A 134,525-nucleotide genomic window follows, 5' to 3' on the forward strand; every position below is an offset into this window, starting at 1 on the left:
ATAATAGTATGTTTTATACTGAAATAACCCTTGCAATCTTAGTATATATTTTGTGATTATTTTTGACCATTCAAGTAAATTAAAATAAATAGAAACCAATAACGAAATTAACAAAACTCAATACATTAATCTTGAAATAACAAAAAGCATTTTTTGGCTGTCATAATAGTACAAAATTATACTTAAACAGAATGATGATTACATAACTATTAACTACTTAAATAAATTGACCTACTTTACCTACTATACAGGGTGTCCCATTATTGGTATACTAAGCGTGAAAGAATTTGTAGTTTTGCATACACTGATCACGAAAAAAAATACTTAAACAACAAAATTAAGTCAAAAGTTTTTTGATATAATTTTCCTGAAAATCCATGTTTTCTTCTCTAGCTTCTCTAGCTTCGCTAATGTGAGCATTTTGTCTATGAAAACATAATCTTAAACGATAGCTCACGTGCTGGTGGCAAAGATGGGCGGGTTGCTTGTTAGGGGTATACACTGTACACATAGAGTTTTAAGAATTCATCTATTTGAAAAAAAAAATGCGTCTGGAATTTTATAAGTATTTTTTACGAACTCAGCGTATGCAAAACTATAACCTCCTTTGAGCTTAGTATACCAACAGTGGGACACCCTATATATCAGCATTAAAAACCACTCTACATACGGAAGGAAATACAAAGATATTAATTAAATTGTCCCATTGAATTATGAGCACGATTGTCCGGGGGCGGCGGGAGGGCGGGTGGGCGTGGCCGGTCGATACCACGAAGATCTGTTGTTCCATTGACTGGTAAGGTCAAGCTGATAGTTTAGAGTTTAGAGGCTCTTGTGTGAGGCTTACTTATCTTAAGGTTATAAGTAGAGGTTGTATGAGTTAAGGCCATTAGTTCAGAAACTGCAAGTTCGTTCTGAAATACACATTTTCATAGCAGATATTTTATCTTTTTATGTATTAAGTCAAATGTTTCGTATTTGTTTTTGATATATGTACCGATTTATCATTTTGTGATATGAAAGTAGATAATAATAAATGTACAAGGATTTCTTATTCCTATGATAGCTAGGCGCTAGCCGTAATGAAAATTTCAAATCTACGTAATATTAGCACTAGGCCATCTATGCCTATAACATAGCATATTATTATACCTATGTATAATAATATGTTTTCAAGCCAAAGATTTTCAAAAGTTATTTTTGAAGCTCGTTTTACATCGAATCAGAAAAAATCAAAGCAGTACTAATAGGAAAAAAAATCGCTTGTTACGATTTAACTGAAATTACTCAACCGATTTAAAAAAAAGTCTTATAGCCATTAAAAGCTAAATCTGTATGAACAAACATAGGCTCCACTTTTTCCGTTCACCCCGAGTGAAGCCGGGATAATCGTCTAGTTTCACATAAAAATAATAGTCGTCCACAAAATGGTAGACACATCGTAAACAAATTGCCATTCGCATAAAAACGGCCACGAAAAACACAAGGGATCAACGCATTTGGTATGTGACGCGACTTTCATGTGAAAAAGCTAAGCCAGGGTAGAAATGTTTTTGTAAAAAAGGATGTGGTTATAATGACAGGGATAAGAGAACGTGTGAAGCTTGCATTATTCAGGAATTGAGGTTCCTTGCTAATTTATTATCTAAAGAATCAAAATGAATTGCGCTCACCTATGTTGCTAAGTGCTAATCTAGAGAAGAGCTGAACCGATTTCGTAAATTATTTTTTATAATATTCCTTGAAGTACGAACTACGACGACGGTTCTTATGGAGGTAAAACGTAAACGCATGTATCACGGGTGAAGCCGGGGCAGAACGCTAGTTTATAATAAAGATATTCAGACATGACGTGACACTATCATCTTCTTCTGTAAGAGACGCCGAATAGATGAAAATTTTAAAATAATTTAATTAAATTTTAAAAGGTATGTGGTAAGGTATGTGACCTGGTGTAGCAGGGTAGGTACAGAAGGTTGATCATTTGTTATACTGGTAAATAAAATCGATCAGTTAAAGTGACTAGAAATTAATCCATTCTCGACAAAAGCATAATAGTACAGTAGTAGATCCATACTCGACTAAATACAGCTTTGTTGTTTTAAAATTTTCGTGTTAAAAGAGGGTAGAATTAAGTTTGAAACCTTTCCAACCGAGTCTGAGTTACAGGCCGCAGGGGATTTGCAACGCATTATGTTCAGTTAAGGCTTTTACATGCGCTAATAACCTTGACCATACTTGACGGATCTCAAACCTCTCCCGCTGCACCTTCTTTTTTCCTCGTATTTTGTATTTAAAAAGATACTAATGAGTGAAACAAAAAATCCTCGTCAGGGACTGTTGTGTAACTGATAATTTATTAAACATAAAATTTTCAGAGCTCTAAGTCAGCAGGTTACGAAGTTTATAGAGTATTTGCGGAAAAATCGATTACCACGGCACATTTTTTTTCTAGAAATCTATTAACTTTGGAAAAAAGTCCTCGCGAGCAATTAAGGGGATTACAAGAGCTAGCTGAAATTGAGTGACTCGCGCACACATTAACACAATCGACGACGGTTAGTGGTTAACAGGCCTCGGCCGGTAGTGTCGGTACACAGGCGGTTCACGCACACATGCGTACGTTTTTGGTTTGGGAATAAGAATTTGCGATTTACACGAAATCTATTGATTGGACTAAAAAAATAAAACGAAGTTTTTTTAGTATGTTGCTTGTAGAATTATTTGCCGTAAAAACAGAATGATTGCATGTAGTTTAGTATGGTTTTTAAGTATCAAAAGATTTTTTTAGAGGTACCTTTGTGATTTTTTTCTATCGAGTAAAATAAGTTGTATTGTGTTTTCAGCACGATATCTAACTAGTATATATCCTGAAGAATATCATATATTTGTCTGAGATTTTTTACTACAGTTAATCATATACTTTAAAGCATTATAAAACTCGAGTTTTGCCTCGTTTAGCTCTTCTAAGCCCCTTAAAGATCAAAGACCATCCTATTTTATATATTTTTTTCGGTATTGTGCTTTATGTTGTACCAGACTTTATAGAGGTTGAACATAGTCGAAATTGCCGGGTAGCGCCTTAAGTCTTAGCGGTGCCTTTAGAGTTGCAACGCTAAAAGCATTCCGCTTTTATTAGTTTTACTCTAGAATAAGTTTACAAGATACTTTTATTGTGTAATGTTTGCGGACATGTGTAAGTTGTTGTAATGTTTATTTAATAGACGTTTATTATGTTGTATCTAGTTTTATTTTTTCATCCTTACTTCTATAAGCAGATTATCGACATAAATCATAATGATTAAGAACGTCATCAACCTCATCCTTGTCATTTTCCTCATTTTTCTGCCTGGTTCGTACAATTTGGATGGTATTTGTATAAAAACTATTGCCAGCTTATATTTTATTGTTTATCCAGAAGCCATCACTCTTATTTCTTAAAAGCGTTCTACAATTCATCTATGATAGTATCATCATTCTCACAAACCTTCGTATTTTAGTAGTAGGTATGCTTACAAATTCATGATTATAAGAACACATGACAACAACCTTTCTGTGAATCAACGACAATTATTTACAAGTAAGAGATACTGTTAATAATGTTCAAAAATAAATTCCACATTTAGGAATTCAATTATGTCAACGTTAAATAGCGTTTTATATTCAAAACATTTTCTCGAAAGGTGTATTTATTTTTGGCCTTTCCTTTGAAAATAGACGCGACAAATTACCAGGTGCCATGAAAAGAGATGACTAATGAAGCGCGTAGAGGCGAACTGAATTGAACTTTACTTAGCCGCGTCTAGAAGGAAATTTAATTAACTCTATATTTATATATGAATAAATTCGTTGTGTAAATTGTGAGCGAGAGATTAGGCGACATATTGTAATTTTATTTGATGTGTGTATTTAAATTCTCTTTGTTTTTTACTTGAGTGTAAAATAAGATTTATGAATTAGCAACAATTTTCTGTATTTTTATAGAGTTGTTGTTGAAATTCGGTTTCTGAATTGTTATTAAATATGATGACGGTGATTCTGTTTTCGTTTATAACATTTTAATTAATTCCTAAGCGAATTACTTTCGCGTGAAATTAAACACAAAATATCAATTTGTATATTAATTAATCAATAGTATTACAATATTATTAAATTCATGTTATCTTTATTTTACCAACTGTTTAAAAACCACGTTCGTAAATGAAGTGAGGTAAGGGCAATAATGTAAAATTATCCAGGAATTATTTATTTATTCCAAAAATAGATGACCTTAGCCATTTCTACTATAAAGTGTTCAAGCTTAGGCTTAATAAGGCAAAACACAGAATAATGTACTCAAATAGCAAAGGTCTTAAAGGTCAAAGTTAAAAGTCAGGTGCAACCATGAAATTAATTTTAACTGTAGCATTTTGAAGATTGCAATTTTAAAATGCGTTGAGAAAAATTGTACTTTATAAAATAAAGTTGTAAAGAAAGAATTTGTTATCGTGTGCATCAAAAATAGACCTTACTGCTCGAGGGAGAAAGTTCAAATAATCTTGACACACATTTTGTAAAGATTTTCCCACGACATTTTTCTTTTAACTTTAAAAGGACGTATATTTTGATAACCGTTTTGTGCTGAACTGGATTTTATAATAAGGGAATAGAGTACATATTTGAATGTGTTGTAATTTACTTTAAAATGATACAATGTAGGAAGCTTTGAAGGGATAACAAGACGGATTCAGGGTTTTCTTGTTGTATGGATGTGACTTTTGCTCCAGAAATCAATTTGGTCTCAACTTACATTACATTTTATCCGGAGAAATTGAGACCGTAAGTATATATTTAGAATACAGATTAATAGCTTTTCGTCCGCGACTTTTCTCGCCTGCAATTTAAGTAATCGCTTCACAGGTACATATGCGCTTAAATTAAGAATTAGGTACTCGTATAAATAAATATATCCATTTAAGTTTTCTTGAAAAAACATTTCTGTAATTATAATCTATATTATGTCTCTAAAAAGGAGAGCGATGATAATTTTATTACATGTGAACGGTAAGACCTATTCAAATTCACAAATTGGTTCACCCGTTCCAAGATAATCACGGAAAATAGGATAATGGACAGATAAACTAACAAAAAATAATGGTCTTGTATTATATGTAAATAAGAAAAAACAATACTCAAAATGTTCTTCATAAAATCCCTGACACATTTAATTGTCTACTTATGATAAACTAGACAAATATGACTTAGATATTAAATTTTCTTTATTTCCTCAATACCCAAAACGAGGGCAGTGGTACACCAAAAATACACTACCAAATCCAAGTGGTCTGGTCTTAGAGCTTTGCTCTCCACGGCACAGGTGTGCGAATCGATCGGACCGCGCATGCGTAGTACATAATAACTTTTAACTTATAAAACTACATTTCTTATGCTTGGAAGGAAATGTTGAAGGTGAGGGGGTAGTTTGGTACTTTATGGGTGGTAGTGGGCCATATTTATTTATTAAATACTAGCTATGCCCCGCGGTTTCACCCGCGTGGCCCCGCTCCTATTGGACTTAGTGTGATGATAAATAGTCTATAGCCTTCCTCGATAAATAGGCTATCTAACACCGAAAGAATTTTACAAATCGGACCAGTAGTTCCTGAGATTAGCGCGTTCAAACAAACAAACAAATTCTTCAGCTTTATAACATTAGTATAAATATAGATTAAATCTGTAATATTGTATTTAACTTGGATATTATGAATGTATTCGAGTCATTTGTACCGAAAGAGAAGAAAATCCCATAACAAAAATACATGGAACCAAAAATACTTAAACAAGCTTAATAAAACTTTTAAATGGTCGCTTTTATGCTGTTTTATATGTTTTACTATTAATCAACCTCATTATGATGAGTTATGTGTGAATTTTGGTAATTAATTGAGTCTCTAATGTTACATACAGCCTTTTTTAAATTTACAAAATTGTGAGTGTATACGTCATATAATACCTACAGCAATCTAGGAATAGTTTGTAATAAAACTTATATAAATATAGGTATAACTAAAAGCATCAATACTGTTATAGTTGAAACTTTAATAACAAATAAAGAATATTGCTTCTAATATCGCACGCTGAGAACGAAAGTGACCTAACTCAAAATTTTGCAAAAATGAGTTATACTCATAAAATGACTCAGAATAAGGTATTCTATCATCTAATAAATCAAAAACTATCCTATGTCACCTAGAAACCGAAAAACACGTATGTTGCGTCTCTTTATAATTTGCGTATTTTAAACGTCCCTCCGCTAAAATAGTGACCGTTTTAGTATTATGTCGGCACGGTGATTCCATTTCTTAGTTTTAAAGTGATTTAATCCTGATTGCGGCGTTTATTTACCGAAAGGTAAGTAAATATTTTGTCAATGTTATAATCCTAACACTTACTTCTCGGTATTAGACCACATCCATACTGTAAGACAAATCATAGGAAAATATACAGAATATCAGCTTACATACTACATAGCTTTCATAGACTACAGCAAAGCATTCGATTCTCTGATACACTCAAAAATCTGGGAAGCATTAAAGGAACTAGGAATAGAGCACAACTATATTAGAATTATCAGAAACATATACAAAGACAGTTCTGCTTGCATTCAACTAGAAAGGGAAGGAAATAGGTTTCAAATACAAAAAGGTGTGAGACAGGGCGACCCCCTATCACCAACGCTCTTCCTGGCAGTACTGGAAATGATTTTCAGGAATATGAAATGGAAAGACATGGGCATACTGATAAATGGCCGCACGCTGACGCACCTTAGATTCGCGGATGATATTGTATTATTTGCAAAAACACCAGAGGACTTAAGCAAGATGATAAATGACCTAGCGTCTGAAAGTGCGAAGGCAGGATTAAAGCTAAATCCGGACAAAACAAAAATTATGACCAATGGCAAAAAATACCCGGTAACAGTGGAACAAAAACAAATGTCATATGTTGAAGATTACATCTACCTCGGCCAACTAATATCCCCAGAGGACAACGAAAGCAAGGAGGTCGATCGAAGAGTTATAAATGGCTGGAAAAAGTACTGGTCTCTTAAAGAAGTAATGAAAGACAATAACCTACACATTTCAACTAAAACTAAATTATTCAACACATGCATCCTACCTGTGCTGACGTATGGAAGTGAAACGTGGGCCCTACCAAAAAACATAACAAATAAACTCCGCATCTGTCAAAATTCCATGGAAAGAAGCATGACTGGCATCAAAAGAAAAGACAAAATAAAGCAAAGCAGCATCAGATACAAGACTAAGGTCCAGGACATAACACTGAAGATAAGAAGGCAAAAGTGGAAATGGGCGGGGCACATGATCAGGGGTAAAGAAAAATGGAGCAAAATTACTACACAGTGGTACCCAAGAGAAGGAAAGAGAAAGAGAGGGAGACCCCAAAAAAGATGGGATGACGGCATTAGACAGGTAGCGGGTACAACCTGGGGTAGAGTGGCCTTAGTGAGACCCGAATGGAAGAGATTGGAGGAGGCCTTTGCCAACTGGCAAACGGACACGCAAAAATGGGTCAAACCGAGCATATATAACTACATACATATGTAAAGTCCGAACAAAGGCTAATAATATATAATCCTAACAAGACCGTTATTCGTATTAGGTCACTTTTGTACTAAAATGCAGTATTTGAATTGTGACTTAAATCATATTAAGTCATTTTTGTATTATCAACTATTCTAAAGGTAACGACATATTTCTCGTTATGCCTGTACTTTATTAAATGCTTTCTTTGTTTAAGTGTATTATGTATAAATAGGCCGTTTTAATAATATTTTGATAAGTTAATTTTATGGCGTATTAAAGTTTATGTCGTTGTTTCAATAATAATTTGTTTAAATATTTATGTTTAGGTCATTATATGAAGAGATTAAAGATGATTTTATATTACAAATGGTTCAAGAAAATGAAAAAGAAAACGAAAAATTCATACCCAAAAAGTTATCATGAAATACAAGAGTTTCCTCGCTGAGTGATCATCATCATCTGAGGCTCTACAGCTGCTAGTGGGCCTTGGCCTGGTCCAGTATTTTCTTCCAGATCTCTCGGTCCTTTGTCTGAGTTCTCCAGATTTTCACAGCAATCATTAGATGCCATCCAACCATCGGAGCTTCGGCCCATCTGGTTTTCCATAGAGAAGACGCAGAGGTGCCTTCTTGTCGTCCATACGTGCCTCGTATCCGGCCCAGCGTAAACGGCCTAGTTTTATGGTCTATAAGACATTCGGCTCCTCGTACATTTCATAAAGCTCATGGTTATACCGCGTTCTCCAATGTCTATTTTCCAGCACAGCACCGAAAATCCGTCTAAGGATTTTTCGCTCGAACACCGCAGGCAATCCTCATTTTTTTGCTCAGGACCCAACTTTCGGACCCGTATGTTAGTACTGGTCTTAGTAGGGTCTTTTATAGCAGTACCTTTATGTTTCGGGATAGCAGTTTCGATCAAAAATATCTTAGAAGGCCGAATCAGCCATAATTCGTTTACATATTTCTGCAGATATTTCGTTCTGGTTTATTATTAATTATGCCAGGTACACAAAGTCACGTACAGCCACGAACTTGACTTGTAGACCGAGCTTTTGGGCAGTTTTGTCTATAGCAAGATATGCGTTAACAGCAGTAGAGGATCACTGCTGGTAGCGTCCTCCCGATCCAGGTCTATATCATCCGCGTATCTCAGTATTTGTATCTATTCGAAAAATAAAGTGCCCGATGTCTCAATTTCTGGAATCTCGGATGCATTTTTCTAAGGCTATGTTAATCAGAAGGCTGGAGAGCGCATCACCCTGCCTAAGGCCTTCCATTGCCCTAAAAGGTTGCAAGATACTGAATGGATCCGAACGACGCTTTTTTATTTTTTTAACGTCATTGCTGTAAGTGACACCAATTGTGGTGGAATGCCGATCTCAGTCAACGCTTGGTACAGGAAATTTCGGTGAAGATTGTCGTATGCAGCCTTAAAATTCACGAAAATAATATGGTGTGTTATGACATTGAACTCAAGTGTTTCAAAATCTGATCAGTAGTCGAACGGTTAGGGCCCCAAGCGTACTGGTAGTCGCCTAGTTTGTCTTCTGTGTATGGACTATGGAGATATTCTATTGAAAAGGACAAAGGCGAAGATTTTATATGCCGTGCTTAAAAGAGATATACCGTGATAATTCTGGCAATCAAATATGTCACCTTTCTTGTGCTGTACACACCGCTGTAATATATACCCTATGTTACTGCGATGTTCCACTCATCGGGCGTATTAGATTATATTAGAAAAACTTAACTATAATTTTTCTTATGTCATTGTTGTGGCAACCCTGTACTTAGTCTGTGGTTCATGTACCTATGCAATGTGTAAGGCAATGTGCTTTTAGAAAGAATAAAGAAAAGTTAACAGGGCGTCGTTTCAGACTTCCACACCTGGACTATCAGCTTATAAAATTTCTCCTTAAAGCTAGTTTCAGCATATTATTTAAGCAATTCCACAGAGATGTAATCAGTTCCTGGTGGCTTATGATTTTTGAGTTTCCTAATGGCCAATCTAACTTCGTCTATTTGTAGGCAGCGAGATATCTGGGATGTTAGTATAATTTTGTATGGCAGAAGGTGTTTCAGCAGTTTCTGTGCTATTTAGCAGTTCTTGGAAGTACTAATTCCATCTTTTAATAATATCGTTCTTACTATTTAGTAGCTCACCATCTTTACTTTTACAAGCTGAGGTTCTAGGTTTGAAATCTTTCCTACCTCTATTAGTTTGGCTGTAAAAGTTTCTCGAGTCCTTCGTTGAGAAACTTTTAGCAATCTCTTCAAGTTAGTTGACATCAACACATTTCTTCTTCTTTCTCTTGTGTAGTTATTTTTTTTCCTTCGTCGCGCTTTATGCTCTCTCTCGTCTGCAAGTGTAGGTCTGCTGTAACGATAGGTATGCTTCATTCTTTTCGTTAGTAACCTTTTGGCATTCGGCCACTTGTTTCTGCATCGTATCTCATTACCTAGATTTTCACTCGCAGCTGTTAGTAGAATTTTACTTAGTACTTTCCAGTATCTTACTTGCGTTTTGTTCGCTATTTATCTATCTGCTCTGAGCCAAAATTTTTAGATAAACTTTCACTTTAAGAGGTGCGAAATAAATCTATACTACATAGTATAAAACAAAGTCGCTTTTTCTGTTCCTATGTCCCTTTGTATGCTTAAATCTTTAAAACTACGGAACGGATTTTGATGCGGTTTTTTTAATTCATAGAGTGATTAAATAGGAAGGTTTTAGTGTATAATTTATTAGGTTTGAAACAAAGTAGGCGAAGCCGCGGGCGGTAAGCTAGTAATATTATAAAGAGGAAAGGTTTGTATGTATGTATGGTTTTCACGCATAAACTACTGAACCGATTTTGATGAAATTTGGCACAGATAATCTTTATACATTGAAAAAGAACATAGACTACCTTTTATTGCGAAATATGTACCACGGGTGGAGCCGGGGCGGACCGCTAGTTCCTAACTAAAACTGCACTTTTGTATTACTTTTTTTAATTAATTATACTGAAGTATAATTTTTTGTTGTTTAATAATACCAATATTAGAGTTGATTGCCCATAGGTATTAAGTAAATAGTAAAAATGAGTCTTGAAACAAACAATAAATATAATTTCTTAGTTAACATTTGGTTTCATTAGACTACTTCCCATTAATATTTTAATACTAAGTTGACATAATTCAGGTTACGTCCAAATGCATGCATAGAACAAAAATACTAAAGTGACTCATTCCCAAACTAGTCAAAGATGATTTACAAGCTTTCAGTACTAAAGTGACGCAATATCTAATGGTAATTTTTAAAAAAAGATAAAAAATATTTAAATTTAATTTAATTTATTTTTTATGGATTGTATGGGTGGACAATATCCTCTAAAATGATATCAGACTTTAATATCTTATATAACTTTGCATGTGAACAAATTATGACATGATTTGTAAATAGTTCTGTAAATTACGAACACTTTTTTTATGATTCCCAAAAAACACGAATTTCGTATTAGGTCACTTTCGTTCTCAGCGTGCGATATGTTCTGATGTACACCTTAATCGATGGAACAAATTGATAGATTGCTGTAGCCCCTACCCCTTGGTGAGTTTGGCGAGGAATATTAATCTAGTAGTTTTTGACGTGACAACGTCTTATAATTCGATAACGCCGGCTGCACGCACGAAAAAACATGACTCATGCGGCGTTACCTCGCTCTGAGGCGTTCCATGTAAGGCTTGAAGTGCAAGCGAGAGCGTGGAACGAGCGACAAGAAGCACAATCTGACGTTGTCACGTTCAACTATCGCCAGTAAACCGACTTTACAGACAACCAATTTTTTTTTATTTATTTCCTGGCAGAAACTAATTTGTAGATGGTATTTGGTAGAAGTTTATTTTGTAGTGGTCTTGATCAGGCCACAGAAGCAGTAACTCAGATAAATACATATTAATGTTGAAAAGCAAGTTACATCTAAAATGCTAAATAATAAGTAATGCTACAATCAAGCTCCTGTCAGATCAGTAAACCGACAGCAAGTTTTTAATCCTTTTTGCACGCCTCATAAGCGAAGCGTTGAGGTGGGTAACTACTACTGTCACTTCGCGCAAAACATCTGATTTTTCAAACTTAAAATGTCTTTATGTATCATACATTGCACTTGTAAGATAATACATACACACACATATTAAGAAAAAACACTATTTTTAACGTTCATGATATTTTTGATGTCATTTTTGTTATTTAAACTAGTTAAAAAACAGTTTAATAAAGTTCTGTCTTGGACGTCCGTGTGTCTGTATGTGCGGATCCTTTTTCTGGTTAACACGATAGCGACCGAAATACTTTACTAATCGAGTCTTTTTTTTTCTCTTACGCTTGAGTATGCTCAGGAATAGAACCCTTTCATTTTTCAGGGTCTGATTCGATGTGGTTTAATTGTTATTAAATAAACCAAAATAATAATTAGTAAATATTTATTAAGAAAAATTATGAGGCGTGCACTTTTGGATTTTCCAAATTATTTTTAACTGTTATCGCTATTATTTTGATATAAAAACATCATTGTAACCTTGATTGTAACAATAATTGTTTTTGGTCTAGGTATATTTTTTATAGATATAGATTTTATCCCGATTACAGACGTCAGTTCTAATTATAATTCCGCTGGTTCGATATTGTGTCGCTCGATTTGGCCTCATTTGCAAGTCAAATGCTTACTCCACCCCTTTTGCTGTAAGTTTGTGTTATTTTGGCACTTGGCAGTTGGGTATAGATTTTTATACATTGATGTAACCACATTTTTAATTACTATATTAATTTACATTGACTAATTGATACTAGTAAACAGGAAATATAATTTGTGTTTTTATAAGTTTGTAATGTTTTTAAACAAACACTACTCACCGTTTTCATTTTTTACAAACCAGCAGAAGGTTATTTTTCCTTCATAAGGTAGGCTATATTTTATTTCGCTAGTAACTAAGTACCTAGGTATTTTCAATATAATACTTGTACCACAAACTATAATCAATCAACCAATTTGTAAATTATTTTATTACAAGAAAAATTATTTTATAAAAAGAAATTTGCATAAAGAACAACGATGTTAGCATTTTATATTAAGCTACTTTTTAACTTTGACATTTGACTATATTGAGTGTAATAAAAATATATTAATTGTATTGGTATAGAACAATTATTAACTATTAAATATTTGTTCACTTTACTATAGGTACAGCTGTTTTCGTGTAAACATATAACCAGAGAAATTTATTTATGGTTTAGTCCCCAGACGCAAAAACCCTTTGGCAGAAATTTATATCACTAACTGAATGAAGATTTCAAAATACACTATCCTACCAATGGAAAATAGGGATTCAAAATTAATTCGTTTATAGTATTAACTAGGCGAAGTGTGTATAAATAAGTAATTTTAGATTTTCATATTTATTTATATTTAAATAAGTTTACAATCACTCTTTGATACTCAATATAAGCAAGTACCCATATATGCATAGTCCATACTATTTACCCATATGTAGATAGGAACCTACTAATTTCAGTTTAACTAATAAGAAGCCCAAATAGGTGATTTTTTAAGAAATATTATCGCTATTTGTATTTGTTTGTTTTATGACATAAAGATTGACTCTGCAAATGTTATGAATAGTCAAAGCATATTTTCATGAATGAGCCTTTTTTCATACGGTATTCTAGGTATTTACATGTTTTTAATCAAACTCAATGAACTTCTAAATGTTGTAGCACATAATAGAAAATATATTTATAAGTTCAATCCAAATAAAATCTAAATGAATATGTCTTAATTTAGCTTATAACACTTTCTTTTTCTGTTTTTAATAAATATGTGAATGTTTGTAATCTAAAACTAATTTGCAATAGACCACAAACGTTTGTCAAATCTGAGCACATAGGGGATGAACCATTATGATCATATCGACCGGAGTATGTGCCCTCGGGCCTATTTTTAGTGATCGACCCGCCAGCTATACCTACATGAATTTCAGGAGCACGCCATTGGATGGCGGCCCGTGACGTCACAGCTCTTCAGTGACCAATCAGCGAGCAAGGTTCTGCGCATGACAGCGGAGGCTTCGACGAAGCTTGTTCGAAGCCTGCCAGTCTGGGCTTGCGGACACCAGGTGTGCCAAGCTAGCGCCTACACAAAACAAAGGTCAATATTTTAATACTATTTTTTAAATTTAACCGTTATATTTAATTCTAATAGTGTTCTCATTTCAAAAATTTGAATCTCGTGTGTGTTTTAAATTTTTTGTGTAGTTATATAACAGGGTGATTGCGTAATGTGTGCGAGTGAGAGGGTGCTTGTTGTTATGTGTGTTAGAGAGAGAGGTCCGCCATGAAAATATAATGTAGTGCTATTTCTAGAAGCTTTGATTTATTTAGGCCTTATACATATACTAAATATATGTTAGTCGTAGCATAATATGTCACTTAATTTTATTTTATTTACTCAATTCGATTTCTTTTTTTCGATAATTTTCGAATATAAATTGCAAAATCGGTATTCTTTTTATACATTTTCAAAAGTGACTAGAATAAACAATTAAAACATGTGTTTTAAAATTGTTTATGATGTCATTATAATATCTAATATAATACGAATTAGACGTGGTTGTATCATAATAATTTGATGTTCTAGAAGTTCTCTTTATTATTATTTTTATAACAATTTAAATAACAAATTAACGTCCATTAATAGTAATCTTATTACTGCATTTAATGTTTAACAATATTTTATAATGTTAATGCTATCAGAAACAGAAACTTGTCAGTCTTAATAAAGTTTATAAAACAACAAAATATCTAAAAAAAATGTTGTGTGGTTTTATGAAACCACGGTAAAAGTGAAACTTACCTAAAACCTAAACCTACTCGGCAGCCGACCGTCACGCGACATGCGCTGCACAGACCAAAAAGTTTGAGACGATGTAATAAAAGTTTCACTTTAAAAACACAAAAGTTATCATCGCCTGTAATTAACTGTAAAAACTACCAAGAAAACAAAGTAAAAAAAAGTCAAACGTAGGGAGATTTCAGTAAAACTTTTGCGGTATACCTCTCTCTGATCCCGTTAGGGCGGGCGGTATTATATAAGCTTAAACTGTTACTTGTCATTTTTCCGCTCTGCGGGTATTGCAATGTTTAACCTAGTTGTGAAAGGGGATGTGAGATCGATGTGATATTAATGTTATTTTATATTTTATTTAAAAGATAGGTTATTGAAGCGGTACGTTTTATGAAAAAAGCTCGATTCAACCAGATATAAATATAATTACTTATGATGTTAATTTGAAGTTATGTACTCACATGTGCGACAATTGTAAATGTCAAATTGGAATAAAAACACAGCCGTTCATTATTTCGTCGTTGTAATTTATTCCAGTTTAAATTTTGGTGTTAATAATAATAGTTAATAGTTACTAGTTAATTATTAGTTATAATAGTTAATAAATAATAGTTCTACATGCACATAATGAATGCACAAACATTTTATTTGTAATCTGGCTTCATACAATGGTTACAAATTTTAAAAAAAAGTTTAGCTGAAATATAAATCTGAATTAGTACTACCTACTCAATCGAATGCCGTCGCGACGGAAAAATGGTCATACTACCTACTATTAAAATTAAAATGATTAATATATTGATTACAAGTCCACGTTTAAATCATAGTTTTATAGGTAAAACATCACTAACCTAAATACATAAACTACAAAGAAAATTTTAAGAACTGCCAAAGTACTTTCGGATGTGTGCCACCGGAAACAGACTCTCGAGACGCTTCCGGCCGCCATTTTGTGGAAACCCGCTCAGTTTATGACTTCCGTTACTTTTCCTACGTAAATGTAACCCCAGCGAATTACAACTTTAATTTTCTCGTACAGTGAAAGTTATTTGGGGTGGCGTATTGTGTCGATTGCCTTAAGCGATTCCTCTTCAATATTATTGAATTAAGGGAAAAAAGAATGATTTGAAGTGTAAATACATGCATTTTTGTTCATTTGTAAAAGAAGGGCGATACTTTATAGTACAAAAGTTTAACTTACGTACGAAATACACGGTAGTCGAGTATAGAATACAACGACGTTGATAGCACATAGTACAAATATAGAAATAAAATTAAAAGTCACTTTTTTGTTACAGATCCGGCGCACCATGAGCCCGCTCTAGACAACCAATACATATCAAACATGCACTGATAGCATAGTAATAAGCACAGATTATACACGATTTCATAGCCAACTAGACTGTATAAGCGAGAGCCTTCGATTTTTGAAATTTAAAAAGTTAGTGTTCGATTTTATCTGTCGCGTGGGGCAGTCGCCCCCTGGGGCCCGACCGTGGAGGACGAGGGGGGAGCGTTGTTCGGGCGGCTGCAGGGCGCGCTGCGGGGCGGCGCCGCAGCGGCTTCGCCCTCGCGTGTCGCTAGCTCCATCAGGGGCTACCTGAGCAAGGTCGGCTCGCTACAGCTGAGAGATACAGGTGAGTTATATTGTTTTTAACAATGTTTGAAATTTTGTAGGCTCTATTTGAATTTGGAACGGCCGCGGCGCGCGGACATGTTTGAAAAAAATGCTATAATCAAATGTGAGTTACATTGACCTAATTACCTACCGAACTACCTAATATACAAAATAAACTTAGTATTTACAAAATAAGCAATTACAACATCGTTATTTCGTTATTTTTTCAGGTCAGTTCTATAAATAGGTACTTATCAGTTTTATATTACACTCAAAATATCGTAGATTACATTGCGATTTTTTCACTGTTCCAATAAATATTTCTATCAAAAATCAGTCTCTAAAAATAACATTTAAAGACAGTTACATAAATACCATCCAATATTAGAACAAACCGGGATGTTATCAAAACAAGAATCACTTGTAAATATAATAGAAGGGAGCAAACGATGTGCAAACATACTAAAACAAAACATAACGAGCAAACACGGGCGGCGGGCTTGTATGCTCTCGTGCGAGGGTCGCGTGTTCGGGACTTGGGAAATATCGTGTCTTGAGTTAGAAAGCTTTTGCTTTTTCTTTATATTTTTGCTCTTTTAAAAATGGTTATTGGACGGTCTGACCTTTGGTAGGAGCGCGTGTCGCGTGGAAAGTGTTCTTATATTTTTTATTGTAGGTATGGTTTCTTGGAACATATTTGAATAAAATTTGTTTCTTTACTGTAATTTTTATTGTACCTATATTATAAAGTGAAATCTTCTTCGTACACATAACTTCTATAAATATGAGATGTATTTTTCATTCATTGGGTTTTCCCATTTTCTATTTTCGTTACATAATCATAATATGGAGTAGCAGACAAACAAATATCTACCATATAATGAATGTTATTACGAATATCTACAACTTACATTCTAATGAATGAATATGAAATTAACAAACACATGAGATTTACCTCATTAAGAAATCAAACAGGAGCGAAGTCGGCGTAGGGACAACGTTACACATATTTCTCACTCAATAAATACGAGACTATAATAGTGCACGGTACATGAGAACAAAATACTTTAATAATTTTCTTTTACCCACTTAATGAAACGTCAAAATATATCTTTATTCTTCCCGCTAATAACGTTGAAAATATATATTTTTACTACTCTTAAAGGTTAGGTTGTTGTCATGGCGTCGTTCTTTTTTGTATTAAAAAAAAATCATCGCCTATTCTAACGAACTTCATAGCGATCAAGTTATATGTCTAGATCTATAGATTTGTGCGATATAAGAAGAAATAAGGTGTTTTCTATTTTTGCGACTCACGCAATTAAATCTAACTTCCACAAATCACTACATAGTATAAAACAAAGTCGCTTTCCCTGTCCCTATGTCCCTATGTCCCTTTGTACGCTTAAATCTTTGAAACTACGCAACGGATTTTGATGCGGTTTTTTTTAATAGATAGAGTGATTCAAGAGGAAGGTTTATATGTATAATAAGATCCATTAAGTAGTGGAGAAGTACTGTTATTTTTGAGGTTTCTAATGTGATGTCGTAAAAAAATTACATTTATTCCGCTTACATTGCAAACGCAGGCTGAACCCTACGAGTTTTATCAAAATAATGTACTAAGTATTATACACATTGAAAAGGTCTACAGAAAAGTCCGCGATGGTATATGTCTATCTCTTATGGATAACCCACAATAACTTTTTTTTGTCATTTACTTTTTACGACAAATAATGGCTAATTTTCGAAGCGATTTTAACCAATACAGCATTAATCCTTAACCAATTAAATACCATGGATACATTGTTCATTTAATATAGATCTATATGGCCCTTTACACCGTATGATTTAAGTGAATATTTTCGAAGATATTACAGATTTAAAAATTGCGGGACGTAGCGTTTGCGGCCGCCCGGCTATGTATTTTATACCCGTGCGATGCCGGAACGGGCCGCTATATTTTTATACCTATACAACGTTCACAATTTTTCTGTAGTGTATTTAGTATCAGCATTGCACCCGTGCGAAGCCGGGGCGGGTCGCTAGTGTTCTAATAAAAACGACTTTATCACAAGAAAGATACCTTCATCGAAAGTCAATAAGTTTCAATGACAGGCAATTTGAAGCCGTCACTTACAGAGTTGTAAGTTTGCTTACAAAGGGATGATTGCCTTTGGCTAAGGGCAGATGTCGACCTCGATTCAAGACTGAGAATGTTATAGGTAGTTCATCTTTGATCTTAGTCTTAATATTTTATTTTGTAAGTTGTAGATAAAAAGTGTTTTCATGAAAAGTGTAGGTGGTTTGAGGTATCTATTTCTCTGCATTTGCTTTGTATTTAGGAATATACTAATTATCTATTTTATTACTAATTTACCAATGTACCAGTTTTCGTTCATTTTTGCAGAAAAACAGGAACGCTTTTGTTAAAGGATAACTTTTAAATATTTAACGAAACACCAAAATTTCCTGAATCCTTAATAATATCTTGCCCTAACCCTGTAATGGTTCTTAACAACATGCAATTAGTGTACGACATAAATACAATTACGGGAAAAATTAGGCAAAATGGCCGAAAGCGCCCTGCGATCGAACCTCCTACCACGTTACTGGGAAAATATCGCTAAAGCTCATAACCATTGTTTAGTTTGTACTTATTCGTATGTGTAGTATAATATTGCGGATTATTAGAAGATATTTTAAAATATTTAAGTATGTGATGGTTTATTACATCAACAATTACATGGTCTTATGTCTCTCTTTCCATATTTTTATAACATCCATACTAATATTATAAATGCGAAAGTAACTCTGTCTGTCTGTCTGTTAATCAATCACGCCTAAACTACTGAACCAATTTGTATGAAATTTTGTACGGAGATATTTTGATACCCGAGAAAGGACATAGGCTACTTTTTATTGCGAAATATGTACCACGGGCAAAGCCGGGGCGGACCTCTAGTTTTAAATAAACGCACAAGAAAATGAAAATTTTAAATTAACACGCGTAATGTTTGTGAAAAACTGCATACATTTTTACATACACCAAAATTCGTAGCACTATTATACAATAATGTTCTATAAAAGCAAGCAATGTACAGCGTTCAACGCGACTTTCCCAAAGAAGGGAGGTAATAATGGAGATTGTAAGAAGGGAACATAATTGATGCAATTAGAGTGAGGTGAAGAAGCAAGTTATATCCTTTGAAGTTCTCGTTACGTGGTTTGCGACGAGCTTGTCTAACATTTACAAACATTTTGTAGATATGCGATACAGTTTGAACGCATTTTTCGATAGAAAAAGTCTTCGTTGACTAGAGTCAAGTTGTATAAAAACATTTAGAAAGTACTATTTTTAACATATTTTTAACTAGGGAAAACGCGTAATAACTAAAAACAGGTTTTAAGGGTGATAATAATTATTTTATTTTATGACATAATATTATTAATAACATTCGTTTATTCGAAAAAATAAAAAATGTGTCTTTCAGAAAGGAACAGAAAAATAAAACAACTTTCAGAACATCGTACACGAAACAGCATCGTGTAAATAAATAATTTAGAATGTCAGTCCTTACGTTTTCTAGACAGGTAACTTGTGCAAGTATTTTCTCTCTCTTCATATTTTCTCTCTGTTTTTCTTGATGCCGTTTTCTCTTTGCGTTATTTCGTGAAGTTTTAGAATTGTAATGTTTGAAATTGATTGTCTTTTTTAATATTTATGTTGAATCCTTAAACAATATACAGATCATACTTTTACCTGCACAAATAATAAGGTAATACTTGCACGATAAACCTAGATATCTCTTAATATTAAAACTAATTATTGAATCTAAAGATGATTCCTTTTCTTTTATGCAGTTTGATGATTATATACGTAATAATAAAATAACAAATTATCTTAATATATATAAATCTCGTGTCACAATGTTTGTCCTCAATGGACTCCTAAACCACTTAACCGATTATAATAAAATTCGCACACCATGTGCAGTTCGATCCAACTTGAGAGATAGGATAGGTTTTATCCTGGAAATCCCACGGGAAAGGGAACTATGCGGGGTTTTCTCTGAAAACGCGGGCGAAGCCGCGGGCGGAAAGCTAGTTATATTATACGTTGATACCTTTACACATTTAAATAACCTCATAAAATTTAAGAACTCAGCATTGCTCTAGGCTCAAAATATACATGAAAATCTAGCTTAATAACGTACGAATATTATATTTATACATTACTCGCCGAGAGTACCTGAGGGGAGACCGGGGAGGGCTGAATCCCATGTCATGAATATTTGACGCCGGCGGCATAAGTCTAAACCCTTGTACTATGCAAATACGAAATTATTGCGTTATTTTAGACGGGGATATTGCGTTGCGTATTTATGTATGATATAGTCAGAGTTTTAGGTTTCAGTTTATATTAGTTAGGTACGTTGTTTATGTAATTTTTAACCTAATCCTGAATTTAAAGCAAATAATAATAAAGACTTTAAGTAAAATGAAAGTATAACCTGTGCCTACATACGTTACATTATAATTGAGATTAACAACTGTGAGCGGGCTGAAAATAGCACAAAACCAACGTTTTATAAACTATTATTTGATTGAAATGGTTATATTCTTGTTAAGTATGTAACCATAGTAACACAAAAATAAAATAACACCAAAACGTTAAATTTCCCAAGTAATTTATTGTATACAAGAAATGCGAAAAGCTCGTATATTATTTACGCAGGTAAATTGGATAACACAAAAGCCTGGGGCGACGGTGTTAATGGGAATTATCGATTTTCCTATACAGTACAAGTTTTATTTTGGGTTTCCTTTTGTGAATAGAATGATAAAATGTATGGGGATTTGGGTAAAGGTGAGAAAATAGGTTTTATTTGGGACTTGAGATTTATTCTTTCAGATCTAAGAATAGTACACTGTACATAAGTTAGTACATAACTAGTTAGTAATTTGTAAACCAGTTAGCAACAGCAGGTATTATATTTATTATAAACCCATTAATTTGATGAAATGATCGTTGAATAAAAAAGGGTCTTTGAGTGATATTATAATCGCGAACTTACTAGGAAAATTTGACAAAGACGTTTACCAAGGAGCACTACAGTTATAAATTTCTTAATTTTAAATGTATAGCATTTTTTATTAATGATTGCGGCCATAAAAATCACTTATGTATTGCACAGAAATGAAAATTATAAAAAAAGCAACAATATTGTGAAAGGAAGGTAAAGTAGACAAATGTTAAATGATATCCAAATGTGACCTGAATTCAGCGATTATTTTGTAACAAAGTCAATAACTCATGTTCCAATAAAAGGAAAATCACGGCATTAATAAAATTAAAGCGGGCCCATTAAATAACTATCAAAGGCACTCGAACGACAACAGCCGATTGTATTATTGTGTCGCGTGGCCCTCGTCGCTTTGACAACGCGTGACAAATGGATTTCCCGGGATAACTAGAGGTGCGGTGGGACACGATCTGATAAAATGCAAACATGGGGTAGAGGGGAATGGTTATGACTTCTAATTAGGATTGCGATAACGTTTCTGTATCTGAAGCTATTACATTGTAAACATTATTAAATGGTAGAGCACTTTTATTGTAGATTTATTTATGAGATTTATTTAAAAAGTAAAAAATGCAAAAAGGTCTTGTATGATCGGATTTTTAGAGAACTTTGAGTGTTATTTTATTATACAACTATCCTAGTGAAAATTGCAAAGTACCTACAACTAGGCTTAAGGGACTATTCTTTGAAATTTTTAAATATTATTTGGATGCAAAGGCAGCATTTTTCAAATAATATAAGTCAGTGACTGTAACGAGATCAAATCTTGCAAATAGACGTAAATTTATCGATCGCGTGTGCAATCAGCGCCCTCTGCCCCGTCAGCGATTTGCTCTCGACGGTTGGAACGTGATCACCTAATCACCACGGTCTCCCCCTACTGAATTTAAATGTAACAACTGTATCTTTGTTTGTGCCAATTCTTTTACTTGTAGGTTAATTAGATGAACCTTTATCTTAGATTAGACGCGATTAATTCAACTTTTTTTTCTCGTAAATGTAATCAATATTTTTTTAGCGTTAATTTTAAAGTAAGTAGTCTATATTATAGTTTCAAACTGTAACCTAATTTTTTAAACATTCGTTCATTCGGCTTTTTAAATCGCATTTTATTTGAGGAGGTAACAAAAGCCTTAATAAAGAAATACACACATTTGTTGTTGTATTTAATCTGTTGTGTTTACCGCTTAATTCATGTTTCTCTAAAGGCAAGTTAATTGAGAGCTTCAAAGGTAAATCTGCCGCAGATTGGTAAATTTTGCACAATTTCCGTTCCCCGAATTATTTTACAAGAGGCGTTGCGTAATCCTCGATTTTGTTGCTCTTGTTATAAGTTGTTCGTTAGCAGTTTAAAATCTAATTAACAGAACGATCGTATGAAGTGGTGTGCCGCTGCCATTTTGAACTTGTGTTTCAAACACGTATTTTATAATTTAACTTGGATTGGGGCTTTGCGGATGCTTAACCTTTGTTGTGTGACATTTACTTATATTATATGCGTAAATTACGTTCTATGTAATAAAGTTTTATGTTTTGTTAAAGTTGAATGAGAATTTTACAATGTGATAGCTAGATAATGTTATGAAATAACAATTAACTACCTAATTCATTTTAGAGATGTTTGTGGTATTTAAATTCGCCTAGATAATTGTCGTAAACTTTTAAATTCATTGTTCAAACTCAACCATTTCTTTATTCAATTAGACTTCTTCTAGAAATACTTTTGAATCGTCATAACAGTTATACACTTACAATTTACTACCGCGTTTATTGCGTTGCATAGATACAAAACAAAATCTTCCTTTTGCAGCATACAGTCGAGTAGAAACCTAAGCTTTTAACATTTATCTATATAACCTACCTTAAGACACAGAATGATAACTAGTAGCTAGCTAGATAACATTTTACGACTGAAAAACTTCCACGACATTACCAAAGCCCCCAGATGTAAATCTTGGTCAATTTTCCTCACGAGCGTGTTACGAGGGTCGTATTAGCTACGTTATCACACACAAATCATCCCCGGTCCCCTCTGTCGGCTAATTTAGCGCGGGTGTACCGAGGAGAATCGGACATGGGGGCGACTCGCTTCTTGATGATTCTACATGGTCATGTTTCGAATGATAGGGAGCTGGGATATCGTGAAATATAAGTGCGGTTTTTACTTATACCTATACTTTTTTTATGTTGTGCGCTACAGATAATTATTGGCTGAAGTAATAACTGTCTAGTTGTACTTTAAATTCGTTTAATGAAGTTGGATACTTTTATGATTTAATTTTGGACAATATCCTTGTTCAGTCCGAGACAAAGCAAACAAAGCAAATCATCCGTAATATCCGTTCAGCTTTTGTTAAATCACAAGTGTTTTAATTACTTAATACTGCTTCCCTCATAAATGTAGAAAAAGCACTATGTATAAAAACCATATGAATAGATATTATAAACTTATAAGTTATAAGCATTTCTAGCAAAATGAACAAAAATGTAAACAGCAATATTATTATTCCCTTCAAAGCCCCAACGCAAATATTTGGTCACGCTGTCTCGCAGCATAAGGACAGCTTCTTAAATGATAAATGTTTAGGGTCGCGAATATTATCGTGTCATAATAGGCGGTGCGATTCCCGCCATTTTTATTGCTTATTTTTCACGCGCCATTACGTTTTCGATAGAGCCACATGTTTCGGCTATTATTTGGTAGTTGTGGTGCCTGGGTTTATTATGGGTAGGATTCGGGTAGTATGGTTTTGATTATTTGTTGTTTATTATATGCATTGGAAAATTCTGTTGGATTTAAAATGAATGGAAATAATAATATGATTGTAGTTAAATTACAAAAATTATAATTATTCTGTTGAAAATACATATATCACGATTTATTGTCGGCTGTAAGAAAGATTGAGGCTTAAGTTCTACAACGATTGGTGATTGAAATCAACGGATATGTTCAACTTATGTAGACTATTATGATGTATCGACTTGTATGAAAGTTAAAAAGGTCATTTGTTAAAGTGTTTCAAAGAAAATAAAAGCCATAACGTGATATGGCATTTTTAATTCCTATAAATTATTCCAATATGGCTTGGAAAATTTGCCAGACAAAAACTCAATATCTACTCAAGTTTTTTCTAAAGAAACATTCTTTTGTTTTCAGTTTTAATAAAGACAAGGTATACCAACCTTATACCATTTTTAATAAACTGTTGCCCTTTGTTAATGAACCCTCGGTAATTGCAAGCCACAATAGAAGGGAGGGTGCGTAGGAACCTCTGAGGGAACCCTAAGTGTTTTACGTTTGTGACAATTTTATATCTTTTCCCTGTATTCGGAAAATTAACTGGATATAAAGGTCGAATTGACCTTTGCCCATTAATTATATGTATAAATTCAAAAGCATTGTATTTATATATGGACAGTATTCAGGGGTTGTTATTGGTTTCTTTGGCTGTTTCTATTGTCATATTGATATTTCACGTCAATTAATCTGATAATAACATGCGATATAGGATTGACGTAAAAAAAACAGAGGTTTTCCGCTTATAAGTGGTGTTATTTCCGCTTTTTTTTTACTCTAGATAGGGAAGCGCTTGACCACAATCTCGCCTGATGGAAAGCTAAGATGCGGTCTAAGATGGTACGCGCTTCCCTAGTAGGTACCGGTTCACTCTTCGCTTGAATATTTTTCGGATTCCGCTAAATTATTTTTCGGATTACAAATACCTATGAATACCATTCAGACGAATAAATTGAGTAGTATTAAAATAAATATCGATAATTACGTTTATACTTTTGCAGAAGATTTCCTCAATCCCTATAAACATACAGATTAAATTTGTGACTTCTTATCTGTATCACTTGTTAATTTATAAACGGATATCATTATCTCGTCAATAATATAATTATTAATTATTGTAGAAAACTTGTAGTAAACTTCTCATATATAGGTACCTACACTTTCAAAGCCATGTCAAGTCCGATAGCATTACACCCGACACTCGCGATAAAATTCCACAAAGGGAACAAATGGCTAATGGAGAGAACAAAGTGCCTTTTTTGGACACGTCCCGCCTGACAGCGTGAGGACGGTCAGCAAAAAAGGCTTCATATATTTTTTAAATTTTGTTGCGGTTTTCTAGTGAAACTTTTAGGCTTGAAATAAGTTATGATAGGATTTGTATATTTTAATTATTTTGAAATGTTACTTTGTTTTCCTGCTATTGAATTTCGACTTGTTTTGCTGTTGACTGTATATGGGGGTATGCATAGGCTCTCAAAGTCCCCGTATTTATATCACCTAAGTATATAGTCATAAAGTTAATGCTGGTACTATATTCTTCTCTTTAGTACCTACATGAGTACAAGTTTCCTTTTGTGAGTATCCCACAAAGGGAATACCCACCCATAGGCACAGATTTGATACGGTATAGAGTAGCAAAAAGAGAAACGCTTATGCGACGACAGCTATAATAAGAATTCTCTAATAAATAATGGACTTACAAAGCTTCTCAGTCTCTATTAAGCTTTTTTAAAACAATTTTAATTGTCTAACATTTACTAAGATTTCAACTTCGCTCTTCATAACAATTAACAAACACTGGTTCGTACACAAGTCTATATTCTTTTGTTCTTGCATTGATATTAACCGACTAAATAAAACATAGTAATAACCATAACAACTGTTCCGATTTGACATTCAAATCTGTTGTCATAACAACTGCGGAATATTTGCGCCATTTCTAAAAGCGGAATGCTCTGTGGAATTCTTTGGAACATTTCCTCGAGGGAGACGTTACGTAAGATTGGCTGAGGGAACTTGTAATTTATTTTTACTGGAATTTACTGCGAGTAGCTGTTAGTAGTGACTGACGTCTTTATATGGGGCACCACGTATGGGGCTTGAGGCGTTCACTATCTTTGCTATAAAAGGAATGAAACAAAAGAAAATGTTATATTTTGCGAAATGTGGATAACACTGAGTAAAATACGGCAAAAATAGCAAGAAGATAGATAAATTGTTAGTTATCTGGTCAGAAGAAATAAGTCAAAACGCAGCTTTCAGAAGAAAATATTATTATATTAGAAAATTGGAATAAAATGTAGTACCTAGTAAAGCACTACGTTATTAAAAAACAGGCCAAACCCAAATAACATATTTATATTTACATAGTCGGATACGTGGATTTTGATATTGTTAATAACTAAATAGTTCTATCTAAGGTTACCTGTGATAATATGAAGCTAAAATTAATACATTTTCCTTTGAAATACAAGCTCAGAGGGAGCTACGAACATGTTAGTTGAAACATGCAGACCGTGTTACATTTTGACACATAAAATTAAATCTTAGCAAGTAAGAATTAGAGTGCATTTTTACAAAGCTATCCTTAACATCCCCTACCGTTCACCTTTTATTTTACGCAAACAATTATTATGCTAGATAAGTGTGAAAGTAATGACTGCGCTTTCATTAAAAATACTTAGTACGAAGCAATAAGGTGTATTTTTGTTTTATTTTAAAATAAATTAAGAATAGTGAGTGTGTTGTTAACTGCGTTGAAATATTTCAAGATGCTTTTGTATTTGGTCGGGTTATAATCGTAAACAGGTAAAGCGTTTTCTTTATAAACACGACGTAATATTTATTGTATTACTTTTTCCATGATATTTTGCATATTTCTTACCTATAAGTAAATGTAATTGGAAATGAAAATAATAATCTAATAGAGGAAGAAACGGAATTAGACATATATGTTATTTTTCATTAAAAATATTATTAAACATATGTTTTCAACCATAATACGTTTTTAATATAAATACTAAATAGAAGCATCTAAAAATGTCTCTGTCCGCCAACTTTGTAATAAGCATGAAACAAGCAAAGAACTTGGTAGTGACTGCTAAGTTAATCAAGTGCGGACTGCGGCGATGTTTTCCTTCATTCCTTTTGTTATTATGTAGGAAATGTATCGTATATATTGTATATTTTTCTAGCTTAGTGGTCATTGTTTTATTGAGGTTTAGTTGAGTTTATCCGCTTTGAAAGCATTCTGTGAACAAAAGTTGTTATAGATACAGGTCTTGAACTTAAACATGTCAACTATTTTGTGTACATACATTGTTTTAGTATTTAATATTATCTGGTTAGTTCTTTGCGCTAAGAAAAGAAGAATGCTTTGCATTGAAGTCCTCAATAAGTACTGTCTGTTATGCTTATTGCTTGTGCAAAATACTGAGTATTTGGTAATTATTAGAGAAAAAATATTTTACTCCATTAGGTGACTACACTAAACTTACAGAAGTTATGTGAGGCTTTTGTTTATTCAATATATAATAAACATTACGTGCGTCCTTATAGTATGTCGTCTTTTAAATTCCAATAGGCTGATGGCAAAACTTTTGTCAGGAAGGTATTCAAAATGAAAGTTCATAACGAGAAATAAACTCAAAGTAACTTGGATAACATAATTTAGAATATGAACGAAATGCTAACGCGATGCTTTTTCCTCTTTTTCATTTCTTTTCTTATTACAGAACTGTAATGGATATATAAACTTTATTATTTCCTCGACTGTTTGTTTATTCTTTTATGGTGCAGATGATGTTGTGAGGTTTTTGTTCTTTCAACAATTGATATATTTTGAGGACAACTTGAAAATATATTTTCTTCGAGTTTCCTGTATCACTACTTTAATAATCGTTTCGTATCAGTATTTAGTAAAAGAGATCGAAATTTATTAGATGGGTTAAGTCTTAAGAAATTTAACTCTATTGGATGAATTATACGTATATTATTTGAAACGTGATAACTATTGAGTTTCTTCCATTTTTCGCTCGGTATAACAACTTCCTAAATTGGTAGTCGGCACTTATTATCTAGTAATATAATTGATTTACTCCATCATGAATTACATTAGCGCAAAGGCCTTAAAATCTTTTCAAATGAAAACTAAATATGTAACTACAAACAAAAAAGTAAACAACAAAGTTAGTTCACTCTAAAATATTGCATAACAACCGTTAAAGCCTAGTTAGTCAAAAGTACATTGTAAGCCCAAATAAATGTTTGAACGTAGCGCTAACCAAACTGACGAAACAAGATTAGTTGGGCAACCCCTCTGAACCCCCCGCACCCCCGCAACCCGCAACCCCTCGGGACGTTGGCGATATAATCCAGTTTAACCATTCTTCGCAAAATGGGATTCGGAAAAAGCAATTTTTTCCCACTTTTTGTGCGACGAGAAATGTTTTATTTTCGTGAATTATTTTCATGCTTTTTCCTTTAGTGTGTGTATTCTTTATTATATTTTTTGTTGAGAATGAAATTGCATTTTACTACATGCTTTTGTATGTAAAATTATATTTTACTGCATAATCTAATGATGTTCGCATATAGAATTTTCACTCCTGACCTCGCATATCTTTTTTATAGGGAATATTTTTGTCTTTTATCTGTTTTTGTTGTAGTGGCGTTGTTCATATTTATGATTTTTGAAACTTTTAGATTATATTATTTAATTAAACTTCTTTCTTCTTATTGATTTATTTCAATCAAGGTTTTACAGAGTGGCTACTTTTTACCAGCTAGGTAGTTGTTGAAAATGCCTCCTAGTTTTTGTTTATTTTTTGAAGTGAAACTTTAGCAGCGTTGAGAGTATAACATCAAGCGACGATTTTGGTAATTTTTAATCTTTCCAAAGAAGTTTCACTTCTGATACGTGTGCTCGGCACACACGCTCTTTTTATTTCTATGATTTCTTCCTTTCTTTAATTGTAGAACCAAACAAATGTATACGAAAGCTTCAATTATAAAACCAAAAATGTATAGAAACAATACGCGAGTTAAGGGCCCGCATAAAGGGCGCTAAGGCCCGGGGTCAAGCGTGCCCTATCGCAGTCGCGGAGGGCCCTTGAGCTGACCCGCTTCGAGATCATTCTGTGACGTAATAGTTGCATCGATTTTGTTTTAGCATTGGGGATGGTAATTATTTTGATATGGTTAAGGCAAAAGGTGTTTCACTGAAAAAAATGGTATAGATGTAAAAATCGTACATTCCATATTTTGAAAGGACCAACAAATCCAAATGGCGGTTTTAGGTGGTTTAGTATATATATAATTTAATGAACCATGATGCTTTGTTTACATGTGGTAGGTGTATGTAAAACTACAAAATATTGGAAGGATGAAATTACCTATTTATACTATGTAGTCTGAACAATGAAGTTTATGAAAACTTAACATATTCTTTGTAATTTTATCAAACGTCATAACCACAGTTATATTTTTATTCATATTCTTCATACATACGCAAACATTATCAATAGCTCTACATTTTACAATAACACGTTAAATTCGTCAAAATAAACACAAAAGGCTAAGCCCGTCGTGGACAGAGGGTTGCGATGAACAAACAAAAGAAACACGCCTGGTGCCTCACAATACGAGTGTATGTACATGACTTATTAATTTTAAGTGAATAGTCTTAATAACTAGCATTTGTTTATTATTGTGTGGAACTAAAAATAACGAAGAAAAATAATTAGTGTGCTCTAAACAGGCTCTAAAGGTACAGGCCTACAGGTTACATGTTTCTCCTCAATTCTTGTGATAATTTGCGCGATTTAGCTTTTGTTATACCCTAACCTGTTATATCTTCACAGTGGTTTATGAACATTTTTATGTATTTTGTGTTTATAAGTGATAATAAGCGGAATTGTTATCGCGAATCAAAACTGAGGTAGAAGAAAGAATGAAGGTAATTTGTTTGGGTATAAGGGAAATAAATTATAGAAAACGGATAACGGGAAGTGTTAATCTGATGTAAGATAAAAATTTAATAAGTTCATAGAAAGTAATAGAACATTTTAATTGTTTGTACAACTACAACAACAACAGCTGTTATTAGTCAATGACTGCGACTTATGACAAAGTGAGGGTAGTCGGTTTGGCATTAAATAAATAAACACCTGAATATCAAATCACAATCAAAAATCAAAAGGCACACTGATGCAATATTTTTAAGGGAATATTTTGTAGCATTCGACAGACATACAGTTTATCATAGTTACTGTAAAATATTCAACTCTACTCTTCGTTGCGAGTAACATCAGTGTTTTAAAAATAAAAAACGTAACATAAATTTTTAATAGACTCCCAGCAAAAGTTTGAGAATAAAAGCGAGCTTCATATTTCTCAAAATCGTTGAAGTCGTAAAACATTTACTGCGCCTGAAACTGTTCATTAAATATTGAAAACCATAGCATCAGCCCACGTCTGCGCTAAATTCGCTTTGTTATAAGGTCGAGAGTTTTCCATCTGCCCAGCGTCCGATTTTTAACTTTATTCCAATGGAAGAGAGTTTAAATTTGCTGTGGAAACACATTGAATAGAGGTTCAATCGCCCTACCTCTCTTGGGAGAGCGCCCTCTGGAATAACCCTCACCTGGCCTTTGAAGACGCCGACGGTACAGTCGTAGACAACTTTTTTTGAATAGAATTTACTATATTATTTATAAAATATGAAGTGAAATTAATTTACTTCACTTTCCAGCAGTATTTAGTATTAGCTGTGCCGCGCGGTTTCACCCGCGTGGCTCCGCTCCTGTTGGTCTTAGCGTGATAATAATATATAGCCTATATTACTCGTGGATAATGTAGCTTTTGAATGGTGAAAGAATTTTTAAAATCGGTCCAGTAGTTTATGAGCCTATTCATTATATTCATTACAATCAAACAAACAAAGTTTTCCTCTTTATAATATTAAGTGTAGATAAACATTTTTCTATAATTGTATGTAAAGACAAAAACATTGCTTGTATGTGATGCTTAAAATACCTGCATTCGTAACCCATGCTTCATATTTTGTCACAAGATGCATTTATCCTTTATTATAATATTCATGGACGATTGTTTCTTCTATAGACTGCATTATGCTAAAATTCACAATGCCCAGAAGAACGTGCCAGAATTAAGCTTCGTCTCCGTTTTAAACTAAATCACATTTAAATTTAACCAATAAATGTCTACGTGAGTGTACCGGTCGTTCATAGAAATAGCAATTTCATTAAAATTGAATGTGTCTGTTTACCTTCACGGGAGGTGCGGCCGGGGTGGAACGAGGGTGCAAAACACAGCAAATCATAACTTATTTTTGTCTATATTTGAAACAGAAAGTTTTCAACTTATTTTTAGTTGATAATTACATTAATGTTAGACTAAAATGTGTATTTTGCACGCCTCATAAGCGAAGCGTTGAGGTGGGTACTACTGTCACTTCGCGCAAAACATCTGATTTTTCAAACTTAAAATGTCTTTATGTATCATACATTGCACTTGTAAGATAATACATACACACACATATTAAGAAAAAACACTATTTTTAACGTTCATGATATTTTTGATGTCATTTTTGTTATTTAAACTAGTTAAAAAACAGTTTAAAAAAGTTCTGTCTTGGACGTCCGTGTGTCTGTATGTGCGGATCCTTTTTCTTGTTAACACGATAGCGAGCGAAATACTTTACTAATCGAGTCTTTTTTTTTCTCTTACGCTTGAGTATGCTCAGGAATAGAACCCTTTCATTTTTCAGGGTCTGATTCGATGTGGTTTAATTGTTATTAAATAAACAAAAATAATAATTAATAAATATTTATTAAAAAAAAAATATGAGGCGTGCACTTTTGGATTTTCCAAATTATTTTAAAACTAGTGTTACCATTGAGGCAATGAAAAATAGTTATATCGGTCGTTTTTATTAAACTTACATGTTACTTTTAAGGCAAAATGAATTCTATCGATGCTTTTCCGTCTACGTTCAAATGGTTGATTAAGATGATCAATATGGTTTAACGACTATGAATATACAATCATTACTTTATCTGAGTAATTAAAATTATTCTTAATAAAAACAATTAATATCAAATAACCTTACAATTAAATATCATGTTTTATCAAACTATATTTGAACTCCAACCCAACCATATTATTAAAGTAAGCTACCAAAAGCACAATTGAGTATTGACCATTTACACACTAAAATACAATCAATACATTTCCACGGAATTCACCTTCGAGTTTTACGTAACATTGCAGTAGGTATTGTTAATTGGATCAAGGGCATAACGGAACAATATAAAACTTAAAATTTCCCAGAAATAATGGCCCTTGCGTGTTTCACACACGGAAACCTGGCACTTTGGCCGACGTAGGAAATTATAACTCGTAACTTCGAGAATAAATTCTATTAATATGTCGTTCTTACCTGTATTTTTTATTTATATGGAAATGAAAACATGGCTGTAATCGAAAAAGCTGTAATTGAAACTACAATGATCGTGATGATTACACAAATAAGCTTTTCAATTTATGATTGGTACTTGAAAGAAAGAAGAAGAAGAAGAAGAAGAAGAAGTACTTGTTGAAATAATTTTAACATTGAATATTTTTATAGAGGTCAACTTCAATGTATAGAATAATATTTTTAGTGTTGTTATTCTGAAAATTTAGAGTTTGAGTAGTAACACTAATCTTGATGATATTATAATTCATAAAATATGCGATTTCACCAAGAAAAGTACAATTTTTGTTCTAGTCTATAGCATTTAAAACCACACAATCGATTTATAGGTCAATGTTACATTATGATTATATTATTAGTTGATATAAATATAAAATTACTATTCAAAATAGTCAACTTGGCATAAAAAAATTGAATAATACGTAACAAACATACAAATTGTAATCACCTGTAAAATTTAGATAAACCTACTTTTTTGTAGCCGTTTAAAAATAAACAAACTGATGTAACAAGGATTATTCAAAGTAAGTATTTCACGTGATCAGATTGAGCGTGTAACAGCCCTCTCCCGCGGTCCACAATTCGGATGCTGCGCGCGTACCACATCTTAAGGTCCCATCTCCCAACTAGAATTTATATAAGGCACGTTATGGCTTCAAAAGATTACTTTCGGCCGGATCGGCATAAATGTAATGAGAATTTATTATGAAAGAAACCCAATATTGCGGGGATTATTTTTCAAGATTATTTCATTTATTTATGCTGTTTCTAATGTTATATTGATAGCCTTTGATGATAGAATTATATTTTTATAACGTCTTGTAAATGAAGAGAAGTCTTTGTATACATATACATATTTGTATATAATGAGAGCATCAATTATATACTACTACTACCTACTACATTAGTTACTACTACTAGAATATAGTTTGACTTGTATACGTATATTATTATTAGTCTGTGGTTTGACTTAGGTATAATTATTTTTCTGTTCATCATTACCGGTGATATTTTTGACTGTTAGAAAACCCTAACCTTTTGAAAGTTTCATGTCTGTCCATTTATTGTGTTTTACATTTTTGAACATTTTATAAAGAAGAAGTCCTTAAAACGAAGGGCTCAATTGAGAAACAAGCTCCCCTCTAGATAATGACGTTGGCTGACGACGCTTGACGCAAATTGAATTTGGGCCAAACAAGTCGTTAGGACCCTGAAAGGAAAAACGAGCCGATTTCTCTTACTTCTCTTTGATTATACCCAATCAAAGTTTCTCTGATTGACCTTCTTTTGGATAGGTAATTAGGCCACGACACTTTGATTAATTCCGTATTAAATATACTAATGACAGCTTTTTATAAACGGAAATAGGATTACACCAAACTTTGTTGATTTAATTCATCATAGGAAAAATTATACGTACCTATTAATATGATTATTTTAAGTTAATAACTGATTGTTTTTTGTTTTGTGTACTATGTTCAAAAGGACTCTGAATCGTCTTTGGAATTCGAGGATCTTGTAATAATGGGATAGAGGAACCATGCCAACCAACAGAAACCAAGACCGACTCAAATTCCTTTTGAAACAATTCCACCCTTTCATTATTTGACGAGGAAATGATATTTAATGATCATTTCTGTTTGTTGTCAGGTTCCGAAGTCCCATTCGAGGGTCGCGGCGAGGGACAGCGTTAGCAAATGTACACTGGAATTATCAACGAAGCAATAAATATAGAATCTTATGTAAACGATATGCTGTGTAATAAGGTACATTTCTGAGAGTGAACAAAGCGTACCAAGATGGCGGAAGAAGGACCTCAAACGATCTGGCAAAAGATCGACAGCTCTGTCATCCCGTTTATCAACCTAGAAGTGCGGGAAGTGAGGGAGATACTATGGGAGAAGATCAAAGAGCCGACGTCGCAGAGGAAGATCATCCTAGTTATAGTGTCTATAGCCCTGCTGTTAGATAACATGTTGTACATGGTGATCGTGCCCATAATACCTGACTATTTGAGATATATCGGCGCTTGGGGTGAAGATGGCTATGACCATGTAGTTACTCTAGCTCCAATTCAAGAGGGTAACCGTACGATCATACCGACTAAAATTATTCCTGCATCACATCAAGGTCAAGACTCAGCGACCGGAGTACTTTTTGCATCTAAAGCTATAGTTCAACTTATGATTAACCCTTTCTCTGGTGCCTTAATCGATCGTATAGGATACGACATACCCATGATGATCGGACTTATCATTATGTTTCTCTCAACGTCAATCTTCGCCTGTGGAAGAAGTTATGGTATGCTGTTCTTTGCTAGAAGTCTACAAGGCGTCGGGTCAGCGTTTGCTGATACGTCCGGTTTAGCGATGATAGCTGATAGATTCACAGTAGAGTCGGAACGTTCAAAAGCCCTCGGCATCGCGCTGGCATTCATCAGTTTCGGCTGTCTTGTTGCGCCTCCCTTTGGTGGAGCATTGTATCAGTTTGCTGGAAAAGAGGTACCGTTCCTTATTCTCGCTTTGATTTCCTTGCTAGATGGGTTTATGTTACTCCTTGTCATGAAACCCTTGAAAACTCAAATGAAGGAAGCTCAAGAACCTAAGCCAGACGGTACACCAATTTGGAAACTGTTGATGGATCCGTACATAGCGGTATGTGCCGGAGCACTCATGATGTCGAACGTTGCGTTAGCGTTTTTGGAACCTACAATATCTTTCTGGATGGAAGACAATCTTACTAAAGATAACTGGAAAATAGGTATGATATGGCTTCCAGCGTTCTTCCCACATGTGTTAGGTGTTATAATTACGGTGAAAATGGCCAAGCAATATCCGCAACATCAATGGCTTATGGCAGCTGGAGGATTAGCATTAGAGGGGCTATGTTGCTTCTTAATTCCCTTCGCCAGCTCGTACAAAATGCTCATGATACCAATTTGTGGCATATGTTTTGGCATTGCCTTGATCGATACAGCGTTGCTCCCAACACTCGGGTACTTAGTAGACGTGAGATATGTGTCAGTATATGGCAGCATCTACGCGATTGCTGATATATCTTATTCATTTGCATATGCTGTGGGACCCATAATAGCGGGAGAAGTGGTTGAAATGATCGGTTTTACTGCTCTCAATTTCTTTATCGCCTTCAGTAATCTTCTATACGCGCCTGTACTAATCAAACTCAGGCATATCTATGATTTTAAGCCATTCGAAAATGAGGCGAATATCCTAATGGCTGATCCGCCAGATAAAGAGTATCAGACGTATAGTATGCAAGATCAGCGGCCAGTAAACGGGGAGTATAAGAATCACTTGGAATACTCCAACGTGCAAGGGCAGGATACTTCTATACAGGAGTCGAATGTGGATAATTCTCGAGGCGACTACCAGCAAGGTTATCAGAATTATTCGCAAGGTTATGAACAGCAAGGGTTCCAGCAGGAGTCGTACAACCAACCGCGACAGCTGCCGGCTCAGCCGCAGCCCGTGGCCAGCAACCCGTTCCGCGCGGCGACAGCGGCGTCTCCCGCGCCTCCCCCCGCACCGGCACCGACCCCTAACCCCGTTCGGAACCCCTTCCGACAAGGCTTCTAGAGCTGTTTAGTGTTGTTGTGTATATTTTTAAATTTACTTGTTGTATAATTATAAATGTCTTATAGTAAACTTCGATCACTGAGTCGCTTACCGTCTGCGACGTTATTTAGTATCAGACTAAATATTTTATCTAGCTGTGCTTAATGTCGTAGTTTTCGAGGCTGCTCATGAAATGGCACCAGAGTGAGTGTCGAAAATTGGCTACTAAATGTAGTTTCATGTGCGAGTAGACTCTAATGTACCTATCACTTAGATGCCATTTTGTAAACAGAATTTCTTGTTGATCTTGTTCATACTGATTACTGTTAAATGTTTCGACAAGTTTTCTCACAGAGAAATGAAACTATTGTATTACCATTTATATATTCGGAAACGAGATTTCATAAAAATTTATAAAACTTAACACGTTTTATATTATCGAAATGTACTTGATAGGGATGTAATTATATTATGGTATTTAATATTAGGTATTTGTACCTAAACTACATAAAAAGCACTTATTTTATTTAGTACTGTTAAGATGTTTCACACTATAATTCATGTAAGGGCCTAACATCGATGTATAGTAGTTAAGGCACTTACTGAAACTACTACTACTTATTGCCATCCATGAACTATTTTGGTCGTGATTGTAAGAAACTATGAAACGATGTTTATTGGAATATTTCGTATGAAATACCAAATTATGGGAATTGACAAAAATCTATGAATTTCACGACCATAATAATAAATGGAATTCAGTATTTACAATATTGATATCAAACACACTTTCTAATTTTCCATCTCAAATTGCAAGTTAATTTTTCTACGTAAATATTTACTAGAATCATAACGATATAATTTTCATGATAGAGTGTTAAGGTAGCATTCGGATCTGGGCGGTCGCGACCCGGTAGCCGCTGCCCCGCAGCTTAATATTCTATGCTTTCAGCAATATTAGGATAAGGTTTAATATCAATTCGTAACTGTATATCAATTATTATCAATTAGATTAGTCCTCAACTTGTGATAGAAGTTGCAACCAAGGTAACAAAACATATCAGAATCTTTTGATTCACCCTAGAGTAAACTAAAGTAATGTTAGTGATATTTTTGTGTGTGTACAGTAGTGTAGATATATTTGGGATAAAATTAAATATATTTTAAATCATTCGTAACATTGGAACGGCGTTTTGAGCGCTCTATAATTATTAATTATTTTAATACATTATTTTATAAAACAGATCATTTACATAACTTTTGTTACAATCGATTACATTTAACGAATCGATTTTTTCGATTGTCTGCCGCGATAACTGGGATTTTTAACTACTTATTTTAACGAAATTATAAATAATGGTAATGACTTGTACAAGATATGACGTGCCCAAGTGTCAATTGATTGATTGTATAGAGAGTATTGTTTAATGTAATATTATATTTATTAAATGTAACTATTGAAGATAAAATTATTTGCGAAATCTCACAAATATTTCAAAATAGCAGCATTTTTAACTCAATTGAAGTTGATTATTTTGGCATTGTATTGAGTGATTTTTGAATGGACGATATGTTTTGAAAGTGTTAATAAATATTAGCCTGCAAAGTACAATAGGATTCGTAGAGATGAGTGCACAAATGTGGTGATGCGCACAACTTTCTATTATTTTCAAGTGCACAAAAATTAATGCATACAAGACAGAAACTGAAAGCGTTGGCTGTTACCGTACTCGGTACGTGATAAGAGTCTCTATCATATACTACGTAAGGGATTTAATCGCTTGCCCATCGGGATACCGCTTCCCGCGGCGGTAGCGCATACCGCTGTAGTTCAAACCACAGTTCAAACATTTCTTCAAGGGCTGAATCGTCATAAGATTTATGTATCACATCGGAGTGTTTTGTAGTATCAAAGAATGTTATAAAAAGTATAGTTGAAGAAATATCGCATTAATTCTTGTGTGCATCTGTAATTAATGTAAACTAGGGTAAGGTTGGTGATCTGTTGATGTAAGTTAAGGTCAATTTTCGTGTCAAATTCTCCCGAAATTCAATTAATAAGTAGTTATTGTCAGCGCTGATATTATGCTTATTGTTAAATGTGAGTGAATTTTTGTTATATTGTTGTTTAAAAACGTTAAATTGAAAGAAAAAGTAAAGGAATGAAGTAAGTTTCAACTCAGTGAGCGGCTAATATTCGAGGATGGCCCGGTTTTGATGAGAGAAAATATTTGAATAATTTTATTAAATCAGTTATTTACCTACTTTTAAAAATGTTTATTGGTTGTTATTTTAATTTATGATTTTATTGCTTTTTTAAATAATGTTTCCTATAGCTTGTCGTTTTTTTTGTTTTCTTTGAGTTTGAATTCTGGCGCCTTTGTTTTTTGGCGCCTAGAGTTATTCTGTCGCTCTATTCATAAGCCGGTACTGTTTGAACGAATCAAAGTGCATTCAAATTTGAAAATTATCAAAGTACGTTTTTAAATGAAAATATGACTAAAATTCACGATTCATTTGAAATATAACGCTGAATATATCACTAAGTGTTAGTGGTTTTTGTCTATTTTAAATTAGCAATAATGTAACCAGCTATATCACATACATATCACTAGAGTAAGGTTATACAATTTATTATTAAATTATATACAGTAGTTATATTTATATATATAGGATTACACACATGGTGTTTAGAATAGGAGATTCACAATGAGCTAATAATATTTATTTTGATTTAAAATTAGAAGTATTTTTGCCATTAATGACAGGATTTACAATTGCAATGTAAACATATCAAATATACACCTTTATCCAGATTTACTATTGTCTTAAGCTCCTTTAATACAAATAAATGTTATCAGCTCATTGTATTTTAATATTTTATTGTATTTTTTACAAAAGCTTCATAATTTTTTCATATATATTTCGAACACGCACATTGTAGCCATTTTATTGTAGTTTTTATGACTTTTTAGGTTTACTTACCGAAAACTGGCTGCAAACTTAAAAATGGTTTATAGTATTTAAATTCATAAAACGATTCTATTTTTATATTACCTATGTAAAGATTAAAATAATATGGAGGGAAAAATATTACACACGATGTTACTAGGTCTACTTATAAGGTCAGATTATTGACTTTATAAATTTGAAAGAAAGAAATGATGAAAATTGATGTATTTGTGGTATAATATAGGTATTTTAAATTCCTTTTTTTTTTCAATATTTATAGTTTTTAAGTTTGCAGTTAGTGTTACCTTTTTAGATCAAACCCGTCCGATAGTATCTATCTATCAATAAATTAATTATTTTCAACTTTCATCATTAAATCTTTCTCATAAATATCACATATATTATAACCTATTTTATTATTCATATAACTTATCGTGTTCATATTAAAATTCGTATTAAAAATTGTTTTAGGAAAATTTTACCTATCAAGCCACATGAATACATATTAATTTATTATCATAAAGGTCAAATAAAATCCAGGGCTCGTTCAATTTATGCGTTTCGTGATGGACGGCTGCGGTGCGGCAACAGTGCAGCGCCGTGAGCGTTCGCGGTACCGGCGCTGCGCTGTTGCCGTACCGAGCGTTTTGTATGAAAAAAGAGGATCCTTCGTGCACCGTACTGCGTACGTCTTAACGCACCGCTTCGGCACCGCAGCTGTCATCAAACGCATAATTTGAAAGCGCCCTAAGGAGAGCGAATTGTACTTAAATTAATATGAACGCGAGAAAAGTCATTCGATTAATTTTATTCCTATTATAATTTGTAAATATTCTCATCTATTATCACTTTTAAAGTAGAAATTGTAAGGTTTATGTTAAATTAGTTTACCTGTTTTTTTACTAGTTCTAGTCTTTTGTTTAAATCGTTTTTACTTTTGTGTCATTTTAAAATAATTCCTTAGGCTAACTAGTGTTAAGTAAGAAATGTACATATAGAAGAAAGCCCACACAGAAGCGAGTGATATAAAAATCTTTTTCTCATACCATAATCTCTTCTGTCTCCTTTCCTCTCTTGCTATAACCTACGTCTATCTCTTTCTATAACCTAACCATAAAAAATGTAGTTTAAACGTATTTTACTATTTATTTTGTCATAAGACTATTACGTACGCTAGACGAGGGTATGGAACGTCTAAATTTTAATGAAATTTCCTACAAATTGGGAAATGTAATCTTGTTAGAAACGTTTGGGAACTCGGATGCTGTGGCATTATTTATCTGTGCCACAAATTTGATTCTACCCGCTTTATTAAGGATGTACATTGTATGAGTTTGTAGGTTTTCCGTTTGTAGAGCTTTTGAAAAGATCGACTATCGTGTTTAAAGTTATTTAATTAACGTATGAAAGAAAAAGGCTATTCTCAATTTTTTTAACGAGTAATTAATTTAAACAAATGATTGATCAAATATTTTTAAATATAGAGCTAAATTAAAAATCATATGACGAACTTACCGACACAAATTAAAAAGACCAAACCGAAATCTTTAGATCTAAGACCAAAATAATAAATAGTAAAGTACATTTAAATTTAATATTCTCATTTAATATTTCAGAAAAAATACGGTTACTAATTATCGAAGTATCTTAAGAGATTGATTATCGTATAGCTAATTAAGATTTCCTCTACTTATATGTATTAAAGAAGATTTTCGCACGCGAATAAATCTTTAAATTAATTTATACATATAAGAAGTTAGTCTCTTTCGCGTAATCGCTATGTAGTTAATTCGTTTTGCTTCTAAAGCAGTAATAAAGTAAGGTGTAAATAATAAAAAAGTACATTAAAGGTGCGTCTTTAAAACGCTTAAATTATTAAATTTCATGCGTTATGTGAATATGATTCAAATGATACACATTATTTTCATTCCATATATTTTGCACTAACAAGAGCTTTTTTTATTATAAATTGATTGAATTATTTGACTAGATACTTTCATATTAAGCATGGAACGAATTTATAATTTCTAGAAGGATAGGCCGCACCTAGGACGCAATGGTTCCCAACAATGCCCGTAAATTTTCCATGTCCTTAGAAAAAGGTTCAGAACATAATTATTATGGAAGAGCCTATAAATGTAATAAAGGTTAGCAAATTGGAGAATATAAAGCCTTGATCACTTGACCCTTAACCAGAGATAAAAATAACGTACTTTTGTCCTTTCCGGACTAATTTTGGAGCAAAATGTGCGCTGTAGTGTGAAAATCTTTACCCAATTATGTTAAACCTATTCATTATTATTAAACAGGTTTTTAACACACTGAATAATTGATAGTTACAGGTTCGTTCTATCTCATTATAATTTTATAAGAGCAACTCAATTATTACTTTAATTGCTACATAAACTAATAAACGTATTGTAATATAAACTTATGATAAAATAAATATAATCATACTATATTAAATTAAATTATGACGTGTCTAGCATAAATCGTATCAACTATAGATATAATATTTCGAAGTAAGCTAAATTAATCAAATAATATATTAATAATTACGTGTTATTCATATAATCATTAATCTTTCTAATAATATAGTTCACTTCGACAATCGATTATCAACTTCATCGTATGCTAAATACCTCGTATACATTACTGTGTACATATTTATATATCTTATCATTGAACTATATAAAAACGTTAACACTTAGAAAATGTAGCAAACACATTGTAGATTGCTTACCGTTATGAAATGCGTGAAAATTCAACAATGAATTGTATTTAGTGTCTAAATTAAACAACCAATGATATATTAAAATAATGTTTAATTTCGTTAAATAGACATTTTGATATAAAATAAGAAATATTTCAATGTAGCTGCTAGTTATATGAATTATGATTAAATATTCTAGTGACTGTAACTGTATTATAAGTAGAGGTTTATTTTTAAAACTTTAAGTATTAGAAATTTCGATGTTTATCGGCTAAAGCTTGTAATTTCGCTCGCTAAATGTTCTGTACTCGATTAAGCGTGTATCTAGCCGTTTGGAACTAAATCAACAATGTTGAGAACCACTGGTATATTTATTCAATAGTCAAAAGTTATTTGATTATCAAGCAAATATAATTTTACATTTGATTGGTCCCTTTTCAAGCTAATTTAGGTAATAAAAACATAATAGACCATTCAAATTTTATGTTAAAAGTAAATTTAAAATAAAATTGTTTAAAGACGATTTACATTCGTGTTAAAGATGGCAAAAATATATTCAGCGGTTCTCAACATGTGGTAGGTTGTACTCTTTAGTGTTAGATGAAATAATAACCGAATATTATAAATCTATATTATAGTTGTATGTAATGTGGTCAAATTTAATTCAGTGATCGAATAAACTTGTTACACCAAGCCAATGTTTTTTCTTACTCAAAAAGTAACCAACTTCAACGTCACGCGTCCCAGTGAAGTGATAAATTTTGAAATATCTTTATAACATGGACGAATGTTTAATCAAAGGCTTCAAAAACGATGGGAGGTCCATAAATACAGGATTATAGTATTTAAGACGTAATATTGAATATATCCAGAAACATATTTTATCATACTTTTATATAGGTAGTTTTTCTATTTGTAGGTAGATAATACGTGAGAAAATAATAATGAAATATGTTGCTAACTAAATGCTGATAAATAAAAATTCAAAATAGAGATGCTTTCAATAAGTTCATAACACATATACCTACAAAAAGCAATTTAAATAAAATAACTCCCTAAGCCGGCATTCCGGTAGATTAACCCCAATATCCTTTACAACTTTTAATATATGCTGGACCCATCCTGATAAAACTTTCGCCTGCAGCATAAATTTAAGTTCGACAAACTTTTGCACTTCTCCAGTTGTTCGTTAAGCTAAGTTCGATATTTTATCTCAAAACACGGAAAGTCAAAGTTTTATTCTTTCTGTTACCAACTTATATAAAAAGACCTTTAAGACTTATGTAAAGAAACCTTATATCAACCTTTCTAGTTTCATCTTATGATTTAATAAGAGATTTTGTGGTTTTTAATGTAGGTTTAGTTTTCCCTGTAAGTTTTTGGTTGTTCTTTTAGGGAAATGTAATAAATATTTACTGCTAAAGAAACTTTTTAACAATCATTTATTGCTAGCTTACTGTTCGCAACTTTGCACGCATGTTCTTCACGTTATCGTGCTAGTCTTACATAATTAATTAGTTTATTTACTTTTTGACAAGTCTTTTTTATTTACATTTAACGGAACCAACACCCGATTATTTAGTGTGATGTTAAGAAACATCAACGGACGACTTACAAAAATCTTAAATAAATTCACATATTACTTATTCATTCAAAATCCATATTAACCAATTGTTTCTTACTGAAGATATTTTATTTAATATCTTCGTTACCTATTGAAACACAGAAGCAAGTCGTCTACTTATGAGATATTTTTCGAACAATTATGCCATCCATTTGCAAAATGCGTCAAAGCTATGCAAATCGACCAATTAGGAAAGAGATCGATTCGGTACTTTATAACGGGAGAGTGAGCTTTATTTCGCAATAGTTAAAGTCTAATTATCCGTGTATTAACGCTCGGTGAGATATAAATTGCATGTCATTGAAAAGCAAACTGTAATTCTCTGGATATAAGTACATTTTTGTTTTTAATGTAAATTAATGTAATTGCAAAATAAATTGGATCTTAATAGGTGTGTATTAAAATATATATTTGAATGTAGGCGGTATAAATGAAGCTAGCAATTAGTCGAATTAAAGGGAATGTTTGTGTAGGTCTTTATATTTTTGTTTTATGGGCCATTCGACGGTAAATAATGTAAACAAAATAAATTCTAGATTACACAAAAGTAATGTAAAACTTAATTTACTATAAATATAATTCAGAGAGCTTGGTTGATAGGAAGATATTCTATAAAATTATTGTTTATTGTAGCTCAAATAAATTCAGTTTTAGACATCAATTTCACTGGCCCGATTAAGAATTAAATTATCAACAAGAAATAGATTAATTTGTTTTTTTTCTTACTGGCTTAAAACCCTAATTCTTATTACTTTTTTCAAGTACAAAGATATTTGCCAATTATAATCTTCTTACATTGCTCGGTTTATGTGTCAAAGAAGTCCTCTGTAAATAAAGTTTGTCCCTCCGAACCTCTCGATCCTCTTTATACTGAAGTGCCGTAGCTTTTGCTATTTGTTTGTTTTATTGGTTTACTGTGTATGGGATCAAATGGTACATTTTCTATTGATATCATTTGACTTTAATATAATTCGATTGCAAGTATATTTTAGTACCTGTATTCATAATGTTTGCGAAAGAATACCGTATATTATCGTATAAATTTTCTTGTTAGAAAATATATGGAACTCTTTATTCATGCAAAACGAGAATTTAACACATAATAAGATTTATACAAAAACATAATATAGACATCGACATGAACAATCATACTTTCGTACACTCTTTAAATGAAATAAACTTGAAATTTGACAATAATTTGAAGAAGCCTTATATAAAAAAGAAATTATTATTTATGTTTTTATCTTCCTAATATTTTTCTAGTTCAAGTGAGATCGTTAGCATACCTCTCTAGCAGCACTTAATTGCTTCATTCGACATGATTCCCTAAAAAATACAAAAACCCTTCGTCCCTTTAAAGCGAAGGGGTGAATCGAGGCATGAAAATTTAACAAGCACGCCCGCCGACTGCCCTCGCCCCAAAACGTGGCTTTAATACCAATTTATTTTAAGCTGTGTAAAGGCCGTGATAGACAACTGGGCAAGCGTTAAGAAATTATTTGAATGGATGTGAGAAAATCCAGCTTTAACGCACCTTTTTTGAACAAAAGTTTATTCAATTTTACAAAACAAAGATGGAATAAATTGAAAAGATATATAGGTAGAGGAATCCCGAATCATAAATCTTTTCTAGAGCCAGGCGAGATTGAATTCAAAATAGTGCCAGAACTAAATTTCGTAGGCTCGTAGCATTTCGCTACGTCGTCATAGATTGGTACCTAAACGTCGTTATGAACTCTTTATGAATCTCTTTAATTATACAGTGTAGTATTACATACACATGTATTACTACACAGAAGTTTTTATACGGTTTGTTCTCTTTTTATTTACCATTGCTTTTATCTACGCACTCTACTATATTACTTCTATTCTATAAATTGTGTTTTTAATCCTATGTTATACATTGCAATATTCGGTATTGAGCAATGTTTATACTATCTATATTATTTTAAAACCTCTATAATACGATTTATCTTCCCATCTCCCGAGAGATTTGCTGCTCTTGCTTCAAGATGGGGAAAAGATTGTTCGTGACCTAAATTTATGTGTCTATTTCTATCGTACCTTTTGCGTTATCAAATTGGACATTTTTGAACACACTTATACATATACTAAACTAGCGGTCCGCCTCGGCTTCGCCCGCGGTACCTACATGTTTAAACTATCCTATCTCTCAAGTTGGATCGAAATGCACAGGGTGTGCGAATTTTATTATAATCATTGAGGACAAACATTGTGACACGAGATTTGTATATATTAAAATTATTGTATCTTATGTCAATTCCAGGAAACTTAATCAAAAAGGGAAAATGCGTTATTGATTGGAACTACTCCACTTTTATTCGATAAACTATTCAATGATTTTAAAATACCATTGCGGTATATCCAATACATACCACCGAGTTATACAAAATGAAAATGAAAAATTATTTATTTCAGCAAAAACAATTATTAATTTCAGGTAACAAAACCAATTTAGCAATACCTACATATAAGAATTTGCTGTTGCTTATTATACATTATAATTATTCCTATTTATTAAACAGGAATTATCCAAGTATAAGACAGTGATCATTACTTTTTTTAATTGAAAGACATTACCAGCTCCACGATGCCACGATACACCTTCCTCTGGTATATTCTAGCAGACCATATTTCTACCTGTCTAATAACTACTGACACAAGAACAGGACTACACCCTCTCAACTAACCTCACTCATCAATCAAGCTCAGTTTCGTGGCGTTGCGTGTGAAAATGTCATTAATTTCACCGATACTGTCGTTATTGCGAACAATCCCTAAGTACAGTTTGGTAGAAGTTGCTACTTGTTCACAAATTCGTGAGGACATTCTTGGAAGATATATTATTTATCGTAAAAGTTGAGCAATATGTTTGGCTCTAACATCTATATCTCGACATAATGTCTATTTTTATGGCTTATTATGCAATATTATGCACTGTTGCAGTGCACATTATTAACATAATATTGCAAACAATGTTGTCAATTAAAATAAAAGTAATACGTATACACGATTACAACTCCTTAAATGATAGTGTCTCACAATGTTATGAGTCTTAGAGCGTATACGCACTATGCGGGTAACCGCATTGCGGGTAGCCGTCCGGCTGACCGCAAGCACAATTATGTACGTAATATTCATTTCTATGCGCACTGTGCGGTCTGCGGTAGCCGCATCGCAGTGCGCATGGAAATGAATATTACGTACATAATTGTGCTTGCGGTCAGCCGGACGGCTACCCGCATAGTGCGTATACGCTCTTACATGTCTAAAAAAATTCTGGGTTCATTTGATTATGAAACGACAATAAAATTTGAATACTGTGTATGTTTTGTTTCATATTGCTAACCTACAAGTGATTACCATACTTGCAACATGTAAATAAAATTCGTAGCACCAACATTGTAATATTGTGGCATATCATTATTCATTTTTCGCCTAAATTCATAACTTAAAACCCCTACGATAGCACACCGTAGCACCTGTGAAAGATCAATAGTACACCTGCGTAGTCGGCTCGCGCCTCGCGACCGCTACGAGCGCTACGAAGTGCTACGAAAGCTACTTTTATTACTTTTGGTATAATTATCAGTGCTTTTGGTAAATGTATATTTCAGAAACTAGTAAATCACACTAAAAATGTAAAATTTGTCATTAAGTAAATTATTAGGGCAATATCTAAAATGACGTGAAGTGCAGTGCAGGTGTGTAGGTTGGTATGGTTAACCGATTCTTGTTGAATATTGTTGGTAATGCATATTGCTAGTAGAATTAATAGAAAATATCAATGCCAAGCTATTTCAAAAATTGATTACGTATTGCATTTGGGATCGTAAATATTATTTGTTAGGTACTCCATATTCTACTAACACGGTCAACTACCATACATCGTATTAAAGTTATTGATTTTAATAGTTTTTCTGTAGATCGTCCTGTTAATCCTAGATAAACTATCCAATTAGCCTGATTCCTGAGTACATGTAGTTCGAGATGTATCGATGTAATAAAAACTACGCTATTTTCTAGTTTCTACTCCTTTCTATTTCCATTTATTATTATTCGATATTCACTAGCGTCCAGTTTATTACAGGAAATTGGCCAGCGGGCGAAAATGTGCAGCTGAGCTGGAAAATTTCCAGTAAAACGGTATTACGATACTTTTTATAGTACCTATAGGTGAAAATGTATGCTGCAACTTTTATTATTGTTATTTTGCATGCGTTTGATCGACGCTAACAAATATTTGTATGAAAAATGTTTAGAAGGTCCATATATATCTATTTAAGGTGTAAATCACGTTGGCTTACATCTTATTTATTTACTTACATTAAAGTCATACTGACCCAAACTTACAGTTCCAATATTGAAGGTGTAAGTTACCAGGCAAACATCACCGTCGAGGGGAGACTATCCCCGTGGGAACTAACACGTGTGGGGGGAGGGGGAGGGGGGGAGGGTACCTTTACATACGATGTTATAATGGAAACTTCCACTGTATACCTTTTTCAATTAAGGTTTTAAAGGGGACTTTGTGCTCAATTCGGAAATTGAACATTGTTATAGTAAAATTAGATGTAGAGAAAATGGAAATTTATTTTCATATATACTTACTCATAGGTTTAACGAATGAATTTAATTTAATTTTCCTGTTTTTCGTTAATTCAATTATTGTATAATATAAATATTTAAAGTTTTGTAGCAGTTTCAACTGCGTCTCTATTTCTTGACTCTCTTTTTCTCTATAATTTCAATTACGTTATACTTTTCCATTACCCGTCATAATCTAAAAAGGTTGGTTTTCTATTTAATAGATCCACGTGTAAGTTCTCGATATTGGAAATTAAAAATATGAAAATGTTACCCTTTTCCTGTGGAACGAAGTTAGTACGTAAATAGATTTAGCCCACGTTCATAATCACGGTATGGCTGCCAATTCAATTATCCTGACCTCGGAACGTTAAAAATCGCAAAATATTAATGTTGTTATCAGATATTTTAAAGAGATTATCGATAACCAGGGTCCGTTTAATTTTGTATAAGAATAATGTCGATAGTATTCTTATTCAGTGCTGCTGATTTACATAAGTAATAAAATAATGAACACGTAAATAATGCCATGGCTTAATTAATCTTCCTTTTATTTTTTATAATAAACTAGCGGTCCACCCCGGCTTCACCCGTGGTACATGTTTATGTTTTTTTTCCATAAGAACCATCCTAGTACCAAGGAATATTATAAAAAAATAATTATCAAAATCGGTCCACCCGTTCACGCGTGATGCCGTGACCAAGGAAAACGGGTTTCATTTATATATATATATATATATATATATATATATATATATATATAATAATCTATATTTTAACCCTTTCCTTTAAATTCAAAATGTACTTTCAAATACAAGTTTCCTAACATCATTTCGTATTCCCGTATATAAAGTTCTAGAAGGGAAACGAATTGAATTTATTCAGCTCGTTCGCAGTTAGAACGAAGTTATCTGAGTCTAGTCTTGGCTGCTATTTATCGAGGGACTACAGAGAGCCTTGAACGTGTAATATTGATCCTCTCAATGAAATTGGATCAAATCTTAAGCTTTAATGGAAAACAAGCTTATTAAAGTATCAAAGTATTTTCTCTGCTTTTTAGTTCAATTTTATCTTTGATACGATAATACGTTGCTGATGGGTACTCTTTAGTAATGTTTTATTTAAATATTTTCATTATTTATTCCAGGTAAAGCTCTTAATGTGACTATATTTTAGCAATCTATATTATGTATAATACTATATAGGTACTTAATAGAAAAGGCAGTTCTTTCTTCTTAAAGGTTGGAGGGATGTATGAACTATGATTGTTACTAATTTACTACTAGCACGCTTTTAGTTTTGATTTACCTACTTATACGCAGGGGTAAATGTAATTTTAAAGATGTAATTTACTTATACGAGTAGAACATAATTGAGTTCGGCTACTTTTATCCAGATACCACGTACAAAACCGTTATCAAGAGTTAGATAACTTTATATTAACCATATAAAACCTATCTCTTAAATTCAATAGCGAATGTAATAAAGGTACAAATGGCGCGTTAGATCACATCCCGGGCAATTCCCCGGCACGTATTGGGGCCATTCATCTGCCCCCTCTAATCAGCTCTAATTAATTTACCTTGGACGTGTTCCGTTGAAGGAATGCGAATGAAGGTTTTTGAGATTAATCTTCTAATTGGTTAGTTTTTCTTAACAACAGTTTTAAGAAATAAGTTTATTGATTACTAGAGGTCCGCCCCGGCTTCGCCCGTAGTACATATTATTATTTCGCAATAAAATGTCCTTTCTCGGGTATCAAAATATCTCCATACCAAATTTCATGCAAATTGGTTCAGTAGTTTAGGCGTGATTGAGTAACAGACAGACAGACAGAGTTACTTTCGCATTTATAATATTAGTATGGATTATAAAAATTGTAAATAATAATCATCATGTAAAGCATGCATTTTTACTTTTACTATGTTGAGATCATAAAGTTTTGTAAAATATTTATAGAGAAGAATTTTGTTTTCAGTTATTTTTGTAATTTTTTTTTTCTTTATCAAATAAAAAAAATCAATGTTATGCAGTTTTTCGTAAATTGTGCACTATATTGCACGGATTCATTTTATATAGTAAATTTACATATTGATATAAATGCAATCAATCAACCAATCAGACAAATCTATCCCGGCAAACAGTCCAGATGCAATCCTCGGCAGGATATTGCCTCTTTGCCTCAACCCCTTCACTGTGTTTGTTTGGGATAATTGACATTGGGTGCTTTTATACATATTGGTTTAAAGTATAGATAACACCTTTTGATAATTTGATATGAGTCAAGGTGTTTCGAAAATTGTTATTGTAGATTTTATTAGACCTTAGAGCGGGCTTATTGATAAATGAGAGGAGGCTTTACTTGTAATTTAAAAAAACATTGAAACTAACACAGTTTTATCTAAGAAAGATACATTTTACTTTTATTATAGTACAGTCCTTATTTAGAAATGGTTTATTTTTGGGTTTTCGTTATTTTCTGTAAAATGTTAGTCTGAATTATAAAGCAAGTTATTTTTAATTTATAAGAATTGCTATTGTTTCAGGATGGGGAGAATCACTGCTCTCCTTTCCGAAGAAATGGCTCAGTACGCAGATGTCTGGGGCGGAGGACGACGAGTTCCAAGTATGTCTATAATTACGTTTATTAATTAAAATTATATACTTTAATAGGTTAAGTATAGGTAGTACCTATTTTTAATTTATCTTTTTATTTATTTTAAGACGTTTCTATACTTAAATCAATCTTCTTCACCCGCTAGTGCGTCCAAGTAGCCAAGCTTCCAGTACCAGAGCTGCAGGCCACCATCGACACATACCTGGACTTCGCGTCCGTGATCGTGAGCCCCCAACAGCTGGAGACCACGAGGGACCTGGCCAAGAAGTTTATGGAGGACGTGGGTCCGAAGCTGCAGAACATACTGCTGCAGCGGCAGAAGGACAAGATTAATTGGGTAAGTAGATGAGAGAATTATACTAGTAATAGTAGATAGAATAAACAGTTTTATTTTTATCTGTATGTTATGGGAGGAAAGTTTTGAGTTTCTTAAACAATTAAAAAAAATACGTTCGAGGTGAAATTATGTTGTTAATATACAATATACATTGTGTATATATAGTTTGTAATGCACCACCACCATAAATGTAATCCTTCTAAATTTTCGGGTTGTCTGGCAGAAATCGCTTACAGCGATAAGACCGCCCTCTGTACATGTTATTACTTGTATGGCTCTTAGTTTATAATCCTGTATTAAGTGTGCAATAAAGTATTTTTCATTCATTCATTCATTGTGTACACCTAATTACTTTTGGTAAGTGTGTAGATGCATTTTAATAAGTTGTCTGACTCAACTACAAATAGATCAAAGCTAAAAAATAAATAACTTATCACACTTAGTGGCAAAGCACTGAAAATGTTATAGAAATTCCAATAATTTATGATATCTTTTCGATACCATCGTTAAATTATAAATCGTCTAATATTACATCACGCCAAACGATAAAAACGCTCTCAACGTAAATTTGCATTCAGAGCACTCCTCCGTTCCTTATCAAGCGTATAACGAAGTTTCCCTCCAATAACTCAAAACAATTACATTACACGCTGTGTTTTCAAATAACAAAAATGGCAAACAAACGGAACTTTGCTTAAAATGTGCTCAACAAGAATAATTGCTATATGCTTGATATATCTTGTTTCGTATATTTACGCTAGCAGAGAAAATAGTGACAGTGATCGGGTGCACTTATTGAAAATTTTACAAACGATAGATGCAGCAAAAAATGATGAACATTTGTATAATGTGACAATAAATTTATTAAAAACTCTGTGTTTTTGCATGAACGAAACATTAGCGAAGAAAATGTACTCCGAAGACAGCTCGAATTTATTGAATTCAGAAACAACTGATCGTAACAACGATTTCTATGAAAAAATATTCAATATTACGTGTGTTCAACTGCAGCATCAACTGTATAAAGGAATCAACATAACAGATGTTCAAGAGTCAATTAATAAAACAGTTAATGAAATGGAGGTTGAAAACGCTTCAGGAAAGTATTTTGATGGTGATATAGAAAAAATATTATACGAAACATTAATAGAAAGCAAACATTTACACGAGTACTCTATTCATAAATACAGTTTGTTGAGAAGGAAGATATTCTTAGAGGACAAACCACAACACAATGTTATTGTAATATTTACACTTAAAGCCGAAAATAAACCGCAAGATATGGCGATAGATGATAAAGAACTCAAAAATATTATTCACAGCAATAATTCTATATCAATTGATGTAATTGATACAAAATATGAGAAACCATTCCAAGAACGTGATGGTAAAGAAATATCTAAATCGATAAATGAATGCAATCTTTATTCTATTTATAATTTCTTAGCATCCCATAACATAAGAAATAAAACACACGTTTTTAAATTGATACGAAAATTGAATACAATTAAAATTTATATGGATGTTACTACCGATCAGATTCATAATGATGTAACGACTATCTGCTGTAAAAATGATTTACTTTTACCATCATGTGAAAACCGAGTACTAAAGGCTGTTGATAAAATACATTTTAAAGAGAAACATGAAACTTATAAGGATACAGTATTGAAAATAAAGTCTTTAATACAAATGTTTAAGAATAAAAGCAAAAGTACGGAATACTTTGACATTGATATGAACAATTGTGGTGAAATCGGTGTTGACCTGCTAATTAATAATACTGCGGGAAATAAAAATATTTTAAATACAACGGCGGATATCGAAACATACATACCTGAAACAACACCCATTAGAAAATCTATGTTGGATAATTTTAAGAACAAGTTCAGAACAACATTTGAAAATACAATTAGCGTCGATGTTAGTACTGTAAAATATGTAAAAAATTATTCAACGAATGATACTAATAATGCCTTTAAAATAATTAACAGTGGAGTTAATCAATTGGATATATTGAAGAATCCATCACACATACAGTTTGAATTAACCGAGAGCAAGCTGTTTAATACGACCACTACTAAAATAGATATTACAAATGAGATTAAGCCTCATTTACAAAGTGAATCTAATCGTCATCATATAACAGCACCATCAAATTACAAAACAATATCAATAATTCAGACTACGACCAACACTCATGATATTAATATTTCCGCTAAAGACGAAAATACTTTTAGAAAAATAGATGCAGAAACCCATGGAATTAATAAAAATAACAGAATAACGTCCAAATTTAACACTGCATCAGGTACTGAAACAGTTACACAAATATTTAAACTGCCTCATGAAAGATCGTCGCGAGATTATGACAAAATTAGTAAAACAGATCCTATAAGTATACGAGATGCGACAACAAAAAATATTCCGATTGCATTAAATCATAATTCGTTGCAAAATAAAACGAAATTACCTGAGTTCTATTCAAACAAGAGATTTATACGTGGAGAAAACATAATTGCAGAAACAACCAATGTTACTATAACAAATACAACTGAAAATAATGCATACTATCAAACCAAGACTGAAAACGATTTATCTGTTACATACGTTGGTGATATTTCACTCCATAATAATACCAAAAGTAATGATACCATGAATATAAGTGAACATTCAGTGCTATTTCTAAAAAATGTCACCAAAGCGTCCTTTACTTACAATAAGAATGGGAAAACAACGTTCATGGAAAATAATATTATCGTGCCTTCTTCGACGGATATTATAGATTCACTATCATCCTTTTACGGCGAAGAAATAACAAATCCTATTCATGTAAAGAAGATCAAAGAAATAAATCAAACTGAGTCATATTTACAAAATGAATCTGAACATCCAAAAAACCAAAGTTCCAGGAAAAGTCATAATATGTCGAACGTGTTAGAAAATACAATATATTATGAAACCACAGCGAGAAATAGTTTATCTGAATTGTCGTTACTATATACCCCTAAGTATAATATTATTACACCCAATAAAATGTATAATATCACACATCCAACGACCAAATCCGAAAACTCAAATCTATTATCAAGTGCTATTTATCCAATTACTAAAATAAAAAATTTGGACAAAAGAAAAGGGATTATTATAAAATCAAATGAAACTTCTAGTGTGTCGTTAAACAACGTGACCATTAACGTAACAACTGATAAGCAACATGTGACCAAGTTTTTCAAAGCTGAGAAAGATTTTGACACTACTTTTAAACAAAATTTCAAACAAGCGGTAGACCCATTTGACAATAAAAGAATAATAAATCCTACTCATGTTATTCCGAATTTAATAAATGATGTAATCAGCTCATTTCTGGATACTACACCAATCAATATTGAAAAGGATGATGTATTAAGTACCAATCAGTATATAAAGTTTTATGGTAGCAACATCACAGAACGTATTCTATTAACTAAAAACGATATAACTGATGTTCCAGTCGAAAAAATTAGGACTAATACGAGCAATACAAAAAATAATCAAACGAAATTGAAAGATATTGTGGATGAATATCTGCAAATATGGACACCCGTACACAATCGAATAACAACAGAAGAAAGTTTGTCTGGCCCACCATTACAATTTAATGAAATTATAGAATCAACGCATATGACTGAAAATACAGAAAATTTAAACTCAAATAGTAAGCCTATTAATAATACATCGAACATAATAGAAAATTATATAAATAATCCATCCCCTAAAAATACCAATCCACCTACCTTACCATTACAATTTACTTCAGAGTATCCTATTTCAACCAAATCCTCAAATTATCATGTAACACCTGAATCACAAGGATTGAAGTATTCAAGCGCTATTTCATCTGTTAACTTTATAACTAAAATTAGTAAATTGAACGAAACAATACCATTAGATTTACACATTGATAACACAGACAAAAACAATGAAAACGTTGATGATACTTTAAATTTTGAGGCAACATATACGACGTCATTTAACTCTAATAAGGTAACGCAAACAGCACATATTGCCATAAATGGAGAAAATCAAAATAAGTTTTATTTAAATGATATAGCAAGGAATATAACCACAGATGCATTTCAATTAAATTTATCTAACTCATCTCAACATCCAGACTCCATTTTGAAAGGGAACGCATTAGTTGGTGCAACGATAAAAATAAATGAAAATAATGAAGAAACGATAACAACTGAAACTTTACCGCTTAATTTGAATAATATTACAGAAAAAAGTGATGAGCAAACAAAAGCTATCCGAATTGATAATCATTTAACATCACCGTTAATCTCGAAAATATCACAGTACAACGATTCAACGAAACCTACAATTGTTAATAGAGATTTTGAAAATACTGAAACGGTTCATAATTTCACAACGAAAAGAAATAAAATATTAAATGAAAATAATTCACAACAAACAATTATAACAACGAATAGAGTGGAAACATCGTCATATAACTCTCCCGAAACACTTGATTGGAAAATATCTCCCAACATTATCAGTCCAATTATGAAAATTAATGAATTCAATAAAATAATGAAAGATACTAAAACAAGTGTAATTAAAAATATAAATGTTAAGAAATTGAAAAACAAGGACTGTAATACTAAAATACAAGATACATTTAATGAAAATACAACCAATTCTATGCGTGGTATTATGGATGAAGAAAGTTATCAAACTGAATCGCATTACAAGAAGAATAAATTAGATGTAAATAATTCAGATTCATTAAAAAGCGGTGTTAACAAATCAGAGATATTAAAAAGTGTTTTCTATAAAACTAGTACCGAAATGAATTATTTACAAAATATAACTGCTGAGCGTATTGCTTTCCCAATTGATGAAAAAATAGATAATACATCAATTAACACAATCAATATTCAATACACAGAGCGCTTTACTAGTCCAATTACGATGACAACCGATTCGAGTATAAGAATCGAAGATACGAAGAGAGAAAACTTAACTGAATATCAAAATGTTACGAAAAAAGTATGTTATAATAAATACGATCAAGAAATAAATTTTGTGAAAAATAATACCCATGTAAAGATTGCCTCGAAATATCCAAAATTAATGTATCCTGCAATAGAAAACAAAAATAAACATACAAGAATTAATAAAACAAGTTATCGAGGTGTTAATGAAGTTTATAAATTTTTAAACAAAAATAATACAATGGAATTAGAACGATTGGGAGAGAAGGAAACTAAAAACTCCACAAATATCATCGCTAAATTCGAAGTAAAAACAGAATTAAATACAAACTCTACCAACAAAAACTTATTGAATAAAAATTCTAACAGCCACATATTGAATGAAAATTTAAAACACAATGCTAATAACATGAAAAAGTCATCTTTTAAAAACATATCGAAGTATTCAAATAATACAACTACTACTGAAGAATCTCAAATATTGCTTCCACTTAATCTAATTAATAATTCTACTATTGGATCATTGGTAAGAATTAATAATATGTCCAATTCAATTATATCATCGAAAACAACATTATCTATGAAACAAACAACTATAACCTTGAATGAACCAAGCTTGATGAATCGTCAAATAAGTCAATCCTCAACAACTGCCGGCATTGATAAACAAATTTTAAGTCACCAAGTACCAAGAAATAAATATGTTTCTGAAATTAATGTCAGCCAAGACAAAAATAAGACTGATTTTGAGACAGATACTCCATTTACTGGGGAATTATTGTCTAAATATAATGCCACATTGGACCAAACAAACGCTCCTCAAAATAAATTAGTCAATAGGTCCAACAAAGGAATTAGTTTCATATTAAGCACCCTGAAGCAGTCAGACAAAAACAGTAACTATCCTAAATTAGATAGAGAAAACACTGCTACCTTTAAATATCAATCAACGGAGCCAATTTTGAAAACATTGAATAAATTAAAAGATGGTCGAAGAGTTACTAATATACTTGACTCTAAGAATAGAATTGAAACTAATGTTACGAAAGCAAGTACCACCACCAAGCAAGCAACAACTTTTCATAATCACTCAATAACGGAGACTATTGTATTTAATCCAAATTCAACATCTCTACCACAGCATCAGAATGCTAAGAACTATACGACGAATAATTACTTAGATTTCATTTTAAACAAAAAGGTCAATAGAACATCGGGCATGCATCAAGTCCGAATCATTGATTTTATTAATAGTCAAGATAAAATATTGATTTCAAAAACGACAAAAGCATTCAATGCCAGTAGCACTTCTTCTGCTATGAAAAGTCTTGATGACTTGACTGCAAATATTTCAACATTTATAGAGACCACTCATGCTTTGAATAGTCCTCAAAATAGAGATAAAGTATTTTCAAAAACAAATCAAACGAATGCCACTATTGTAGGCACGCCTACCATTCCAGAAAACAGCACAAGAGAACACATTCTCAAAATGGGAACATTAGTCACAAAACTTAACAATAAAAGTGAATTTAAAGTCTTTACTGAGTCTATTTCGTCACTCAAATCACTTTCAAAGCTTAAACACAATAATAAATCAAAACAAAGAAGTAAATTACCTATGGCTACGTCACTCAAGAATAAAATTATGAAGCATGTGTCGACGGTAGATTTAGCCACTACTAAATCAATAACTAAGAATGACGTTAAAAGAACCAACATCAAAGATTTCGATTTAAATAAGCCTGTAGAAAATATAACAACTTTTAAAGTAGAAATAATACCATCAAATTTTATATCCAGTAATACCTCTGAACTAGGCTCACAGATTTTTGATAGAAGAAAATCAACGTCACCTTTTGTATTATCTCATATAACCGACTATCTGCCTAAAACTACCCACGAGAATAATTTTTCAGAAAAGACAACCCAACAAATATCACTAACCAGGCGAAAAAAATATCCACTTGAAATATATTCGCAAAATCATCAGATCATTAGATCACAATCGCCAACAATTACAACAAAATATGTGCCCAGGACAAAAGTTTCAACAAAATCATTTCATCGTACTCCAGCAACAGAATTTTCAATTACAAAAACAACACATTTTAGCAAGTCCAACATTATAATAGAAAAACCGAAATCAACCACTGATACAAACATAAGAACAACACTAGACTCTTCTTTATCTACTTCTACCTTAAAGCCGAGTGTACTTTTGGCAACTGATGAACGAGGAATATTACCTTCTACGGTACAATATGAAACATATAAAGTCACACCCAACTTCGAGGCAATGAAGAAGTATGACTTTACAAAAACTACGATGGAATACAATGGCAATTTTGAACATCTAAATACGTTTAACGTGACACTTGATAAAGCTATAAAAACCCATAGCGATCAAGAAAAATTATCAAATAAAAGTACGACTATTGGCTTGAAAGAATTTAAGAATCCAAATAATGGAAATCTTTCTACAAGTAAATTCGTTATCAAAACAAGCAAATTTATTAAATCGTTACTTTTAAATAATATTCATGATACTACAACCCCCGTCCAAAACACAACCGGACTATTTGCAGATTTCAAGTTACATGAAACGTTAGCAAATATTTTTCAAAGAACTAAAACAACACATACAAATTGTACGAAAATATATAACGCCATTTTGTTAAACAAGTATCATATTAGTATTCCGATAATTATTGCCAGCTATAGAGATATGAAATTATGCAATTGGACAAACACTTTAACAAATTTTGGCGTTATGGAAACAGGATCGAAAAGTTCAGATGCTACTCCAAATCTCCGGTCAGAATTAAATACAGACAGTATGGTGTCTAGTACCGAAAATGTGTTGAAAGATAAACATTATACCACAACTGAAGTAGCCATACTACCGCATCATGCAAACGCTATATACGCTAGTATGCAGAAGGGTATAGATAAAAATTGCAAAAACTTGACCACAGGGCAAGACATCACGAAAGCATATGACGAAAGTCGAAAGCTAAATAAATTATCCATAAAAGAAATAACAAATTCAAATCTTGAAGCTGGACATATACAAAAAACAACACAAAAATATAATTTATCAGAGCATACTAACATCATAAGGAACTTTTCATCAGCCAAAAGTCACTCAAATAGATTAATAACTAAATCCACTAGTTCATTAAATCATAAATCTGGCACTCTTACGTTGTCATTAAAAGATTACATTACAACCAAAGCTCTAAAGAATCATTTTACCACTAGAAAACAAATAAAATATTCAGCAAAAAGAGTAAAGAAAATAAGGTACAATACATATGAACCAAGGAGCGAAGAAGATTTCTATATAACTATGAAGTACACAAATAATCAAATACAATCGACTGCTAGAAGAAAGATCACACGAAAAAATAAGGCTTACCAATCAAAATATCCTAAAGCAAATACTACACCAAAACAAGTTTCATCAACCAAAGAATTCGTTTATCACAATGATAATAATAAAGATACCAAAAGGATAGTTAAAAATTTCAGGAAAAGCAATCCCTATGTAAAAAATCTTCTTGACCCTTTAGCGAAAACAAACTTATATCCGGTAAAAAGAGTAGTATCAAAGAATCAGAAGAAAGTCATGAAAAGGATTCACATACCGAAGAAAAAGGAGCTCTGGGCAATTAACACTCAAGATTTTTTTTCACAAAGTCGTTATGATGATCAAGCAAAAGTGGATCGTAAAGCATTAAACATGTTCATACCTATAACGCCTAAACCAAAAGAGTACGTTTTACGACCGACATTTAAGAAAATTGATGACGCTACTAAACTGCCACATGAACATTTCAGGCCAAAACCAATAATCATAGAAAACGATAATGACTACTACAAAAATAACTTTCCCTTGCATCATAGTAATAGTTTGTCATTGAGAGATAAAGTCAACTTTGTAAGAGATGCTGTGGCTACACAGAACACACCTAAAATAGGTGACGTTATTGAAAGGCCCATATATTTACCGCCAAAAACTAAACCGAAGTTTTTAAGAGATCGTATTGATTCCATAAGAAACTATCTTTACAATTCAGATTACGTTAAAACTACAGAAATGTCAGAGAATATTGATAATCCAGAATTTATGGATCCTCTATACTACTTTAGAAGGAGTGGCTGGATGGACGAAATCTCAACGAGTACCAAAGCAAGAAGCACGCGTAGAAAAAGAAGAACAATATTCTTTTTAAGTCCTACAGTTCCTTATAATCGATATTTCTAGTTTGTAGATAATTGATTTTAATTATGACAGTTATAAAGTACAATAAAATGTTAATCAGATGATTAGTTTTATTATCCAACCTACTAGTACATAGTTATACCATTTTGTTGCTTATATTCAACCACTATATATTACTTAGATATTATTTTTCAGAATAACATAGACTGTCCGAAGTAAATATTTAATTAATTATCCTAAATAAAAAACACTATCTAACGAACTGCAAAAGTCCCGTTTTTATTAATTGTAATAGCCTAATGCTTTTTCAAAGGGTTTTTACCAAATAGACTTCACTATAGAACTGCTATTTCCCCAGGTAACAGACTGGTGGCTGGAAGACATGTACCTGAAGATACGTCTGCCCTTGCCCATAAACTCGAGTCCCGGCATGGTGTTCCCGCGGCGGCAGTTCGCCAAGATTGATGAGGTCGCTGACCTCGCCGCTCTGTACATTGATGATTTGTTGGATTATAAGGAAATGCTTGACAGGTGATTGAACTTCAATAATTTGTGTTACCTAAATTAAAGTCAAGAAACTTTGCAATAGTGTTTCAAATGTAGAATAATTGACTAATTTTTGATTTTTTTGACTTAGAAATTATTTTTTAGATGATTATTAAATAGTACCAGAGACACACAAAAATTAAACACAGATTTCAACAGTATTTTAAACTGTCTGCCATGAAATATTGAATATTTCATCAAAAATAGTATTAAGATCAATTTTTTACCATTTTGATTACATACTTGCTAATAACTAATCACAGGGACGAGCTGCCCCAAGAGAGAGCGACCAGCCGCGAGAAGGGGCAGCCGCTCTGCATGGAGCAGTTCTACCGCCTGCTCGGCGTTAGCCGGGAGCCCGGGCTCGGCAAGGATCGGCTATCACTGCCCGTGCCACCAGCAGACCCGGATAACTGCGAGGAGCTGGTCATTGTCGCTTGTAAGAACTATGTAAGGAACTTCTTTAAATTCTATATGTAATTTAAAATGTTTTGTAGACGATGTTCTTATGTAGAGTAAGATAACTCAGTACCAGATTTTATCGAATGCTTTGTGACATAGTAACAAACCTTCGGGTTTATTTTTATGGCTTTTGATCTCTAAATTCAGTTTAAGTAAAACTTTTATGTTTTTTCTACTAAATATTTTAGCATAACAAATTATTTGAACTAACTTGCAAAAGTTTGTTAAACACTAAATCGATTTGAAGATTGTTTGAAATTTGCAATATTCAAATTTCAAACGATACCCATCTAATATGTGCCGCACACGACACCAAGTGCGCATAGCTAGTACGTAGTAACACAATATTTACTTAATGAAATGTTCAAACTCACGTTAATATCCCTTTAACCACATAATGCTCGTTAAGATTCCCGCTGACTAAATTCGGGAAACTTACCCGATAGTTACTACAAAGTTAGAAAGCCATGCGATCCAACAGACCTTCGTAATTTAATATTGGCTGTAGCTCGGGTTCGTCATGTAGAATTTAATCTTTATTGCTATGGATATGTGCGTAAAATACCAAATAATGTTCTTGGGAAGAATTTAAAATAAACAATATGCTTGTATAAGTGTTTATTGGTATAGGTACTTGTCCTCTGATATTATACAGATGTAGTTATCTTAATATATTATTCAAATTAGAACCCTACATTTTTAACTTATCACAAAATAAAATATAACCTTTTAACGAACACTGTCTAGACAGAACTCTCTAAAATAGTATCAAAGTTACTTCTTAATAATATTATGAGCGAGCTTTAAACCACCTTTTTATGTATTGGTTTAATCCATTTTAGTTTATTTACTCAAACTAATACTGCTTTTACAATACTAGTAACTGCTATTACTACCGTACTACTTTCATCACCATTACTGCTAACACTTATTTATTCACTACATTATTATCTTCAATCCCAACAATTAACTAGAATATTGCTTCACTAAATAAATATCTTCAACACCACAGTTCTACGCAATCCCGGTGAAAGCATCCGACCGGGGTCGCCTCACGGCCGGCGAGATCCAGGGCCAGCTTCTCCACGCGATGGTCGACGCGGCTGACGCGCCGCCCGCGCCGCGTGTGGGTCTGCTCACTGCCATGAACAGGGATGATTGGGCGAAGGCTAGAGAACTGCTGGCAAGGGGTATGTATGGTGTATACTTACTGTATGGATTTACCTATAAAAAGCATTCGATACATGTGATAGGTAGAGTTTTGCGCCTATAAAGTGCTAGTTTTCATACCCCGGTTTTGCATGAAATTAGATATTGAACCAAGGTAAACATAATATTTCAATGTTACTATCTCGTTTCTAATTTATCCAGACACAAACATCATACTATACCTGAAAATCGCTCCTTTGTGACGTGAAAAAAAAAGTGAAACAAAAAACACAATTCGCATTAATAAGTGGCACTAAGAATTACAAAATAGAGAGAGAAACTTCCATATACATTAAATATGTACTCGGATAAGAGCACAAATATATTTTGTCTAATCTACAAAATAGACCTAAATCTTGAAATTTTTTATCATGTAAGTAAAAAGAGAAAATGGTTTATTCCAACTGTGATACAACGTGTACACGCGCGAAGTCACGTGCGTGCGAACATAGTTCATAACATTCCGAAAAATATAAACCTATTACATAGGTACTAGTCTATAAAGTTCACAGCCTCTCAGAGGAAATAAACTCGCTATACTTGTGATCAATAACAGTATATTTGTGTCCCGCGAGATATCGATGATGTATTGCTGTCGTACATTGTAACTGATGGAATTTCGTATTTATTGATACTTCATCGTAGTTTGGGCAATTTCACATGTATATTTATTGAAGTTTTTTATGGACAAAATCTATTTTAACTAATTTTATTGCATAATTCGTTTTTTTAGAGTAGGAAAAATGAGTTTGAGTTTCAACTTTATGTTATGTTTTCTTTTTACATAACTATCTGTCAACGGTATTGCAAGAAAATGCTAACTACCTACTGTACCAAAACAGCGGTCCTTTTTCCTGAGACGAAATTGAAAATTCTCTCAAACTAAAAAACTTGGACTAAGTAATGGACTAAGTACCTATTTCCGTTGATTCATTGAATGGAATTCCTTTCCGTATTGTAACGAAACGAGTCAATCGTTTAAATTTTAAATAGAAAGCATTCTTAATGCGAAAATATAATTCTATTTTTTGCAATATGCTCTTACAATAGGCCATCAAAGTTAATGGTGGGAATTTACGTTATTATGTGAAACTTTAGTAAAATCGACTGCTAAGCGAAGTAAGGTGATTAGGCGAAGAATGAGTTGGTAGTTGGATTGAACTATTTAGGTACAATGAGATGACTTTTTCTAGCTTTTAGATTATCTATCGTGACTTGCTTGGTTTTGTATTTCAAAAAACGTGCTCTATTTTTGTTGTAACTGTTCATTCAATGGTATTCTTGGTATAGCTCTGTGAAAGCGTAATAGACAGCAGACAATAACAAAGATAAGCAAATTTTTAGAATCCGTAGGAATATGCGAATGGCACATTTTTAATTCATAAATATTTAACAAACATAAACATGTGGCATATGACAAATATTATGAAAATACCATAAATCTAATTATTTAAAAATAGTACAAAGTCGATATATTTTATTTATCTCTACATTATTATTTTTTATATCCGCCTAGACGAGACAAACCGCTCGAACCTGGACCTGCTAACGCGTGCGCTTTGCGTGGTGTGCATCGACGAATCCGGCGGGGATCGTGCTGACTGTGACGCTGATACCAATGCCCTGCTGAGAACCATGCATGGCGCTGGGACTAAGTACCATTCTGCTAACAGATGGTTCGATAAGACTGTGCAGGTACTTTTATTTATTGTATTGTTACATACAGTAAAGAGTGGATAGTAGAATGGGCATTGTAGATGTTAGATATTATTGGAAACCGAAATTAGGTGCTCATTCAGACTATGTATGATCTGTGCCAAATTACACATGAATTAGTTCTTTTTGCTTTCAAACAATTTTTTTTGGCTGATGGTTTTCAACCCCACGTCATAAAACTATTTTAGATGAAAATTACAGCCTAACACTATAGTTTCTCCATAAATTACAGAACATTGAAGACTTCGGGGCTTCCTAAATATTTTGCCCCGTTAATGACCACTTGTTTGAAGAAGATACTTTATTTAAATCTAATCTAAATATGTCCATATAGCTGATAATCTCGTCGGACGGCACGGTGGGCATGTGCTACGAGCACAGCCCGGCGGAGGGCGTGGCGGTGGTGCGGCTGGCGGAGCGCGCGCTGGCCCGCGCGGCGGTGTCCCCGCGCCCCGCGCCGCCGCCCGCGCTGCTGCCCGCGCCCGCACGGCTCGCCTGGAGCCTCACGCCGGAGATCAATCAGTGCATTGATAAAGCTGCCAGGGATTTGGATAGGTGAGGATATACGGATTGATAGACGTTACTTGGAGAGTATAGCAGATTTTTTAAACTGAGGGCGATTTGGGTTGGTGGGCAATGGTGAAAATTTGGTGGGAGGCTGAGGCTTGATGAACAGTAGCGATTTTTATATTCTATTGTATTAGTTAAGTGTGTTAAGTAGGCACATATAGTATGTTTTTGGGGTTGTTAATATATTGTATGAAAATAGGCAATGCAAAGTATGCATGTTAGGTAATGAACAACTTAATTAGGTACATTATATAAAAATTAGTTTACAAGTTTATACAAATGGTAAAAATAAACTTTGTAGTTATTTAATAAATTATAATGTAATTTCTTGCAGGGCAATATCGGACTTAGATCTAAAGGTGTACACATACCGCGGGTACGGACGGGAGTACATGAAGTCGTGCCGCACCAGCCCCGACGCTTACATACAGCTGGCTATGCAGTATGCTTATTACAAGTGAGATTGTATAGCTTTGTGTTTCCTTTAAGAAACAGTCAGAAGCTACCAATTGATGTCTTGTCGTAATCCAAAACCTATTTTCCTCATTATTTCGTTATTATGTATAAAAATGTTAATTAAATATAGAGTAGCCTTGCCTTTACAATAAAAATAACCTACCAAAAATCAGCATCGTTTTCTAAAGATCGAATTTCGTAAAGCTTTCCCGTAGCGCAATATTTTTATGTTATAGCAATATCAAATTTTTATTGTAGCATATTTTAAACCTACTTTAATACTAAGTGTACTTTAATCAGGATGTACGGGCACCTCGTATCCACGTACGAGTCAGCCTCCCTCCGTCGATTCCGCGACGGTCGCGTGGACAACATCCGCGCGGCGCACGGGCCGGCCCGCGCGTGGGCCGCGCACGTGTGCAGTGCGGACAGTCCCGCGGAGCTCGTGGGGGAGGGGAAGAAGGTGTCCTTCGACTTGCAGGAGGTGAGGGATAGGTTAGGTTTTAATATGTGATGGAATTGGGTCACTTACGACTCTATATTTTACGAAAGATAAGTCTAGAGGAGCTTCTGAAAGAACAGTCTTCTTAGATCGGCTATGTAGATCTGCATACATAGCCGATCTAAGCCAGTATGTATAATACATAGCAGTATACAATATACATACTGGTTGGGATGATCAAATGAATGTATTGTTAGACATTCAAGAAGTAAAAGATATACAACCGCTTGTGGTCTTGTATAGCTAAGCAAACTGCCACAAGTTTTCATAAGCCATATCTAAGTCCAACTGTTAAACTGAAGCTGTTTTATTTTGAAACTGACTACATTTTTCATACAACCAGGGACAAAAGAAGCTCGAACTCTTTGAAGAAGCAGCCCGCAAGCAGAGCACCATCATGGAAGACAACATCCTCGGTCGCGGCATCGACAACCATTTACTGGGGCTGCGTGAAGCTGCGAGAGAGACGCTCGGCTCCCTGCCGCCATTGTTCACTGATACCACTTATCAGAAGATGATGGAGTTCAAATTGAGCACTAGCCAGGTAAGATTTCTGATGTAATAATGGTGATAATTGAAGGTAGAGCATACGGTAGTTTTAAAAGCTACTGTTTATAAATTGTTGATGCAAATTTAAAATTGATAACTGTAGCAAATCAATGATTTTATTGTTCTACCTAATATAATATTAATGATCTAACTTAATAAATTAAGCTTATATTTATTATCGTGAAATAGCCGTTTTTATATATAAAGCCCTTCTGCAAGTTTTCTTTTACGATAAACAAAATTAACTGATTTGAAATACTTACCTAATTACTAAATCTGGCATCAAAAATTAATTCCACTTTATGATTCCAAAGTATAATTTAAAAAAAATGTAATTATAAATCAACCCAGGTGGCTACAACAACGGACGGCACGTTCATGGGCTACGGCGCAGTGGTCCCCGACGGGTACGGCTGCAGCTACAACCCCAAGAAGGACAGCGTCATCTTCTGCATCTCCTCCTTTACGTCATCTCCCGTCACCAACACTGAAGCCTTCAGGCAGTCGCTAGAAGAAGCCCTAGACGCTATGAAAGTCATGTTCCAAAATCGGAAGACGGATAAGTAAGAACACGGCTAACAATATACGCTTTTTGTAGAAGATTGATGTTAAAACTATATTTATATGTATATCTATTGTATTTACAAAAGAAAAATGATAAATGCTTATATTTTGAGCTCGTCTCTTGACTTGAAACTATTTATACATAAAACAAAATGAAATTAAATATTTGAGCATTTAAAATGAATTTCGCGCTCAAATCACAACGATCTTTCGAAATCGTGTAAAATCTTTGCTATGTAACATTTCAGAGAAAATTGGCATTGGCCTGTAAATGTTGAATTTCTTAGTCAATTTGGTACTAAATGAATCTTTTATTGTACTTAACCTATTGTGGTCTATGGTCAAAATATATACTCATGTATTTATTATTTAATATTGATATACTAAAGTACTCTATTGTATACAATCTCTCTTAGATTTTGGTACTAAATTTGTACCTACCTTAAAGTCATAGATCTAAGTCATAGATTAAAGCGCACATCTTAGTGCTTAAAAAAAACTAAACATATCATGAATGGTCTGTCTTCTTGTACCTTGTTGTATTGGAACTTATTGGTGTTAGAAAAAATGTATTATAGATAAGGTTACGTATTATGGATGATATTATAGCAAAAATATAATATACTAAAATTGTATATCTATCTATTTATTGTGAATTTAAAATATGTATCGAATACAAGAAACATTTATTTACCTTTGCATATACATTTTATAATAATATGTAAGTATAATATTTTCTACAGAAACTTCTTTATACAATTGTTGGACAATTCATTTGTTAATAATATATTATATACTTATATAGTATCTATTCTACATAATATAGTACTTATCTATATTTATAAACCGAGTATTTAAAAATACTCTTTGAAACTATCTGCGTATGTATTTTGTATTTATAAAACTTTAAAACAATTCTTATAGTTTATACTATATTATAATAATATATTCAAAATTTAAAATCAATTAAAATAAGGTAGTTCGTAAGAAAATTCAATGTCAATGCTGTGGTGATAACAAAGAATTAGATTTGTAAAATAAACTCGTAGTTTTGATGTTTAAAGCTTCGTTAGATGTTTATGCGAAATTTTAAATTTCCTACTGTTTTTGTTATATTTACTTAATTAATTATTCCCTGTTACATTACTTTAAAGCAAAGCTTTTAATCTTTAATCTTAATCCATAAATAAATCTATGTATTTCTCTGTTATACATGGTTATACCTATATCGATGTTGCGCAGACGTATGTACTATGTAGTATGTACTATGTACCTATAGGTAAATTATAGAGCCTTTGTAATCTATGCAAGGTATTTTTTGTAGTAATTTTTTATTTTGTTAATATTTTATCATTGTTAACCTTTGCCTGTATTTCTTTTTGTATTTTATTAATTTTTAATGTAGGCAAAATATTTAAAATTCTAGTCGTTTATCTAGGTAATAAGGTAACTAAACTATACATATCAAAAATCGACTCCACGTAAGTCGTGGCCAAGAATATCAAAAACATATCAAAGTTTGTAACTTGACATATCAATTTAGACTCTCAGTAGGTATTATATATTTAAGAATTATATAATAAATAAGGATCTATTGTAGTATTGTACTAAATCTTATATTAATTGCTGTATATACAATGGTTTTGTTTACATTTGGAGACTATTTACGCCTGTTGAATCTAGTCAAATAATTTCAATTAGAAATTAGCTAAATATATCGCAAAAATGGTTCCTTAACTTTCTTTATCGCATACTTCTGTTAATTAATGTGTAATTTTAATAATTTATTGTACAAACAAGAAATAATCAATAGAACAAATTATATTATCGTATTTTATAAAATAATCTCTACAGTCATTCATGGTTGCCAACCGATTAAAAAGTATTTTCTTGAGAAATCAAAAATCTCAGAAGTATTTTACACTATACCAATTACCAGTACAAAGTTCGGTCTTTTCTAATATACTTTTTTTTGTATCTGAAAATATACTGTTGGCAACCCTTATTTCATTGTACATACACTTGTTAACACAGCAGTTTCATTTTCCGCTATATACTTACTGGATTTAGTTCATTAAATATAACAAAAAATATATTTATATCTCTATCAATTTAATGCAACATTATCAATGAAAGTAGCCAAAATGTATTTGTAGAAGTTAGTTCAAATTATAGTTAAAAAGTTATGTAGAAAAATACGTGTGTTCATGGTAGATAAGATGCACGTCAATAGTTCAATACATATTAATTAGGGCCTAGTGTCGATAAAATTATCTATCGTAGTAGACGGCCATACCTTGTAGACTTACATTTTGACATAAATATTATATGTGTGTAGGTATTATAGCACAAAAAGACAACCTAAAAGATCTTCGCTGCTGTTGCAAGTTAGCTGATTCTTATAGTATTATTATTAGTATTTGAATGATAATGATTGTATTATTCTATTAATCATACAGCAGTATGTGTAAAGAACTTTGTATATGGATTATTGATTCTAGTTCTATAATTGTATGCTACTGTGAGATTTGAGAAGCTGCATTGAGGTAACCACTAAATAATTGAGTGTCCACTCACTTTATCAAAATGTAGAACAAGTAAGAGTTATATCTACTATTATAATTATTATTTTAACTTATTGAGGTTTAATAAGATTTCAACAATGAAAAAAAAGGAACTGAGAAGTGAGATGAGTACCTACTTCAAGATTTATAAACATCCAAAAAAATTCTAAGCACTTACTAACTCAAATTTTCAACATTTCAACACATAAGTCGCGAAAGTATAATAAAATGTAATAAAAATACAAATACATCGAGTTTAAAATGTAATATTGAAAGAAAATAAAATACGAAGAACTCATCTTGCTTCTTAGTTCGGGGCCTTTAGGGCTCCACAGGGAATGTAATGTAAACATATCACTAGTATAAGGTATCTATGTGTCAATTTGATGTTGTTGCTCTCAATAAATTATCGGTGTAAAACGTGTTTTATTTCAATACCCTTACTACCCGGTGAAGTTCATACTTCATAGCAAGTAATTGTAATTGGACTCAAAAGTATTAGGAAGATAATAAAATAAAATAACATAGAAGTTATTCTACTCTTTTACAATCATAATGTAGGCCAATTTTTAAAATGGACACACAGAAGATATCGTCCATTTTCTTATACGAACTATAACTATGGAGAACTCGAATTTCTGTTACCCGAGTCGGAAAACCCCGAAAACGGTTTGTAGAACTTTTAAAAGACAGATGAAATGAATGACAACTTTTTAAAATTCCTTTTTTAATTTCCCAGATGAATCAATTTCCAGATGCACTAAAACCAATGTATTTTTTTGTATCCCTTATTCTCCTATTCCAGGTATAGGTATAGGTAGATTCTCGGAATACATGCCGCGGCAGCGGCCAGCGAGTGCCAGAACGGACTCGCTGTTAATTGTTATTTTACTTGCCCATTACAGAAATGTTTAAGTGTCAAATTCGATTCAGTAGGTTAGGTTAGGTTAGGTTTGTTTCACAAACAACGCACGAGTCGAGCGTGCCGCGGCAGCGGCCAGTGAGTGCCAGAACCGACTCGCTATTGTTTTACTTGCCCATTACCTACAGAAATGTTTTGAGTGTCAAATTCAACTCGGTAGGTTCCCCACTTAAAGAAAAAGGTTGGGTTAGGTTAGAACTGCGAAACCCTGGAAGGATTTAGTTTTTCTGGAATTATATTATTGTTTAAATGAATTTAAAAAATCTGGATATCAATTAACTGTATTTCAAAAATTTGTGTTTTAAAAATCTGGCTTTAGTGCATATGGATGACGGTCATCTGGATTTCGTGTGTCTGGAACTCATTCGTCTTGATTGTAAAACGTCTTACAAATATGGGCAATTGAAATTTGGAGTTGCGATCATATGGCAAACTATAACCGCTTGTGTTTCACCGGTAAAAAATATTGTTAACTGTCAGAAGCGTCAAATACTAAAATGAAATGTCATAATTGTCTTTAACTATGCTACTAATTAAAATCGGCCCATAATTTCGATGTCACTGTTAAAGTAACCGTTTCTGTTAAATTTGGTCCAAACAGATGAACCTGTGAGGTGTACCGGAGCGTATGTGGCATTAGGAATTAAAACTTATCTTCCTATTACCGATGAAATAAAACAACTAAAATAATATTCAATTATTTTATTCTCATAATCTCATTCATCAATATAACAAAACAACACATAACAGAACATATAACAATAAACGTAATACAGTCATATTTATTTTTTTTTATAAAATATACATATTCTTAGATTTTGCACACAACGCCTAGTTTTAAGTAAAGCTTGTACTATGAAAACTACACAACTTAACACACATACACATATTTCATACATACTAGAAAAAGTAAAATTTTTTCCTCAATATTTTTTTTAATAGATCAAATCCATTCCCTCTTCAGTAAAAATCTTTTTAATACAAGACGAACAATATTTGTTTTTATAAGTAGACAATCGTCGTAGGTATAAAGTTAAAAAAATCCCATATCCTTTCATGGGGTAAAAAATTTTCGAGTCACCCAAAACTTCACTCTCAAGTGGACCATCACGGCCATAAGTAGTTTATAAATATAACTTCATTTTTCAAATTGCATTATTTTATAAGTTTATTAATTGTGAATGGCACAACTGTGCGTCAAAATACGCTACTTTAATATGTCAATAATTACACTAAAATAAGCATTTCCCTAAATTTACAATATTATTGTTCGATGCATTAGGAAATTAAAAAAATATTACATAAAATACCATTTTTTTTCGTTATAAAACTGCAACTAAAATTCTGTATTGCCCATATATAATAATTTTTAAGTAGACATTTTAAACATTTACAATAGGTATAAAATATTCAGTTTTGTTCAAAAATACGTCATGAAATTCTATTACCAACATTTCCTTTAATTAGGCACAACAATCATTTTATTAGGTACTTTATTATAAAATATATACAATAATTAGGTATGTATTTACATATTTATTTCTTTTCAAGATACTGGCTGTTAAAAAATTCCGTTTTTTAACTTTTACCATGATAGTTTTTTTTTTAATTAATAATTACGTTACACTAAAACAGTAAAATACGTCAAATTAATCATGTCATAAATATATAAAATATTATAATATACATATCAGACAGCACTTTTTTACAAAATTAACATCCAATTAAATTTATTTTTATTTTGTTCAAAGTTCAATTCCTTGATTGTTTTATTTTCGTACAAAATGAACATTGTCAAGATTCTTTATTGAATAAAACTATCGTCTTAAAGGATTTGCCGGTTCACAGTTACACTCGTCGTCGGATTTCACCTGAAAGGAAAAAAATCAATCAATTAATGTATTTATTTATTGAATGAATTTAATATAAATAAAATAACCATAAATTTATTCAAGTTATATGACACAATAAAACGTGTAGTTTTATTTCAAAGTACCGATGAATGATGTCGGTAAGTTGTATATTATATGGTCTGTAGCGAAAAAATTTCGAGATATAAGAGTAGATACAAGAGTAGTTTAATTCAAATTCAAATCATTAATTTGTTAAACATCCGGGTATTATGTAACTTACCAGCAGAAAATGATGCAAGCTCAGCGCATCAGCGGTGGGGCGAAGCGCCGGGTCGTGCGTGAGACAACTGAGGCAGAAGTCCTGTCCCTCCGGGGAGAGGGAGGGGGGGATGTGGGGCCGCCCCCCCATGCCCACCACGAACATTATCTGGTAGTTGCTGTCGTATTCCGAGAAAGGACGCTGGAAAAACAAAAAGATTTGTATTAAAAAAAAAGACTGGTTGCACTCCGGGAGTGCCGGCAGAAGTGAAAACTTGATTATTAACGTTGAGCATGTTTGATATCCATCCGTCTTACGCTTTTTCGATCAGGTCACGTGTCCTGACGCGAGTTTAAGATTTTATACCCATTACAGAAAAAGTGCTCAACGCCGCTAAAGAAGTTTTCACTTCAAAAACTAAACCGTCTTCTACACGTAAGAACTAAGAAGTGAAATTTCTTTATGACCTTATTTTTCAAAAAATAATTTACTAAGTATATGCAACTTTACAGAAATACGTCGAATCACGCGTGGTAGGGATAAGAAAAAGATGGCGCGTAACGGAAAAATGTCACGCGTAACGAAAAAATGTTACACTAAATTTTTTTCCAACCGCGATAAAGAAGTTTCATTTCAAAAAAATAATGGACAAATAACAAAAAATCACCAAAATCAAAAGTACTTATAAACAAACCCAAAAAAATACAGTCAAAATGTGACCCGCCTTTTTTTGAAGTCGGTAAAAATTAATTTATATCTCATTTATTAAAGAATTATTTTTGAAAAAAAAAAGTGTACAAAGTGTAAAAAGTGTACAAAGTACATACCTTTCCGGTAGCCATTTCTGTGACTACACAACCGAGCGACCAGATGTCGGCCGCGCGACCGTGGCCAGATGATTTCATGAACACTTCTGGCGCCATGTAAGCTGGGAAAAAGGACAAGGGTATCATAAAGTAAGTCTTCTTTTCAAAAATAAACATTAAAATCAGTTCAGAATGATAAAAAAATCACTTGTTACAATAAAGTTTAGCCAAACTGCAAAAGAAAATCACAGGGTTTCATAAAAAAAAGACGGGTTGCACTCCGGGAGTGCCGGCAGAAGTGAAAACTTGATTATTAACGTTGAGCATGTTTGATATCCATCTGTCTTACACTTTTTCGATCAGGTCACGTGTCCTGACGCAAGTTTAAGATTTTATATCCAACGCCGCTAAAGAAGTTTTCACTTCAAAAAAGTTAAGTCATGCTGGAACATTTGATGATGAAGTATCTCTTACCCTGAGTTCCAACGAAGCCCTGTAGTTCACCCGGCGCAGTGGTGTTGGCTCGGATCTTGACTGCGCACCCGAAGTCACCCAGCTTGAGACAATTGCCCTCGTTGGTTAAGAAAATATTGCCACCTGTGGAGATCGGACATTATAAGTATTTTCAACATTTATCATGTAGAGACGGCATATGAGGAATCAGAGTCTGTAGCACAAATAAATACATGAGTATACATACACACGATCCAGTCTTAACTATAGATACACATGATCCAGCTGCAACTATACATACACACCAGCCAGCAGCAACTATACATACACACGATCCAGCTGCAACTATACATACACACCAGCCAGCAGCAACTATACATGCACACGATCCAGCTGCAACTATACATACACACCAGCCAGCAGCAACTAAACATACACACCAGCCAGCAGCAACTATACATACACACGATCCAGCTGCAACTATACATACACACGATCCAGCTGCAACTATACATACACACCAGCCAGCAGCAACTATACATACACACGATCCAGCTGCAACTATACATACACACGATCCAGCTGCAACTATACATACACACCAGCCAGCAGCAACTATACATACACACGATCCAGCTGCAACTATACATACACACCAGCCAGCAGCAACTATACATACACACCAGCCAGCAGCAACTATACATACACACGATCCAGCTGCAACTATACATACACACCAGCCAGCAGCAACTATACATACACACCAGCCAGCAGCAACTATTCATACACACCAGCCAGCAGCAACTATACATACACACGATCCAGCTGCAACTATACATACACACCAGCCAGCAGCAACTATACATACACACGATCCAGCTGCAACTATACATACACACCAGCCAGCAGCAACTATACATGCACACGATCCAGCTGCAACTATACATACACACGATCCAGCTGCAACTATACATACACACCAGCCAGCAGCAACTATACATACACACCAGCCAGCAGCAACAATACATACACACCAGCCAGCAGCAACTATACATACACACGATCCAGCTGCAACTATACATACACACCAGCCAGCAGCAACTATACATGCACACGATCCAGCTGCAACTATACATACACACCAGCCAGCAGCAACTAAACATACACACCAGCCAGCAGCAACTATACATACACACGATCCAGCTGCAACTATACATACACACGATCCAGCTGCAACTATACATACACACCAGCCAGCAGCAACTATACATTCACACGATCCAGCTGCAACTATACATACACACGATCCAGCTGCAACTATACATACACACCAGCCAGCAGCAACTATACATGCACACCATCCAGCTGCAACTATACATACACACCAGCCAGCAGCAACTATACATACACACCAGCCAGCAGCAACTATACATGCACACGATCCAGCTGCAACTATACATACACACGATCCAGCTGCAACTATACATACACACCAGCCAGCAGCAACAATACATACACACCAGCCAGCAGCAACTATACATACACACCAGCCAGCAGCAACTATACATGCACACGATCCAGCTGCAACTATACATACACACCAGCCAGCAGCAACTATACATACACACCAGCCAGCAGCAACAATACATACACACCAGCCAGCAGCAACTATACATACACACCAGCCAGCAGCAACTATACATGCACACGATCCAGCTGCAACTATACATACACACGATCCAGCTGCAACTATACATACACACCAGCCAGCAGCAACTATACATGCACACGATCCAGCTGCAACTATACATACACACCAGCCAGCAGCAACTATACATACACACCAGCCAGCAGCAACTATACATACACACGATCCAGCTGCAACTATACATACACACCAGCCAGCAGCAACTATACATACACACCAGCCAGCAGCAACTATACATGCACACGATCCAGCTGCAACTATACATACACACCAGCCAGCAGCAACTATACATGCACACGATCCAGCTGCAACTATACATACACACCAGCCAGCAGCAACTATACATGCACACGATCCAGCTGCAACTATACATACACACGATCCAGCTGCAACTATACATACACACCAGCCAGCAGCAACTATACATGCACACGATCCAGCTGCAACTATACATACACACCAGCCAGCAGCAACTATACATGCACACGATCCAGCTGCAACTATACATACACACGATCCAGCTGCAACTATACATACACACGATCCAGCTGCAACTATACATACACACCAGCCAGCAGCAACTATACATACACACGATCCAGCTGCAACTATACATACACACCAGCCAGCAGCAATTATACATGCACACGATCCAGCTGCAACTATACATACACACCAGCCAGCAGCAACTATACATGCACACGATCCAGCTGCAACTATACATACACACCAGCCAGCAGCAACTATACATACACACCAGCCAGCAGCAACTATACATACACACCAGCCAGCAGCAACTATACATACACACCAGCCAGCAGCAACTATACATACACACCAGCCAGCAGCAACTATACATACACACCAGCCAGTAGCAACTATACATGCACACGATCCAGCTGCAACTATACATACACACGATCCAGCTGCAACTATACATACACACCAGCCAGCAGCAACTATACATACACACCAGCCAGCAGCAACTATACATACACACGATCCAGCAGCAACTATACATACACACGATCCAGCAGCAACTATACATACACACGATCCAGCAGCAACTATACATACACACGATCCAGTCTTAACTATAGATACACACGATCCAGCTGCAACTATACATACACACGATCCACAAGACCACTCACTCTTAATGTCCCGGTGCGCGATGGCCCGCGCGTGCAGCTCGCGCACGGCGGCGAGCAGCTGCTGCGTGTAGCGGCGTGCGGTGTGCTCCGCGAGCGCCCCGCTCGTGGCGATCAGCGCCTCCAGCGAACCCTCCACGCACAGCTCCATGAACAGCAGCATCTCCTCCTGGTTGCGGCACATGGTATAAATATTCGTGTCAATTTTCATTTTAATTCAAGATAAACGCAAAAATCTTGGTATCATTCAATAAAGTAATGCAAAAAAAAGTTGATTGGATACAATATAGTTAAATTCCACATTGTTGTAAAAATTTATTTATTACAAAATATAAGAGAAAAGCAAAGAGACGATAATCTTTTAATGTTTTAATTGTTTGATCGCAAAGTAATAAGTAAGTAATAATATGGTTGTTGTTGATTAAAAAAATATGTAATGACGATTCAAAAGTGCTTCTAGAAGAAGTCTAATTGAATAAATAAATGTTTGAGTTCGTTTGTTTTGATGATGATGATATTGACGATGTCCACGACGAAGACGATAACAATAACTGTTGGTTGCCTGGAAGAGATTACTTGTTAGTAATAAGGCCGCCTTCTGTGTTGTATGTCCTAGCTTAAGTTTTTATTGTACCTACCTACTATTGTTATTTTTGCAGCACAATAAAGTGTTTAAAATAAAATAAATAAATAACTATGGTGTCTCACCCGGTGCAGCTCGCACCCGTAGTACCGCACGAGGTGCGGGTGCGCCACGCCCTCGAGCACGCGCAGCTCGTTGGCGGCCCGCTGCAGCGCGCGCCGGTCGCCCGCGCCGATGCTCAGCTCCTTCATCGCGAGCACTTGCCCGTTCTCCGTGTTCACTACTGTGTACACCTGTGCTCGCGGACACAGTTAGTATATATCCAATTCAAACATACGTTAATGACTCAAAACTATCAACTAGTGCGATTGACGATTACAACTTTTTGAATCGTTTTATCCCAAAAGCTGTAAGCTCGTAGTAAAAAAAAATGGATACATTTTTTTGTAGATAATTTTATGATCTAAAATTTTTGTCTGAAGTATTTTTAAAATAAAAGCTACCGTTTTGCTGAAAATCTCGAAAAACTCAGTATTTTATTTTTGAATATGAATATTTTTTTCCATACAGGGGATTTTACAATACTCTTACAATATCACAATATCAAATCAACATCCAACGCACCTTGCCAAACGTGCCAGCGCCAATCTTCAGACCGCGCTGCCACTTGAAGGTGAGCTGGCGCAGCTTGGGCTCGTAGCTGGGCGCAGCTGTGCCCAGCACGCGGCCCACGCTGCCCGCCGCGCGGAGTGTAGCGTCTCGCTGCTCGTCGAGTTCACGTATCGCTTGCGTTACGCGTTTACTGTGATCTGAAATAGCGGCAGAAATTCGATCAGGAGGCGGAATTCGAAACCGCGTTCTCCGCCGCATTCCGGGACGATGTTTAGAAGCTAGACTTACTAATCCTTATCCCTCCTATCTACTCTTGCTTTATTACTATTATTAAAAATGTATATAATTATATATCTACTAGCGGTCCGCCCCGGCTTCGCCCGTGGTACATATTTCGCAATAAAAAGTGACCTATGTCCTTTCTCGGGTATCAAAATATCTCTATACCAAATTTCATGCAAATTGGTTCAGTAGTTAAGGCGTGATTGAGTAACAGACAGACAGACAGAGTTACTTTCGCATTTATAATATTAGTATGGATGTGCTATTTATTAAATAGGTTTGAAGTTGGTGCCGAACATTAAGCACTTAGTATTAAGCCCGTGCACCGACATCAAACCTTTTTAATATATAGCACATATAAATAATATGTAGTAAATAATAATGTCAAATCTTTTTTATTTCTTACTTTTCCGTTTTTGAAGTCGGTTGTTTTTAAAGCAGTTATTTTTATTAGTGAATATTAAGCTTTCCGTGCGATTAGAGCTTTTTATGAAAATTAAGTTCTGCGTGCGATTAGAGATTTTTGTGAAAATTAAGCTCTCCGTGCGATTACAGCATTTTGTGAAAATTAAGCTTTCCGTTCGATTAGAGCTTTTAATGAAAATTAAGCTCTCCATGCGATTAGAGCTTTTTGTGAAAATTAAGCTCTCCGTGCGATTAGAGCTTTTGTGAAAATTAAACTCTCCGTGCGATTAGAGCTTTTTGTGAAAATTAAGCTCTCCGTGCGATTAAGAGCTTTTTTGTGAAAATTTAGCTTTCCGTGCGAATAGAGCTTTTTGTGAAAATTAAGCTCTCCATGCGATTAGACCTTTTTGTGAAAATTAAGCTCACCGTACGATTAGAGCTTTTTGTGAAAATTAAGCTTTCCGTGCGATTAGTTTTTTGTGAAAATTAAGCTCTCCGTGCGATTCGAGCTTTTTTGTGAAAATTTAGCTTTCCGTGCGAATAGAGCTTTTTGTGAAAATTAAGCTCTCCGTGCGATTAGAGCTTTTTGTGAAAATTAAACTCTCCGTGCGATTAGAGCTTTTTATGAAAATTAAGCTTTCCGTGCGATTAGATTTTTGTGAAAATTAAGCTCTCCGTGCGATGAGAGCTTTTTGTGAAAATTAAGCTCTCCGTGCGATGAGTTTTTGTGAAAATTAAGCTCTCCGTGCGATGAGAGCTTTTTGTGAAAATTAAGCTCTCCATGCGATTAGAGCTTTTTGTGAAAATTAAGCTCTCCATGCGGTTAGGGCTTTTTGTGAAAATTAAACTCTCCGTGCGATTAGAGCTTTTTATGAAAATTAAGCTTTCCGTGCGATTAGTTTTTTGTGAAAATTAAGCTCTCCGTGCGATGAGAGCTTTTTGTGAAAATTAAGCTCTCCATGCGATGAGTTTTTTGTGAAAATTAAGCTCTCCGTGCGATTAGAGCTTTTTGTGAAAATTAAGCTCTCCATGCGATTAGAGCTTTTTGTGAAAATTAAGCTCTCCGTGCGATTAGAGCTTTTTGTGAAAATTAAGCTTTCCGTGCGATTAGAGCTTAATGAGAAAAATTAAGCTCTCCGTGCGATGAGAGTTTTTTGTGAAAATAAAGCTTTCCGTGCGATTAGTTTTTTGTGAAAATTAAGCTCTCCGTGCGATGAGAGCTTTTTGTGAAAATTAAGCTCTCCGTGCGATGAGTTTTTTTGTGAAAATTAAGCTCTCCGTGCGATGAGAGCTTTTTGTGAAAATTAAGCTCTCCATGCGATTAGAGCTTTTTGTGAAAATTAAGCTCTCCATGCGGTTAGAGCTTTTTGTGAAAATTAAACTCTCCGTGCGATTAGAGCTTTTTATGAAAATTAAGCTTTCCGTGCGATTATTTTGTCTGTACTCGATGACTAAGTTGATATGTAGCAAGTAACTTTGATTCACTTCCCGGTAACCGATTGAGCTGAAATTTTGTATACGTATGTAAATTTGATAGCGATGAAACATTATCATGACATGAAGCTGATTTGATGATGGAATCGGAAGGTGGCCATAGGAACTCAGTAATATATTGACTCAACTTTATCGAGTTTGTGCTCGTTTGATTCGTGTTGAAAAATACACTAAAAAGTATTAAATAAAAATAACTGCGTTAAAAACAACCGACTTCAAAAACGGAAAAGTAAGAAATAAAAAAGATTTGATATTATTAACTACTACATAATATTATTGTACATATTTCGCAATAAAAAGTGGCCTATGTCCTTTCTCGGGTATCAAAATATCTCTATACCAAATTTCATGCAAATTGGTTCAGTAGTTAAGGCGTGATTGAGTAACAGACAGACAGACAGTTACTTTCGCATTTATAATATTAGTATGGATTAACAAATACGAAAGTGTGTTTGTTTGTGTATATTTCATGTCACAGCGGAACGAAAGTTATAAAGGCTAGTATTTGCCACGGTCAATTAATATAATAAAACTTGCGAAGTAGTACTTCATAAAACCTAACAAAGCATTGAAATATTCTATTGGATTTGAGTGTGGGTTTTCAGCAGTGTATAACTGTATAGTAATAGTGTCTTCAATGCTACTCAATTATTTAATACACAAAAAAGCTTTGCCTTTTCATATGCTGAATGAAGAATGAGTCTAATAATAGTCTAATAATACATTATTTTCATTCTAGAGCTGCAAATTTTAGATTTTATTCTGAAACATGTTTTACATCATTACATAGACGACATCATTATAGCATTCATGTAAACTGAAATTCAAGTCATTATAAAATTATTATTATTATTACCAAATTAATAGAGCTATAAGAACTCACCCATCGAATCTTGACTACTAAAGACCGGCGGCGTGTCCTGCTCGCTGGGGGGCGACGAAGTGGAGTCCTTGCTCATTGTGTTCGGATTTGGCACTGGGCTCTTAAAAGTTAATTGAAGACCATTTGAAATTATGTTTTTTGTAAGAGGCTTATTAAAATAAACGATTCGTTTTAATTTTGGTAAGTCCTTTTAAAGAACTTTGCAGAGCTTTTATGATTGTTCCCAATTGGGACACTACACTTTAAAAAATAGATACTTAAATAAATACATACATGGTTATACCGTTATCAAGCTTTAGGAAGCTGATCAAACTTTCATAAATCTTCAAATCATTCACAACAAATTGAATTAACATAGTTTGTAATATGTACAACGTTTCAATAAGTCGTTTTCAATAAACGTTTCAATACAGTGCATCTACAGCTTACCTTGCAAGCAGAAAAAACTTAAACTACAATCAAAAATTTTTTATTCATTCAAGGAATAATAAAGAAAACCTCACGTGCAATCTCAGTCTATGTCGGTGCGGTGTGGGCGACATGGAGGACGAGTATGTGGGTTCGGTTCTCGGCGCGGGCCGCGAGCCAATCACGTGGGATATGCAACCGTCCATTTGTTGTTTTAGAGCCTGAAATTGATATTTTAATAAATGCATACATATTGAAAGAAATAATAATTATTTAATACCTGGAATATAATTAGGAAATAGTATGAAAAAATATTCTTATTGTAATATGCAAATACAGAACGAAATAATAATGTGATATATAATTATATTACTGATATACTTATTTTAAGCAGTTATGATCGTATTACAGTACTTCAATTTATAAATTTGCAAAAGTTACTCTTATTTCACTCTGATGGTATTTTTGTATATTATACTTTTTTAATCTTTTATCTTACCTCAAATTCCTCATCAGTCAAATGTTTAGTATTGTAAGGATCACAGGCTAACATTAGGAACTCTAGACCTTGACTCGCCCATCTGCGGAATATTTTAAAATCACATCATAATACAGAACTTCTGAAAACCGCTGCCAATAAATATGCACCACTTGTAACAACTGTATAAGAGCTATTTAATAAATAAAAAAATTGGTTGTCTGTAAAGTCGGTTTACTGACGTTAGTAATTGAACGTGACAACGTCCGATTGTGCTTCTTTGTCGCTCGTTCGGCGCTCTCGCTTGCAATTCAAGCCTTACATGGAACGCCTCAGAGCGAGGTAACGCCGCATGAGTCATGTTTTTTCGTGCGTGCAGCCGGCTCTATCGAATTATAAGACGTTGTGACGTCAAAACCCTACTCTTTTTCATATGACACTTTATTAATACACAAAAAATACCTTACCTGGGCCTCAACCCCCTGCCCCTATCGCACCTCTCGACCACGAACGCCATCCAGGCCTTCGCCAACTCGACTATAGCCCTCGCACTGCGCTTGGCCCACTCTGTTTCTTCCGCACTCGGCTGCTCTGCGGACGGCTCTGTTCGTTCTATGCTCTCTGGTGGGCTAGAGTCGCCGGTTAGCAGCCACTCTAGACTGTCCTTTGGCTAGAAAGATAGGGTGATAAATTCTTTTAATGTGCCTTAATCGCGATTTCTACAAGACAGTCTGTGAAATTTGGTACACATTATTGTTATTCCTAGTTGTAGGGAACCTATTGTATAAAATGGTACTTAAATTTGTTTTTCTAATATTCACTAAAGACAATACAAGAAAGTAAAACAATTAAATAGTATTTTTACTTAAATAAAAATATATAACTTTCCTTTCAAAATAACCAATAACGATAATACAAGTGAATCGAATGAACACGATCGATACATATTTTTTTAAAACATATAGTTTTTAGTGCATCTATTAAGTGTAGAACACTTGACTCACCAATCCCGCATCGTCGAGCGCCGAGCTGTCCACCTCCTCCCCGATGCTGTCGCAGCGCAACACTCGCATGCGGCGCGGCGACGCCTGCGCGGGGCGGCACGGCGGACGGGATACTGCCGCGTCGTTCACGAAACCGTGCAGTTCCTTGTGCATCTGTATATACGTATGAACATTTGTAGGGAACAAACCAATTGCGTTTTCAATATATGCGTGCACTGTGTACGTTAAAAAAGCGTGCATGTTGGTGTTTACTTACTTGACACTTGGAGAACATTATTGAAGGAATTATTGTATTAAGATTTAATGCAACCAAAATGCAAAGATTCCATCATTGAGAAAAAAATTAAATTAAACAAGCACACATCCCAACACCAAACATGAAAAGAAAACCGAAACATGAAAAGTGTTAACCGAAAAACATATTTAATATAACATTTGACCAACAACGGAAACCTTATAATGCGTCATGAAGACGTAATGATGTGAATGGACCTTTCAACCGTGAACTTGAAGAACGACATTGTTCAAAACAAACTCAACACTATTCACTGAACAAAATACGTATATGTATATGATCAAAGATGTACACGAATAGACAAAATAATAATAAATAATAATAACTTTATTGACATAAATAAATAGGTACAGCTTAAATATGAATCCATAGGCTCCTGAATTAGTTAAATACTGTGTCTCAGGAGCCAGTGGCTTCTCCCATTAAATTCTTAACAGTATACCTACGTTATACAAAAGAAAATTTTAAAAATTACAAGTAAAGGTGGAAAGCGCTTTAATGTTTGTGTGTGTATGTGTAAGTGAGTGTGAGTGTGTGTCAGTGTGAGTGTGAGTATGTGTGTGTGTGTGAGTGTTTGTGTGTGTGTGTGTGTTTGCGTGTAAGATGTGCTTTTATGTGTGAAGTATATCAATATAATATTTATTTATTATTTTATTTCCTTTCTTTAAGCACGCTTAAATTATAGATCCTAGCAAGGTTTCAATTTCGTCGTAGTCAAACTTCTCTAGCCACGTAAGTATACATTTTTTTATTTTATGATTATTTAATTTTTTAATTTTAATTTCCTTATTAATCCATCAGTCCTCGGAATCACAGACACAATAGAAAATCTATTGTGTCGCGCCCCGATCGGGGCTTACGGTGGTCAATGGGTTAATTTTATTGTATAGTCGAGGTGCAACTACTTTGTAGTGTTTCTGTGCGAATTTTGATTTTGTTATAGGAAACGGACACCGATCGACACGTTTGTTACTTTCCGGTAAGTGTGGAACATCATTTTTATGGTAGCGACGTAAGATTTCAAAAATGAACAGCTTTCTTATACTAAGTACATTGGCTTTTTTATATACATCTGTTGTTGGGTGACTACGTGGAAGTTTTAGACAAACTTTGAGTAATGCTCTCTGAGCACGCTCTACTAATATAAGGAGGGATTTGGATGCATTACCCCAAGCACATATACAATATCTTATAATACATTCGCACAAAGCTTTATAAGTAGATATCACTAGATTTTGTTCTGCCACAGATTTTAAATTATTAAAGATATAAATTAGCTGACGTATTCTTGAAGTAAGTTTTGAAATATGTGAGGTCCAATTCAATTTATCATCAATCTCAACACCTAGGTATTTAATTGTATTAACCCGCGAGAGTGTGGAACAATTGCAGGGGGCCACATAATTACTACGGTTACATGGAAAGGTATGTATTTTAATAATCATGTCTTGACTTGCGGCACCTTTAGATGTCATACTGTAGCACATGTATTTAGTTTTACTAGTATTTATTGACAGCAGACTATTTTCGAGCCAACAGGTCACTACAGAAAGACATTTTTCAGCAAGCTCTGCCACAGTTCTCCAAGACTTTTCATGAACTAGTAAAACAGTGTCATCAGCAAACATAAGAAGATCCAGTCCAGGTAAGGTGATATCACATAGTTCGTTGATATAAACAAGAAAAAGGATAGGTCCCAAAGTACTACCTTGCGGGACGCCATTAGTGCATTCTAGACAGTCACTTTCATGGCCCTCTACCTTTACAGACTGCCTTCTACCCAATAAGTAGTCAGAGAACCAATCAAGCGTGATTCCCCTTATGCCTACATTCTCCAGCTTTTTCAGAAGGATGGGAATGGATACTGTGTCGAATGCCTTTTGCAGATCGAGAAAAACTCCTAAACACTTGTACCCATTGTCTAGGTAATGAACAATTTTTGAACTCAGTGACAGGACTGCATCTTCAGTTGAAGTTCGTTCTCTAAAGCCAAACTGGTTGACGCTGAGAATATTGTTGCTCTCCAGAAACCTCATTAATCTTTTTTTCACAAGTTTCTCTAGGACTTTAGATAGTGTTGAAATTAAAGAAATGGGTCTATAATTTGTTGGATTGGTTTTATCTCCACTTTTATAAATTGGGCTAACAATGGCTCTTTTAAAGGCTGATGGAAACACTCCAGTTTCCAGACTTAAATTGCACAAAAAACAAAAGGGTTCGGCTAGAAAATTTACAAATTTTATAAGTATATTAGCGGGAATATTATCCCAGCCAGGAGCGCTATGGGGTTTTAGGCTGAGAATAACATTTCTCACTTCAACTGGGTCAGTGGGGAGAAGCGACATGGAATTGAGTGGTGAATTTGATTTTTTACAGTGGGCAGAGAGTTCATATTGTGTCGTGTTTAATTTTTGCAGAGTAAGATTTGCCAGCGAGCTACCAACGGAGGTAAAATATGCGTTAACATTGTTCAATGACCCGATCGGGTTGTTATCTGTTCGTAGAAGTTCTCTAGAAGGATCTTTTCGTTTTGACAAATTGCAGACATCTTTAATTATTTGCCATGTTTTTTTAATATTTCCTTTACTTTTGAGAAGTTGATCCTTATAATATTCCCTTTTAAGTGATTTTATAATACTATTGCAGACATTTCTATATTTAATATACCTATCTCTAAGATTTATATTATCTGGTGCCTTTTTAACCTTCATGTGTAATTTGTTCCTCTTCCTTATCGACCTAACTACGCCTACAGTAATCCAAGGTTTCAAAGGTTTTAGCTTCCTGTTTACTATTTTTGTTTGGGTATGTTGAATTATAAAGGACGAGAGTTTTTGTATCATCAAATCAGCAGCAACATTTGCATCACTAATTTCATATAACTCCTGCCATGTTTCCTTCGATAATGATTTTTCCATACCAATAAAATCCATTGTTGTTTTATGGTACGTTTTGTTTTCTGCAAAGCATCTTTTAATATTTACTCCAGAAATACATAGCAGAATAGGTGAATTGTCTGTCAATATTTGTTCAAAGACAAGTGTTTTCCAGACATTTTGGCATTTAATCATGAAGTGATCGAGACATGATGTCAATCTTGTTGGTACATTAATTCCTTGAATTAGGCCATGCATGGCTAACAGATTCAGATACGTTTGAGTTGCTGTAGCCAAAGTACTAGACAATGTATCAATATTAATATCGCCTGTAAATATAATATTTTTAGAAGTGATAGTTTTTAAAGTAGTATCAAGAGATTCCAGAAATTTTGATGTATTTCTAAATGACGGAGGTCGATATGAACATATTATAGTATAGTCGGGCACAATATTAACAACTAAACAGTTTCCCTCCGAAAATAAGGGTTCGTAAGCCGACGCCTTGATTCCTTGACGGACGTATACAACCACCCCGTCATTTTGATTTAAACTATTTTTCGTCCAAAAAACTTGATAATTATCCAAATTAGGAGGTGGATTTACAATACTAGTCCAACATTCAGTTAAAACAAAAATGTCTATAGTTAGTTCTAGGGTAGAAATAAATGCCAGAAATAAGTCAAAATTACAATTAATGCTTCTGATGTTAACAGTTAAAACATAAAAAGAAGCTTTATCGCTGTTATCAGATTTCAGAAGAGATTGACAGTCATTTGTATCGCTAACCAAAAAACACTCTATTTTATTTGAATTATCCACTTCTGTTGTGATATAGTCATTATCCATTATTTAGGTGTATATTAATATAGTGCAAGTTTTTATTAAAATGTATAAAAACAAAAGGAATATTATTAATCGTCGTAAGCGTAAGCAGTTTTTGTAACCCAACAAATATAACATGATCGGACAGGTGGTATAACAAATATTATTATTAATAAATATTAATATCTGAATTTTTTTATTTTGTCGCAAAGGAACTATCATCGTGTGTGTGTTGTGTGTAAATGTAATGTAATGATAGGTAATGTTTAAATATTTAATGCGCTTTCTGATTACAAATTTAAATTTAAATAAAGGTTTAACGTTTTGATAATTAAATAACATGCAACAACATTTAAAAATATAAGAAAAACTTAAAACTAGTCACTTAGACTTAAGGTTCTCTATATCATCCTCATTATTAATCTTTATGAGAGGTGTACCTTCAGCTCTCCTTAAGTAAATCTTTCCTCGAGACGTCCAACAGTATCTATATCCATAATTTTTTGCATATTCTCTAGCCATGTAAAATACTTTCTTAGTTTTAAAAGTCAAACTTTCCGACACAAAAATAGGCTTAACGGGTCCTTCCATTTTTAAATTCGAAGTACTGTATTTACTTGCTGCATATTTCTTGTTGTATGTTTTGACAGAACTTATTATCCTATCCCTGAGTGGAACGCTCGAGAATTCTGCAACAATAGGTTGATTTACATCCTTTTTATTATTTGTATTTATGCGATATATATCACGAATCATCGAAAAACGTCTCTTGTACGGGCACGTTCAGTGTACTGCCCATTTTATATATAATGCCAATCAGATCTGCTTTCGATTCTACGGCTTTTTTGGGCACGTTACGTATTTCAATACTTGAACTACGGATATGACGTTCCAGTTGTTCCAGACGACCTTCCAAAGCCTGTATATATTTTCGATCTGAGGCTTTCTCCTGTTCTAGAACTCCAATTTTAGAAATCAGCTCATCATACTTTACCGATAGAAATTCAATTGAAGCGGATATTTCTTTATTTTGCTCCGTATGGCTGTTGATTCCAGATTTAATTTCTTTCATGAGAGCCGTAAATTTTTGCTCCTGCTCGTTTTTTAGAATAGAAAACATTTCAATTATTTCTGACCGAGAGATCTCATCCTCCGTATCTCTTTTGCGTTTTCGCATAGTAATATTTGGATCACTGGCCGTCTGATCTCTTGATATCATTGGTGCCGACAGCTTACAAGTAGTCGTACTTAAATTGGAGTCAGACTTACAGTGTCTCAGTGTCAGAGTCTGCGCAGAAAGAGAAATTGTCGAAGTTTTTGGAGGGCTATGTCTCAAAGGCATCCTTTGCTTTTTATGTGCTTTTTATATATCCAACAGTCAGTCAGTCACACGGAGTGAAATTTTATCAAAAAAAAAAAAAAAAAATTAAAACGAAAACAAATAATTCAATCCGTAGTATCCGGCAAGTAGAATTGTATAGGAGTTCATTCACTAATCAACCTGAACGTATGACGTCTTTTTTGCGTTGGTATGCGTTGATATGACTAGTCGTCAACGGCCACTGAGTACCAGGCGAGCATAAATCACAAGCGATGTATCTTGCGTCTTGTTTAAATGTGTGCGTACTCACCCATACCACACAGCCGTGTTCGAATGATTCAACTTTACAATGCACTCTTCACTATTTATGCGATCCTAATATTTAACTTTTACTAAAAATAATTTATATTTAAAATACTGCTTAACAAACAAATGCGGTTCAAACTTAATACGTCTGCTTAGTGCAGCGGTCCAAGGGAGAAGGAACATAACAGAAACATAAAATATTTTAGACCCCGTACCAAATCCAAGACAACACGATCACAAAAGCACACCATAGACCATCGACACCAAAAACGACAACAGAAGCACATCAATACCATCGGATTAATCGACTGATGTATGAGTATAGTCTCGGGGCGGCGTCTCCGCTCCACGGGCGGAGGCGCCAGGGGCTGCAGCGACGCGGGGCGAAGCCTCCGGGCCTGCTGCTCGCGCTCCGACTTGTACGGGCCGTGCACGAACTTGTGCATCTCCGTGTGCATCTACGGACATGTGCGTGCGTGTGTGCGTGCGCGTGCGCAGTGTGCGTATGCGACATGCGGCTTGCGTGTGTGCAACTTATTGGTATTTTCAAATTAAATCATGCAAAGTATTAAGTTTTAAACTTATAGTTATTCCATGCTTGAATAGATATAGCAGTTAGTGGATATTATTCACAAAGTTATAGAGCTCTAATTTAATTTACTCCAAAATCTTTAGTCTAAATCTTTATTACTTTATACATTAGATCTAAATAAAATCGAATTAATATTTGACCATATTTCAATTTAAACCACCATTTACACATTACACATTACTGTTTACTTGACTAAACAGCTGTCAACTTTCCCACCCCATCCAACCTCTCTCTACTCCCCATACAGTTCCTTACAGTCAGTTACATTCCCGATCATTCTCGAACTTTCCAGAACATTCCAGAACGTTTCAGAACATCCTTCTCACCTCGAAGCCGAGCTTGAACATTTGAAGCAGCAGCTCTCTCACACGTGCTCCCAAGCTTTCCCTTGCTTCCGGTGGGACTGGGGGTGGGGTCGGTTGGTTGGGCGCGGTTAGTGGGTTGCTGCGACGGAGTATCTCGTTCGTTTGTTCCACTAGACAGTTGCAGAGGGCCATTAGACTGTCCTGCAAGTGACGGTATTGTTTACAAACTCAGAATTCAAATTTGCCCATAGAACGTGCCGAATATTAAAAAAAATGTTAATATTATTATGTAGCTCAAAAATTCGGCTATTAAAGGTTATAGGTATGTGAGACAATCTAGTTAGTGGGCATGTACAGTACGTTTTAAACTTAATGGCGGCTCGGAACATCGAACGATCTGATACGCAGATAATAATTTTAGATGTTACCGGAACGTTAAGGGTCGGATACCTGCGCGCTCGTGCATTGGCAGCTAACTTCCAAGCCGCCATTAAGTTTGAATCGAACTGTACTTATGGTTATTAACTAGAGTATATCTATAAAAATTGTTAAAAAAACTGAATGAAGTAAATTCTCTAAAATCTCAAACATTTTAACATTTTTTTTTATGAAATAGACCATTTCATCTCAACTAATTATAATATGAATGAAGGTCTACGTCTATCGTTGTTCTTTGACACGCTTTAAAATATTCTGCACATATCAGCTGATATGAATACAACTACCTTTATCACACAAACACAAAACAAAACAACATTACTTACAAAAATCTTGGCCTTATTCTTATTATACATTTTCGGCAGTCGACACGCTAGTACTCTCGCCCACTGCGCCGCTTGTAACGACGCCTCTCGGGACGACGAGTAGATGTTCTGGGCTTCGCGACACACTAGGTATATTATGTACCTGGCGGGATTAAATAAATAAATTATTTTTTTATTTCAGGACATTCGACGACAAGACACCAAAAGTCCTACCTTCATTTATTTATAAGACGGCGTTTAATAAAGAGCCTAGGCTGTTGATAAAATGGCTGGTTGAACATGCACATGAGCTGATTAATCGCTTTATTGAATGAATGAATGAAAATACTACATTTGATTAAATTGGAAAAGTAACCAAAACAAAAAGACAAAGAGCCTTTTCTTGACTTATAGTGTTTAGTTATTATAAGATATCGGGGTTAAAACGTAATATAAATTAGTTTACCTGGGATCATTTATTATATTGGTCTCCTTAACTTCACTGAGATTTTCAAACTGATCCTGGAATTCTTTTAGCAGTCTATCGAGTTGGTTGCAAGCAATTTGCCTGTGAAACAAAACCAGTTCCTTATATGTGAAAAATTTCTTGAAAGGCGAACAGGTAAATATCCAGTACATATTATATTGATGATACACTACTTAATTTAATGTATTTAAAAATAAAATAAACATAGTGTACGTATATTATACCGTAAAAGTGTATGTTTGAGATGATGCAAAGTCAAACCAAATTCATAGTCACCCTAACTACCATTTCTTCATAAACGTCAGTGATTGGTTGAGTAATGAGTTTTCAAAACGTTAGACAAGGACCATTTCCTTTTGGGAGACTTCTCGCTCGGACCGTTTTTGGTTAGCTTCCACTTATAAGGAAAATACAACCTTAAGTATATATTAATAGATCATATTTTAAACAAATATTTTTTGTGCACAGTCTATTTAGTATAACATCAGCTTCCGCTTATAAGGAAAAAGCAACCTTAAGTGTATAATAATAGATCATATTTTATCAAAACAAATATTTTGGTGCAGTTTAATAATAGTATAACGTGTTTGCAGTGTACACTCGTAGTGTGGTGTCTGTGTGGTGTCAGTGAGGTGCTATTATAGTGCTAGCATAACCCGGACACTGCATACAAAATTATCGTTTTGACAGTCACACTGTAGAGACTGCAAATGTGTGTGTTCACTCTTTATGGTTGGCACATTTGTGACTAGCGTAAAAAAATAATTCGCGTTTTCTGATGAAATACATCCGTAACAAGCACAAAACACAAACAGCACAAAATCTAACCATTTTCTACGAAAAACGATAGTCACAAATCCAAAATAATAAATTATTTTTAAGTCAATTTGATTAATGTTGTCAATCTTCGTTGCGTATCGTCCCTGCAGAAAAGTGTGGACCATTTTTAGACTGATCGTGCGGGGTGAGGTAAGTGTTTAATTTTGGCGGGAGGCGGAGAGTGTCCGTTCTGTAGCGTTTAGCTACTATTATGTATTCTGTGGTGCTAGTTTAGTGCTAGTGTAGAGCTAGAGTAGTGCATTGTATTGCTAGCATGATGCTAGTATAGTGTCAGTGTCTGCTAGTGCAGTGTATATACTCACGCGAAGGCGGGCGGCACGAGCCCCTTGGCGGAGGGCGCGCGGGCCGCGAGGCGCGCCGCGAACGCGCACTCCGCGGACAGCGCGCCGCGAGACAGCGCCTCCGTGGCCGACATCTTGCTCAGGTACGAGAGGTATTGCTGCAAGATTATTATTATTAAACTAGCAGTCCGCCCCGGCTTCGCCCGTGGTACATATTTACGTTTTCTCTACGTAAGAACCATCCTCGTACTTCAAGGAATATAATAAAAAAAGAATTAACGAAATCGGTTCAGCCGTTCTCAAGTTATGCGCTTACCAACACAACACATTTTGGGATTCATTTTTATATTATAAGAAGATTACACACATCACATTTTATTTGAACACTATTAAGGGTCGACGCAAACAGGCTAATTATTATTAAATTACACATATCACAATTTATTTGAATATTATGAAGGGTCGACGCAAAGTCATCGTCTACAGTCACAAGTGGCCAGCGACAATCTCTTGATACATTTTTTCATAAATATATTGTACAGACGCAGGGCACACGTGTAGCCAGTGGCGACCACTAGCTCCAGAAGTGTCCGCGACAAAATATATGAAAAAGGCTGCATCAACAATAATATCAAAGAGAAAGTGTAATTGTAGTGCCAAGTGTACTATAGTGAAGTGAACTTTGGTGTAGTGTATTCACACTCACCTGTGTAGCAGTCTCAACGGTGGCATCATAAGTCTTCAGTATCTGCACCAGATCGGCCCGTACTCCGGGATCCACGCGCCAACCGCGTAATGCTGCGCACACGTTTCGTGCAAACGACGCGCGAGTTTCTGCCGCTATATCCAGACCCTCACGGAGCTCGTGGATAAGCTGGTAAAAACATAAATTTGGGTAGTAATTACTTTTCCGTATTTTGAAAATTCAAAAGCACTTTTAAACAAAGTCTTCTTGAATAAATAAATGTTTTAGTTTGAGAGACAAGTAGTAAGTAATGAGAGGAATGTGTATTTAGTAATCTAAGTAATTAAAAAAATTAAAGTTAATCATCTCATAAGAACTTGACAAGGAGTATTTTGAACTGATGTTTTATTTCCAGTAATGATGGATATCTAATATTTAACGTGTCTTTAGTTACGCGTCAACTTTTTAAGCAACCACAAAAAAAACAGTATACAATTAATTTCTATACAATTTGATAAGAAAACGCAAGACATAAAAATTGGTCCTTCAAGCCAATCAACAAACTAAACACAAGATAGAGAAAAAATCAGTTTTATTACCTGTTTAATAGTCAAACATGACGGCTGATCCGGACGCATGTCTATCCTTAGCGAGAGATAGTCGTGCAAGGCTTCCATACAAATACAATTCAGTAGGAGAAAGTGATTTCGGTAGGAGGGGAGACGCATTGATAAGTTTTCTGGACACCAACATCCAAATCTATAAAAAAAATCAAAATGTATGTATGTGTATTCAGCACTTCTGAAAAAATAGCGTGTGTGCCGAACACATGTGTAAGAAGTGAAAATTCTTTGGCAAGATTCAAAGGTACCAAAATCGTCGGCTGACTCCATGACGTGACGGTATATTACCTTGAAATTTTACTCTCAACGCGCCTAATAAATTTCACTTCAAAAAACAATTTACGCTAAGTAATCATTAGCTCACCTTCTCAATTCGTTCATGTTTTTCACACTGTGTCCATTTTCTTTATTATTTTGGTCTCCATCCCGATGTTCGACTTCTACTTCTTCATCCGTGAAAGTGTCTTCCTGTTGTTTGTTAATTGAAACAAAAAAAAAAACATTGGCTATTCATATTGTAGGTTTAAACTATTCTCAACTTTATTGGTTAGAAAAAACTTTTACAATTCGTACATGCTATAAAAATATTTTTATGGTTGAGAAAATATATATCGAGCACTTATTTTAAAAAATATTTTTTTTTAATTTTTTTTTAATGGTACCTAAAGTCAAAATAGTTTACGAATATTTACCGTAGGCTCCTGTAGCGTGAGGTAGACCTTTTGCAGCAGCGTGCTGCAGATCTTGTTCATGAACATCATGCAACGCCGCACGCCGGCCGTCTTCAGAATTTCGCGATGGTAGTCTCTGACAGAGGAGATTTTTTAAATACGTTGTTATACATTTTCGATAATCGTATTTTTGGTCATTGCTGATGGTGTTGACAGTATTTTTTTTTTTATTTAATTTGGTCCAACAATACAATAGTGTCTGGTGTTGCACTTATGCAACATAGACGTAAAAGAATATTTTTTTACTGCAATTTCAATCAATTTTAGTTACCATGTACCTCCCCCCCTCCCAACTCCACTACTGCTGCTGCTACATACCGCTCTATCAGCGCGAATAGTTCCCAATACTGCTCTATCCCTCCCCCCGCTCACCTGTAGGCGGACACCTGCGTGCGCGCGAGCAGGCGCAGCTGCGTGAGGTCGTGCAGCGCGCCGAGCCGCAGGGCACCAGCACACTGCTGCTCTATCCCTCCCCCCGCTCACCTGTAGGCGGACACCTGCGTGCGCGCGAGCAGGCGCAGCTGCGTGAGGTCGTGCAGCGCGCCGAGCCGCAGGGCACCAGCACACTGCTGCTCTATCCCTCCCCCCGCTCACCTGTAGGCGGACACCTGCGTGCGCGCGAGCAGGCGCAGCTGCGTGAGGTCGTGCAGCGCGCCGAGCCGCAGGGCACCAGCACACTGCTGCTCTATCCCTCCCCCCGCTCACCTGTAGGCGGACACCTGCGTGCGCGCGAGCAGGCGCAGCTGCGTGAGGTCGTGCAGCGCGCCGAGCCGCAGGGCACCAGCACACTGCTGCTCTATCCCTCCCCCCGCTCACCTGTAGGCGGACACCTGCGTGCGCGCGAGCAGGCGCAGCTGCGTGAGGTCGTGCAGCGCGCCGAGCCGCAGGGCACCAGCACACTGCTGCTCTATCCCTCCCCCCGCTCACCTGTAGGCGGACACCTGCGTGCGCGCGAGCAGGCGCAGCTGCGTGAGGTCGTGCAGCGCGCCGAGCCGCAGGGCACCAGCACACTGCTGCTCTATCCCTCCCCCCGCTCACCTGTAGGCGGACACCTGCGTGCGCGCGAGCAGGCGCAGCTGCGTGAGGTCGTGCAGCGCGCCGAGCCGCAGGGCACCAGCACACTGCTGCTCTATCCCTCCCCCCGCTCACCTGTAGGCGGACACCTGCGTGCGCGCGAGCAGGCGCAGCTGCGTGAGGTCGTGCAGCGCGCCGAGCCGCAGGGCACCAGCACACTGCTGCTCTATCCCTCCCCCCGCTCACCTGTAGGCGGACACCTGCGTGCGCGCGAGCAGGCGCAGCTGCGTGAGGTCGTGCAGCGCGCCGAGCCGCAGGGCACCAGCACACTGCTGCTCTATCCCTCCCCCCGCTCACCTGTAGGCGGACACCTGCGTGCGCGCGAGCAGGCGCAGCTGCGTGAGGTCGTGCAGCGCGCCGAGCCGCAGGGCACCAGCACACTGCTGCTCTATCCCTCCCCCCGCTCACCTGTAGGCGGACACCTGCGTGCGCGCGAGCAGGCGCAGCTGCGTGAGGTCGTGCAGCGCGCCGAGCCGCAGGGCACCAGCACACTGCTGCTCTATCCCTCCCCCCGCTCACCTGTAGGCGGACACCTGCGTGCGCGCGAGCAGGCGCAGCTGCGTGAGGTCGTGCAGCGCGCCGAGCCGCAGGGCACCAGCACACTGCTGCTCTATCCCTCCCCCCGCTCACCTGTAGGCGGACACCTGCGTGCGCGCGAGCAGGCGCAGCTGCGTGAGGTCGTGCAGCGCGCCGAGCCGCAGGGCACCAGCACACTGCTGCTCTATCCCTCCCCCCGCTCACCTGTAGGCGGACACCTGCGTGCGCGCGAGCAGGCGCAGCTGCGTGAGGTCGTGCAGCGCGCCGAGCCGCAGGGCACCAGCACACTGCTGCTCTATCCCTCCCCCCGCTCACCTGTAGGCGGACACCTGCGTGCGCGCGAGCAGGCGCAGCTGCGTGAGGTCGTGCAGCGCGCCGAGCCGCAGGGCACCAGCACACTGCTGCTCTATCCCTCCCCCCGCTCACCTGTAGGCGGACACCTGCGTGCGCGCGAGCAGGCGCAGCTGCGTGAGGTCGTGCAGCGCGCCGAGCCGCAGGGCACCAGCACACTGCTGCTCTATCCCTCCCCCCGCTCACCTGTAGGCGGACACCTGCGTGCGCGCGAGCAGGCGCAGCTGCGTGAGGTCGTGCAGCGCGCCGAGCCGCAGGGCACCAGCACACTGCTGCTCTATCGGCTCCATGCCGTCCGACACCACCACCTCGGGGGTCACACTGCCGCTGCTGGCTGTGTAATCTGGAACAGTTTATATTCCTAAAACTTCTCATATGTATATCGTGTGTGGCATCTGTGATGTGAGATATCGTGTGTGGCATCTGTGATGTGAGATATCGTGTGTGGCATCTGTAATGTAAGATATCGTGTGTAGCATCTGTGATGTGAGATATCGTCTGTGGCATCTGTAATGTGCGGTATAATGTGTGGCAACTGTGATATGTGGTATATAATACTTTGTACATCTAAATAAACGAATACAACTAAAAGAAACAGAACAATTTTTTTCAAATTGAAAGAACTGCGGTAAATAAATTCTACGTATATTATGTCGACTCAAAAGTGCTATGTAAAATTGTTACATTTGAGATCACTTACAATTTAAAGTGAATAAAAAAATAAGAAACCACTGTGCACTCACCAGATCTACTATATCCGCTGTCCACCGATTTCTCCTTATCCAGAGATTCATCAGCTCCATCGTCTCTCTTATCATCACTAGTTTGTTCATCACCAATCTTATCACCATCGTCTACACTGTCTTTATTTTCCTTATCTTCACCACTTTGTTCTACGGGAGTTTTGTCACTTTTGGGCGTGTCTTGAGGGGCGTGGTCTTCGATACCGGAATCTTTCTTATCATCCGTGTTATCAGACTGTGCGCTCGTGTCGCTGTTACTCGAGTTGTTCGAATCGCTAGGGTTGCAACTCACGTTAAAGCGTACTGTGCAGGGGCGCGGCGTGTCTGATGATTTGCTGAAGGAATGACATTTAACTTAGAATGTTTTCTTACCAATGTATTACTTATTGCTTAAATTGATATGTTTGCAGAAAGACTTGTAAGAGATGCGAGGGATATTTTTGTATGGATAAGTTTAAAGATCGCTTTAAGAAAAGTTTTCGTTATGTTTGGAAAATCATTTACTGTATGATGACATATTATAAGAACTTGACTGAAATTACTATAAAGCATTTTTCATTAAACAGTTAGTGATTAATTGTAGTTTTTCATTATACACTCAAACAATTAATAATTATAAAATCTAGTATTTAAAGGTTTCTCGCAATCTTTGTACAATGAATGCGTCAACGTAGACGCCACTCCACAAATTTTTGACGCTCATCATTTAAAAATAAACCTTATTGCGACCACATAAAGTTCCTTTTTCCAATCACTCATACCACCTAATATACCTAAAACTCACCTACTAGTTGAGTCCACAGACGTCTTATGCTGCATGTTTCTACGACGGTTTTTCATCCGCACGGTGTGCAACATTCGCCGCACGGACAGGATCTTGAGACGCAGGTGTAGAGCCGTGTTGTACCAGAGACACATCGCCTGGAGATTAATATGATATATGAGCAAAGAAATAAAGAATGTTGGAAAATGTACATTTAAAAAAAATATATTTTTTTTTTTTATATTTTGCGACAGTTGACTGTCGATTGATATAGAGGCATTGTAAGAATGCAATTCTTTGCTGTTATATCTATCTATTTAGTTTAAATAATTTTTACTCTTTTTGAACATTTTTTTTTTACTTCACGACATAGAATAAAACAAAGTCGCTTTCTCTGTCCCTATGTCCCTTTGTATGCTTAAATCTTTAAAACTACGTAACGGATTTTGATACGGTTTTTTTTAATAGATAGAGTGATTCAAGAGGAAGGTTTTAGTATATAAATTATTAGGTTTTAGACAAAGCGGGCGAAGCCGCGGGGGGTAAGCTAGTACTATAATATTATTAAGTCTTCACATAATGTTATAACTTTTTTTTTAAGTTACAAGTATTGTCTGTATTGTATGTGTCTCTATTTTATTGTTATTAGATAAAGGCAGGTCACCCTGAGCCGGTGTGCCAGCTTCGGCTGCGCGAGCGCCGGGTGGTCGCACGCGGCGGCCAGCGTGGACGGGTACAGCGCGGTCGCCGCGTCGAACGCGTCCAGTAGTGCGCACACGTCGCGCATCGCAGACCCTATCGCTTCTGAGCACACTGTGCACTCGATGTTGAGACATCCTGTTTGGTATTCTGCTGCACATACATAAAATAATTAAAAAAATAGACGGGTTGCACTCCGGGAGTGCCGGCAGAAGTGAAAACTTGATTATTAACGTTGAGCATGTTTGATATTTTGGAATGGTATCCGTCTTACGCTTTTTCGATCAGGTCACGTGTCCTGACGCGAGTTTAAGATTTTATACCCATTACAGAAAAAGTGCTCAACGCCGCTAAAGAAGTTTTCACTTCAAAAATAATATAAATCGTTTATTTGTTTCATAAAACACTGTACAATAAGCTTGGAATTAAAGATGATACGCACTTCCATGGAGACATACAAAATATAAAAGGATGGTTTAAATTAACTAAATCTGTAAGTCAGAGTCTGTTTTTTGACAGGAACATAAGTTTAACTGCAACACATGTACACTGACAAAATCGAGATGTGATGTGCATGGTTACATTGTATATGTTATAGTCAAAGTCCGATACACAGTCTCTTCGCGGAAGGACTGGTTTATCCTAGGTTTGGCCAAAGCCATCAGGCAATCCCCGAAATACATTTCAATTTCGCCCTTTGCCTGAAGTATTTTTAGTCAAACCGAGGAGCTCCTAACTTTTCAGTCAAACGTCGAAAGTAAATTATTCTGTTTCGGTTTTGGCCTAGTCAATCCTAGAAGCGACTGCAATTCTCGGTCAAACGTTGATCTGAACATGTTTAAACAAGTTCATAATGTCTCTCGCGGACCGCGGTGTTCCGACTAGGAATGGGTCGTCGACGCATTTTTCATCAACGAGACTAGACCGTTAAATGTCGTTCATCAACTAGTTTTTTATTAATTTTTCATTTTTATTACCTAAGAAATTATTAAAACAAGTAACATTAATGCCTCACCATGACAGAAAAATGATTAATTTGTCACTTTAATTACCTAAGAAATTATTAAAACAATTAACATTAAAGTTAATGCCTCACCATGTCAGAAAAATGATTAATTTTTCATTTTAATTACTTAAGAAATTATTAAAACAATAAACATCAAAATTTTAAAAATGTTATTTTTTTATACTTAATCTTATACAAACTAACCTCTGTATATTCCAAAGCATTTATTTATTTATTTTATACTTTATTGCACATCGTACAAAAGGCGGGCCTAATGCCACACGGCATTCTCTCAAAGCATCTCAAATATAAAAGTGAAAATCACGTAAGCTGACCAATCAGGTGTCAGAACTGGCAGAGTTAAGCGGTTCTTAAGACTTGAAAGCTGCTTAAATGATAAAATGCTTCCAAATATACGAAGATAAGACACTTCATACCTATATCGGAGTTTGACTCGTCAAACCCCGATTTAATAAAATTGTGTTTTGACGTTTGCCTGACCAAATTAGTCTCTCCCAGGTTTGACGAAAATTGTTTAGTCAAAGGCCGAAAATTTACATTTGTTTGGGCTTTGACTAAGTCATTCAGTCTGACCTGAGGATTGACCAGTCCAACCTAGGAGCGCCGGAGCTTCGGAGTTTGCCTATAACATATACATGGTGTTAATTTAGTATAATAAGATCAAAGTTTTTCATATGCTGATTACGTAAAAATTACTCATAACGATGGATTTTTACAAATTATAAATTCGTCAACTCTGTTTGTACACCCCTGACGACGAGCCGAACTTCGCCATCACACGCGTTTACGTTCAGACGCGTTCTCTTAAACAGGTAATGAAACACACCCATGCAATAACACTGAATGTGCGTTTTTCTTCCAAAATACAAAATAAAACACAAGCGTAAACACAAAGCACATCAAAATATAGGAAAATTAGATCATTCATTTATATTTCTTTTAAGTGTGTATTTGTAAAATTTTCACGACTATTTAGAAGAAAGAATTTAGGAGATAATGAAGCAATCTTTTTGTGTTGATTAATTATTCGATTAATTATATGATCATGTATGAAAAAATTTCATTTTCTCACTAAATGTACTGAAAGTATACGTGTATTGTCTGTTACTTTTAAAGAATTTCAGAACGTGACCTTATGATTAGGTTTTCATAGACACAATGCCCACATTTTCGTAGCGGAATCTACCGCCTGCGCGCAGGTAGGGTTGTCAACGCACAGTTTCAGAAAAAAAATAGCATCATTTTATGTGTCGTTTTGTTGTTCAAGTATTTTATACGTAATCAGTAATATTCAAAACTAAAAATCCATTGAGCATATTACACCACATGCGGGACACCCTGTATAGTATAAAAATAATTTATCCAATAGAATTTAAATTTATTTTTAATTTTAAGTTTAGTTTTGTTTTCTATATGAGTACACCATCACTCACCATCACCACTCAGTTTCAACTGAGTTTCATCCGTATACTCCAAGGAGAGATCTTCGTTCGAACACTCTAGAGTGGTTTGTAATTGGCCACTCGATCTGCAGCACGGACGGTGACTAATAAATCTGGAAAACAATTTAAGAATGAAGATCGTGTTTGCCCAGCACACGTGTCAGAAGTGAAACATCTTTGGCAAGATTCAAAGATACCAAAATTTACCTTACTCCATGACGGATGGCATTGCCATGACACGACCTTGAAATTTTACTCTCAACGCCTAAAGAAGTTTCACTTCAAAAAATGTATTTATACTCACTTATATTCTAGTATATCCCGCACAATATTAGGAATGACATTCCTCTGTGCACACAAGAATGCGTCCTGCTGCGCCAGACTTCGGCCTGCTATTTTGGCCTGGATTTCCAGCCAGATGAGATCCTTCAATTCGTTCTGCCATACTTTTTCTTCTCTACTTATCTGAATTGTAAATAGAAATTAAAATTTTACAGATTTTTTCTAAGGAAATAATATGGTGTCATGAAATATACTAAATAAGAAAAAACCGGCCGAGTGCGTGTCCGACCACGCCTAAAGTAGGGTTCCGTAGTCATTTTTTGACACCGTGCTGTTTTGCATTTCTTGCATCATCATCAACCATCTCCCTATTCCGTATCTCACGGGTTCGGCTACGAGGATACTGGTTTTCACACAAAGCAACTTTTCATATTTTCATTCTCATCCTCACTCTCACTCTCATCCTCACGCTCACTCTCATCCTCACTCTCACTCTCATCCTCACTCTCACTCTCATCCTCACGCTCACTCTCATCCTTACTCACTCTCATCCTCACTCTCATCCTCACTCTCATCCTTACTCTCACTCTCATCCTCACGCTCACTCTCATCCTCACGCTCACTCTCATCCTCAGTCTCACTCTCATCCTCACTCTCACTCTCATCCTCACTCTCACTCTCATCCTCACGCTCACTCTCATCCTTACTCTCACTCTCATCCTCACTCTGATCCTCACTCTCACTCTCCTCCTCACTCTCACTCTCATCCTTACTCTCACTCTCATCCTCACTCTCCTCCTCACTCTCACTCTCATCCTAACTCTCACTCTCATCCTTACTCTCACTCTCATCCTCACTCTCACTCTCATCCTCACGCTCACTCTCATCCTCACTCTCACTCTCATCCTTACTCTCACTCTCATCCTCACGCTCACTCTCATCCTCACTCTCACTCTCATCCTCACGCTCACTCTCATCCTCATTCTGACTCTCATCCTCACTGTCACTCTCATCCTTACTCTCACTCTCATTCTCACTCTCGTTTTCATTTCCATTTCCATCTTCATTTTCATTTTACATATTTTCACCATTTTTAAACACCTAACATCCTTCTACATTACTAAATTATCGACACTTCAAGCAAAATACATATATGAAAACAACGCGTACTCACTGTCCGCCTGCAGCCCTTCTCAATGTTGCCCATATTGATGAGCATACTGAACGTATTGTGGAAGTTCACTCTGCTCGGAGGCAGTTCCTCATCAGGTCGCTCGAGCACCAGCTCCTCAGTCGGCCTGCACTTGAGCCGTGACGTCAGCGACATGAAGCGGTTGCAGGACTCCACCTTCCGGAGTGAAAGAAGACGGGAAGACAGATTTTGCGACAATTTATTTGGGACAGCACACACAGAACATGCAGGTTATAAAACACATAAAAGGCAACATAGATAAAGTAGCACAATACCTACTAATTAATAAAAAAGATAATGAAATTATTCTGTTGTACAAACACATGATATAGGTATTAGTTCTAGGATTGGTAATGATTCTCGAAAAACAGGTACATGAAATGCTGCTTTATACACTAAAAAAAGAAGAGACACGGGAATTTTAAGTTTTTTGAAGTAAAAATTCTTTAGGCGCGTTGAGGGTAAAATTTCAATTCATGTCATGTGACGGTATGTCATGGAGTAAGGCGACGACTTTGGTATCTTTGAATCTTGCACAAAGAAGTATCACTTCTGACGCGAGTGCTTGGCACACACGCTCTTTTATTATACATGTAAAATTACAAGCTTATAGTAAGAGAAAAAATGTTAGTATAAAACTTACCAACGTCGGCACCGCCGGCACGGGCCCGGGAGAGGGAAGGGAGTCAGCTTTCGGCTCCCTCTGCCCAAACTCCTGTTTCCAGTCCCTCTCCTTGGACCTGACTAGCTTGAGGCTCGCGCGCTTTTTTAACCGTTCTGAAATAATCAGTTTATAACATTTTACACGTTTTTCGTTCATCAATATGAATAAAACTAAAAAATTTCTCGAGAACTGCTCCATCAATTGGTGAAAACATGGTGAAAACAGAATGAAAATAGGAATTATTTTATTATTAATTATTATTATTTTTGATTTATCGCGAGCAGACAGACAGACATGCACATGACGAATGATTATATTTTATTTTAAGTCATGTTAGTTTTATATTCATTTTGTTATCTTATTCTAATTTAATACTTACCAGGTGGTGTGGGCTGAAATGCTGGAACGGGTTCTTTCTCATTGATAGATGACCGTTCATAGCACGGACTAAAGTCCATCATATTTCTGAAAATAATAACATTGGGTCAATATATTTATAGCGGGGATGTCGAACAAGCTTTAAAATGACTTGGGCTAGCTCGCAACGGGTACCATACCCACACAGAATATCCGCGTGAAATAGCAGTAAATTCTACGTTAATATTCAGGGCGGTCGCGGTGGTAGCGTTTACCATATCAGGCGACCAACCAGATCTTTTGCCTGATTGCTGCTTTGCCTGATTTTAGAGATATAATTGGCCCGAGTCGACTTTACCTCCATAAATGTACATTTAAATAATATTAGCATTTTAGATTATCGCAGTAATCAGTCGATGAAAATAACATAGTGTTTTCCTCAAATTCAGGATAGTGTTTTCCAAAAATTCAGGATCGGCAGACTATAGACTTGATAAAATAGAGATTGCGTAGTTGGCCAGTCACCGGTGAAATTTTCCGTACTGGCCATAATTCTGGCACGATATAAATAGCATGTATCCTTTGTTAGGGAATACCACGATTAAAAATACAATAACATTAACATAATTATACTGCTGTACTTTTAAAACTATTGTATATATATGTGTTTGTATTGTTCTATCGTTGAGTCAGAGGGACATAACCGATCTCTGTCCTATAATCCCTGATCGCTGATTCATACATATACTGATTTGATTCAGTATTTTGTTCAATTGACGTGTATAAGTATTCCAAAAATGCATGAATGTACAGATAGGATTAATGTCGAGTGTTATGGCGCGATAATACCTGATAATAGGATATGGTTGCGCTTCAAATATGCGTGTGGTTAGTATTTATAAAATCTAATCTTTGGCATGGTGGGAATAAATAATTCGTGTGATAGGATAATTTTGTTGCGCTTTTCAAATATGTCTGTATCTATTAACAAATTCGATTGAGGGGGTTGATGATGTTTTATAACAGTACTAGGTTTCCGCCCGCGGCTTCACCCGCGTAGTCAAAGAAAAACCCGCATAGTTCCCGTACCCGTGGGATTTCCGGGATTGCGTCATTTTCCCGGGATAAAAAGTAGCCTATGTCCTTTCTCGGGTATCAAAATATCTCCATACCAAATTTCATGAAAATTGGTTCAGTAGTTTAGGCGTGATTGAGTAACAGACAGACAGACAGAGTTACTTTCGCATTTATAATATTAGTATGGATTATTCCCAGTGTGGGAAAGTGTTGACACTAGACGACCCATATTAAAGCTATTTTTTCCATACTGAAAATAATACCTACTGTTTTTAGAGATCCTAGAATGTGGGCTGAATCTAACACGACAGTATTGTCCTCTATACCAGCTGTAGAGGCATTTGCATAAACTTGCTGTCGACCTTCCCCGTCTTGTTAAATTATTTTGCATGAAAATAAAATGTTTCACGGTGATAAAAATTAGCCTATACCACTATTCATGTAAAACTTAATTAACTATATGGCGTATTACCCGTGGGAAATATTACCCGTAGACCTAGAGCTGGGGGACCACCGTGGAAAGTCATACAATGAAATGGTTCCGTTTCGACGTAAAAGAAAGAAATTTGTAATATAAGAAAGATAATAAGAATTTTTTTTTCCTCATTTCATCTGCAATCAGCGGTTTTCGCTATAAGCGGATGTGTTGTCAGGCAAAGTTTGGCATGTAGAGCGAGCCCTCCAGTGAGGACAACTGCTCTTCAAGTAATAAAGTTAGATTGTATCTTTTCTTTTAAGACGATTGTGGTAGGACTTTTTTATCAGTTGGCTAGCTAGTTTGTTAGGATGTTTCTCCAGTCTGGCAACATAAGATTTTATATGCGTATTAATTTCACATTTTATGGAACATATGTTCGTGTGGCTATGAATTTCAGCATTAGTAGCAAACCAGGGGGCATTGCTGAGAGTTCGCAGTATAGTATTTTGCTGTCGTTGCAGTAACGAGATAGATGAATTACTTGCACTACCCCATAGTTGAATGCCGTATGTCCATATAGGTTTAGTTACACTTTTATATATCAGTAGTTTGTTGTCCAGAGACAGGCGACTTTTCCGGCGCAGTATCCAGTACAAGCTGCGGTAGCGAATGTTTATTTCTTCTCTTTTTGCTTTGATGTGGTGGTTCCAAGTCAAACGTCGATCCAAATGTAGCCCGAGGTAGCGGACTCTGTCAGTGTGTGGTAGTGTAGTATCTTTAAGCTTGACAGGCGGGCAATCATCTTTTCGAAGCGTAAAGGTGACGTGTACCGATTTTGAGGGGCTCGGTTTAATTTTCCACCTCTCCATCCAGTTCGTGACCGCGTTGAGACCTTTTTGTAAATTTTCTGATGCAATTGCCGGATCCTTACTACTTGCTAGTATTGCTGTGTCATCAGCGAATGTTGCTGTAGTAACGTTTTCAGTAAGCGGTAAGTCAGCTGTAAAAAGTGTGTAAAGTAAAGAAAAAAATCAACCTCACAGCTTTTATCCATTTATAAAATCTTATCTTAGTGAACGTCGCTTTCAAATTCTGGAAAGTGGAAAAACATCAACAGCACTGAACCCACAGGGTTCAGTGCTTGGACCAAGCACTGAACCCTGTGGCACACCTGCTCTGATGTTGTAGATGTTTGATGTTTTTCCACTTTCCAGAATTTGAAAGCGACGTTCACTAAGATAAGATTTTATAAATGGATAAAAGCTGTCAGGTTGATTTTGCCTTAATTTGATAATAAGAATGATGATCAAAACAGAGTTTATTGCCGACTCAGTAAAAACTACTTGTAGCGACATGTCGCCCTGAATCGCGCAAGCGAAATGTTTTCGCTACAGAGCATATATAAAACTTTCCGACATCATCCATCGGGGCCTTAACGGCCGGCCAGTCGAGTAGACTGGTCGAGGATCCTCCCTTTTTCGGTGGAGGAATTCCACCTTCCTTCCTCCACATACTTTCCAAACCGGTGGTAAATTGGTAAATTATTCCTTATTTTGACGATTCAAAAGCGCTAAGCGAAGTCTAGTTAAATAAATAAATATTGAAGTATTATTCACAGACCTCCGTTTCTCCTTGTCCCGTATCCTGGCCCTCGGTGGAGTGGTCCCCAGCAGGTCTGCCTCAGAGCCGTCCCCGCTCTCTTGCAGGAGGAAGCGGGACGAGCGCCGCGGATGACGCATCACTACATCCTGACTATCACTGGAAGTCATGGGAATCATATTATTTTTTCTGAATATGTATGTTGTTAATTAATGGGGTTCGAAAATAAAAACTAGTTAGAAATCTGAAATTCTAAATAACCGTCGCTAATTTATTCCAGAAGTTTATATTTATTATCATTCTTTGAGACACTGTACGATGAATAACACCATTATACAACTTATTATTATTTGTATGTTTGACCATTTATAAAAACTATAAACTGCAATTTGATGCGACTTTGCCTGGACGTTCCGATAACTTTAGCTTTACAATTTAAATCACTTCAGAACATACTAAAAATATATTTCTAAATTCATCTCTACTAAAAAATCTTAAAAATCTCAATTGAATGGATAAATGTTTACGTTTCAGTCTATTACTGTGATTCAATCTAAAAATATGATTGCGAGACAGAGACAGCGATATGCAATACGCATAATATCACTTCTAGGAACTAATCACCTGTACTAGAGATGAATGAACCTTAATTATCAATTATCGTACAAATAATTAGTTATTTAAATAATTTTGAGATGATGCGTACATGCTAATCGGTCGTTCTAGTGAACAAAGGTTATAAGAGTTCGACGACCATGTCAGAATGTCGAACGAAAACCTGTTGCAGACGCTGTTTTAAATTAGCAAATATAGTTTGTGAATATGTTAATTAAAAATTCACATAAAACTCAGGTAAATAAGGAAAACTTGTACATTTCTAAGAATCAAAACGCATGTGTCCTTCGCTGATAGCACATTTTAAAAACAAATTTTTTTATAGTTAGGTACCTAGTTTGATTACAAACCTAATTAACAATTAGTTACACGCCATAAACTATTCCATCAAGATTCCATCTTGCCTTTTTTTCAGAATCATGTCAAATTATCTGATCTAGCCATCTTTGTCCGAATAAGGTTTTGTGGATTTTACACCTTATCTTGGAGAAAATGTAATTTACATAGGTGTAATTTATTCGGTTATTTTTTCTAAATGACTGTGTCATTGAATACCTAATAATTAAAATATCTATTTTATCAAGGTTTAACTCAACGTATCTTTATAAAGCAAAAATAATTTTTAAGAGCTTCTTTTTTAGCGAAATTTTTGCGGGCTTAAAAAGGATGATGTACTTAATTCAAACAAAAGCATCATTTTAGTAACATAAATAATACGAATTACGACTATCATTGTACGTGATAGTAATTAATCGTGTATTTTCGGCAACATTCAATAATTAATTAAAGAACAATAACATTTGCCGATTTCGTTAGTTCTGGACAGGTTGTATCGTCAGTGAAAAGACAAATGTAGGTCTGAAATTTTAAGTTCTGACCTTTATCCATAAGTGTTAAATATCATATCAGGTACTTTATCAGTAAGTCGTGAAACGGGCCAAAAATGCCATCTAGATATTGTCGTACCAATACAAATCAGTCTGCGGCTACGCCAGCTAAGGTTGTGTGTGGTGTGTTCCTTTACATGCCACATTACCACAATATTCCACACAGACACTTAAATAGGTACATCTTGTATATATTTTATTTATTACTTATGTTGCAATAAATAATAACTAGGCCTTTTTTTTAGTGGGGAAATCTTGCAAAGATACCCACGGCCTCGGGGGAAGGGGGGGTTATGTCGGATTCCTACCGACCAAAACCCCACTGTGTTCCGTCAAGCCGCATCAACGACGGGTCCACGCCCCACGGCCCACGGGTATGGTAGAATTCGTCCGTGACCCCATCAGCGGCTGCCCGTCTCCAGGCTGAAAACAAACTATGAGCCAGCCAGCTCTACCCTCATGGGAAATAATACTAAGTAGTGGAAACAAAAAAAAACATGATAATGTCAATAAAGAATTGAATATTTTTCTTTACTTAATTGTATGTTATTTGCTTGGATGGTCTTTCTCTTCTCTTGAGGCCGTCACGTAAAACGTACACACAGACGAAAGAAGATAAAATAGTATAATCAAACGCTATGATAAGCGTAACATTCCCGTGAATGTACCTAGTAATTATAATCGTCCGTTATCTAGTATCATTCTCGGAATAGAGTGCGACAGCAAACATTATTGCTTTTATCCGACACGGCTGGTTTATCAAAAATTCTTTACGAGTGACGACCTTGAAAGCGTCATGATAAATTCCCGTTTTTTTTAACAGTAATGCCAAACATTACCATGTTTTACCAAAAAAAAATATTTTTAGTTTTACCTAGTTCCTAGGTCATAATTGCAGTTTGTTCCATTTATATTAGGTATTTTACCTCGAAATCTATAAACATATAAGTACATATAACATATCTAACAAAATACAAATCAATAGTCAAGATCGCAATTAGTAAAATTACACACTTATACATCATACATACGGTCTACACTTTTAGTCAAAACATTCATAGTTCAATAAGTCTAACCTTGGCCGGTATAGGCTATTGTCGATTAATTATATGTTAAATGTATGCCTGTTAGTACACAATGAATACAAACACGGAAACTCGACATTACATAGAGGATTCACTTTAACTTTAACTTAAAATGCTTATTCTATTCATTGGGTACTTGTAATTTACAGTATATTTAAACAAGATGGGATGTGATGGATGGGACTTCATTGTTGTGATTTCTGTTGGAAATTATTGCAGGAAAAAAGGGATTACTTTCTTTTTATATGAAACTCTTGTTTAATGCATCAACACTATAACAGCCTATTTGCTCATAGCAATTTTTTTCCTATTCCTTTGTTTTATTGCAATGAAAATAAGCATTAATAAAGAACTTATTCTGTTAAATATATTCTCACAAAGAAAATGAAGGTCATTGCAGTCTGTTTAGAAAACAATAATTGGCAGAACCTTCTTGTAGGAAAATTTCTGAATAAAAATGTTCATAATTACTACTACTTAGTAAAGTTTAACAATACAAATGTATAGTTATAATCTATACTATATAATCTTATAAAGCTGAAGAGTTTGTTTGTTTATTTGATTGATTGTTTGTTTGTTTGTTTGAACGCGCTAGTCTCGGGAACCACTGGTCCGATTTGAAAAATTGTTTCTGTGCTAGATAGCCTATTTATCGAGGAAGGCTATAGGCTATATAATATATCATCACACTAACACCAACAGGAGCGGAGCAATGCGGGTAAAACCGCGGGGAACATCTACTTACTAATCCTAAGTAATATATCCTAGGTTTTGATGTTTTATTATACAATTGATGTCCACATAAAGTTTTATATTCCTGGAAACATTAAGAGCAACAGCTCATTAACAACAATGTTGAAAACTTTGTTTAAATTTTTCATTGACACATCTCGACAAGAAGATTTCAACATGCAGATTTTAGCATAGCATTAGACAATGATAGAGATGAGTCAATATTATCAATAAGATATCTATTATAAGGGAGCTATTTCATCTTTTCATTGCAGAGTAAGCTGGTCAAATGACAAACCCTCTTTTTATAATAGTCAGTAAGTATCAAACTTCTGACACAGATATGGGTGTCACAAAGTTATTTTAGTTGTTTATGGGCATGAAAATGCAATATCAGCTGTTTAATGTAATACAATTTACTTAAAAATTGATGTAATTTTCAACAAAGTTGCACCAGACTAACGATCTAAACGATTATAGTCACCTAAAAATAAAATGATCAATGAAATCTAAATCTCCATAAATTTGTATCCATTAATCAAATTACATAATAGGTATTACACCTGCTAAAACTGTCCACTTGATGTTTGAACAGCGTTATCAGTAAGTGAAGAAGATAACACTATTAGTGATACACAATCAGTAATTTACGGCTAGTATTAACATATCTAAACACTACATTATGTGGCTAATCTCAATTGAGTTTTCACAGTATGATAGAAGTAATCATCCTTATAATATTGTATGCTAATTTCCTAAACCACTTAACCGATTATAATAAAATTCGCACACCATATCACATATGCAGTTCGATCCAACTTAAGAGATAGGACAGTTTAAACATGTAGGTACCACGGGCGAAGCCGGGGCAGACTGCTAGTCTCATTATAAATCAAACAACTTCGTCTGCAACATACATATCAATGTCAGTTGTGTAGGTGATGAATGTATAATCTCATTTAATAAAGGTAAAAGATCTGATTGTATGTGTTTGTTCTGGTTTTATATTAAAATAAAAAATAAAAATACCGGAAAATATTACAGGGATGATATTATGAGCTTGTTAAAATAGCTGTTTGATTCATAAAGCATTGGATGTTCGATTTTTTTTCTAATCCTCTCAATGTCCAATAGTAAACACCAAGGCCAAACTCACTTGACCTCCTGGGTCAAGTGATTTATAAATAAAGTATCTAGTTGAAATTGCAAAAATCTTACCAAGAGTGTGTTAAACAATATTTTAAGTGAGAAATCTGTTTGTCTATTACTTATTTCAATTTCAATTGTGTTGTTTTGCTTTTATGGAAATTGTAAAATACAAATAAATTACAATATGAATGATGCTTTAAAAACCTCTACTTATAGTTAGATTTTACTGTGATTGTTATCGCAGGTCAAGCATTTAGATAAGAAAATATTCTGAATATTCTTTAAGCAATATCTGGTCCATGTGTGTAGACAACAAGCTTATCGGCTGTTTAATTACCTTTTATGCTATAATATTTTGTTTCTATAATATTTGAGTTTCACTTACACCCCTTTTTAGTAATAATTCTAATTGGACATAGACTATATTTTACATAGTGTTTTGGGAACGACTAAAACAAATAAGTGTTTGTGTTAGATATGATAAACCTGTTTCACACGAAATCATATTTTATGTGAATCCAATAAGAATTACTTTAGATGATGCAATAAAACATAAATATATTTTACATATTAGTTTCGAAAATCGCATTTCACACATAATACGTAATGTAAACACTGACGTAGTAACCTATCACGTTTCTTGTGCGCGCATTTAATGATAATACTTACAAATCGTCATCCGAGCTCTGGCCGGAATCGTAGTTTATAGGGAACCCTAATTTTTTCTTCCACTCCTTATCACCGCTCGAACCCATTTTGCAAATAGGAGAACCGGATGCAAAACGCTCGAACCACTAACATGCTAACACTTAAATGTTTTCATTTGTAGAGCACGTGATTTACATCGCAAATATTGGTAAAATATTAATTTCACGTCCAATTCACACCTCTTTTCACTGCACACTGATACCGGCACGAAATCATGCATTAAATGCGTTTTATAACTAAAACACTATCACATAACGCGAACATCGGCTTCGTCGTTCACCAACTCATCAAAAAATAAAATAAACTGAAATTAACGAGCAAATGTCGCACTGACATCTCCGAAACTTTGTCAGCTGACACTTGACAGTTGACACTTGAATTAAAATGTCAAAGTCTTTGTATGCACATTGCATATTGGTATGAAGATGCAAGCCTATTCGGCTGTTCTCATATTCTTTTCAAATTTTTTCTTCTATCTTTTATTCTAATTTATGATTACTTTATAAAGTACTCAACATCAATATCGATATTTTTTAGTAGGTACTACTTTAATTTTTATCGCTCGCCCGGTTCCACCCCATTTTCATTTTTAATTTTATACACCCACAATCCATATGTATAAAAAAAAGAAAAAAAAAAGTAGCTGATGAAGTTCAAAAATAGAATTGTAAACATAGCGCAAGATAGCGCACAACAAGCACTAGGAATTTGGTGAATGAGATCTACATTTGCTTACATTTGCTATTCGTCAATGGACAGTGCAGTGGAGCCATGAAATAAGAAAAGAAGTTGCTGAAAAAGATGGTGGCAATGAATAAAAAAATATAGGTAACACATACAAATCTCTTTATTTTATCGATATAGTAACTAATAATATTGAATTAGCCAGAAAAATAATATGGCCATTAGGGTGGAGTGATAATGTATGAAAGATTTTTTTTTTGTTTTTTTCAAAAGGCATAGCGACAGAAAGGTGCCTTTTAATGAGTGAATTCAGCATACAAAATATTGTTTTCCTGTCTTGATGTTTTGAGGTGCCCCAACCCAATTGAAAATTAGAAAAATATGATTTTTTCGCAAACTTTGATTTATTTTTTAATCACACTATTTTTATGGCCTTCAAGTCTATTATATAACAAACTTCTTTGTGATACACTAAATAATAGCCTGATTAGTTGTTTTAACGTATTTCATTAATGAAAATGATATTATAGAGGAATGAAAATATCAGAAATTAGTAATTATTTAGTACTAGCTGCGCTTGCGGTTGCCTCGCGGTTTCACCCGCGTGGCTCCGCTTCTGTTAATCTAAGCGTAATGATATACAGCCTCCTCCAGTCCAGTCCTCGATAAATGGGCTATCTAACACCGAAAGAACTTTTTAAATCGGACCAGTAGTTCTTGAGATTAGCGCGTTCAAACAAACAATATCTTCAGCTTTATAATATTAGTATAGATTATAATATTAGTATAGATAACGCTGTTTTTTTTTTTTCAAAATTAGGCATTAGCAGTCGTGATACTGATGCTCTTGCCATTATAAAATCATTTTGTTTACTTTCTCGGCAAACTGCACTTGAAGCTTATGTCACCAATTTGATAACATGCTTTACGGCCTGGGCAAGGCATAGAAAATCTTTGATATTCTGAAACGTAGTCAAACCGCTTTTCACGATGTCTTTTAAGGTTTCTTCAGATAAATTAGAAGTCAGAGGCTCAGTTTTCTTACATTCTTGCCACATAGTTAAGTTGGTATAATCTTTTGAGCAAGTACAAGAGAATTAAAAAAAAATGCATTTGCAACTTCAAATATCAAATAATCTTTGGTACTGAGTGACAAAATACTTCAGTTATCTTTTCTTGTTCTTTTTTTGTTAGTTTGTCGGTCTTGATAAGGTTTTAATAAGCGTCTATATTCATTGAATATGGTGTGTCAAATAAGTTGTAGTACTCTATTAAAGCTAATAGTGGGAAGCGATGCTTTTCGCCACACATCAAACATTTACGTAGCTAATCTTTCGGATAAATCATCAATTTTGTTATTTTATCAGGTTTAAATTCATATCTAATAAATAAGTAATAGTTTCTTAGCATCAGTATAAGTTGGTAATTGAGACACTGGGTACTTCTCTGGCAAACAAAATACAGGACAACATGTCGTTTGTCGTATTTTGACTTCCAACATTTTACTGTAACAAAGCGAAATTATAAATAGAACTCACATCAAAAATATTAAATTATGATCTTAATTGTATTTACGTGTAAAATATAATTAAGAAATATTACTAACATTAGTGTAAAATCAACGTTTCCTACAATAAGATTCGGCGCAAACGGGCCACCGACCAGAGCCACTGGTAGCCAGCGATAGCCACTTTTTTATATATTGAAATATTATGTATTCTGTGTCTTCCCGTTGGTAACCAACGAGATAACACAGAATCTGATTTAGCGTTAATTTGTCAAAATTAAACTTTAATGATTTTCGACTAAATTTTTTGAATTTCTGAAAGTTCATGATGTTGGGGGCACCTCTAAATGTATCATCTGCAAAGTATAATTTTGCATGTGTATTTATGAGCAATAATGACATCTTTTTACAGGTATGCCGAAACGAAAATGAAAAAAAATATTTTTCACTCCACCCTAATGGCCATACATAGTTGGGAGGGTCATACTTATATCCCGGCAGCCATGGCCAATAATATTTTGTAGTAGTTACAAGAAACTCATCATATTCATTTATACAACCAAAACATGATTGTGGTTTGGTTTGGATGCTATTACAATTATTTAAAATAACTATTGTTAGCATTGCGATGTATCGGAAATATTTCATCTGGAAAAAAAGATAATGTTATTTAACATATAACTAAAGTAATTGAAACATATTTTACATTTGTTTTATGTATGTGTGTAAAATTTTTACACACATAACTACATAAAACAAAAAAAGACGTGTGGCACTCGGGGACTGCCGCGGTAAAGCAGGCTATGCTTGGGCTATGCCTTCAAGCCACACCTCCGCGCCCGTCGGAGTGGGGAGCGTGAGGTTTTTCGTTACTAAATTTCTGGATTCGGTCCCCGCGCTCAAGGCCCGCGATAGAAGCTATGCAATGGCTTAAAAATGTTCTGTAGTAGGTACCTGGTACCCGTATCAAATTTTTACCTTTATTATCTATCTATTTAAATAAAATACTGTGCAATTATCCAGTGTACCTGCTTTATATTCGACTAATTCTATTTTACAATGAAATATGAAACAAAGAACCTTTTATACCTAAATAATTGCAGGTTTCTTTTTTTTCCTATTGTGTACTTTGAAAGTCGTTACGTTTTAGAACTTTTAGAAATTAGATTACACAAGCAAAATTTAATTAAATAAATCTATCAGGAAAATAATGTTGATCACCTAAAACAATAATATGTACATTATTATGCCTATCTAGTATCTACATCGTAGTTGCTCTTAACAAAGGATTAATATTTCGAAATACAAAACATATTTTATGATTTTAAATATTCAATTTATTGAATGGTATAAAAATATAAAAATTAATGTTTATGTTTATGGTTCCGTTTCAGGCCGAATTTCTTTTTTAAGTCATGCATAGTCATCTCCTGGCTATCATTGATCTCTTTGCTATCCTCCAATTTAGCCGGCACTTTACTTTGGCTCAGTTCAAGCCAATCTCTTGCGTTGTCCTTCTTTATTTTCTTCTGGTATACTACATCTCCATTTCTTGTCATGTAAGAGATAACAGGAGTGAGGACTTGCCGCTGTTTTCTTCGGTGTTTATTTTTCTTTTTTCTCGACCTTAAATCCTCCTTGCTGGATGAAGAACTTTCGCTACTGCTTGAGCTGGATGACGAATCTTTGTAATACTTCTTCTTGGGTCTCCGGCGACGTTTGTATTTTCTATCAGCTGATTTGCTGTGGTATGGCATAACGACTAGAGGCATGCGTTGTTGACCTACTGGGTACGGAGGATGCATAGGCATCGGTTGTCCTGGCATCATCGGCATTGGTCCAGCATGGGCCATCGGGTACTGCACTTGAGCCGCCATCTGTCCAGGCATTTGTGGATAGGCATATTGTCCTGGTGCAGGGAACTGTGACAATGCCTGTAGTGCTAAATGAAATACTATTGATGTTTGAAGTAACGCTGTGTCCATCTGAAAATGCAATGTAAGTATTTAGTAGAAATAATCGTTTAGCCTTAAGATCAGGATTATATTCAAACAGTAGGTAAGATTTTATCATCAACGAAAACATGGAACACAATTAATGCGTATAATTTTATGGATTTTCACGAGCCGTTGCACGTTTTGGGATGTTTATGTAATTGGAGTTTAATAGCCATAGAATTATTTGAGGACTTACTTATTAATTACATCACAATTTTTGTAATAAATTAGAACATACCTTCCTAAGAGATGGAGTTGATGCTTTCTTCGAAACATGAGTGGATTGACTGTAACGTTATGCCGTTGTAAATGTTCTTAAATACAAGAGATTTTGTTCGAACCTATTGTTTGAAAATTAACTTGTTCTTATGCAATGCCGTTACGTAGATTTATGTGTTTTTTAATGTATTTTCAAGCGTTAATTTAATTAAATATTTACATTTATAATGCGATTTCTTAAAAGCGAGATTCTGGATAGATACAAATATGTATTTATCAAATTAATGTCTCTATCTTTTTAGAAGTGTTACGATTAAAAAGTGCATTATGTTTGAAATCGATACATGACAGCACTAAATCCTTTACACAAATGTAAAACACAACATTCGTAATTGTGTGGTAGTAGTCGCAAATAGAGCAATGTAGCAAGTAGGTACCTAAATAAGATAATTCCAGATGGACATTATAATATCAACATGATAAATTATATATTTTAAAATGTTATAAAAGAATATGCAAGTATTAGGTATTAAGATTTAAGATTCATACAATAGGTTATTGTCGATTACATAAAGTGCATTGTGTGCAAGAGTTGAACTTTTTTCAAACACAAAAATTTCCTTGAAATAGCTTCATATAACCAGCTTGAAACACAGTGATCGTTAGAATTTGTTCTGGAGGTCTAGTCAATAATGAAACTATAAAGTATGTACCTCAAAACTTGAATAAAAAGTTTAAAGCAGTTTACTCTAATTATAAAGATCTATTAAATAATATTTTTTTACAGATGCGTGCCGGAATACAATCCATCATTATCCTTCTAGTGTTTACTGGTGTAATTGGCAAGGACCCAGAATTACCACTATGTCCAACAAATATTCAATATTTTCCCCAAAACCTTCCAATGCACTGCCGCATGCCGACGCCTGCTGATATGCCAAATTTACAAATACCAATCCAAAGTCAAACATTCCCACCACCATTTTACCAAAGTCCACCACCAGGTAAACAACCTGAACCTATACCAATCCCTGTACCTCCTGGTATGCCTGGTATGCCGGGACCAATGCCAATACCGATGCCCATGCCTCTTCCAGGGCCACCTGGACCAGCTCATAAACTCCCTGTAATCGTTATGCCGTTCTACTCTCCAGATAACTCCTTCAAAAAGCCACAAATTCGACCTGATCCTAGACCAAGGATACGTATACGCAAAAGAAGGCCTCGTTATTATTCTGACACTGATGATAGCACAGATACCGATACCGATACATCTTCTAACGAGTTGACAGATTCTTCTTCAGAATACGACGGCTATTGGAGAGGAAAACGCAGCGGGAGACGATCTAACCGACATCGCAGAGAAAAGAGAAGAAGGCACCAAAGACAAGAACTACTTACACCAGTCCTACAATATGTTACTAAAGATGGCTACGTTATATTCGAGAAAAAGATAAGTAAAGGAGAAGCGAAGGATTGGTTAAAAGTTAAAACAGGCGATACAATTGAATCTACAACGCACGCTAAACAAGAAATCGACGAATTTGAAGAAATAGAAGATGCAATACGAGCTGATAGAGATGAAGAAAAAGTGGAAATTAAAACAGAACGCAATACGCAGAAGCATCATAGGAGAAAATCGAAACATAAAATGCCCAAAAATGTAGTAGCGCAATGAGTAGGTATATTTCTAAGTTTTATATTTTGTTACAAAATTTGATAAATAAACAGTGAAAAAATTTTTATTGTTTTAATATTAGGCACATCTATGCTCAGAAATACTTAGAAGTTAGAACCACAAAGTACTATATACCCACAAGCACAATATACTATAGAACTATAAATGCAAGCAATTTCATCAAGTTAATAAATTAAACTTAAAATTTCTTATTTAAAATTTATTAAGTTTTTCCTATAGGTACTACCTAAACTAGCTTTCCGCTCGCAGCTTCGCCTGCTCTACCAAAATTATTTTACCCCAGTTAATAAAACCGTTTTCATGCTGCAGAACATCGCACTAAATTTCCGATCCGAATTCAATTGTTTTTTAGATTAAGGGTCACTTACTGTCCAATAAAACAAAAAAAGTTTATGGCCGATATCTCTGAAACTACAAATATTTACTTAAGGGCAAAAGTTATGCAGACTTTTTTGTATAGAATAATATTTCGTTTGTAAAACTTGCCGTTAACCGTTACCGTTAACGATTTATGAGCCATTTAATGAACTGATTTTATTGTTTTTAACCGGCTTCAAAAAAAGGAGGAGGTTATCAATTCAGCCGGTATGTTTTTTTTTTTATGTATGTACACCGATTACTCCGAGGTTTCTGAACAGATTTACGTGATTATTTTTTTGTTCGATGTGGGATGGTGTCGAATTGGTCCCATAAAATTTTTATTCGGATAGACCAAGTAGTTTTTATTTTATGAGCATTTTTGTCTGTATTTGTAAATGTTGCAAGTGCAAGTTTGAAGTCGGTTGTTTTTAACGCAGTTATCACTTGTATATTGGCTAATAACTCTTAAAATATGTATTTGATTAATCAACAAAATATATCTCACACCGAAAAAGATGATATGCAATCTTTGTAATATAATTATTAAATCAATGAAATACCTATATACTTCAGCTTTTTGTGATGGGCCCACTTTTCAAATACAATAATATCTGTAGTATAAATCATACAAATATATTATAACACTAGCTTTTCGCGGCTTCGCCCGCTTTGTTAAAAATTTAAATTTTAAACCTAACTAGGTATATACTAAAACCTTCTTCTTGAATCACTCTATAAAAAAAATAGAGTATGTGCCGAACACGCGTGTCAGAAGTGAAACTTCTTTGGCAAGATTCAAAGATACCAAAATCATCGCCTTACTCCATGACGTGACGGTATTGCCATGACGCGACCTTGGAATTTTACTCTCAACGCGCCTAAAGTTTCAATTCAAAAACTGCATGATTTTCAAATAGACAACGGATTTCCGTTGTGTATTTATAAAGATCTAAGAAAAATAACAGCTGAGCGACTAATGATGAGAAAACAAGTCCAATCTTAACAGTGGGAACAAATATTAACGGATTATGATGACGTTTATAAATCTTAAAAATTTATTCATTCAACAACAAAGCGTTATTTTCTTCTCCAAAACAATGTTGCTTTACAATGAATTTACATTTCTTTTATGGTTATAAAACGTAAAATTTTACGATCTGTATAACCATATGTTGAAAGGTTTGATATTGTGTAAGCATTCAAAGCAAAATTTTCATATTTTCCACTTCACCTTACAATGAACTAGATTATGTAAGAAATTGTAAAATGCATAAAAGCATTTTCCGTTCACATAAAGAGCGATTGAATTTCTACAGCTGAATATGTGTTACGTAAGTAGTTCTTACTTTAATGTACTTCGTATCCTTTCTTCTATTTTCATGAGTGCTATTACCTACTTTAGTACCTATGTACTAATTGATTGATTATTTTATATCAGTTTATTTATTTTATACTGTGTGTTCATAATGTAAACTAAATGGATATTATTTACCCTTTTAATAGTTTCCAAAGTTGTAAAATTTATATGTATTTAATTTTTTCAGATCAAATCATCGAAATGGACTCTTATAATTCTAGTCACAATCATAAGAAAGGCCAACGTACAATTAGCTTATCCAGTTTACATGCCTCCTCCTCCTCCGCCAATGATCCCAATGCCACCACCAATGCAAATACCAATCATCGCCATTGAAATACCTGAACAGACTGTCCCCACTACTACTACAACGACCACGGAAAAGAGTGTTGCAATAGCCATCCCTGTACCCGTGCCTATGCCCGTGCAAGTAGCTGTGCCGGCATATGCCCCTTCGTATTGCGTAGCGTCTCCCAGACCTAAGAACTGTCCGCCATGCCCTCCGTGCCTATGCATGCCGCAATGTACGCCAGCGTTCTTCTCATATTGTTCGCCATGTCACTTAAAATGTCGCTGTCGTAACCCGGGAGATGCACCAGTTCCTTTACCACCTGTTCCACCAATACCCGTACCAGCTCCTGTATATCCTATGCCGATGCCTGTAGCGCCAGGACCACCACCGGTGGTAGTCGTGCCAATGCCACCTCAAATACAACCCAGACCAAGGCGATGGAAACCAAAACCAAAGTATTCAAGTTCAGAAGAATCGAGTGACGAAACGAGCAGTGACTGTGATTATCTACGGCGAGGAAAGAAATTTAAACGCCGTAAATTACGAATACTCAGACGCAAAGCAAGTTCAGAAAGTGAGAACGAACTAGTGAAGCCAGTGCTGACGTATGTATCGAATAATGGTGAAATTAAATATGAGAAAAAGATAAGTAACGATGAAGCTGATCAATTGTTAAATGGACGTGATAACGGAAGGAGATATAAAACAGTGAGAGTCATGACAAGAGAGGATAATTCAAATAAACAGCAAGTTGTAGTGATGTCTAATGATGAAGATAATAAAGCAGGGCGGTACAAGCAAGTTGTGCTACGGAACGGACCAAGCCATGTGCTGAGTAGTGGGAAGAAAGAATTGATATTTAGACCTCCTGGTAACAAGAAGATTAGCAATTTATCAGTATCGTTTAATATAGAATAGATGAATTTTAATGTAGATGTTTATATTTTTGTAAATAAATATTTGTGAATGAAGAATACATAATAAAAAACGAAGAATTCATGAAAAAATCTTTATTTCATAAACAATCAAACAGATACTTTATCCATAGAATACTTATCTAATAGTAGCTTTAATATAAAAAATGCGTAAGCAGTTTGAACCTTACAAATTATAAAAACTTTTAGTCCTATATAAATATAATAGTAGGGTGATAGTAGTTAGGTACTCTACACATTTAAACTTTTAATTTTACACACTTTTAATTTATCATTTAGATTTTTTTTAACTCAAACATTTTAAGAAACACAATTAACTTGTTCCAACTGAAGATCACGTACCGAAACCGATTGTAGTTTTTGTAATAACGAATTTAAATAACAGAAATAAATAAAAGATGAACAATTGGATTGTGTGTGCCGAGCACACGTGTCACAAGTGAAACTTCTTTGGCAAGTTTCAAAGATACCAAAATAGTGGCCTTACTCCATGACGTGACGGTATTGCCATGACGCAACCTAAAAATTTTACTGTCAACACACCTAAAGAATTTCAAAAAACTGTAAAATGTTTTTCATATACCTCTTGGGGAACAAATACACAGGATAAATATGCACTTTTATATAGTACTGAATATGGTCACTATGTCTACTTATTAAAAATCGAAAATCTTAAAATATCAACGCTATTTTTTAATCAATTAAATATTTATATGAATACGTCCACATGCAATACCTATTGAAATTAGTGAATGAACATTAAACAGAGACTAACAAAAAGATAATCGAACATTGTAAATGCCTTTAAATTTCTCATACTTAACTATTTATCGAAAGAACAAAGAAAATCATTGAAGGATTTTTATCTTCAAAAGTTCTAAGAAATATGAAGTCAAATCTACGTAACAGCTATTTGCACTTCAACAAAATTAGCATTGAAATTAACAATGAACAATCGAATTACGTGACCTATTTCAGGCTGTTTATTCCATTAGACGCCATACTTCTTAAAAATGTGGTCTAGTTTACTCGTTTTATCCTCACTCTATTGTATAAACTCTCTACCCATAGACAATCAGTCCGCTGCGAAATCTATGATGGAGTTTATGAAATCTTATCAAGACTTGATGAAGCCACCAACAATGAAGGCGGGTGGTTTAAATTCAACAAATGGGCCGTGTTGTTTTGGGCAAATATGTACGAATCCGTGTACCTATCCGATTTTGCCGAATTATCAACAGATGCCTATAATATTGCCAGCAAGAACGGTATACGAGCCGGTGGAGCATAACCACCCTCCATTGGGAGATATAAAGGATTTGATTGAAGCAGATAAAAAACGGCACAATTATGTAAGTTACGAGTTTAGTGATACTAGTTCAGATACTGATACGGATACCGATACTAACACGGATTCGGATACGGATTATGCTTATTATGAAAGCTTTTTGGGAAAAGTATCCTAAGCTTTTGTTATTTAATTTTGTACGGTTTTTGTATGATTTCTTTAAACAAATGTAAGTGCAATAAATAAAACAAACTTTTGTTATTTTTATATTGGTATTGGTACATAATTTTATTCAGCTCATTTCATTTTAAGCCTAAAAATACAATATTTAAATAAACAAATAATAAAAAAATACATTACTGATTACTCTCAGATTTTTTATTGAGCAAATTTATTTTACCAATTAATATCACTAAATATTACTACTACCTACTTGTTACTGATACATATACACACAAGAATAAGCTATTATAAATCTATTTAAAATTTGTGATTAAAAAAAGTAGTTCTTACTTATCCATCTATACGTGCAAAATGATTCAGAAATTTCAATCTCAAACAGACACCAAACCATAGAAATCTAAATAACAAGACACATAGAAGTGCTGTAATGTCATAATTCGTATGAAAACCGCTGTCGCCAAAATCAACACATTCAAACCGAAAGCTAAACAGTACACACAAGTAAACTATGCCTTTTATTGGACAGCTTGATTTTAGTGAAAACTAACTTATCTATTAAATTAAGCTTTTGAATATGTATCCTAACGCACGAATTTACGGTTTATTTTAGAATAACATCCCTAAGTATATGAGACTTTTTGGTCCAATACGAACAAACGTGATAATAAGAATGGTCGACTGTGTCATTCATTGTTATTTCGATTACTATGGTGACACTCGTAATACTTGTAAATATTCTATAATTTTAAGGAAAAACGGCATTATTTCTAAAAAAATATATTTTCCGATGAAATATTATTCCTTTATAAGTATAATTACAACTTGTGGAAGAATATCCGCAATGGGAATTGCTGAAACACACCATGTATACACTCATACGTCTCCAGAGCAACTGAACAGTGACGAATGCACTGGTGATGTGCAAATCACCTGAGTGGCGACAAGGTCACGCACGCTTACGACTTCTAGTGTCTTGTTATTTAGATTTCTATGCACCAAACCAAACATTAGTTACTTAACAATTTTACGAGTTAAAATGCAGGAATCTAGCTTTCACTTCATGTAATTAGTTTAATACTTAAATAATGTATCTACATAGTCAACAAAAACACATCATCATCCAAAATTCAAAATCACTGTTACCTTGAATCTAAACATTGAATTTTTTCACAAGATCTTCTCAAAGAATTGTATTTCTGATCTACCAAAGGTTCCGATTGGCTAATAATTCTATTCATATTATTTTGTTGGAAAACTGAAGAGTGATACAATCTAGCTGAAAGGGTTATTAATACTACGCCTGTGGCGAATAACATAATTTCTAATGTATGTATGATGTAGGGAGCGAGGACGTAGATGATCCAGAAATTAGTTACTGTCTCCTGTGGTAATTCGGGCTGCACCTGAAATATTGTGTTTAAATGTAAATAAAAGTATAGAAAAGAAAATATGGACCTGCAACTACAATTACAAGTGAGAGGAATTAAGACATGATCGCAAAAAAATACATCAGGGTAAAAAAAATGTACGATCAAAGAGATGATATTAGGAAGAAAGTTGATCTATATAGCTGATAGGATAAAAAGTAATGGAAGATTTTATATCTATAAGAACAGAACGGGATTTAGTCTACTAAGTACTCTTAAATGCTTGAGTTTTAGAAGATACTATTGTCTTAAATACAAAATTAACTCACAATTTTAAAGTAAGTCACTGGTATGATCATTTTGGAGAAAGGTTTAGCGATTGGGTTGAAGCTTAGATCCTTTAAAACCAAGCTAAGTTGAAGTGTGAACCGTGTGTCCAGAACTGCGCCAAGTTTCTACAAAAAATTACATGAGTCCTAATTAATTTTTTAGATAAATAAATTTCTTTCATTCCTGTTAAATATTTCATATTTCATATAAGCCATTAAACAAATAGCAACTCACAGGATCAACCAGAAACTCGCTGCCATGTTTTGCTTCGTCTGGAGCTATTCCCTCGATACGTTCGTAAATTTTAGGATCTCCGTGTAAATAATGAGCATTAGATAATGCTACGCTTAGACCTGTAACGAAAATAATGAAAGCTTTTAGTTTCCGGGATTCAATAGGGTTTTTGGCTAGTTCATAAATTTTTTAATGTGAAGGATGTAAGATCTTATATCAAAATATTTAGATCTTGAAAATATTACAAAAGTATTTTTAGAAGAAATTTCAAAATATGATTTAAAATCATGCCTATATATTTTACTCATACTGGTAAGTATATTATCATGCTTCATTGCATTCAAACTAATTCGTTCTAATGTATACACCTTACCAAAGAAACATGGTGACAAATCCGTTATCCCATCAATACAGTTGTTATCAGGACACAAACATTTGTTTTCTGTTGTATTAGAGAAGACTTTTTTGCTAAACGAATATCTAAAAACTTCAGGGCCAAAATGCATGGTCTTGGTGCCTTGGTATTCTAGATCTAGTATTCGACAGAAGACGTTTCTGAAGACGCGCAGTGGCCTCTCCTTCGTCAGGTCTGAGGGATAAGCGATACCTTCGTAAGTGTCTTCAAACGTGTTACAGCGACTTCTGTAAAGTGTACAAATAACTTTAAAAGCAGTTGGACAATGATCAGTAGTATACTAAGTTAATGTTACACCTGATTCGTAAATGTTTTTGACGATGTATTGTAACTCCTTCACTTAAAAACAGCTAAATGGATACAGTAAGTATAAACTTTCAATTGTGAGAATAATTAATAAGTATACATATATTTTCTTTATATATATATTTTCTACTGAAAATGCAATTGCAATTACGTTTCTAATAATATATTGGAAATCAGAAAAGTAATAAGAACATTTTTGAACCTACTGTTTTTTGCTGTAGCCAAGAGCATCAATCCCTTTCTCTCCATTGTATGATTTGATCCGGAATTTGTCATTATTGGTCGCACCCAAGTCGAATGTCATATCTCCGGAGTTATACAACTGGAAATTATATTATTTATAGTAGAATTAGAAATATTGGTAGACCTGAACATCGAAGAGTGTGTAGGTAAAATCGATTTAAACCTAAATCAAATTGTTCTTCTTTATTCTTATTTTCATTTTCATTCATGCACAGAACATCAAGACATTTTTCTACTTTCCATTAGTAAACATGGTACTCACTCGATCTAGCACGCCCATTCGTTCAAAGTTAATCCAGCCAGGCAGAATATTATGAGCCATAGCAATGAGTGGCTCGTCATACCCCCAGAGGAAGCGCTCTGCGTCCACCTTCATCACAGAGGTGGTGCGCAGCTGCTTCACCATCAAGTTATAGGCCAGACGAGTCCAGTATGGGTATGAGGAAGCTAATGATGTTATAGTCTGGAGACAAGAATCTTGAGTGAGGCTTGGTCCATTGAAAAGTTACATTTGGGGTCGCATTTTTTAGAGGACGCAATTTTATTTTTTTGATGTGTAGGGGGGGTCAGTGTGAAGCTATCACCAAGTTTGTGGGGTCGCCACCCTTGTCCCACGGCCGCCATCTTGAAAATAGCGGTTGAAATGGTTTTTACGATATATCTCTTAAACTATTTATCTGATAATAAAACAATGTTAACATTATTCGTTGCAAATTAAATTCTCTACAACTTAGGTTCAGTAACTTTTTGTCGTAGAACTATAAACAAAAAAGTTATAAGCGAAAATGTTCAGAAATTAGAGATGTTTATATTTTTCAATAAAACTTTTTTTTATAAGTTTACGAAGAAATTTTTTTTTTTTTTTTGGAGATTATTTTTCGTAGAACAACTTTTATTTACAACATTTTTTCATTAAGTAAATAGCTAAGGTTTTACAGCCATCCGAAGTGAGTACTATTTTAAGTACTCTTTACTATACAGAATACGATATATTATGTGTTTACTAATAATAATTTGTCACCAGTAATTATTTTATTTTTGTTATAATAATATTTTTAAAAATTAATTTTACAATATTATTAATAATTAATTATTGAATCTGTTCCCCACAACCCAGGAGGTAGAGTCTGGAAGTGCGTTTTTTTTACGTCGAAAAGCAGGGCTGAAATGTTCTGCAGTGTGCTTCCATTGTTGTAGAGTCTGGGAAAAGAGCCAGTAGCCAATTTATTATGTATAGTTACTACTGAAAAATAGTACTCACTTCTGAGCGCTGTAAAACCTTAGCTATTGACGTAATGAAAGAATGTTGTATATAAAAGTTGTTCCTGGAAAAACAATCTACAAAAATAGTCTAATATCATTTATTCGTAAAATGATAAAAAAAAGTTTTATGAAAAATATAAATAGCTCTAATTTCTGAACATTTTCACTTATAACTTTTTTATTTATAGTTCTACGACAAAAAGTTACTGAATCAAAGTTGTAGAGAATTTAATTTGCAACAAATAATGTTAAAATTGTTTTATTATCAGATAAATAGTTTAAGAGATATATCGTTAAAACCATTTCAACCGCTATTTTCAAGATGGCGGCCATGGGACAAGGGTGGCGACCCCACAAACTTGGTTTTAGCTTCACACTGACCCCCCCTACACATCAAAAAAATAAAATTGCGTCCTCTAAAAAACTCAAGGTTAGGCCTAAAAAATGTAACATTTCAATGGATCAGCTTGGGTTTTGCGTTTTAGGGAAAATTGTGTAAATGTTAGCGTAAATGTATCTAAATAACAAGGTATTCATAAAGATTCATCATTAAATATTTTAACCAAGTATTTTAATTACTAAAATAACAAATTATATTATTATTAATAAAATAACACTTTAGTTATAAGAAGTGAATACATATTATCCACTATCAATTGATAATAAGTATTTAAAGATTTTGATTGGAATGGTGATTTAATTTTAGTTATAAGATTAACATGTTGTTTATTACTCTTTATTATAAAAAAATGAAATCAGTAATTAAGTCATTATTATACTGGCATGCAATATCATACATAATTCGATTACATTATGCTGAGGAACGCAAATTGATGGTGATCATATTTATTATCATAAAAATTTAAATTACTTAACGCCAATTACATGATAAAATTAATTATAGATACATAGTAGTTTTAACACAGAATACATAACATACATTGTATCTATTTGCATTTGTTACAAAAAAAATGAAAAATTAGTGGGGCCCAGTATAGAACCCTGACTAACTCCGTAACGAGTTTGATGGACTTTAGACCCATAGAGACCGAGTCTGACGAACTATTGACGGTTACACAAATAATCTGTTGCAGCAGCATGCATGGAACAAATCAGACCCGGGGCAAAACCTGTAGTACATAGCTTCGTCTGCAAAATCTCGTTATTGACTATATAAAAAGCTTCCCGGAAGTGCAAATAAAGCGCGTCATCTTGATGCCCCTTTGTAATTTTTGCAACTTATCAACAACTAGATGCTCCGCGCGGTTTCATCCCCGTGGCTCCACTCCTGTTGGTCGTACCGTGATGATATATAGCCTATAGCCTTCCTCTATAAATGAGCTATCTAACACCGAAAGAATTTATCAAATCGGACCTTTAGTTCCCGAGATTAGCGCGTTCAAACAAACAAACATTTCAGCTTTATAATATTAGTATAGATATGTTAGTCGGTTAGTTATATTTTAATTGCAATACCACTTGCTTTATTTATTAGTAGAGGTAGAAATCCGGTATAGGTACGATAATTAAAGCCTAGTCAAAACCAATTATGGCATTTTATATCAAAGTTACATACCAGCATAGCAATATTTGGCATAGTAAGGTTCACACTGGAGGGGTGAGCTATCGACAGCTCGGGGATAAAACGGGCGTACACTTTGGGGGTGTAACTCATGCTTCCCGTCTCTTCGTGCAACTCGAAGTTGGTGTTGGTGCGGTATTCTCTGAAATAAAAAGTAAATACCTTTTTTATCGATTCTTGGTCGTTTATGACTAAGAGTATTTTTAATTTAGCTTTAAGTTATTATAATGTTTTATTCATTATAATATGAAGGGTAATTTTTGTAACATAAATGATTTATGGCATCCTCAACTGTCTATTATCATCATATAGATATCATTATGATTGAAAGGTCAAACTATTTATCTTCTAGGGTAATAAGAATAACAAATTATTATTGTAAATAAGAAAGTAACCACGCGTATTTATTGACTAGGTACTACTGTAGACATTGTTATGACTCCATCATTGTTATCTCTATGTCTAAAACAGGAGAAACAATCTTATCTTAAGACCTTAAAAATAGCTATAATTCTTCCATTTACAATAATACCTATCACCAAATTCGCCATAGATTTTAAGATATTTGATGCAATACCAAATATCCCTAGACTTCAATATCAATGACAAATACCTACTACTGAAAATGTTTTGAACTGTGGTTTTGAAGAAAGATTTTATTCATTACAAATAAATATAAGCTCTTGTTTAACGCTTGTGAAATGTCACATGAATATTTAAAAAAAAAGACGTGTGGCACTCGGGGACTGCCGCGGTAAAGCTATTGCAAGCCTTCAAGCCAAACCTCGGTGCCCGTCGAAGTGGGGAGCGTGAGGTTGTTTCGTTACGGAATTTCTGGATTCGGTCCCCGCGCTTAAGGCCCGCGATAGAAGCTATGCAATAGCTTAATAACAACTCTCATTTTTTTGATACTCACTGATAGACAAAAGGTCCAACTTCTTCCACTTTCAGCTTGCTATCTCTTCCTGCTATGAAGTCCTCTGCATTCGTTATATTGAAGACATATGTGTACACATGCGCGCCTGCCATGTCTTCTTGTTTTAATAAATTGTATAATAATGTACCCATTGATATACGCGTTAGCTGAAAAGAATACGAACCACTTGATCCTTAGTCAGTATAGGTATTTGATAAGGTAGCATTTATAAGAATCCGCTTTATCCGGCTCTAACTACCTATTTATTAAATAGTTAGTTAGAGCCTCTTATTAGTATAAAAGTACACAAAAATCTTTCATGTTTATAAAATTCAAAGATCTTCAATGAATATAAATGCACTCTAATAATAATAAAGAATACTTCATAAATCATAAGATATACTCACAAATCGTGCCATCAAATGTATGGGATCCACTAAATAAGATGCTGTTGCCAAGGAAAAGAAAATGCAGCCGATGACAATGTACACGACACTTTTAACTGAAATCATAATGTATTTGTAACACTAGTACAATGGTTTGGAAATACTTTTGATCCAAACAAGCTTAACAATCTTTATTTTGTTAGATAAGTATGTACTTAGAAAAGCTCACAATGTTGTCGACCAATACCAGTAGTAGTGGCTTTGAATATAAATTATTTCAGCGTTGTACAACATATAACTTCTCTGGGTCTCTTTACAGATACGGAAGTTCTTATAAAATTAGTAGCTTTTGCTACTTCTTTATGCTCTACAATTTATGTTTATAGTTCATCATGATAATATTACCTATCCATACTAATATTATAAATGCGAAAGTAACTCTGTCTGTCTGTCTGTTACTCAATCACGCCTAAACTACTGAACCAATTTGCATGGAATTTGGTATGGAGATATTTTGATACCCGAGAAAGGACATAGGCTACCTTTTATTGCGAAATATGTACCATGGGCGAAGCCGGGGCGGACCACTAGTGTCTAGTATGTAATAATTGTAAAACTCGACTTTTTCGATGCACATGTATTTCTAATATATTTTTCAAATGTGATGATGAGACCAAATTAAAGGGCATTTTTTGAAAACATCAAATCAAGCAAAAGCATTAGAATTTAATAAAGTGCGGTTAGAATGAGCATTCGCTCTTTCGGTGTAAATGCACCGTAACATACGAACAAACATAGTCCAATTAAATATCATTTTTATCTAAGTTCGTTAAATCTTGAAAAGGGTAATAAAGCGTACTTTAAATAATTAGTACTTACCATTTTTCTTCTTAAATTTTTCGCAATGATAACCATTCTTTTGATTGATTTTATTGGCCATGATCTGCGAACAGAAGTTATAAATAAATAAATAAAATGTATGCGTGTACTAGAGTACACACGTAAGAAGTGAAACTTCTTTATGAATTTAAACGTCACGAGTATGGCGTAACGCAAAAATGTCACGCGTACGGCGTAACGCAAAAAATGTCACGCGTACGGCGTAACGCAAAAATGTCACGCGTACGGCGTAACGCAAAAATGTCGCGCGTACGGCGTAACGCAAAAATGTCACGCGTACGGCGTAACGCAAAAATGTCGCGCGTACGGCGTAACGCAGTAAGTTTCACTTCAATAAATATTTCAGGACAATTTTCACACACGGCACCATCTGATCCCATACTAAGCTTTCGCTTGTGTTATGGAAACCAGATTTATTATTTAAAACCTAAAAAATATTTAAAATTGATCATTTACGGTGACAACTTACTATGTTGTCTTATCATGAACGAACTGAGTAAATAAATAACTTTTTGTTTTTATTCAAATATCTTCACGTATCAATAAATTCATGTTTATCACGCAAGAGCACAATGCATAAGGTTCATTAACTTATAAATTTAATTTCAGACGTTTATGTAAATCAGGTTTAATAAAATATATTTATTACTACATACTTATATCATATTTATTCTATTAATTTTTGTTTATCTCTGCACATAGACGTATTATTATTAGTATATTTTTTATTTATTGATTATTTATTTTAATATTTTCTTACTGTAATGGAGGTCACTCTGATTATTGCGACAACATTTAGGGGCCACTGAAAACCAGCGCTGTGCGTGCATTTCTGTCGTACAGTTTTTAGCTGAGTTGGTCACCCTTTTTCGAGGACATCCTACCGTGCAAATTTCGTTTTATTTTTTATCTCTTTATAATTTTACTTTTTTTACTGTTTTGTTTGTCATGTTTTTAAGACTTTGTTTGATTATGTCCTTGAAATAAATGTTTTTTCTTTCTTTCTTTCTTAAAACAATTAAAAGATGCAATGAATGTTATAGTCTCAGTAGATAAATGAATATTTAATTTATTTACCGACACGGAGATTAAGACTACTAATACGTTATTAATTTTGATTGCAAGTTGACTCATACTATTCAAAACTAGTGAGTATGGAGATCTTGTTGATGTGTTCTTATACCTACAGTTATCCTTTTATAACTTCATTTACATTTACCAAAAAATATATTATACGAGTACTATACTACTCAATGATTACCTCACAGGAATAAAATTACTATCATAGCATATAAGTTTTGTCATTAAATTAGTTCGGGACGGAAGACAAAAATTGTAGAGCCCATTATCTGTAAAAATGTCTTATTTATTGAATTCGGAAGAGCCATTGGGAAAACTTTTAAATAGCAAGCTTATACCTAGGTGTTCTGCAAAAAGTTCTACCCTGTTAGGTACCTACATGTCTAATATGAATGTTCACCAAAATAAAACTGCACTAAATAAAAACACCATCCCTTTATTTTTCGCTAGTTAATTGATTATTAATTATTATTATTATTTTCATTTATCGGACGGGTCATGAAGTCCACGATCGCAGTTAATATTAATATTGAAAAATTACTGACTCCTTATCTTATTATCATGTAAGGGGAGACAGAGAATGAGTTAGATAAGGGATATAAAATCCTACTAATATTATACATAAGTAAATGCGAAAGTTTGTGAGGATGTGTATGAGTGTGTTTGTAACTCTTTCACGCAAATACTACTGAACCGATTACATTGAAATTAAGCACACATATAGAGGGTAACTTGGATAACACATAGAATAGGTTTTATCCCGGAAATCCCACGGGAACGGGAACTATGCAGCTTTTTTTTAAAAAAAGCGGGCGAAGCCGCGGTCCGAAGCTAGTAATATTATAAATAGGTAGTGAAAATGGTAGAATTTACAATATAAAATAGCATCATTATTATTAAAAAATGTTGTAAAAAATAGGAATAAGATTTTAAGAGCATCTTCAGTTTCTGGTCGGCTCTTCTCCACAATATTAAATTATTATTTATAATGTTTATAATCTGCTTGTACAATATTTCGCTTTTTAGGGTTCCGTACCTCAAAAGGAAAAAACGGAACCCTTATAGGATCACTTTGTTGTCCGTCTGTCCGTCCGTCCGTCCGTCCGTCTGTCAAGACCCTTTTTCTCAGGAACGCGTGGAGGTATGAAGCTGAAATTTATATCAATTACTCAGGTCTACTGTCCCTTGAAGCTGTGAAAAAATCAAACTTCTAAGCCAACGCAATCAAAAGATACAGCCGTTTATGCCGCAAATTTTCGACACTTGCAAGGGAATCAAAACCTACAGGGTGCTTCCCGTGAACTCAGAATCTTGAAATTTGGTACGAAGCAACGTCTTATAGCATAGATAAAGGAAAAATTACGAAAACCATAAATTTTTAGTTACATCACATACGGAACCCTCGGTGCGCGAGTCCGACTCGCACTTGGCCGGTTTTTTTTTTTTTATGAGGCCTCCATTAAAATAAATATAGCTCATAAATAGTAGATAATAAATGATATTATATTTCCGAAATAAAGAATTAAATATTTATTAAATTTAAAAAAAATGTGTTCAATTTTTTCGGAAAAATAACTTCAGAATTTAATAATTCAATAGTGCTTGGGAAAAGCTTTCTAAAAATATTTTTTGAAATAAATATGACTGAAAATATTCGGTCACAAACAATAATATTCTTTTGTAAACGAAAAAACTTACGCCAAACTCTTCAAAAAGGCGGCAAATCGTAACCACAGATAAATAAAAGCTCCAATAAAAATAAATTATGAACGTTCGCGCTTTCAAACCTCACAACTTGAACTGCGATTAAGTCAACAACATATCCTCAGAAATCAGAATAATATTATTGTTTATTTATGTTAATATATCTATTATCTATATCAATCTCATGCACTTGATGTAAGTAATATGTGATCATAGAAACAATTGTTGTTTTTGAAAATATTTAGGTACTTTAAAATAAGCTTTCGTTCTTCTTATTTCTAGATTATTTTAACACAACCTAACACAAATTAGACAAATCCAGACTAATATCAATTTAAATAATTATACATATGTCAATTTTGTAATCGATTTAAAAAGAGGTTGGTGCACTCAGTTAATGGATTATAAAACATAGATAATTAATAAAAAACGGTTAACGATGATAAATAATAAATAAATAAATAAAGCATTTATATTTTATTTACAATCTAAATGTTACATTTCTTCTTAAAAACTACTTAAGTATTATTGAACATGTAAGTTTATGAAAGCGACATAATTAAAATATATTATTGTTTGCATTAGACACGTTTTATGATTGTCTTGCTCTTTGGCATAGGCCTCCCCAAGAATTCTCCACATCGATCTATTTCTTGCTATCCTCGTCCAGCATGGTCCTGCCATGATTAACGATGAAATGGTTGAATGAAATCATTTTTCATTCAAGCTGTTATGAATAGCATATAATAAAAAAATAGCTAACAATATGAAAGGAATCGAGTGAGTTTTTATGTGTGTACATGTGTACAAGTTCATATGGATGAGAATCATTTAATTCTAATTTCTAACATTGACAAGATTTTCTTTTTTCCAGTAATAACGTAGAAATATTTACTTATTTGTGGTAATAGTGACTAAGCTTTAGTAACCAGCCAGAAACCTTATGACTGTTATAGAGTGTGCAATGTGCATGTTATTCATTTTATAAATTGCGATTTCGTGATTCTTGTACCTATTCAAAAATCTCCCCCTGTTTCTAGAAATACCATAGTATCGTTAATTTTTGTTTCTCAAAGTTCAAGGAACTATTTTCATTATAATCTTCTTATATATAAAAATGAATCGCAAAATGTGTTGGTAAGCGCATAACTCGAGAACGGCTGAACCGATTTCGATAATTCTTTTTTTATTATATTCCTTGAAGTACGAGGATGGTTCTTATGTAGAGAAAACGTAAACATGTACCACGGGCGAAGCCGGGGCGGACCGCTAGTATTATATAATTCTTGATTGGCGTAATTATTAATAAGATAAATAAATATAATATAAACGATGATAACGTCTATCTAAATAATATTAAACTTTGTTTTATTTTTTTGGTAAACTGTTATTCTTTGCATTATCTTTATATATAAAAATGAATCGCAAAATGTGTTGGTAAGCGCATAACTCGAGAACGGCTGAACCGATTTCGATAATTCTTTTTTTATTATATTCCTTGAAGTACAAGGATGGTTTTTATGTAGAGAAAACGTAAACATGTACCACGGGCGAAGCCGGGGCGGACCGCTAGTTTCCCATAAAATTTTCAGCGATAATTTTATAATTAATTTTTCAAACTATTTTAAACTGTTGTTTTTTTTTTTCAAAATATATAACTACTGGAACGATGTTATTTAAAATACGTAAAACATAAATAAATAAGCTTTACTTTGTACCGAAGTGGTTATTAATGAATTTAATTACACGAGTTTCTATGGTATAGCTTCTGTCCGTGTCTTTGTCTGTTATATATGAAACTAGCTTTCCGCCCGCGGCTTCGCCCGCGTTTTCAGAGAAAAACCCGTTCCCGTAGGATTTCCGGGATAAAACCTATCCTATGTCCTTTCTCGGGTATCAAAATATATCTATACCAAATTTCATGCAAATTGGTTCAGTAGTTCAGGCGTGACTGAGTAACAGACAGACAGACAGAGTTACTTTCGCATTTATAATATTAGTATGGATGGAACGAATTAAACCGTTACGGTGCATTTACATCAAACGAACGAATGCTCTTTCTAACCCCACCATGTCAAATTATTTTAGTGTAAACATGCGTAGAGCATTCTTTCGGGCGTTCGATAAGATTCTATGCAATGTTCTAATACTGAACAAGACTGAATACGAGTTTTCGTTTACACTAATTTAACTAAGAATACTCTTGCTCTAGCTAGATAGCTCTATATTCGTTTGATGTGCACCTTTAGATTTTATCATCATTTTGTTGAAAATTGCCTTCATCACCATGACTGTAATAGTTTGTATGTGAAATTCAAAATATTTTTTTCATTTAAAATTAAAATTACATTCAAAATGAAAACAAAACTGCATATTTATACAACTCAAAAACTAAAAAATATATTTTTAAGTGGAACAAGTACC

General features: G+C 34.6%; 7 protein-coding genes across 7 annotated transcripts; 4 read left to right on the forward strand and 3 right to left on the reverse strand.

Moving 5' to 3' along the window:
* Window positions 1-15,958: 15,958 nt before the first annotated feature.
* Window positions 15,959-66,986, forward strand: ChAT (Choline acetyltransferase; the record flags this gene model as incomplete). Its single annotated transcript, XM_090102179.1, has 12 exons — window positions 15,959-16,106; window positions 50,490-50,569; window positions 50,706-50,897; window positions 60,463-60,635; window positions 60,914-61,100; window positions 62,125-62,302; window positions 63,838-64,016; window positions 64,372-64,592; window positions 64,942-65,064; window positions 65,364-65,547; window positions 65,909-66,109; window positions 66,466-66,986. Coding segments are annotated over 12 exons (2,082 nt in total), but the record flags the coding sequence as incomplete, so codon positions are not given.
* Window positions 34,271-36,404, forward strand: VAChT (Vesicular acetylcholine transporter). The gene has a single exon (XM_090102235.1). The coding sequence runs from the start codon at window positions 34,271-34,273 to the stop codon at window positions 36,065-36,067; it is 1,797 nt and encodes a 598-aa protein (XP_089958361.1). The 3' UTR covers window positions 36,068-36,404.
* Window positions 66,987-71,978: 4,992 nt separating the features above from the next.
* Mekk1 (mitogen-activated protein kinase kinase kinase 4) lies at window positions 71,979-111,147 on the reverse strand. Its single transcript, XM_090101660.1, has 32 exons — window positions 110,816-111,147; window positions 105,700-105,837; window positions 102,607-102,692; window positions 102,207-102,340; window positions 101,546-101,719; window positions 100,394-100,554; window positions 100,081-100,202; window positions 97,586-97,770; window positions 96,943-97,079; window positions 96,159-96,493; window positions 95,602-95,758; window positions 93,415-93,529; window positions 93,087-93,190; window positions 92,699-92,858; window positions 92,121-92,288; window positions 91,436-91,572; window positions 90,273-90,374; window positions 89,828-89,969; window positions 89,085-89,264; window positions 88,460-88,624; window positions 82,544-82,696; window positions 82,007-82,209; window positions 81,561-81,642; window positions 81,157-81,282; window positions 80,654-80,753; window positions 77,602-77,786; window positions 77,103-77,270; window positions 76,398-76,563; window positions 73,557-73,679; window positions 73,104-73,204; window positions 72,298-72,477; window positions 71,979-72,035 (listed from the first exon to the last, which is right to left on the reverse strand). The coding sequence occupies exons 1-32, from the start codon at window positions 110,899-110,901 to the stop codon at window positions 71,982-71,984; spliced, it is 4,629 nt and encodes a 1,542-aa protein (XP_089957786.1). The 5' UTR covers window positions 110,902-111,147; the 3' UTR covers window positions 71,979-71,981.
* Window positions 111,148-114,309: 3,162 nt separating this feature from the next.
* On the reverse strand, window positions 114,310-115,335 carry LOC149908222 (uncharacterized). Its single transcript, XM_090102236.1, has 2 exons — window positions 115,281-115,335; window positions 114,310-115,030 (listed from the first exon to the last, which is right to left on the reverse strand). Exon 2 carries the CDS (start codon window positions 115,028-115,030, stop codon window positions 114,410-114,412), a length of 621 nt encoding a protein of 206 aa, XP_089958362.1. The 5' UTR covers window positions 115,281-115,335; the 3' UTR covers window positions 114,310-114,409.
* Window positions 115,336-115,925: 590 nt separating this feature from the next.
* Window positions 115,926-116,939, forward strand: LOC149908223 (uncharacterized). The gene is made up of 2 exons (XM_090102237.1): window positions 115,926-115,966; window positions 116,049-116,939. Exon 2 carries the CDS (start codon window positions 116,049-116,051, stop codon window positions 116,937-116,939), a length of 891 nt encoding a protein of 296 aa, XP_089958363.1. The 5' UTR covers window positions 115,926-115,966.
* A 1,931-nt stretch (window positions 116,940-118,870) lies between these two features.
* LOC149908224 (uncharacterized) lies at window positions 118,871-119,887 on the forward strand. The gene has a single exon (XM_090102180.1). It carries the CDS (start codon window positions 118,946-118,948, stop codon window positions 119,885-119,887), a length of 942 nt encoding a protein of 313 aa, XP_089958306.1. The 5' UTR covers window positions 118,871-118,945.
* Window positions 119,888-122,375: 2,488 nt separating this feature from the next.
* On the reverse strand, window positions 122,376-132,185 carry LOC149908225 (scavenger receptor class B member 1-like). Its single transcript, XM_090101661.1, has 11 exons — window positions 132,096-132,185; window positions 129,297-129,360; window positions 128,439-128,533; window positions 128,032-128,198; window positions 127,110-127,257; window positions 124,533-124,733; window positions 124,234-124,349; window positions 123,680-123,948; window positions 123,307-123,425; window positions 123,072-123,197; window positions 122,376-122,778 (listed from the first exon to the last, which is right to left on the reverse strand). Exons 2-11 carry the CDS (start codon window positions 129,355-129,357, stop codon window positions 122,515-122,517), a joined length of 1,566 nt encoding a protein of 521 aa, XP_089957787.1. The 5' UTR covers window positions 129,358-129,360; window positions 132,096-132,185; the 3' UTR covers window positions 122,376-122,514.
* Window positions 132,186-134,525: the final 2,340 nt, after the last annotated feature.

This window comes from Colias eurytheme, chromosome 5 (genome assembly GCF_061535395.1).
Source record: "Colias eurytheme isolate Ceu_HAF_F1 chromosome 5, ilColEury1 Martin Lab GWU primary, whole genome shotgun sequence".
NCBI lineage: Eukaryota > Metazoa > Arthropoda > Insecta > Lepidoptera > Pieridae > Colias > Colias eurytheme.

What these genes read in the sequence shown, in the direction of transcription:
- VAChT (XM_090102235.1), top strand. Translation starts at nt 34,271, where the DNA reads ATGGCGGAAGAAGGACCTCAAACGATCTGGCAAAAGATCGACAGCTCT.
- Mekk1 (XM_090101660.1), bottom strand. Translation starts at nt 110,901, where the DNA reads ATGGGTTCGAGCGGTGATAAGGAGTGGAAGAAAAAATTAGGGTTCCCT. An exon ending in CTCGTGCCGCCCGCCTTCGC is followed by an intron (nt 90,375 to 91,435) that starts GTGAGTATATAC and finishes TTTGTTTCACAG; the next exon opens with GCAAATTGCTTGCAACCAAC. An exon ending in GGGCTTCGTTGGAACTCAGG is followed by an intron (nt 73,205 to 73,556) that starts GTAAGAGATACT and finishes CCTTTTTCCCAG; the next exon opens with CTTACATGGCGCCAGAAGTG.
- LOC149908222 (XM_090102236.1), bottom strand. Translation starts at nt 115,030, where the DNA reads ATGGACACAGCGTTACTTCAAACATCAATAGTATTTCATTTAGCACTA.
- LOC149908223 (XM_090102237.1), top strand. Translation starts at nt 116,049, where the DNA reads ATGCGTGCCGGAATACAATCCATCATTATCCTTCTAGTGTTTACTGGT.
- LOC149908224 (XM_090102180.1), top strand. Translation starts at nt 118,946, where the DNA reads ATGCCTCCTCCTCCTCCGCCAATGATCCCAATGCCACCACCAATGCAA.
- LOC149908225 (XM_090101661.1), bottom strand. Translation starts at nt 129,357, where the DNA reads ATGGCCAATAAAATCAATCAAAAGAATGGTTATCATTGCGAAAAATTT. An exon ending in GAATGGGCGTGCTAGATCGA is followed by an intron (nt 124,350 to 124,532) that starts GTGAGTACCATG and finishes TATAATTTCCAG; the next exon opens with TTGTATAACTCCGGAGATAT. An exon ending in TTTGTCACCATGTTTCTTTG is followed by an intron (nt 123,426 to 123,679) that starts GTAAGGTGTATA and finishes TTTTCGTTACAG; the next exon opens with GTCTAAGCGTAGCATTATCT.